Here is a 143,538-nt window from a genome sequence, read left to right on the forward strand (position 1 = left end):
GAAATCAGCACAAAAGTCAAGGACTTTGTTTGTTCCTGGCCCTTGATGCATAATTGAAGACAGGATGTGGTCCAGATATTGAAGCTGGTCTTTTTTGTTCTTGTTCAGCTTAATTTATTTATCAATCAAAGAGAATCTTGAGAGCTGGGTGGACTTTATTACCTCAAACTCCTCTATGACTTTTGGAAGGTTGTGGTTTTTTGTTTTGTTTTGTTTTGTTTTTTTATAGAATCTCCAATACAGGTTTGGGGCATAGAACCTCATAATCAGGAATGATTTTCCTTGGAATTTTCTGTCCCAGCAGAGAGTAGTATCACCAAGAAACACCCTATTCCCCACCCTTTTGGGGTTTTTTTACAGATAAAGAAACATTCTCTCTATCATGCTTGTGCCTTGGTCACACATGTTGATGTATGTGTCCTGGCCACTTGGGTTCCTGATGTGTCTTCCATTTGTGCCCCCTAATCCTATGGGTTCTTTTCTCAGTATACCTGAAGTCAGGAAGAACCCAGTTTGAATCCAGCCTCAACCACTAGCTCTGTGACCCTGAGCAAGCCTGTTTGCCTCACTTTCTTCACCTATGAAATGGGAAGAATAATAATAATAACATCCACCTCCCAGGGTTGTTGTGAGAATCAAATGAGATAATAATTAAAAAGTGCTCAGCAGGGGTGGCTAGGTGGCGCAGTGGATAGAGCACTGGCCCTGGAGTCAGGAGACCCTGAGTTCAAATCCGGCCTAAGACACTTAATAATTACCTAGCTGTGTGGCCTTGGGCAAGTCACTTAACCCCATTGCCTTGCAAAAAAAAAAAAAGCGCTCAGCACAGTTCCTGGACATAGTTAGTACTAAATAAATGCTAGTTGGTACATATTTTTCCCATGGTCATGTATCTTCCCTATTATATATGTTCTCCAAGTTCATGGTTCTTTGTTTTTAACAAAATTAAAATGAAAGAGTACTTCAAGTTTAAGATTGACCATTTTCAATCAAGAAAAATTATTGGAGAAGGGAGAAATTAAGAAAAACGAGAGATAACAGATGAATAATCCCTGAAATATGGCAATATTATTCCTCTCACCAAAAAAAAAGGGGGACCAGAGAAAGGTCTCTAATTGTCAATCAATAAATAAGAAAGACCTAACATCTGCAAGACTTTGGGGATACAGAGACAAAAATGAAAGGAGCTAATATTTGCAGTACTACTAAGTGATACAATAGAAAAAGTACCAATCTGAAGTCAAGAAAACTCATCTTCCTAATTTCAAACCCAGCCTCAGATATTTACTAGTTATATCACCCTAACCCTGTCACTTAACCCCCTTTGCTTCAGTTTCCCCAGCTATAAAATAAATTTGAGAAGGAAATGGTAAACCACTCCAGTGTTTTTGCCAATAAAATCCCAAATAGGGTCACAAAGAGTCAGACACCACTAAACAACAACACTTCTGGACTAATCTCCCCAACTTGAAATCTGAGGTTGATTTCCCAAGGCAAAGACATTCAAGATATTTCACATTCTTAAAACTAGAACTTATAAGCCCCCACTGGTGGACATACATTGAAAAATCATCAAAAAGGCACAATTAACTCAAAGCATCAGAGAAGAGATGGCAATCATAAGACAATGGTGATGAAACTTTCCATAAACCTGAGAAACACAGTCTCCGGGATCTACAAACAGTGTCAGTAGGCACAAATATAGGTTACATTAGTAGAGAGGCACACAAAGAAGAAATACATATGAGCAAGGCAAGTCACACCTCAACACTGCAGAGTCTCAATATACTCTCTCTTCTTGTTCTTCTTCCATGCTTTGCTCTCTTTGTAATGTACAGAAATTACATTCCTCAAAACTGTCTCCTGCCTGGTTTTATTCCCTAAAGAAGGTGTAGCTTGCTTTTGAAAAAGTCACTAGGATTGTCACCAGTCCTTCAGACAGTCAGTAGAATTCCATTCTCTATCAAGCTTGACAAAAGCACGTTTCAATCCCTGGGAAAAGGATGTGAGACATAGACTCTAATGTAAGGAGTTTCAAAGGGTAGCTTCCATATGCTTCCTTAAAGACCTTAACATCTTCTTATTGAACTTTACAATCTATAATTTTACCAACTAAGGCAAAGGAGATTAATTAGCCAATTGTGTCCTGATTATTAACTCCTCACCCCCAAAATACATTCTTTAGGAAGTTACAAAGAAGGATTTGTAGGAAAACATGAACAGGTATCCCATGTGATTTTTTTAAAGGGATGGTTTATAATCTGAAACAATGAATTCATAAACATCTCTTTTATAACTTGGCACCACTTATATTTTGGAAACACTTTTAGAGGATGCCTTATACCTTGGCACTATTTGTATTTTGGAAACATTTTTAGAGAGCACCTCTTTCAATAAACATTTACTGTGCACAGAGCCCTATATTAAGTTTGAGCTGGGAGAGTGGTCTACAAGATGAATAATCAAGCTAAAATGGCTCATCAAGGACATACTCAGGTATCCAGTTCAATTTTGAAATACTGATATTTCCTTCAATTATCCCTTTTTTCTTTCAAAAATGAGACATTTTGCTTCATTTTCTATTTGTCCAGATCTTGTTGCTACTATTTCACTAGACTCCCTCTTTGTGAGGGAGAAGAGCATGAATCCTGATGTGACTGTAGGACAATAAGCCATCTGCATTAAATGTTAATGTAACCAGGGCCCTAATCCCCTGGCATCCTTACTCTACATACACACACACCTGTACACATATATACATGTACAAACAGGCCAACCCATACCTCATTGGTATATCTATAAGCACATACCACATATGCATGTATGATGTGTTGTGTGCATATATTTACATATATGAATATGCATGAAGGTACACACATACAGACACCAGGTTGCAAGCAGCTCCATTCCTCAGGATGATTCTCAGGCAGCTAATACATAGAGGAAGGCTTCAGATGATAAATTCTTTTGACTGTGCAATTCCAAAAGCCAGAGGCAAAGAAGGGTGATGATATGAAAACAAATGGAATATTCACATTGATGAAGTTACAAATCCTTGAAGAGTCATTTAGAACACTTTCCTATATGTTTTTATTCAATCTTGTAAAATAATAATGCAAGTATTATGACACTATCCCCATTTAACAGACTGAGAAAAAATTGAAGCTTAGAGGGACGATGTGACTTGCCTGTCTAACAGTAGGTGTTCTGAAGTCCCTAACATTTTACATTGTAAGGATTCTTCCAGTTCCAACATTCACCTTCTAAGAACTCTTAACTTTGAGGATCTATATTTGAAGACTCCTTCTAGTTTTGCCATTCCATGTTCTTAGTCCCCTTCTAACTTTGACATTGGGTATTTCAAGGGGCCTTCAAAGTCTGATATTCAGTTTATTAACAGTTTCCATTTCTTGCCCATTCATGTCCTTAGAAATGATAACTAAGAGAATGGAAAAGCCAGCTCTAGAATCTAATTCCCCCATTTCCCAGGCCACTATAATTCCTTTGCTATATATGTTCCTGCAGAATTAAACTTTGGGACAGAAGTAAAAAAACAGACTTCAGAACTCTAAATCAGCATTACATTGAACTTTTTAATCTTTTCAAAGTCTGTCAATAAATTTATTAAGCATTCCAGAGGTGATATGGTCATCCTTGTGGTTTTAGTAAAAATCACTTTGAGAAGTGGTGTGAAAGACAGATTGGAGTGGGGAGAGAATTGAAGCCGGGAGAAGAGCTAGAAGACCATTGATAGCAGTGGTTCAGGAAGAGTTGATGAAGGGCCTCAAGTAGGGGCTACATGAGTTAAGAGAAAAGAATGCTTCATAGAGATGTCATGAATTTAAAAATGTTTGAGTCTGGCAATGAATTGGTTAAGTGTAAGAGTGAGGAGTTCAGGATGACATAAAGATAGGGGTGCCATAAACAGTGATAGACAGGTTCTGAAAGGGTTCAGATTTGGAGGGAAAGATAATCAGTTCAAGTTTGAACATGTTGAATTGGAGGTAACTCCAGGATTTCGTTTGGATATCCATAAGGAGGAGGAGGAGGATGCTGGAGTGGAGCACAGAAGATAGACTAGGATTGTATATAAACTATAGATCTGGACATCTTCAGTATAGAGGTGATAACTATACCCAAGGGAATTGATGAGGTCAACAAGAGAGAGTATATTTGGTAAGGGAAGGCACAGAAAGGCAAGGGAAGGCAGTCCTGGAAATGGGGTAGAAAAGAGCTGAAGTTCAGAAGGGAACACACAGGGAAATTAGTACTAACATGTTAAATTTATTATAGACTGTTAAAAAAGTAAGCAATATCCAATTGATATTCACAGCTTCATATATGCAAACTTCTTTTTCTGGTTGTTTATAGAAATATACATGTTAGTTGATAGAAATGTGCAAATTTGTTGATATCTATTGAGTTCATAATAAAAGAAAAAGAAGATAAATGTTGGGCACAACAAACCACCACCACTCCCAATCTCAGTTTCCACATCTGTAAAATTAAGGAATTGGACTAAATTGACCTTTGAGATCCCTTCCAGGTCAAGATCTAAAAATCTTATGATTCAAAGTATTATGCAAGGTCTAAGAAAAAAGTATTTCTAAGGAGGGAGTACAGATCAGATCATAGAGGTAGAATTGAAAGGTCCCTTAGAGGCAAATGAAGAAACAGCATTTGAATTAGGCCTTGATGAATAGATAGGATATCAACAAGAAGGAATGAACCATAATGTCCTAGAGCTAGGAACCTTGGAGATCATCAGGTGAATGACTCAACATCAGAAACCGATAGGATTTTGGTTTTGGCAATACCATTATAGAAGAGGCTTCACCATCTGCTTTGCTGTTGTTTCCTAAAGGACTATGGAAGTTTCTCCATCTGAAACCCTCCTTTTGTCATGTCTCCCCATTAGTGTGAGAGTCCTCTGAGAACAGGGACTGTCTTCCTTTTCTGTTTATATGCCTTGTTCATTCATGCATTCATCTAGTCCAATTCCCTCATTTTGCAGGTAAGGAAACTGAGGCTTAAGGGAAAAGTGATTTCCCCAAGATCACAAATGCAATTAACAATCAACACTGAATTTCAACCCCATGTCTTTAACTCTTTCCACTGTACCAAGATGTCTCCTTGTATAACTTTTAGGAGTTGTTAAGATTCTCTTTGTCAGTCATTCAATAAGCATTTATTAAATACTTACTATGTACTAACCATTTGTTAAATACAGGGCATAATCAATAAAACACTTATTAAACACCAGCTATATACTAGACACTTTGCTAGGTACTGGGGACACATACAAAAAAGGCATACTCGATCAATGGATCAATAAACACTTATTAAATCTCTGCTATATACTAAATAATATGCTAAATAGTGGGATACACACAAAAAAGATAGAATCAATCTATTAATAAACACTTATTTAGCACCTGCTGTATACTGGACACTATGCTAAGGGCTAGGGGGTGAGAGAATACAAAAAATAGCAAATGACAGTCCTTCCCCTAGAGGAGCTCCCAAGCTGATAGAGGCAATGATGTGCAAACAACTAAACACAAACAAGCCTCAACAGGGTAAAAGGGACAGGTTTTGAAGAGAGGAAAAGTGTTATTCTTTATTTCTAATCAAAAATTGGTTTCTCAGTCTACAATTAAGAGTTATAAATCTGAATAGTGTCTCATGTATAAAAATGTCAGTCTTCGGGGCAGCTAGCATTCTAGGCACCTGGCTCAGCTCAGAAGCCACCCTTCCTCCTTGGTTCAGATGAACTCTGCACACCAATATTCACTCTACATGGCTGCAGAAGAAGGAAACAGCCCAGAGCACAAGCATTTCCTTTCTCACCCCCATCAGAAAGCAATATCCCTGAGCAAAGTTTCTGCCTAGCTGTGGGCTGAAAGGAGTATCTGTGTGTGTGTGTGTGTGTGTGTGTGTGTGTGTGTGTGTGTGTCTGTGTCTCTGTGTGTATGTCTGTATGTGTCTATGTGTGTGTCTATGTGTGTCTGTTTCTTTTCTTTTTTTGTGTGTGTGTCTGTTTCTGTGTCCGTGTCTGTGTCTGTCTCTATGTCTCTGTGTCTGCCTGTGTCTGTCTCTCTGTCTCTGTGACTTTGTCTCTGTCTCTGTGTATGTCTATCTGTATATGTGTCTGGCTATGTGTATGCTCAGTTTCAAAAACAAATGACCACGTGATACTTCTACCTAGGAAAACCCCACTTTAAAAATAATTGCCCACCACCTCCAGCCTCCATGCTTGGGCCTGAGAGCTTCCTCTTTCCCACACTGAAGAGTGAGTGTGTGGCTCAATCTATTTTCTGAGTAGTGTTGCTTAATTGTTGACGTAAAGAATGAGACAAACAGGACACATTCTGAGTAGAAAAGACTTTTTATCATGAAGTCTAGTTTGCCCCAACTTCTCACAGACTCTCAGAGGTGCAAAGGCTCTTTGAAATCATCTAGCCCAAAGTTCTTAACCTGAGGCCCTAGGACCACTGAGGCATCTTTGGCTAGGATGCAGTGGTCTGTGAACTTGGATGGGGAGAAAACTATATTTTCAATCATTTCTAGTTAAAATTTAAATTTTCCTTCAATTATTTAAAAACATGATTCTGAGAAAGGACCCAGAGACTTCAGACTGCCAAAGGGCACCATGACAAGAAAAAAGTCCAAAGTCCCCGATTTAGTCCAATCCCCTCATTTTTATAGAAGGGGAAATGGAAGCCAGGAAAGAGAAGATTGTTAGGTCTGAAGCTCCATAGCTAACAAATGGTAGAGTTGGAATTCAAAGAGATGTCTTCTGATTTTGTGACTGGTTCTATTTTAGGGGAGGAGAGTAGTGCCTTGAGCAGGGAAAAGTGCTGGGTTTGGTGTCTAAAGATCTGGGTTCAAATTCTAGCTCTGCTACCTATTGCCTGCCCTCACCAATCTGGGCCTCCGTCTCCTCATCTGAATCTTTTATCCTACCCTGATGAAGCAGACGTAGTCAATGAAGAATCTTGACTTTGTATGAGTTTCAATCAAAACATCTCAAAAATTTTCATAGATTTCTTGGAAACAAAGAACTTTAAATTTGGAAGGAATCATCTCATCTAAGCTACTCCCCAAAGAATACTTACCCCACTATAACATACTGGATAAGCGGAGCCACTGAGACTTTACTTAAAGTTGACCTGAAAAGAAGCCACCACCAGCCCAGGCAACCCACTCCATGTACAGATTATATTAATTGTTCTGCTATCGAGGTGAAGTCTTCCTCTTGGCTACTTCCACCATCCCTTTGCTCTTAGTTCTGCCCTCTGGGAACAAAAAAAAACAAACCTAATAATTCCTTTTTCATATGACAGCCCTTTCAAATAGCTGTAACAGAGCTCATATCTTCATCTCCCTCTCCTAGTCTTCTCTTCTAAGATGAACATGCCCAGTCCTAAGACTCTTTACCATCCTAGATTGGCTTTTGTTTGTTTGTTTTTATAATCCTCTCTCTCTCTCTCTCTCTCTCTCTCTCTCTCTCTCTCTCTCTCTCTCTCCACACCCATAACACTTTAAAAGACCTGTGGATTTTTGCTGTTTACTATGTGAGTCCCCCCCTCCAGCAATATAGATTGTAGTCCTTTTCTGCCTTTAATTTATGCTTTTCATGGGCTTCTGTGCCCAAAAGAAAAAAATTATCCCTACATTTCTGCCTCATGTCTTTAACTAGGTTGCACTTTAGGCCAGGAGACTCACAGTCCTCAAAATCTTTCCAGTTTGTCAGGGCCTGTCCAAACTTGTGTTCCAGCTTCAAGAGCCCAGGGAGCTCTTCACACCCAGAAAAGGCAGTAGAACTCTGAAATCTTGCCTCTAGTGCTTCTTGCCTGTGTGATCTTGGGCAAATCACCTTGTCTCCCTGGGCTTCAGGAAAATAAGAGGATTGAGGTCAGAGGTCCCTTCCAGCTCCAGACCTGTGCTGGGTCACCCTATACCTGTCATGGTGCCCCTCTGGCCCTCATTTTCCTCCTTCTTTAGCCCTCACGGCCTCTGTGTCCCCTTTTATTCAGCTAGAGCCAGAAACCAGAACTCCTGATCCATTGTCTCTTAACTTGTCACCAGTAGCTAGACAGCCCAAAGGGTTTGATGTGTTTTATGTTTCATGGGTTATCCCAGGACTGATTCACAGAGGGAAGGTAGGGAGTGAGAGGGAAGAGCAATAGATGTGGACAAACATTCCGGTTAGTCTAGTCATATACAGCATTTTCTTCAACTGACTTTCCACACACTCACAGGTTAAATATTCTCTTCTCCTCATCCTAATTCCCTAGAATCCTCCTTCCTAGTAAATATATGACACTGAGAGCCTTTTGAGGAATATGGGGAGTCTAGACTTGGCATTTATCAAAAACCAGAGCTGGAAGGGATCCCAGAGGCCATCCAGCCCAATCCCCTCATTTTAGGGGAGGAAACTGAGGCTTGGGCTTTGTCAAAAGTCACAGTTCAACCCTTCATTTTATAGACAAGGAAACTGAAGCCCACACAGTGAAATGAAACATTTAGTCCAGTTCAAAGCTTTTACTTTATAGATGAGGAAACTGAGGAACAAACAGATGAAGTGACAGTCATGGTCACACAGGGAGGAGGGCTTAGAGAAGGAACTTAATCTAGTTACTCTTTCTTTTTTTTTAAGGGTTTTTTCCTTTTGCAAGGCAATGGGGTTAAGTGACTTGCCCAAGGCCACACAGCTAGGTAATTATTAAGTGTCTGAGACCAGATTTGAACCCAGGTACTCCTGACTCCAAGGCCAGTGCTTTATCCACTGCACCACCTACCCACACCAAAACCCAGTTACTCTTAATTTAGAGCAGAGGGTTTCAGCCTATGGTCCAAGGACCCTTCAGAGAAGAAACAAAGAACTTTCAATTTGGGAAGAACCATCTCATCTAAGCTATGCCCAAAGAATCCTTACTCATTATACCATACCTCCATTGTACCACCAGATTGCAAAAATAATGTGAAATGAAGACAATGGAACAAATTATGGTGTCAACAATTACATATATTTTTCATAGTAACAGTTAAAGGAAAACTAGAATTGTTCTTCAAGCCACTATTAAAATTACTAAAAACAACATTTAGCACTCAACCCTATGAATGAAAATTTTTTATATTACACTGTCTTTGTGACTAGTGATATATTTTTAAAACCAAAGTTACCTCCCAAATCAGAAGAGATTTCTGTAATCTCTAACTCTATATGATACATCTCCCTTAAAATAAATTCAATTAACATATTAAGCACTTGTAAATATTCTTGTTAAGGTTCAAGGCTCCATGAATAGGGTCCATGAATAGATTTTAGGAGAGTCCATGACTTCAGATGAGAAAGAAATTACTTTGTCATTTCAATATAATTCTATATAATTAATTTATTTTGTAATTCTATGTATTTAAAAACTTTTATTTGAGAAGAGGTCCCTAAGTTTCACCAGACAGCCAGAGGGGCAGAGGATACAAAAAAATGCTAATAACCCTTGCTTGAGGGTCTATGCACTTTTCTCTATACCACAGGAAACTGTATGTGAAGGAGAAAAATAATCAATCTCTCTCTATCACTGCAAACTGGCATCTCTTCTGAAACTTAGAATCTTATAGAACTGTTCAGGTCAAAATGACATACCCAAGGTTAGAAGCCCAATATATAGCAGAAGCAACACTCTAACCCCCCCATCTTCCAGACTCTGGGACCAATGTCCTAACCATAATGTCATAGCTTGTCATCCCATCTCCCTGCTATATTTCTATATCTTCATCAATCATATCTAGAAAAATGAATAATATAACAATTTGAGCCATCAATGGCTCTCGTGATTGTTATAGCCTAGTCCAGTTATGATTGTGGACTGGAGTCTGGGCAGGGTACCTCAAACATGAAGCCTGATCTGGTTGATGCCAGCTAGAGGTGAGTATTGCTGGGTAGAAATGTAGAAAGTTGAATATGGAGAGAATTCACAGTTTTTTGGCCCAAAAGTGTAAGGGCATAAACTTTATTTCATGGGTTGCAAAGTTACAAGCAACAAAATAAGGAGATTTATTTATCCTGTAACACAAGCTAAATTTTCTTTTGGAGGTTTTAGGAGTTTCTTAAGAAAATTAGCAAAGTCAAGAAGACAAACCAGTTGCCATGGCAGCAACTGGCTGAATCAGCACCCGCAGAGAAAAAGGGAACAACTCTTAAAGGAAGCCTCTATTTGTGTCTGGCGTAGGCAGGAAAAGGAAGGGATCAGGGTGGTACTAAGGAGGGACTAACACAGGGAGTAAAGCAGTATCCACTGTGCATGTCCAGAGGGGTTAACTTTGTTCAGAGTCATAGTTTTAATTACTGTCCAGTGGTCCTGGCCCATTTATGTGCCTTGACATCCCTTCTTGGTGAGATAACTTGGAGACACCAGCTTTAAGATGCTAATTCCTGTCTAGATAATAAGATACATGGGATGGGAGTCAAGATGAGATAATATAGGGGTACATACCAGGGATTGTCTTTGTTAGCAAGATAAATGTAGATAGGTACCAGATCCACAACTCTGTGCCTCATTTGTCCTTGTTAATTGGAGGTTAGTTGTTAGTTGTTAGTACAGGGCCAGTACAGAAAGGAACATATTATAACGATATTGAAAGAAAGGGGTTAGAATATTTGACAATATTTGTTTGTAATACAGAAAGGAAAAAGATTATAATATTTCTCTCTGTCCAGTATTCCTCTGCCTACATAGGCAGCTAGATGGTGCTGTAGCTAGAGCAAATCTGATGCTCTGTCCTATATTTCCAGCTTTCAAGATTACTAGCTATATTATTTATCTTCTTGTTATTCAGTCATTTGTAGATAGAGACAACAGATGGTGCAGTGGGTAGGGCACTGTCCCTGAAGTCAGGAGGATCTGAGTTCAAATCCATCCTCAGCTATTTACTAGCTGTGTGACTTTGGGCAAGTCACTTAACTCTGATTGCCTCACATCTAGGGTTCTCTCCAGTTGTCTTGAACCTCTTCAGGCCACTGGACCCAGATGGCTCCAGAGGAGAAAGTGGGACTGGTAACTTAGCACAGCGCCCCCTCACTCAAATCCAATTTATGTACATGTCTTGGCATCACCTCCCTGATGTCATGATCTTTTTGGAGTAAGACAAACATCACTAGAGATAGAATCAGAAGACCCTGTTCAAATCCAGTCTCAGACTCTTCCTAGCTATGTGACCCTGGGCAAGTTATTTATCCTCTGTCTGCCTCAATTTCCTCAACTATAATTATAACCATTCCTATTTCATAGGATTGTTGTGGGGATAAAATGAAATGAAATTTAGAAAGCTCTTAGCATTCCCTCCCCCTACCTCAGCGAGCAGTACAAGGAAGAAATACCAAGAGGGAGGAGTCAGTGTTACTTTGCCAAGCAGGAAAAGGAGAATCTAGGTGTGGTTCTGTTCTATGAAGAATAAATGAGGAATGTCAGATGCTTTTCTCAGGTGAGGTCTGGCCCCTGGAGACACTGGCTGGTTGCCAGAGTCCTTCAAGCTCTGTCCCAAGACAATTAGGGAAGCTAAACCAGTGTAGGGGAGATGACTTGCCTCAGTGATGGAATCATGAGTTCCAGAGTGAGTTCTCCACCACACTGCCCAGTATGGGCATGCTAAAAGGAGATACACACATGGGGACAGTCAGCCAGTGAACTGGTCTCCCCAGAGCTGTCTTACTCCTCCCAGTCACCCTGAGGTCTCTTCTGGCTTCCCTTCTTGTCCAAATATCCAACCTTGAGTAATATAATGGGCCAGCTCAGGGATCAGCAGCCTGAGGGCCTGGTTCCTCATGGAGTTCATAGTCTGCCTATGGGCAGTGTCTCTCCTACGCTGACACGCAACCATCCTGCAGAGTGATTGGTAAAGAGCTGCTGCCTTCCCATCTGCCTCAGCTCTTTTGTATATCTCAACCTGGTAACAACAAAACAAAAGAAAATCTGCAGAACAGCAGCAGCATCCTAACTGTGTGAGGCTTGGGTAAACCTCAGCCTATTTCCTCTTCTATAAGTGCAGGAATTGGACTAGATAAGGGATTCTTAACCTTTTGGGGGTCATAGACCCCCTTTTTCAGGCTAGCGAAGACTGAGATTCATATTGTTAAAAATAGAAAATAAAATTCATAGTAATACAAAGAAAATCAATTCTATTGAAATAAAGTTGCCATTCCCCCACCCCTCCCAAATTCATAGACTTCCTGAAACCTATCTACCCATAGACTATTTGGAGGTATGGAGATCCTAGATTAAAAACCCCTGGGAGAGATACTCTCAAGGACCCTTCTAGAAATCTGATGCTCTGTCCTATATTTCCAGCTTTCAAGATTATTAGCTATATTATTTATCTTCTTGTTATTCAGTCATTTGACTTATTTCTGACTCTTTATGACCCCAAAGATGCAGTTCCTTGGATCAGAGAGTAGGTTCCTTCCCTGTATATGGAGGCAGATTCCCATGTGAATTGTGCTGTATGCAGGAAATGTCAGAAATTATAGATCATTAGTAAGTGCTACTCCAGATGTTAGGGGTCTAACTTAGCCAACAGTTTCTGCTGCAGGAAATGCCTCTCTATGACCCATTTTTCCTAACTAATCTTAGAGTCACAGAATGCTAGATTTAGAGGAACCCTTAGAACAAAGAATGTCAGAGCCAAGAAGAATAGAGCTTAAAATACAGAATGTCAGAGCTGGGAGGGTCATTAGAACACAGAAAGAGCTGGCAGGACACAGAATGTTAAAGTTGGTAGGGGTCTTGGAACATGGAATGTCAGAGTTGGTAGCACCTTCGAAAGTGTGATATTAGGGGAGGCTAGATGGCTTAATGGGTTCAAATCTGGTCTCAGACACTTAATAATTACCTAGCTGTACGGCCTTGGGCAAGCCATTTAACCGCATTTGCCTTGCAAAAACCTAAAAAAAAAAAAGTGTGATGTTAGAGATAGAAATGTTAAAAGTCATTTGGTGGGGACAGCTAGGTGGCACAGTGGACAGAGCACTGGCCCTGGAGTCAGGAGGACCTGAATTCAAATCTGGACTCAGACACTTAATTACCTAGCTGTGTGACCTTGGGCAAACCCCTTAACCCCATTGCCTTTCAAAAACCTAAAAAATAAACTTGGGGGACAACTAGATGGCATAGTGGATAGAGCACCAGCCCTGGAGTCAGGAAGACTTGAGTTCAAATATGATCTCAGACACCTTAATAATTGCCTAACTATATGACCTTGGGCAAGTCACTTAACCCCCATTGCCCTCAATAAATAAAAAAACAAAAAAAAATCTAAAAAAAGCCATTTGAGTCAAATCTTTTATTTTGTAGAAAAGAAAACTGAGGTCTAGAGAGAGAAAATAAAATAAATAATTCAGGTCAATTCACAGATAGTGAGGGCAGCAAAGTGGTCATTAGCATACAGTACCTGGAGTCAGGAAGATCTTAATTCAAATCTGCCTCAGACGCTTACTAGCTGGGTGACTGGCCAAGTCTCTGGACACTTTCTCTCAGTTTTCTCATTTATAAAAGGAGAAGGAAATGACAAATCACTCCAGTACCTTTTCCAAGAAAACCCCAAATGGAGTCACAGAAAGTTGGACACAACTGAACAACAACAGAGGCAGTAAAGTAGTTTCATAAAATTCTGTTTATGTCCCTCACCCCCATAGCAGTCAGTACAGGCCTCAAAGGTAACAGGTGCTCATGGGATCATATATTTAGAGCTAAAAAAAAGCCCATTAAGTCAAGTTCCTCCATTTGAAGGAGGAGGCCATTCAGACCCAGAGAGGTTAAGCAACTTGACTAGGGTCACACAGCTAGGAAGTGCTTGAAGCAGGAGTTAAAGCCCAATGTCTTTCTGACTCTGAGCTTAGTGCTCTATGTGGTAGTGCAGGCTAATGCCACCGAATCATATCTAATTAATAAATGGTTTCAGCTACTCAGCACAAATGTACCCTACCCAAGCCAAATCTCTGGAGATTACAATTCCTAGACCTGCTGTTCAGAACAGCTTTTCATTTCAAGTTGGTCCTACAGGAAAGTGCTGCTGAAAGGGGAGCAATGAGACAATATTCTGTCTCAGTTCTGCAGAATCTGGGGACATTGAGCTCTGTTCTCAGCCCTGAAGGGGGGGGTATTTATAGAATCAAGTGTTTACATCTCCTGCTTACCAGGATGGTGCACAAAACCAGAGAGCAGGATGTGGCTTCAACGGGAACACCAAGAAGATGCAGGCAACTGAAGGAGCTTCCAGTCCCCACAGGGTGAAAAGCTTCCTGGCAAATCCAAGGAGACCAAGGAGCTGAGATCTGATCAAGAGGCCTGAGAGCCTAATCAGGGTTTCCTGCCTATTCCAAATAAAAAACAAAAACAAACAAAACTTGTACTAAGAAAATCATAAGATTATCAGAGGTGAGAGGTCCTTTAGAGAACACAAAGTATCAGAACTGGAGGGAACTTAGAACACAGAATGTTAATGCTTAGAACACACAATGTCAGAGCTGGGAGGGGTCTTAGAACCCAGGATATCAGAGATGGGAAGGAGCTTAGAATACAAAATGTCAGAGCTGGGAGGGAGCCTAGAACATAGAATGTCAGAGCTAAGAGGGAACTTAGAACACAGAATGTCAGAGCTGGGAGGGCCCTTAGAACATACAATGTCAAAAGTAGGAGGACCCTTAGAACAAAGAATGTCAGCCTTTATAATACAGAATGTTAGAAGTAGGAGGGGTCTTAGAGCACAGAATGTCAGAACCGGGAGGAAGCTTAGAACACGCAATGTCAGAGCTGGTTGGGACCTTAAAACACAGAATATCAGAGCGGGGAAGACCCTTAGAACACAGGATATGTCAGTGCTGGGAAGGCCCTTAGAACCCAGAATGTCAGAGCTGGGAAGACCCTTAGAACACTGCATATCAGAGCTGGGAGGGCTCTTAGAATACAGAATGACAGAACTAAGAGAAGTTTCAAAATATGAAACATAAGAATGTGTTGGGGACCAGATGATTCAAACATGTTATTTTTTATCACATTCCACGGACAAACTCATGACAGATGGTCATCTCATTTTTAAATAATAGCTTAAATAGCACTAGGGAAATCAATCAGTAAGCATTTATTAAACACTTACTTTATGCTAGGCACTGTACTAAAAACTGGGGATACAAAGAAAGTGAAAACTGTTCCTGCTCTCAAGGAGTTTGGAATCTATTGAGGAAGAGGTGTAAAAAAATCATTCATAGGAAATCTATATTGTATATGTGTACATTATAAGATGGAAGGCAATCTTAGAAGAAAAGGTCTAACAGTGAGAACTTCATTTCCCAGAAAAGTTTCCTGCTGAAATGGGGTTTGAGATGAAGGAAAGCAGAGAAACAAGGAAGCAGAGATGAAGAAGAAACTCATTCCAGGAGGGACAGTCAATGCTGAGCACAAAGTACATGGAGGGAAACAAAGTTCAAAAAGACAGGGAAAGTAGGAAGGAATCAAGTTATAAAAGTCTTTAAAAATTAGATGATTTTATATTTGATATTGGGGGTTATTGGGAGCCATGAGAGTATTGGGGGGGTGGGTAAAAGGGAGCTGACATCAGTCAATCAATTTGTATTAAACCTATATTACATACGAGCTGTGGGAATACAAAAAGAGGCAAAAGACAGTCCCTGCCCTCAAGGAACTTACAATTCAAAGGGGAGAAAACATGTGAAGAAATATTAACAAAGCAAACTATATACAGGAAAAATAATGCCTGCACTAGAATGGTGGCAGTGTCAGAGAAAAGAGGAGGATGTAATGGAGACATGTTGCAAAGGGGAGATGGACAGGCCTTGGCAAGAGAATGGTTATGACTGGGTTTGGGGGTAAGGATAGAAGAGAGTGAGAAGTCCAGGGTGACTCCCAGACTGTGAGTCTGAGGAAATGGGAAGATGCAGTAATACAGAAGATGAAGGGAAGGGAGATTTGAGGGACAGATAAGGAGTTTAGTTTGGTTATAATGAGTTTAAGATGTCTTGCAGACATAGAGTTCAAAGATGTCTGTAAGGCACTTGTAGATAGGAGATTGGAGGGCAGCAGAGAGGTTGGGTCGGGACTGCAGGATATGAATGTTAATTAAATCTACAAAAGTTGATGAGGTCACCCAGTGAAATGGCATAGAGGGCATGATCTGCAAGAGAATCCAACAAAGAAGACAGAGAAGAAGTGAGCACAAAGGTAGGAGAAGAACCAGAAAAGACTGGTGTCCAGAAAACTTAGAAGGAAGAGAATATCAAGGAGGAGAGTGTGATCAGCAGTGTCAAAGGCTGCAGAGAGGTCAAGGAGGAGAATGGAGAAAAGGCCTTTGGATTGGGCAGCTAAGAGATCATTATTAATTTAGGAGAGAGCAGTTCTTGGTGGAATGATTGGGTTGGAAGCCAAATTAGATAAGGGTTTAAGAAGCAATTGGAGGGGGCAGAGCCAAGATGGCGACATGAAGGGATCGAGTCTTAGGAGCTCTCTGATAAAATTCATCAGCTAAGGACTCTAACTAAACTTTCGAGAGACAGAACCCACAAAGGGACCCAGTGAGGCAGTTCTCTTACTCAAGGTAACCTGGAAAAGAGCAGAAAGGCTCTGCTCCCCAGAGTTGGAAGGGCAGACTGCCAGAGGGGTGGCCCGCCAGAGCGAAAGAACTTCAGCCTCCCGGAGGCAGCCCCAGGGCCCTGGGAGCTGCTGAGCCTCAGGGGAGTCTCCTGAGTTGCACCCAGGGAAGCACCGGGCACAAAGTGGGGGAACAGCGGGGGACCTCTACCAGAATGAGCATGTGGAGCCCAGCCCTCAGGGCACACAGCCAGCAGGTGGTCTTTCCTCAGCCCAGATCCGGAAACAGAAGCAGGCAGTAAGCAGGAGCTCCCAGGGCATGAGCCCATTGAGCTGAGGGAGGGGAGTGAAGAGAGAGAGAGACTGCAGAGCTCTGTCCTCTGCCCCTGGAACAGGACTCTGGGGCTCTGACCACATTCAGATCCTGATCCCAGTCTAGGCCCCCCATAGAACAACAGGGCCCCCCCACCTCGGCCCCATGGCAGAGAGGGGTGCTTATGTTCATTCACAGACCAGGAGGGAGGACAGAACCTCACACACTGAGACCCTTGTGGGAGTGTCCCAAAAGCTCAGGAAGCACCCCCCAAAAAACAGGCTTAGGCTGGGAAAATGAACAAGCAAAGAAACAAGAGGAAGACTATTGAGAATTTTTTTGCAAATGAGCCCAAGAAGGATCAAAATACTCAGTCTGAAGATGAGGAAGCACAAGCTCCTGCATCTAAAGACTCCAAGAAAAACAGAAATTGGGCTCAGGCTATGATAGAGCTCAAAAAAGACTTTGAAAATCAAATGAGGGACTTGGAAGAAAAACTAGGAAAAGAAAGGAGAGAGATGCAGGAAAAACATGAAAATGAAGTCAGCAGCTTAGTCAAGGAAATCCAAAAAAAAATGCTGAAGAAAATAGCATGCTAAAAACCAGCTTAGGTCAAATGGATAAAACAGTTCAAAAAGTTATTGAGGAGAAGAATGCTTTAAAAAGCAAAATTGGCCAGATGGAAAAAGAGATAAGAAAACTCTCTGAGGAGAACAAATCCTTCAGACAAAGAATAGAATTCAGGGAGATCGATGAATTTACCAGAAATCAGGAAGCAATACTTCAAAACCAAAAAAATGAAAAATTAGAAGAAAATGTGAAATATCTCATTGAAAAAACAACTGATATGGAAAACAGACTTAGGAAAGATAATTTGAAAATTATTGGAATACCTGAAAGTCATGATCAGGAAAAGATCCTTGACATCATTTTCAAAGAATTACTACAGGAAAATTGCCCTGATGTTCTAGAAGAAGAGGGCAAAATAGAAATGGAGAGAATCCACCGATCCCCCCGAGAAAGAGATCCCAAAAAAACAACCCCCAGGAATATTATAGCCAAGTTCCAGAACTCCCAAGTTAAAGAGAAAATATTACAAGCAGTCAGAAGGACACAGTTCAAATATCGTGGAGCTGCAGTCAGGATCACACAGGACTTAGCAGCAACTACACTGGAAGCTCATAGGGCTTGGAATACAATATACTGGAAGGCAAAAGAGCTTAGAATGCAGCCAAGAATGAACTACCCAGCAAGGCTGAATGTCCTCTTCCAGGGAAAAAGATGGACTTTCAATGAACCAGGGGAATTTCAAAGGTTCCTTTTGGAATGGCCAGAGCTGAACATGTTTGAATTTCAGATACAGGACTCAGGTGAAGCATGGAGATTGGAGGAGAGGGGGGAAATATGAGGGACTTAATGAGGATAAACTGCATGTATAGAAAAATGATACTGATATTATTCATATGAACCATCTCAGTTAATAGAGCAGGTAGAGGGAGCTTTTATAGTTGAAGCACAGGAGAAAGCTGAATTCGAAGATAAAATATGATGTAAAAATGGAGTCAATAGGGAAAAAAAGGGAAATGGAATGGGAGAAAGAAAAAGGAGAGGGGGGAATAGTTCAAGATATTTCACATAATAAGTTTTTTTTTATTACAATGAGTTATTGCAATGATATGGAAGGGGGGAGGCAAGGGGGAATGAGGGAACCTTTGCTCTCATCAGAGATGGCTAGGAGAGGAAACAGCAAATATACTCAATGGGGTATAGACATCTGGAGTAAGAAGGAGGGGGGAGCAGGGGGAAGGGGTGGGGATGTGAATAAAGGAGGAGAGGATGGACCATGGGGGCAGAGTGGTCAGATATAACACATTTTCTTTTTTACTTCTTGTAAGGGGCTGGGATTGGATGGCCTGCTCAGGACCATAGGGCCAGATGGATTCTGGGCCTAAGGGGTGGTATGGGGGCTCAGGGCTTCTTGGCCCCAGGACCAGGGATCTGTCTGCTGCGCCACTCAGCGACCCTACAGCAGAGTCAGAGTGAAAGGAGAGAGAAAATATAGTACATGGTAGAGGAGAAATAAGAAAGGAGGGAGTTGCGATCAGCAATGGCAACGTTGGAAAAATATAGAAGTAACTTTTGTGATGGACTTATCATAAAGAATATGATCCACCCACAACAGAGTTTATGGTGTTGGAACAAAGACTGAAGCACATTTTTTGTTATTATTATTTGGGGGAGGGTGCAGGGCAAGTGGGGCTGGGTGGCCTGCCTGGGGCCACATAGCAGGGTGATCTTTGGGTGTCTGGGGCTGGATTCGGACCCAGGTGCTCCTGACTCAAGGGCCAATGCTCTGTCTGCCACCTCTACTATTATTACTATTTTATTTTATTTTGGGTCTTTTTTTTTCTTCTTTTTGGTTTTTACAGGGCAGTGGGGATCGGGTGGCTTGCATGTCACATGGCTGGGTGATTATTGGGTTTACGAGGCTGGATATGGGCTTGGGTGCTCGTGGCTCCAGAGCTGGTGCTTCGTCCATTGCACCACCTGGCCATACCTACAATTATTACTATTATTTTTTTAATTTTAATTTTTTTTCTCTTCCCCTTTACTTTTTCGCCCAAGCAAGTCTATCTATATTCATGGGCGGAAGGGGGTATTTCGTTTATTCTTAAACAAGAATATTTTATTAATGTAAAAAAAACATTTGTACAAAATGAGAATAAAAAAATAAATTTAAAAAAAAACAAAGAAAAAAAGAAGCAATTGGAGAAAGAAAGAGAAAAAAATGGAGTTACCTATTATAGATTGCCCTTTGAGAACTTTAGCTATAAAGGATAAATAAAAGATGATAAATTTTAGCAGGAATAGGTTCAAGTGATATTTTCAGGATAAGGGAAAGATGGGCATGTTTGTAGGCAGTAGGGAATCAACCAGTAGAGAGAGGAAGGGTGAAAATAAGTGAAAGAATAAGGATGATATGGGGGCAATGTTTTGGAGTTGAAATGGAATCAACAATGAACAAGCCTTGGTATGGAGTAATGTTTCTTTTTTTTTAATTTCTTTTTTTTTCTTTTTTTAGTTTTTTGCAAGGCAAACGGGGTTAAGTGGCCCGCCCAAGGCCGCACAGCTAGGTAATTATTAAGTGTCTGAGAGTGGATTTGAACTCAGGTATTCCTGACTCCAGGGCCGGTGCTTTATCCACTAGGCCACCTAGCCGCCCCGAGTAATGTTTCTTCATCTTGTGAGAGAGGGATGAAAGAGAAGATAGTAGCAGAAGTCTTCTGAGTGAAAGAAGATGAGGAAGAGGGGAGAAGAGACCTCTTAGTACATGGCCTCAATTTTTTCAGTAAAAACTTAGGCAGTGTCCTCAGCTGAAAGAGTTGGGGTAGAGGGAGGCTTGAGAGTGATAAGAAGATGGGGCGGCTAGGTGGCACAGTGGATAAAGCACTGGCCCTCGAGTCAGGAGAACCTGGGTTCAAATCCACTCTCAGACACTTAATAATTACCTAGCTGTGCGGCCTTGGGCAGGCCACTTAACCCCATTTAGCCTGAGAGAGAGAGAGAGAGAGAGAGGGAGAGAGAAGATTTAAAAGTTTGACTGTAGAGAAAGAAATTGAGTTGAAAAAGGAGGTATAATAGGGTTACCCAGAAGCAGCTACTGGCCCAGTAGTCAAATCTGTACTTTAGATAGTTAGAGAGTTTTGGGAATTGAGTGAAGGCTAAACTAAAGTGAAGAGAGACTTGAGGCAGAAAATCAATTAAAAGGCTATAGAAAAAGAATGGGCAATAGGTGAAAATATCCTGAACTAAGGTGGTGGATCTGTAAGTGTAGAGAAAGAGTTAGATGTGGAAAGATGTGAAAGAAGAAAGAAATGCTTATCTATATGACTTGACATGACTAAGGGTAGAGGAGAAAAAGGATCATGGCAAGGTGACAAATATGAATAGTAGTGCCTTTGATAAATATAAATTTGTAAAAGAGTTGGATTTAGGTATAAGTTCCATTTTGAACATGTTGAGCTTGAAAGCTTCTGAAATATTTAGTTTGATATTCCCAAAAGGAAGTTGATCATTTAGAAATAAGTTCAGGGGAAGAGTCTGAGGTTGAATTTAAAGCTCCCTTTGCCATCTGCCTAGAGAAAAATAAATAAATTCACTGGAGTTAATGAGGTCACCCAAAGAGAATAAAGAAAGAGAAGAAAATCTAGGACAAAATCTTGGAGAACGTTCATATTTAGGGGGCACAATATGAACCATCCAAGGAGACTGAGCAGGAGTGGAAAGACAGTTTAGAAGAGAACAGAGTCACAAAAAAACAGAAGAGAACAAAGCAAATAGGAGAGAAGGTGGTCAATAGTATCAAATATAACCAACAGATCAAAAAGAATGAAGATTGGAGGGAAAAAAAGATTAGATTTGATCATTAAAAGATCCTAGGTAAGTTTAGAAAAAATAATTTTAGTTGAACAATGATCTAGAAGCCAGTTTGCAAAGGGTTAAAAAGAAGAGTGACTGAAAGGGCCATTAGTTGGGGCAGTGGATAGTGCATCAGCCCTGGAGTCTGGAGGATCTGAGTTCAAATTCGACTTCAGACACTTAATAATATTGCCTAGCTGTGTGACTTTGAACAAGTCATTTAACCCCCATTGCCCTACCCCCAACCTCCAAAAAAAAGAGTAAGTGAGAGGAAATAGAGGCAATGAGGGTAACTGAAACATTATGGAAAACTCTGGATAATTAAGCATGGCTCTAGACCTTTTCCCAAAAGGAAGCTACTGGGAGGAATTCCCCAATGGGAAAAGGGGACCACAGGGAAAGAGAAAGAAGGCTGCTGAAGCATGATGGCCAAACCCAGAAAGAAAAGTAAGTGGAAAAGAGAGAAGTCACCATTTCCCATAACCTCTGGAACTAGATGAGCATCAGAGAAGTTACACAATATGGGGTAGAAAAAAAAAATCTATTTTGCCCTCTGTCATTATTCTAAGTTGTTTGGACAATGCAATCTACTATGAAGGAGGTACCTGACTAATGGCCTCAAGTATGTTTCACTTTTAGGGAAATCCATATCCTCAGAGTACAATACCTATATGGGTCTTTGGAATTTATCAGAATGTTGGACATCCTGTAAGATACCAAAGGGAGAAAATGTGTATTTGATGTTTTTTAACCCATGTGACTCTGTAAAGAGAAGATAAGGAAGATCTGAGTTCAAATGCTACCTTAAATACATAAAATCTCAGGCACTTACTAGCTGTGAGATAATGAGCTTCTCACTTAGCCTTTTTCAGAGTCAGCTTCCTCATCTATAAAATGGATGTGATAACCTCCCAATATTGTTGAGAGGACCAACTGACATAATACATATAAAAATGCTTTACAAATATTAAAGATATCTAAATATATGATTTATTTTTATTATTGCTTTTAAATTTAATCTCACTAGATTTAACACAACATTCCAGTCTATCAATATCTTTTCAAACACTAGTTCTGTTATTCAATATTAAATATTTGCTATCCCTCCTATTTTGGAGTCTAGCCATTTAACTAGTTCCAAATTCATTTGCTGTTTTTTAGTTATTTTTCAGTTGTATCTGACTCTTCATGGTCCCATTTGGGGTTTTCTTGCCAAAGATACTGGAGTGGTTTGCCAAATCCTTCTCTACCCCATTTTACAGATGAGGAATGAGCAAACAGGGTTGTCTGGGGTTATCCAACTATTGTCTGAGACTAGATTTGAACTCACAGAAAATGAGTCTTCCTGACTCAGGCCAGGAGTTCTATCCACTGTAACCTACTTACCCATACCATCCTAACCAAATCCATATCATTATCCAACTCAAATTTTTCTAACTAGTCCACAAGTATCACATGAGACACTGTGAATGCCTAATTGAAATCTAGGTAGCCTATGTCCAAGACATTCATGAGGTCTGCTAGGCTTGGTAACAGAGTGGTTAGATCATTGGACTTCAAACCAAGAAGACCCAAGTTCAAATCCAGCTTCAACAACTTCCTGGGTGATGCTGAGCAAGTCATTCAATCTCTATTTGTCGGTTCCCTCATCTGTAAAATGTGGATAATAATGCCAACTATCTCCCAGGGTTGTTATGAGGATTAAATGAAATACTAATTACAAAGCACTCAGCACACTGACTGATAAATAGTGATGATGTTTGTCCTTCATTTTCAAAGAAGACCAGGACATCAGGGAGGTGTTGCCATGTCATGCATATGATTTGGATTAGAGTGAGGGGGTCTGTGCTAAGTCACCAGCCTCACTTTCTCCTCTAGAGCCATCTGGGTCCGGTGGCCAGATACGAACCAGAATGATTGGAGATGGCCCTGGATGCGAGGCAGTCAAGATTAAGTGACTTGCCCAAGGTCACACAGCTAATAAATATCTGAGCATGGATTTGAACTCAGGCCTTTCTGACTCCAGGGACAGCACTCTATTCACTGTGCCCCCTGCCAAATAGTATGCTATATAACTATTCATTATTAATAGGAATTTCTATTACTATTATATGAATTTTATTACTATGAAGTCTGAAGAAAGAAGTATGCATAGTCTAACCCTTCCTCAAAATGAAAGTTCCCAAAGGAACCCACCAAAGGGAAAAGGTGTCTCCTAGGAAAAATGAAGAATATAGCTAATCCATGATGGCAAAACCTGAAGAATGAAGCATGATCCTTTCTTAAAATGGATTTTCTGGGAGGATATTCCGCAATGGGAAAAGTTAATTTATGGGGGAAGAAACCGACCTGCTAAAGCCTTTAAAAATTAAAAAATGCTTATTATTAAATATTATTGTTAAATCTCTCTTTACCTCAGGTTCCTCAACTGTAAAATGGGGATAATAGTAATACCTACTTAATAGGGTTGTTGTGAGCATATGAGATAATATATGTCTAGATCTTAGAGCACTCTATAAATGTTAATTATTATTATTGTCAATATATAGTAAACTTACCCAAACTGCTAAATGCTCAAAATATGAATAGGCAGTTTTTAGATGAAGAAATTTAAACTATCTATAGTCCTATGAAAAAAGGCTCTAAATCACTATTTATTAGAGAAAGGCAAATTAAAACAGCTCTGAGGTACCACCTCACACCACCTAGATTTGCTAATAGGACAAAAAAGGAAAATGATAAATGTTGGAAGGCCTATGGGAAAACTGGGACTCATGCATTGTTAGTGGATCTGTGAATTGATCCAACCATTCTGGACAGCTATTTGGAACTATGCCCAAATGGGCCATCAAACTATGCACACCTTTTGACCACTACTGGTTCTATATCACAGAAAGATCATAAAAAAGGGAAAAGGACCTACATATACATAGTTATAGTAACTCTTTTTGTTGTGGTAAAGACCTGGAAATTGAGGGAATGCCTATCAACTGGGGAATGAATAAACAAGTTGTGGCATGTAAATATAATAGAATATTTTTGTGCTATAAGAAATGAGAAGCAGGCAGATTTCAGAAAAACCTGAAAAGGTTTTCATGGATTGAGGCTGAGGGAAGTGAGCAGAATCAGGAAACATTTTACACAGTAAGAGCAACTTTGTACAATGATCAGCTATGATAAATTTGACTCTCTCAGCAATATAATGATTTGATCTATGCTTATCATAGTTATAAATTTAGAGGTTATATCAGATTGCTTTCTATCGGGGGGGAGTAGGGAGGGAAGGAAAGAAAGGATAAAAATGTAAAACCCAAATCTTGCAAAAAAATTGGTAAAAACTACCATTGCATATAATTGGAAAAACAAATAAATAATATATTTTTTAAAAAAATATATAGTGATCCAAAACAGTCCAAAAGACTCATGATGGAAAGGTACTATCCACATCCAGAGAAAGAACTATGAAGTCTAAATGCAGTTCAAAGCAGGCATTTTTACCTTGGGGTTTTTTTTCCTTCTTTTTCATGGATTTTCCCTTTTGTTCCAATTCTTCTTTCACAACATGACTGATATAGAAATGTATTTAACCTGACTGTACATATATTACCTATATCAGATTACTTTCTGTCAGAGGGAGGTGAGAGAGAGGGAGGCAAGAGAGAGGGAAGGAGGGGGAAAATGTGAAACTCAAAATTTTATAAAGATGAATGTTGAAAATTATCTTTACAGGTAATTAGAAAAAATAAAATACTATTAAGTAGAAAAAATAAGAAGTAAACTTAATTTTTTAAAATGAAAGCACAGCTAGTCTGGCATGATTTGTTTTTGAAAAATGATCAAGGTTTGCAATGATCAACACTTCCTTTTCCTAAGTGCTGATAAACCTGTCCTTTAATCAAATGCATAAATGCATTAGATTAGAGAATTTTTCTAGGACCAAAGCCAAGTTCATTGAACTATCTCTTCTTTTCCTTTACAAAAATCAGGATCATGTTTATCTGTTTCTTTCCATGGCAATTCTCATGTTCTCCTTCAGGAAGAAGAGGTGATTGATTTAAATAACAAAAAAAACCCAACCAATTCCCCCCTATTTTGTTGGAGGACATGGGAGAAACGAGGGATGTAGCTGGAGATAAGAGTACAGAGCAACTTCAGGATCCAAAACTCCACTTTGGAAACTTCAGAGTGTGGCTCTCTGTGTATATCCAATGCCCTGGATTATAAAATCATAGGATTGGAGACCCAGAGCTAAAAGGGATTTCAGAGGACAACTTATCTATCCACAAGCTTGCTCTGTCTCTCCTCTATATTGAGCACTAGCATAAAGATGAACAATAAAATGATCTTTGCCTTCAAGGTGCTTAATCTTTTGGGGGGGAGGGAGATGATGTCCATATGTGAATATTATCAAAAAAATATAAAAAATGAATATAAGATAATTTGGGGGGAAAAGACAGAAGATGATGCTTGAGATTAATCTTGAAGAAAACTGGAGATTCTGAGAGGAAGAAGTGAGGAGGGAGAGCATTCTGGGCCTGGAAGACAGGTGGGGTATAGGTCTGAAGATGGACTAGAATATGGCAGGAGCAATTAAAAAGTCAGTTTGACTAAACCATGGAGAGTGTGGATGAAGAGGAAAGTTGTAAAGGAATCTGGTTTCAAGTGTAAAACTTGCTAATTGCTAGCTGTGTGACCAGAGTGAGTCTAAAAGCCCTAGGGTATGTATGGAGTGCCTTAGACTGGAGTCAGGAAAAATCAACTTTTTGAGCTCAAATCCAGTCTCAGATACTTACAAGTTGTGTTACCTTGGACAAGTTACTTCATCCTGTTTGCCTCAGTTTCCTCATCTGTAAAATGAGTTGGAGAAGGAAATGGCAAATCACTCCAATAACTCTGCCAATAAAAACCCCCAAATAGGATTGCAAAGAATTAAACAACCGAACTGAGTGAATAACAACAAGCTCCAGTCACAGTGCTAAGCACTGGGAAATGGAAAGAAAACCAAGATAAACAAACCAAACTCAGTCCCTGGTCTCAAGGAGCTCACCAACTATTAGGGGAGACAACAAGTCATGGAATCAACTAACCTTAGAGTTGGAAGGGAAGTCAGAATCTATCTGGTCTGCTTTATACTTGAATTAGAATCCTTGACAAATGGCCATCCAGATTAGCTTGAAGCTCTCCAGAGAGGATGGTGACCGTCGACCACTTTTAGATTGATGTTATTGTTAGAAAGCTTTTCCTTAGGCCAATCCTCAATCTGAATAGATTAGACACTATTTCTCCTCTCCTCGAGCTAACAGTAAGACACCAACATAGACAATTCTGATGCATAATATTGCCATATAAATGAATTGCTGTAGCTGTTTATTTGTATCCGTTGTTATGTCTAACTCTTTGTCACTATTTGGCAGAAATACTGGAGTGGTTTGCCATTTCCATCACCAGCTCATTTTACAGATGAGAAAACTGAAGCAGAAAGGATAAAGAATAGTTTGTAAGTGTCTGAGGCTGTATTTGAACTCAGGAAGACAAATTTCCCAAATTCCAGGCACTCTGTGTGTTACGGCATCCCCTAACTGGATTAAAGAGATATAAACTTTAACAATAAGGCAGAAAATGATCACAATAATTTTAGGAAAATTTCCTAGTTATTAAACCTAATATGCCTCTAGGCAGCCAGGTGATACAATGGATAGCGCACCAAGCCTAGAGGCAGGAAGCCCTGAGTTTCAAATGTGACACAAAGTATGTGTTATACATGAACAATAGCAACTTCTATCCACTGCATCTAACAAAGCCAGCCTAATCCCTCTGCCCCCGCATACTTGAAGATAACTCTTATCTGGTCATATTCACTCCCTTTTCTCCATTTACCTAACCACTAATCTAGTTCAACCCCCTTACCATCTCTTGCCTTCACTCTTAGGATAGTCTCCTAATTGGTCTTTTTTCTATCTAGCCTCTAATCTGTTGTTGGTCTTTCTTTCTCGAAGAAATCATCAGGGAGATGATGCCGTGACTTGCATGCGAATTGGATTTTTGTGGGTGGTGGGATTGGTGCTGTGTTAAGTCACCAGCCTCATTTTCTCTTCGGAACCATTCAGGTCCAGTGCATCAGAACTCTTCAATCTACCCTTCACAAGATACCAAATCAATATTCCTAAAGCAGAGATTTGGCCACATCGCTCCTCTGCTCAAGAAGCTTCCTCAACTCTCTATTTGCCTTTGTTGGATATTTAATGCCCTTTACATTATGGCCCTGACCCATCTTTACAAAATGATTTCACCTCACTGCCTTTTAGGCATAGTATGCTTCAGTCACCATACTGGCCTAAATACTTTATCCCCATAACTGGAATGAACTTCTTCTTCACCTCTGTCTTATAATCCTCAGCTTCCTTCAAAGTTCTGTTCAAATGCTAGCCTGATTCCACATGGATTTCCTGATCCCCTCTCCCCAAGATATTACTGCCCTCCCCCCAACCAAATTACTCAAGTATTTAGATGGATGTTCTATGATCCATCCATTGATGAATGTTTCCTTCAATGGTAAGATTGCAGCCCATCCCTACATGCCCAGCCTGGGTCACTTTGACTTACAAATCTCACAAATTTTCTGAAGTCGCCCATGCTGGGAATCTTCCTCACTTTCTCCTGATATCACAAGGATACCGATGGAATACATAGGCTGTGTTTTGATTATCCAGTCTTCTTGACAAGTGTCTTATAAAGAGAAGGTATTTTATAAATGTTTATTGTGGCGTTCTCTTCTTCAGACTGAATAGCTCTAATTCCTTCCATTAGCTTTCATACAGCATGATCTCAAAACCCTTTCTTCATCTGAGTCAGCCTCTAGTTTATCACTCTCTATCCTTAAAAGGAACTCATAGGGCTGCACCCTATATTCAAATGTGCTATGATCCAGTACAATCTCTGATCACAATAGCTTTTTTGGCTTCTTTCCCATAATTGATTCATGCTGAATTACAACACACAAAAATATTCAGATCTTTTAAAAATAACTTGCTCCTGGGTGGTGCAGTAGAGAGAGCTCTGACCCTGGAGTCAGGAGGACCTGAGTTCAAAACCACTTTCAGACACTTAAATAATTACCTAGCTGGGCAACCTTGGGCAAGCCACTTAACCCCATTGCCTTGCAAACAAAAAAAAAAAAAAATGATCTGCTACCTAATCATGGCTCTGCTATATTTTCCTTCTGAAGATGATATTTTAAAATTCCAGTATAAAATTTTATATTTGAATCTAAGATTCTAGTTCATAGGTGAGCAAACAACTTCTGGAAGGCCAAATCCAAATGTGAAAAAAATTCTTAGCTAGGGGCAAAAGTCTGCTGACCTCCAGATTTGTGTCATCCACAGATTTAAAAATACCTTCTAAGGGAGAGCTAGGTGGTGCAATGGATAGAGAACTGGCCCTGGAGTCAGGAAGACCTAAGTTCAAATCCGGTCTCAGACATTTAATAATTATGTGATCTTGGGCAAGTCATTTAACCCCACTGCCTTGTAAAAAAAAAATAAAAATAAATAAAAATAACATCTATATCTTTTCCCACAGCAATAATAAATGCCTCTGCTAACCAATAGGACTAAAAATGGGAACCTCATGGCAAAGAAATGGAAATTGAGGACATGTCCACCAAATGGAGAATGGTTGAACACGCTGTTATATTTGAATTTGATAAATTATTATTTGAATTTGCTGGAATAATATCTTTCTACAAGAAATCATGATTGACCAGACTTTAGAAAAGCCTGGAAAGATTTGCATGAAATGATGCTGAGTGGAGTGAGCAGAACCAGGAGAATATTGTACACATTAATAGCAACCCTATGAGAGGATCATCTATGATGGACTGAGCTCCTTTCAGCAGTTCAGTAATGAAGGACAATACTGAGAGACCTTCTATTGACAATGCCATCCATATCCTGAAAAAAAACTATGGAGACTGAATGCAGAACAAAGTATACTATGTTCATTTTTTAAAACTTTTATGTTTTTTTTCTTTCTCATGTTTTTCCCCACCTTAATTTTAATTCTTCTTTCACAGCATGACTAAAATGGAAATATATTAAACCCAGTTATACATGTACAACTTATATCAGATGATTCACTGCCATGGGGAAGAGGGAGGGACGGGAGGGTGATAGAAAAATGTGGAACTCAAAAGATTGCAAAAGGATGAATGTTGAAAACTTATCTTTGTATGTAATTGGAAAAAAATAAAAATAAAGAAATAAAATAAAGAAAATGCACAAAATAAAAAATAAATAAAAATAGAACCCTGGCTCATTTCCCTAGAAATTTTCCTCCAAAATCACATTAACCCATTTATAGTCATTCTTTACATCTGGCTATTTGACCATTTCTGGATCCAGTGAAGCATAGTATTGAATAGCATATATCTCTCTAACTTGTCCACAAAAATAACTTGAGAGACTTATTGATTATTATTCTAATATAGCATTTCACTCCCAGGACCACTTCCAAAACTGACTATTTTGCTCAAGGTTTGATCCTCAAAAGGACAGTGACTCCTCTCCTAGGGTTTTAAAAGCAAGTCTATAGCTCCTGAGCCCTCACTGTTGTGCTCATAATTAACCATCAATCTATTTTTTAGAAAAGGTATTTGCTAAGGGATAAAGTAAGAAAAGTTGTTCTAAAACATTCTCCTAAAACCTTGATCACCATTTCTCCCCGATACACAGTGTCCGGGGGGGGGGGGGGGGGGAATGAGTTCAAACAATAATGAAGCACATGTAAAGAGAATATATATGTTGCAAAATATGTATCTACCAACCCCTGGCCCTGAAAATCCTTTATCCCCTTCATGGAACCTTCATGAAGCTCCCCTTAGGCGCAACTTTCTTCTGGATGTTGTTTTTGTTGGGTTTCCCAGATTCATGGTTCTTTTGCATTCATAAGTGATATTTTTCTTCATCATGAGAGGTCACCTTCCCTGAAGCTACCACCATCCTTAGGTGCCTATCTTTCCATATCCATCAATCCTTAAGAGTTTTTCTCCATTTCCAATGTAAGTGTTTCTACTATAATTATCCACACCACTCTGGTGAATATAGCCACAGGCCTGCAGATCTTTCAAAACATTACTACTTTTATTTTATCAAAGGATTCTTAGTCACTTAAGACCAGGAAATAATAAACTTAGAAACAGAAGCATCTATGTACTCATAGACACACAGTAATCAGGAGAAGACAGCAAATGTCCCACAACTCAGTTCTGGGCAGGAAGCTCAAAATACTCCTCCCTCACTTGCAGCCACAAAGGAAACAGTGATAGAGATTTAGGTTGTACCTTTTATATATCCACCGAGGTCTATCTCAACAACCCCTGAATAATGAGTTCTTCCACATTAGCAGTCAACTGGGTTTTCCTTTTCACACAGTTAAAGCATCCCAAGTCACTCCTGGCCTGAAGTAAGCTCCCCAAATTTCATTAAGTAGAACAAAATCAGGCAGGGAATATCCGAAAACTTTCTGTATAAGCTAGAAGGAAGAATAAACCTGAGCATGTCCTGTGCCTCTTAAGCTAAAATCTAAATAAAAGTGTTGCTTCCACCTACCTTGATCTGTCAGTTTAGTAACACTGCTGAAAAAAAAAAAAAACAAAAGGAAATAAGGTTAGCCTGTCATGCCCCATTCTGGATGAAGCCAAGTTGACTGCTGGGGATCATCATTTTCTTGTCTAAATGTTAGTTGATTGGCATTTTGGAGACACCAATCTTTCTTTTCATGAGAACTGGAATAGCATTGTCACATGATCTAACACTTCAACTGCAAACAGAGTTAAGTGAAATGATGGAAATCAAAATGCTTGATAACCATAAAGTGTTATACCAATGTGTTGTGACAGCCACCATCATTATTGTGTAGTCAGAGTCAGATAGCCTTGTACTCTTTAGGAGCCTGGGGTTCCGTATGACCTTGGGCAAGTCCCTGACCTTCTCTGACATTAAGATTTTTTATCTGTAAAATGAGGAAATTGGATTAGTTAAACACCAGGATCCTTTAAAGAGTACAGTATCGGGAAATTGGATTCAGAGATTAATTATCTGTGTGACCTCTCTAGGCCTCAGTTTCCTCATCAATAAAATTAAACAGTTGGATGAGATGACCTTTAAGGTCCCTTCTAAGCTCCAAATCTATGAGATCCTGATAGTTTCTGTCCTAAGACCCCTCCCAGTTCTTACATGCTTTATTCTAAAACCCTTTCCAAATCACTAGAACTAAAATCTTATGTACTAAGGATTTCGTCTAGCTCTGATATTCTGTCTGAGATTGTTTTAGTTCCAATTATTTGTTCTAAGTTGTCTTCCAATTCTGAAATTATCTATTCTAAGTCTCTTCTCAGCTCTGTCTGGATCATAGTAATTAATTCCTGCTTTTGCTTTACCGGAGGATGTCCAGAAGATGGTAGCATCTCACAGAACACATAGTTATTATTTCCATCGTTCAACCTAATAGAACCCATGCCAGATTCATAAAACGAAAAGGGTTGTTCAAGGTCATCATACACAAGGAGATACATGTGATGCAGAAATACAAGTTCCTAGGAGATAGGAGATCTGGTCTCTAGTCCCAGCTCTGCCACTGTCTCACTGTGAGACTCTGGGGAAAGTCATTTTCTTTCCATAAATCTGAGTTTGATCTTTTTTTTTTTTTGCAAGGCAAATGGGGTTAGGTTAAGTGGCTTGCCCAAGGCCACACAGCTAGGTAATTATTAAGTGTCTGAGACCAGATTTGAACCCAGGTACTCCTGACTCCAAGGCTGGTGCTTTATCCACTACGCCACCTAGCCAGCTCCTAAGTTTGATCGTTTGTAATTTAATATGGTTTGTAAAATCAAAATCAAAGATCAAAGAAGGACTTAAAGGCTTCTTGTTTTGTATCCTCAGTAATTAATATGATATCTAGTAACAAGGACCTATTCAATGCTTGTTTTGATTGATTGGATGGTGAGAGAGGCAGCTGGACTTGGAATCAGGAAGACCCAGATTCAAATCTTGCTTTGGCATCTGAATTTTACCTAAGTTTCATCATTTGCAAAATAGGTATAATAATACTTTATGTCAAGGGGTTCTTCGTGATATAAATTAGATCATATATGGAGAGTCCTGTAAACTTTAAAGCATTATATGTTTGTTATTATCTTAGGGATGAATTGGTGACACAAGGGGATTAGAGTTGTAGAATACCTATTAATACTCAATCTAATGTCAGTTCCTCCAATAAACAGACATAGAAATACAGATGGCAGTTATATGTGTCTTGAAGAAGTCTCTTCGCCTCTCTGGGACTTGGATCCCTTGTCTGTAAAATAAAGGATTTGACAACATGCTTGCTCCTAGCTCTAAATCTCACACTATTCATTACCTACCACCCAATCAAAATCCTGATAGCTGGGGTCTAGAGACCCCCAAGTTACTCCTCTTCCTTCCTCAATATATTTGGCAGCTGGCTTACAATTTTCCTCTCCTTCCTAACTACTGCCTTTCTTTACAAGACTTCAACATTCATACTGACTGTTCCTTAAATACCAAAACCACTCAGTTTCTCAACTTACCTCCCATGAACTACTCCACCCACCTCAGCCACTCACAAAGATAGTCATAGCTTTGATCTTGCCCTTGCCCACAAATGTACATCTTTAGGTTCAAGAATTTTATAATCCCTTTATCTGTCTAGAATTAATTGTTATTTACCTCTTCCTCTGCTCTTCCCTTACAAAACCCTTCTATTCATCCATACTATGACTAGAATTCTCTCCCATCTCCCCTACACTAAATAAACACTCTCTCTTTTTTATCATCTTGACCCCTTGAAGGACCAATTCACCTTTTTTTTTGCAAGGTAATGGGGTTAAGTGATTTGCCCAGGATCACACAGCTAGGCAAGTATTAAGTGTCTGAGACCAAATCTGAACCCAGATCCATCTGATTCCAGGGCTGGTGCTCTATCCACTGTGCTATCTAGCTGCCCCAGAACCAATTCACTTTAACACTATCTTCTTCTCTTGATTCCCAAGCCCTCTTGACATTTGCACCAAGCCAAGTCTCTGCCTTGGATCATTCCCACCATTTGCCACCTTCACTTCCACATACATGCTGCTGAAAAAAATATGGAGTATAAAGCCAAATACAATATCTATTTGATATAACCTATATAAAATTGTTTTCTGTCTTAAAGGGGGGGAAGGGAGGGAGAAAATTTGAAACTCAAAATCTTATTTAAAAAAATTAACTGGAAAAAAAATCAAAATACTATTAAAAATATATGACGGGGGGTGGCTAGGTGGCGCAGTGGATAAAGCACCAGCCCTGGAGTCGGGAGTACCTGGGTTCAAATCCAGTCTCAGACACTTAATAATGACCTAGCTGTGTGGCCTTGGGCAAGCCACTTAACCCCATTTGCCTTGCAAATTTCTAATATCTATATCTACATATATATAGATATAGCTAGAGAGAGAGAGAGAGAGAGAGAGAGAGAGAGAGAGAGAGAGAGAGAGAGAAATCAGCTGATGGAGAAACCATTCTGGTTGGGTTCACTGCAAATTTATGCTACATAACCTCATCTAAGCCTTCATTGTACTAGCCAGTCCTACCATACCTCCCTTATCAACTCACTATCCTGTTCTCTACAGTGGCTCTTTCAAATCTTTTCATCCTTCCTCAAATATCTCATGATTCCTTCTGCATCCACTCAGACAGCTGAGATCTTTGCTTCATAAGTAACAGAAAAAATTAATCCATCCACTATAAGCTCCCTTTTCTCCCTTCTTTCTCATCTCCCATCATTCAGATGCCACTATCTCCTCCTTCACCCCATCTCACATGTTGAAATGGCCTTACTCCTTCTCTGAGTTAATCCTTCTTGATCAGGTGGTCGTGCTCTATCCCATCTCCTCATACAGACTTTCCCCTCTGGATTTCCCACTCTCATTTATTTTCAATCTCTCTCTTTCTCTGAGCTTTTCTATTTCTGTCTCTTTGTGGCTGTTTGTTGTTGTCTCTATCTCTGTTTCTCTCTCAAATTCTCTCTCTTGGCTCATTCTCTATTGTCTATAAATATACCCATGTTTCCTCTCCTGAAAATATCTTCACTTGAGCCTTCTTTCCCTATTAATTATCACCTTATTTCTGCTCTTTGTAGTCAAATTCCTCAAAAAAAAGGCCATCTATCATATAAAAAGGCCACTTTCTCTCCTTGCCATCTCTACTTAGACACTAGCTTCTGTCTTACCATTCCACCAAAACTGCTCTCTCCTAAGTTATCAATGATCTCTTAGTTTTCAAATCCAATGAGTTTTTCTCTCCTCCTCCTCCTCCTTGATCTGCAGCCTTTGACACTAGACAATTCCTAGACCTCACTATTACTCTCTTCCCTCTAGATTTTCAGGACACTGCTCTCTCCTGATTCTCCTCCTGACCGCTCCTTCTGTGTCTCCTTTGCAGGGTCTTCATGCAGATCACACTCTTGAAGGATAGATGTCTCCTACGGCTCTGCCCTGACTCTTCTCTTCTTTTTTTCTTCACTTGGTGATCTCATCAACTCTCATGGATTTAATTACCATTTATATGCTGCCCTCCAATCTCACATCTATGCCTATCTTACATACATCTTGAACAAGATATCTGGTAGACATTTGAAATTCAGTACAGCAAGAATGTAACTCATCATCTTTCCCCCCAAATATCCCACTTGACCTTTTCTACCCTCCCTATTACTGTAGAGGGCAACACCATCCTTCCAGCCTCCCAGGCTTCCAATCTAGGAATCATTCTGGACTCCTCACTCTCTTTCCCCTATATTCAAACTGTTGCCGAGGTCTGTTGATTTCATCTTTGTACCATATTTCCTCTTCTCTCCTCTACCACTGCCACCACTCGGGGGGGTAACCTTTATCACCTTACATCTGGATTATTACAATAGTTGCTAATGGGTCTGCCTGCCTCAAATCTCTCCCCACTTCAAGCCATTCATCCACTAAAGTGATTTTCTTAAATCACCAGTCTCTTTATTTCCACTCCCCCCCCGACACACACACACTTCCCAGCACCCCACACCCCATTGAATAAACTCAAGTGATTTTCTATTGCTTTGAGGATCAAATACATAATATTCTGTTGGTCATTCAAAGACCTTCCTAATCTGGACCCCACTCCTCCCTTTCCAGTCTTCTTACTCTCTGCCCATACTTTTTGATCCAGTGACACTGGATCAAACAAGACCCTCCTTCTCTGGGCTCCAGGTATTTTCTCTGACTAACCCCCAGGTTTGAAACAGTCTTTCTCCTCTGCTCTGCTATTGATCTTCCTGACTTCCTAAGTCCCAACTGGAAAAGACATCTTTTTCTGAAAACTTTCCCCAACCCCTCTTTTAATTCTATCCCCTATTATTTATTTCCTAGTTGTCTTGCATATAAATTACTTTGTATTTATTTGTCCCCCATTAAATTGTAAACTTCTTGAGAGATTTCGAAATTGATGTTGCCTTCATTCAGACTTTCCTCTCACCATGTTAGAAAGGGCATAGGAGTGGGAATCAGATTTCAGGTTCAGTTCTGCCATGAATTGATAGATGGATTAGATGGATGGATGGATGGATGGATGGATGGATGGATGGATGGATGGATGGATGAGTAGATGGATGGATGAAAGGGAAGGTGGGTGGACAAATGAATGGGTGAATGTATGGGTGGTGTCTAATTCTGATTCTCTTTAAATCTATATTTATGGAAAAAATTGTATTTCTTAAAAAAAATTGTTTTAGGGGGCAGCTAGATGGTGCAATGAATAGAGCACCGGCCCTGGAGTCAAGAGGACCTGAATTTAAATCCAGCCTCAGACACATAATAATTACCTAGCTGTGTGACCTTCAGCAAGTCACTTAACCCCACTGCCTTGCAAAGACAAAAAAAAATTGTTTTATCAGCCTCTAATTGAGATTTGTAACTCTGAATGTTAGCCTCTGCCCTCCTCAAGGTCTGTGTCTCTCCAGTTATAAATCTGAAGACAGACTCTGCCTGTAAAACAGCATAGTGCCCCTCTAATAGCACCTGAAAATTTGGGCTTTCACAGTTGTATAAAAAAAAAATCTTCTTTTGAAGGCAGGAAACTGGTCTGCTTATCTCTAAAAAAAAAGGCTAAATAAATTCTTATACTTAAGATATTTTGCAAAGAGAGAAATAACAATGTTTTATATGTCTATATCATATCTGATAACAACATAATGGTTTCTTTCATTCTCAAAGAAGACCACAACATCAGAGAGGTGATGCCATGACAAGCACATGAATTAGATTTGAGTGAGAAGGTGCTGTGCTAAGTCACCAGCCCCACTTTCTCCTCCAGAGCCACCTAGGTCCAGTGGCCAGATATGAATCAGGAGATGGCTCTGGATGCAGGGCAATCAGGGTTAAATGACTTGCTAAGATCACACAGCTGTTAATGTCTGAGGCTGGATTCAAACTCCCATTCTCTTGACTCCAAGGTCAGCACTCTATACAAAAAAAAAAATCAAGTCAGAAGAGGAGACAGTAGTCCTATTGCTAATTAGGTCTTTGTCAATACTGACACAGATCAGATCTCATGGATGGGTTAGAGAATCATAAAGTAATCAATGATACCATTATGTACTAATGTGTAACCAAAATTTTATGATTCTTTGTGAGATTTCTATGAATATTGTGTCCTCATTAAGCTCTTGGTTGGTATCTTTGATTTTACCAGCCACCCATGGGTTCAGTAAAATCCTAGAGAATAAAACTCCATAGATAAAGGTAACTTTATGTTATTTCATTTTTAGTAAGAAAATTGTGGCTCTCATTGTGGATGGATGGATGGATGGATAGGTGGGTAGAAGGATGGATGGGTAGGTGGATGGGTGAAGGGAAGGATGGATGGATGGAGGGAGGGAGGGAGGATAGATGGATATATGAGTGAGCAGATGGATGAATGGAAAGCAGTTTTGAGTACCTACCATCTGCCAAGCACTGTGATAAGGTTTTTGCTTAAAGACAGCAGCAGTTAGGTCACTGGACAAGTAGAAAGTCAGGAAGACCTGAGTTCAAATGTAACCTCATAGTCTCATTAGCTATGTCACCCTGGGTAAGTCATTTATCTTCTGCTTGCCTTGATTTCCTCATCTGTTAAATAAGAAGTGTAATACTACCCACTTCCCAATTTGTTTGTGGGAAGCAAATAAACTAATAGTTGCAAAGTACTTTACATGCCCTAAAGTGCTATATAAATGTTATTAACATTAGTAGTATTATTATATGCTTTGTGTAGTAGGAGACAGTTCTGTTTCTGGTAGTGGCCAATGTTTGCACTAAACCATCTATGCTCTCTGGTCTGAACTCTTCCTCATTAAGCTGAAAGTTCCTCGAGGGCAGGCATGATTTGGTTTTTGTCTTTCTTTGTATCCTCAGGGCTTATTATAGTGCCTGCTGTACAAAGGTCTGCATACAACATTTGTAGATCTGACCGAGGCCTTTGATACCATCAGTCATGAAGGTTTATAGAAAATTATGTCAATGCTGAAAAAGGGTAAAAACATCACTTGTACAAAAATATTCATAGCAGCCCTGTTTGTGGTGGCAAAGAATTGGAAATCAAGTAAATGTCCTTCATTTGGGAAATGGCTTAGCAAACTGTGGCATATGTATGTCATGGAACACTATTGTTCTATTAGAAACCAGGAGGGACAGGAATTCAGAGAAACCTGGGGGGATTTGCATGAACTGATGCTGAGTGAGATGAGCAGAACCAAAAAAACACTGTACACCCTAACAGCAACATGGGGGCAATGATCAACCTTGATGGACTCGCTCATTCCATCAGTGTAACAATCAGGGACAGTTTGGGGCTGTCTGTGATGGAGAATACTATCTGTATCCAGAGAAAAAACTGTGGAGTTTGAACAAAGTTCAAGGACTATTACCTTTAATTTAGGGGGAAAAAAACTGATATCTTATTGTCTGATCTTGCTATCTCCTATACTTTGTTTCTTCCTTAAAGATATGATTTCTCTCTCATCACATTCAATTTGGATCAATGTATACCATGGAAACAATGTAAAGACTGGGGAGAGGGAAGTAAGATTAGGGGGAAATTGTAAAACTCAAAATAAATAAAATCTTAAAAAAAAAGAAAATTATATCAAAATTTGGTTGCCCAGAGAAGTTCATCATAATGTGTATCACTTTCATGATGGTGTGCATGCCATGGTTCTGGATAGTGGATGATGCTCTTGAGATTTCCCAGTTATCAGTGGAATGAAACAAGGCTGTGTCCTTGCTCCCATGCTTTGTAGCATGATGTTTTCAGCCATGTCATCAAATGCCTTCAATGAGAATGAACGTGGCTTCAGGGTCAGCTACCTGACTGATGGCAAATTCTTCAACTTGAAAAGGCTACAAGCCAAGACCAAAGTGAAGGGAGTGTTGGTGCATGATCTTCTGTTTGCAGATGATTGTGTACTCAATGCAGCCTCTGAGGCTGAGATGCAACAATGTGTGGATTGATTCTCTGCGGCTTGTTCTCATTTTGGTCTGACAATTAATACCAAGAAAACCCAGGTGTTCCATCAGCCAGCACCATACCATCTATATGTGGAACCATCGATTACAGAAAATAGAGAAGTTTTGAGTATTATGGACAAGGTCCCTTACCTTGGCAGTATTTTTTCCAAGGAGGTACACATTGACAATGAGGCTGACACATGCATTGTCAGAAAAATGAATCACTTCCACTTAAATTGTCTTGGGAAGATTCTGAAGATCACCTTGGCAGGAGAAACTACAGCCTAGCATTCCAACATGACTACAGAGAGTGCAACTACGATGGGCTGATCATGATGTTAGAATGCCAAAAAAAAAACAACCCACTATTTTATGGAGAACTCACAAGGGCAAGCACTCACAAGGGGGTCAGAAGAAGCGATACTAAGACACCCTGAAAGTCTCTCTTTAGAACTTTGGAATTGATTGTACAGCATGGGAGACCCTGGTATAGGACTGCTCAGCACAGTGTGCCCTCCTCAGTGAAAGGGCTGCATTCTGTGAGGAAGGCAGAATTGAAGCAGTTCAAAGGAAACCAGACGTCCTTAAGTCTAGAGTACCCACCCCAGGTGTTCACATGGACTGTTTGTACCCAGCCTGTGGTTAGAGCATTCTGATTTCATATTGGTCTGATCAGCCACAGTCGGACACACTGTCATTTGTCTCAAACATAATGTCATATTGATTTTCTTCAATAAAGAAGGACAAGAACCAACAACAGTGCCTGCTGCATAGTATTTAATGTATATTGGTTGGCTGACTGATTGGGACTGAAACTACAAAAGCAAAGCTCTTGCCTTCAAGAAGTTTACATTCTAATAGGAGAGACAATGAACCATAGGGAAGTCTTGACTCAGAAGGGATGGTTGGAAAAGACACCAGGAGGGGGAGCTTTGCCATAAGTGAGTAGCCCTGATAAAGTTAGAATGACTTGGAAGAGAAGGCAGTCCAGCCAGCAGCAGGGTTGGCAACAAGAAGCTGACCTGGGGCCAGAGTGAAATAGAAATGAGCCAGAGATAGAACATAACACATGAGGACAGCTGCCAAGTGGGGCAGCCTGGGCCCCAAGGTGAAGAACCAGAGGTAAAAGTATGAAGTCCTCTGGGGCATAATCTCTGTAATATACTCTCTTCCGTGCACTGCCCACCTTTCAGATCAGCTAGCCTAGATGAGAAAATAAGTTTGAAGGAGTTTTGAAAAACTTCAAAGTTTTAGGCATGGGAAAGGACCATCTCTCCTCTAAGTCCAGTAAAAGGTTCTACTTAATAAATGCAAATGAATGGATGGATGGATGGATGGATGGATGGAAGGATGGATGGGTGGATGGCAGACATGGAGATTATATTCTCTCACTGTAGCAAAGAGGAGTAAACGTTTCCCTCCCAGAAGAAATAAGTGAAGAATATGGCCAGCAGATGGGAGTAAATGAAAGAAGTGATAATCACAGGCTCAAGGGAGCTCAGAGGGGAAGTGGTAACAGGGACGGAAGGAAAACCAAAAATTTTACCTCTCATTTTTCTTTGAAGAAAGTAATAGATTTTTGGTTTGGGTCCAGAGAGCTTTACTCGGAGCTTAGCAGAGGACCCAAGGCAGATCTAAAACAAAGGAAAGTCCCGCCAGGAGGTGATTAAAGAACCACCAGGTACTGTGAGTACTTTATTCTTTTTATGTTGTCGCTATTCAAGAAAATAGAGGAAGGAGAGTGTTCCTGTCTTTTCTAGTCCTGAATCCTTCTCTGCTCTAGGAAGAGTCAAGAACAGGGGTAGCTAGATATCAGCTGGGAGGTACCCTGGAGGTATCCAAGGCCCTGCTTTGGGGTAACTCTGGTGATCAAGGAGTTCCTACCCACCAAGGAACGCAAAGCTTGATAAATTCATTTCACTCCCTCATCTTAATTGGGATTAAAATGAATTCATTCCTTCCTTGGTTTTAGTTGGAATATCTTACACAGTTTGGGGATGGCACTTGGGGTGCTAAAGGGTGGAAATGAGATGGAAGTTCATTTCAGACACCACTAAGAGCTTGGGCAGAGGCACAGAGGCAGGAGAGGCAGCAGTTGAAATGTATAATTCATTGGCACTATGGCACAGAGAGGAGCAAAATGATCCTGGAATTAGAGGTCCAGTGGTCAGATTCTTCCTCTGATGCTTACAAACTTAACCACTTAACTATCCTCTGGCCTCAGTCTCCTCATCAGTAAAATGGAAGTAATTCTACCCGCCTCCCAGGGCTGGGAAAATCTTAAAGTGCTGTGGGCTATCGTTTCTATGACAGACCATGGGGATTGATTGTTTTATCCAAAGTCAGTTAAACAATTGGATTGATTTAATGTTACCCTGGTTACTCCATTTCTTGAGTTGACTAGAGGCAATGCTACTGCATTCTCATTTGGGTGAGTGATGAATGCAAAATGGTGCTTTTGGGGGACGCCATCATTGTCATCATCAATGAACTTCTCTTAAGCACCACAATTTGCCATTAGGGGCCAAGTTTGGGTTAAGGGTAGGGCTACAAGTCCAACAAATGAAATCATCTAATTTGTAAGGACCTTACGTTTGAACAGACACAATAAGAAAATATATAAGAGCATAGAGAATAGGAAGAGAATTCATGTAAATGTAGAATATTTAGCTAGCATTTATATAGTGCTTCAAGAGTTTGCCAAAAATTTGGCAAATATCTCATTTTATTCTTACAATTCTGATTTAGAGGAAATGGTTTTTCCAGTTTTACTGAGGAAGAAAATAAATGTGACAGATATTAGGTGACTTGCCCACAGTGACAAACCTAATTAGGATTTAGGTCAACTTTGAACTTGTGTCTTCCTGCTTCCAATACCAAGACCTTGACCACTGCACCATCTTGCTGTTTGATTAGGGAGAGAAGGCACAAGCAGTTGGGAAGATGGGTCAAGACATGCTATGTTTGAAGGAAGAAGCCTTTCAAGTTCAATACTCGATAAACTCCAGGGGCTTCCTGTTGTTACCTCCAGGACCAAACAAAATGCACTGATGGCCTTTCAAGCTGTTCCTAACCTAGCCCCCTACTACCTTCCCAGTCTTCTCACACTTCCCTTCTTTGAGCAGCTAGGGGGTGCAGTGGTTAGAGTGCTGATCCTGTCATCAGGAGGACCTGAGTTCAGATTTGACCTCAGACACAGTCCTTACTAGCTGGGTGATCTTGGGTAAGTCACTTAACCCTGATTGCCCACATCCAGGGCCATCTCCTGTTGTCCTGATTCATACCTGACCACTGGACCCAGATGGCTCTGGAGGAGAAACTAAGGCTGGTCACTTAGTACAACATCCCCTCACTTAAATCCAAATCATGTACTTGTCATGGTATAACCTTCCTGATGGCATGATTTTCCTCAAGAAAAAAGAGAAAACATCATCATCATCCTCCCTACTATGGACTCTTCAATCCAGCAACACTTTGACTCCTGGTTTTCCATGAACAGAATATCCCAGACATTTTCTCTGACTGTCCCCCATGCCTGGGACATTCTCCCTCTTCCTTTTCATCTATTGACCTCCCCACCTTCTTTTAAACCTCAGCTAAAATTCCATCTTTTACAGGCAGTCTCCCACAACCCCTTTTAATTCTCATATCATCCCTCTATTAATTATTTTTAATTATCCTGTATATAGCTTATTTTGAATAAATTTATTTATATACTTTCTCCCCCATGAGTCCAAGATCCAGGGTAGAGACTATCTTTTGCCTCTTTTTGCATCTCCCCCCAAGACTTAGCACAGTGACTAGAATACAGTAGGTGTTTAATAAATGTTGATTGTTTGACTAAGACATTTTGAATTTGAGATGAGGTAAAGGTTTAGGGAGAAAATCCAGTAGAAAGGCAGGGAGATGGGAGATAGTATCATATATGAAGATAGAGATACCAGTTTAGGGGCAGATAAGTAGTGCAGTGGATAGAGTATTGGCCCTGAAGTCAGGAGGATCTGAGTTCAACTCTGCTCTCAGACACTTGATACTTACTTAACTCTGTGACCTTGGGCAAGTCACTTAACCCCATTGACTTGAAAAATTAAGAGAGAGAGAGAGAGAGAGAGAGAGACCAATTTGGTTGGATTACCAAGTAATTAATCCAAGGGGATGATTGTGATTCAGTCCTTTGTCCTCCGTGACCCCATTTGGGATTTTCTTTGCAAAGATACTGGAGTGGTTTTGCCATTTCCTTCTCCAGCTCATTTACATATGAGAAAACTGAGGTAAAGGAGTGAAGTGATTTGCACTCTGGAAGGTGAGTCTTCCTGAATCCAGGTTGAACTTGATATACTCTGGCCACTACTTCTACTGCTAAAAGTAATGCCCAGGGGCGGCTAGGTGTTGTAGTGGATAAAGCACCAGCCTTGGAGTCAGGAGTGCCTGGGTTCAAATCCGATCTCAGACACTTAATAATTACCTAACTGTGTGGCCTTGGGCAAGCCACTTAACCCCATTTGCCTTGCAAAAAAAAAAAAAAACCCTAAAAGTAATGCCCAATGAGGACGGAAAGATAGTTTGGAGCCAGGTTGTTATGAAGGGTATAAGAAGGACCATTTCATCCAATTTGCAATTTAGTCAGCAATGTCCTATACTCCTGATGCTAAATGCAGATGCTGAACATGTAGACAAAAACAAAATACAGCCTGCCTTCAATGAACTTCCTTTGTTAGACAAAAGTCTAACATTGGCTATCTGACTGTCCTGGCAAAGTCAGGAAGACCTGGCTTTTATTCCTGTCATTGACACCTATTGGTTCAGTGGCCTTCAATCTCAGACAATTCATTTAGCCTCTTGGGGATCTATGCAGTCCTTGAACATGTAATAGTATGGTTCTGATCTGCACCTATAGAAGAAATTTCTCTTTGGATGTTCCCCATACCAGTAATATCACAGGTCTGAAAACTATCATCTGATTTTTGACAAACTTAAGGGGCCCCTTGGGAATGGAGGTCACTTTTTTCATTTATGAGTCATTTGTACTGTAAAGTGAATGAGTTTCAGATCCCCTTTGAGATCAAATTTTGAAAGGAGGAAGCTTGTTGAGGCCTCTGTGGACCTTAGAGGGTGGCTGGGAATGAGCATAACAATGATCAAGGGAATGGGGTAGAGATAATGTGCAAAATGGGGAGCTAGAGGCACCAAAGATCTCAATTTTTTTCATAATTTCATCCAGACCCAGTCCAAAACATGCCCATTGTTTACATGGAGACCTTCTTCTGATGTCTCACCCAGGCACAGGGGTGAACCTGGGCTGTTGAAGGTTTTGCCAGGGGAACATCACCCTTTTTTTAAACAATGAGGTCTCAGGAAGTAAACTAATTTGCCCAAGATTTAAAGGAGAAGCATCATGTGATTTGATGGAAAGAGAATTTGCTCTGAACATGGATTCAAATTCTGCCTCTGATGCTTACTTCCCTCTTCCTCTTCAGTGCTTTCAAGTTGCTACTTTAAGAGTTAACCAGAGGAAGACCCTGAAGGAAAAAGATACAAGGCAGATCAGCTTGATGGGAGCAGGGAATGGTCAAGAGCATAGGCTACCACTAGGGAGAGAAGGACACTAATAGGAAGGGTGGGACCTGTTGGGAGAAGGAACAAATCTTAAACAAGTGTTTAAGAACATACTCTATAGCTGGAAATGTTTGCCCTAAGTTGTTGTCTTGATCTTCATTCTCAAAGACCATGACTTCAGGGAGGTGATGCCATGATATATATATATATTTTTTTTTGGTTCTTTCAAAGCAATGGGGTTAAAGTGACTTGCCCAGGGTCACACAGTTAGGCAATTATTATTGTCAGAGGCCCAATTTGAGCTCAGCTCCTTCTAATTCCAGGGCTGGTGCTTTATCCATTGTACCACCTAACTCCCTTATAGGTGAAGCTTTGTTTACACTGTTTACACTATTGTGTTCCAGGTTTGATCAGATAAGGGATTTCAGGGGTTCTTGAGTTAATACATTTGTTATGATCAAGAGTGTGGTCATCTTTGTATGTGGTTGAGGTGAGGCAGAGAAGGTTGAAAAACAAGTGATTAAGGTGTTTGTGGAGTTCATATAAGGTAATTTGAGAGAAAGACAGTAGAAGATGAAGAGAGCCAGAAAGCCTTCATTCCTAAAATGGGACTTGAGGTCTACTTTGAAGTTCAGGAGAGATTCTAAGAGTCTTTTCCATGTGATTCCCATCCTAGAAAAAACCCTCATCTTAGTCTTCCATCTCCAAGATGTCTTCTGCCCTTTGTGGCTGACTTCTCAAAAAGACTGTCTACAGTAAGTAATTCCACATTCTCTCCTCTCACTCTCTTCTTAGCCCTTAAATTCTGGCCCGATCTTATCAGAAACTGTCTTCTCCAAAGGTATAGATGATTTCTTAATTTCCAAATCCACTGACCTTTTCTCAATCCTCATACTCTTTGACCTCTGCAACCTTTGACACTGTTGATCTCTCTTTCTCCTCCTCAATACTCTCTTCTCTCTAGGCTTTCCAGATAACACTCCTAGCTCTCCTTCGACTTCCCAACTGCTCCTTCTCTGTTTGCTTTGCTGAATCCTCCTCCAGATCAAACCCTCTAAGCAAAGGTGTCCTTCAGGGTTCTGTCCAGGGTCCCCTTCTCTTCTCCCTCTATGCTACTCACTTCACTTGGTGATCTTATCAGTTCCTGAGAATTTGGTTACCATCATGATGCAGATGGTTCTCAAATCTTCCCCTACCTCTCTGCTGATCTCTAATCTCACATTTCCCAACCACCTTTCAGACATCTCAAACTGAATGTGAAATAAACAACCTAAACTCAATATGTTCAAAACAGAATTCATTGTATTTCCCTCTAAGTCACTTAGCCCCTCCACCACCCCTCCTACCTTCCCTATTACTGTTGAAGGCAACACTTTTCTCCTAGTCCTTCAGACTCACAACTGAGGAGTTATTCTAGACTCTTCACTATCTCCTACCATCCCCTATGCCCAAGCTAAAGCCAAACCTGTCTTGCACCTTGGCACTATTTCTCAAATACACCTACTTCTTCTCTCCTTTGATGCTAACACTTGTCTAATGCCAACCCTCTCACCTCACACCTGGACTAGTGCAATAGCCCGGCTGCTGGTGGGTCTGCCTTCCTCAAATCTCCTCTACTCCAATCCATCCTCCATTCAAACACTGAAGTGATTCTCCTAAATTACAAGTCTGACTCTCCCTGTTCCTCTCTGTCTCTCTCTGTCTCCCTTTCTTTGTTTCTGTCTCTCCCTATCTCTGTCTCTGTCTGTCTCTGTCTCTCTCTCTCTATCTATCTATCTATCTGTGTGTGACTGTCTCTCTCAAAACAGTCTTTCTCTCTCTCTCTCTCTCTCTCTCTCTCTCTCTCTCTCTCTCTCTCTCTCTCTCTCTCACACACACACACACACACACACGGATAATTTTGTTTTTATCTTCATGTCTCCAGCACCTGGCAGAGCATCTGGCATAGAGGCCTTTAATGATTGTTGATAGATGAATGTCTATAGCTCTGTAAGGTTTGTAAAAGACTTTATATGTAAGATCTCATTTGAATTTCACAACAAACGTGAGGTAGGTTCTAGTATTATCCCTACTTTGTAGATAAGGAGACTGAGGTTGAGAAAGGCTAAATTAATTTCTGACAGTCACACAACTGGGAAAGATAGAATTTAAATTCAATTCTCTCTTGATTCCAAGCCCAGCACTCTTTCCATTCTGTGAAATCACCTGAACTCTCCACTTCACATTATGTTGGCAAACACAATCAAAACATTTCTCTAAGAAGGAATGTGGTTGTTTGGTTGATTGGTTCTTGTCCTTCACCATCAAAGAAGACCAAAATGACATCACTATGTTAGAGGCAAGTTACAGTGTGTCCTACTGTGACTGATCACACCAATACGAACTCAGAATGTTCTACTACAGATTGGGCACAAATTGTCCATGTGAACACCTGGGGTGTTCACCTTCAGGATGTCCCAGTATTGCTTTTTCTGAGCCCCTTGTAAGTGCTTGTCCTGTGTGAGTTCTCCATAAAAGTCTTTTGGGCAAACATACATCTGGCATTCTAACAATGTGTCCATTGTGGTTGCATTCTGTAGTTGAAATGCCAGGCAGTTTAGTTCAAGAAAGAACTTCAGTGTCTGGTATCTTCTCCTGCCAGTCATCTACAGAGTCATCCCAAGACAATTTAAATGGAAGCTATTCAGTTTCCTGACGTGGCACTGGTAGACAGTCCAGGTTTCACAGGCATATAGCAATGAGGTCAGCGCAATGACTCTGTAGACCTTCAGTTTGGTAGTCAGTCTAGTACTTCTTCTCTCCCATATTTTCTTTTGGAGCATCCCAAATACTGAGCTAGCTCTGGCAATGTGTGTGTCAACCTCATTGTCAATGGATATCTACCCACCTGGAAAGGATACTGCCAAGATAAGTGAACTTATCCACAGTACTCAAAACTTCTCCATTTCCTGTAATCAATGGTTCCACATATGGATGGTGTGATGTTGGCTGATGGAACACCTGAGTTTTCTTGGTGTTAATTGTTAAACCAAAATTAGCACAAGCAGCAGAGAATCAATAACATACTTTGTTGCATCTCAGCCTCAGAGGCTGTATTGAGTACACAGTTATCTGCAAACAGAAGATCATGCACCAACACTCCCTCTTCTTTGGTCTTGGCTTGAGGCCAAACAATGTGAGGAAGAAGAAGAGGAGGAGAAGGAAAAAGAAGGAGGAGGAGGAGGAGGAGGAGGAGGAGACAGTTTGTAGAGGTGAAAAGATTGAATGCTGACATCTTCCATACCATGCACTAATTTTGGGCACTTGGACAAGGCACCTCTTCTCTCTAGGTCTCAGTTAATTTACTCCTACAAGAAAAGATTGGATCAAATCATTTCTAGGCCATGATTATTTTAACATTCTATATTCTAAGATTTTTTTCCAACTTCACAATTCCATGTTCAAATCTAAATTCCATGTATCATCTAACCCTAATTATCTGTGTTCTAAGGCCGCTTCCAGCTCTGACATTGGAAGTTCCAAGGTTCCTCTCAACTCAAATATTTAATAAGGTCTTCTTAGTATTAATATTCTATATTCTAGGATCTAGTTCTAATATTCTAGACTCACAAATGTCCTCTATAGGCTAAGAACTTTCCTAGTTCTGACGTTATGTTCTAAGGCTCTAACATTCTGTGTTCTAAGGTCTAGCTCAGCTCAGACACTCTGTGTTTTAAGGGTTCTCCCAGCTTTGACATTCTGTGTTTTAAGGGTCCTTCCAGCTCTGATATTTATGTTTTAAAGACTCTTCCAACCTTGATTTGCTACTTTCTAATCTTCAATATATTAAGTCTCTTGGACTCTGAGCCCCAGTTCTGATATCCCATGTTGTAATATTTCTTCCATTTCTAGACATCTCTAAAATTCTTTGTCTTCATGTATTCATGTAAATAGTCAACAGACATTGACTTGACTCTGGTCCAGAATAATCTAGCAGCATGCAAACTTACTGTGCCATCACTAGTTTAGGGGAGTCACCTATATTTCATGTTCAAAAGGTACCAAATCACTCCACTCTCACAAATCTGAGAACACTTTCACTTCTAGTCAGAAATCCCCGATCACACCCCAGGGCACAGTTCCTCCACCTATAGCATTTCCTTTCTTGAAATTTCAACAGAAGTCCCTTTCAGTAGACAAAGATACTCAAATGGTGCTATAGCTCTTGAACCCTAATATGCTTTCTGTGCAGAATTGGGGGCCTGATTCTGCTAGGAAGGAAAGAAATTTTTGCTTTTGTAAAGTAGAGGTAAGCAGTCGATTGCTTCATGTATCCTGTGGTTATGTGTGGTCACACCAACTCTATCATTTTTCTAATTGTTCTAACTGTCCTTCCCAGTAGCAATATTTGCATGACTCAACCTGCCAAGTTCCCAGACTCTCCAGAAAGGGGTCTGCTAGGGCCAGTATAGCTTGACCTCCCTGATCTCAGAAGCCTTTTCATCATCCTTCTTGACTCTAAAGTTCCAATATTGGATAAGTCATTTGCTCTGCTTGCTCTTCAACCTTCCTCCTTCAACAATGGAGAAGTGATGGCTGACCATAGCCAGGGCAGCCAGGGGTGGTGATACTAGGGTGGGGGGAGGGGGCAGGGGGAAGGGAAGGATTCTCTACTTGGACCCTCTCAGATCCCATGAGACCTTGCTTCTGAAACAAGGTAGGGGAAGAGAAAAGGGTGATCACGAGGAGGGTCTTTTGGAAAGTGCTGAAAAAAGACTTGCCTTGCCACGCTTGGCCACAGGCCCATGACTCCAGCCCTGAGCACTTCCTCCCTCTCTCCTCTTTTTTAGGCTATGAGGACATTTCAAGAAAGGGTTCATCTCATTGAAATGCCCCTCCTAGAATCCTTCAAGTTGGCAGCAGCCCCCAACCCTTTCCTGCTAGTGAGGATTAAGAGGAGGAGATGAATGCAGAATAGTGAGATACATGGAGAGTATCAGAGTCAAAAGGAACCTTAAGGATTACTCATTCCTAGCCTAGCAACTTACCTATTACCTTGGGCAAATTACATTAAGGTAGCTTCACTTTTCATGAGATTGGGCTAGTTGACCTCTAAGACTTCTTCTGGTCCTAAGACTATGAATCCATGAAGCCATACAATCCATGAGGCCATACAAGGAGAATTCTTCACCTCCCAAGACAGCCATCTTTGGGTTAGAAAGTCCTTCCTTACTGGATATCTTGCCATAATCATGACAATGGGAAAGACAAGCCTGGTACATCTCATGCCCAGGGTCACCCAGCAACTTACTAGCTATGTGACCCTCAGCAAATCGCTTTAACCCTCATCTATAAAATGAGCTGGAAAAGGAAATGCAAACCATTCCAGTATCTTTGCCTGGAAAACCCCAAATAGGGCCATGAAGAGTTGGACACAGCTGAACAATAACAACACAGGAAAAACAAGCCTGGTGCTTCTCTTGAACTTTGGAGTTCTGAGCCAGTCAAATATCTACCCTAAGTGGAGCACCAATATGGTGGGTCATGAATCCAACTAAGGAAGGACAAACTGAACTTTCATCATAAATTAGTAAATGAAAGGACCTGTAAGCATTCAAGAAGTGGTTGGTGAACATCTTGAAAGGGAAACAATGATGACAAGAGCCTGTCTTCATCAGGAACTCACCACACTCAAGTCTTATTCCTTTCTTTGATCAGATCACTAAATTGGTAAATGAGGGGATTACTGTGGATATACTTTATCTAGACTCAAGCAAAGCTTTAGAGAATCATAGACTATTTTTTGAAGAAGATGGAAAATATGGATGAGACAATAAGATAAATAGTAGCAGAAATTGGTTGTATGACTGGACTCAAAAGGAGAGCTTTTAACAGCTCAATGCCAAGGATCTGGATTTGACCATGTGTTGTTGATTAATATTTTTATCAAAGACTTGAATAAAGGCATAGATAGCATGCTATCAAGTTTGTTGCCAGGGGTGGCTAGGTGGCGCAATGGATAAAGCACTGGCCCTGGAGTCAGGAGTACCTGGGTTCAAATCCAGTCTCAGGAATTTAATAATTACCTAGTTATGTGGCCTTGGGCAAGTCACTTAACCCCATTTGCCTTGCAAAAACCTAAAAAAAAAAGTTTGTTGCCAACATAAAACTGAAAGGGATAGTCAACAGATAGGCTTGAGATCCACAAAGATCTTTACAGGTTATAGCCTGGGTCTGAATCTATTAAGATAAAATTGAAAGGGATGGCTAGGTAGTACAGTGGATAGAACACTGGCCCTGGAGTCAGGAGTACCTGAATTCAAATCCAGTCTCAGACACTTAATAATTGCCTAGCTGTGTGGCTTTGGGCAAGCCACTTCACCCCATTTGCTTTGCAAAAAACTAAAAAAAAAGTTTAATAGGGATAAAGTCTTACAAATATAATATTGGGAAGACACAGCTAGACAACAATTGTTCTGAAAAATAACTAGGGGTTTCAGAGAGTTGCAAGTTCAATGAGTAAATAATGTGATATAGTGCCCCCCCAAAAAGTACATAAAACCTTGGACACACCATCTATAATTTTATCCAAGCCATTGGTAAAAATATTAATGAACAGCACATGGCTAAGCCCCAAGTCATGACTCAAATGGTTCTATAGCTCTTTGAACCCTAATATGCTTGCTGTGCAAAATTGGGGGCCTGATTTCTGATAACTTACTTCTGGTCTCCGAAGGATGATTTGGGGAAAGAGGCATTAGACTAATTCTGTCTGTCCTCAGGAGCAGTAGAATGTACAGGGACCAATGCAAGATTGTTGTAAAGAAAATTTCCTATTAGAGCTACTCAAAGAAAAAGGGGCTGCCCAGAGACCTGGAGGCTTCCTCTTTTTTGGAGGTTATCAAACAGAAGTTGAAACACCATCCATGAATGAACTGGACTAGATGGTGACGGAAGTCCCTTCCAGCTCTCAAATGTTATAACCATGGTTTGTTCAACTGATCCTTGTACAGCATAGTTATGAGAGCTTTCACAATCCCATTAACTCTTCTGCAAAGGCTATCCTTCCAGCCCTCACATTCTACATTCTAAGGACCCTCCAAGTTCTAACATCCTGTGTTCTAAGGGCCCTCCCAGTTCTGACACTGTGTTTTAAGGGTTCTCTCATCTCTGGCATTCTCTGTTCTACTATTCTTCCAGCTTAGATTTATATTTTAGGTATCTTCTAACTCTGCCTTTCTATGTTATAAGGTGCCTCCCATTCTCTGTCCAGACCTAGAACATTCTTCATTCCAAAGGTCTCTTCTAACTATGTCATCATCTATGATCTTGGGAATGGCCCCTAGAGTCATGGTTTTTCTATGTCATTTCTTGGTCTACATTTGAATGCTGCAGGGCTAGCAGTAAAATATGGTGGAACACTTAATCCTTTTGTATATATAATCTTGCTTACAGTATCCATGCAAAGGATTGAGTTCTAGGAAGGAGAAGCATCTCAGATCTCTGCCTAAATTCTAAATTAACAATTACAAAAATCTGAATTACAATACACTTTGGATATTGTATACCTGGGTATGATTAAAGATGCTAAAGGACCTATTGTAATGGAGAAGAGTAAGGTAGAATTTGGGGGCCCTAGGAATCTAGAACTTGGGAGATCCACACCAGACAGAGAAGAAAAGGATGTAGAACGGGGAGATTTTGGACATAGAAAATAAATTTTCCTCAGTCTACCTCTGTTTGAGGAGCAGCCCTTTCCAATAGCTTGTTCTTATCTCCTAAGTGCTGGGGCATATTGGAGTATCTCATGGGTTTTTTTCCCTCCTGTATGTTCTTTCTGCAGAGGTCTAAGTGTCTTCAGAGACCCCAGCCCACCATGGTCAGTTGTGGGAACTCTACCTTCCGTGAACACTTGCAGGATTACATGGTACTGGATATTCCCCAGAAGACAGCCATTGCTGTGCTCTGTTCACTCCTGGGGATCCTCTGTGTTCTGGAGAACAGCATCGTACTCTTCCTGATCCTATCCTCCCCAAGGCTCCGTAGAAAACCCTCTTATCTACTCATTAGCAGCCTAGCTGGTGCTGACTTTCTGGCCAGTCTATTTTTTGTCATCAGTTTTGTAAAATTTCATGTCTTCCACCAGGAAGATTCAAATGAAACCTTCCTCTTGAAGCTTGGGGGTGTCACCATGACCTTTACAGGCTCTGTGGGTAGCCTGCTGTTGACCGCCATTGACCGCTATCTCTGCCTGTGCCACCCTGCCAAATACAAGATCCTGCTCACTCGGGGAAGAGCACTGGCCACCCTGGCAGCCATGTGGACGATGTCAATAGTGGTCTCCTACCTGCCGCTCATGGGGTGGACCTGCTGCCCCATTGAATGCTCTAAACTCTTTCCCCTAATTCCCAATAATTACCTACTGAGTTGGATTATGTTCATCGTCATTCTGCTTGTTGCCATCATCTCCACCTACTCCTATGTCCTATGGAAGGCCTACCAGCACACATCCAATATGATTATGTACCAACAGAAGCGGCTCACTGGCCTATGTCGCATGCGTCTGGATGTGAGGTTGGCCAAAACCCTGGGAGTTGTGCTGATCGTGTTGATTCTCTGCTGGCTGCCTGTATTGATCCTCATGGTCTACAGTTTGACTGTAGACTCGTTGAGTGAACACATTAAAAAGGTCTTTGCCTTTTGTTCCATGCTATGCCTAATCAATTCCATGGTGAACCCTGTCATCTATGCCCTTCGAAGTAGGGAGATCCGCTCCTCTGCCAGGAACTCTCTGACTCATTGGAAAAATATGCTCAGAGGCCTTGGATCAGAGAGTACAGAGGATGTTCCAAAGTCCTCAGTCACAGAGACAGAAGGGGACAACAAAGTTACCTGATCCCCTGAGCCTCACTTCCTCTTGTCTTGGTTCCTTACCTTCTATTTAGGTTTTTGATATCAAAAGTAATAAACATCCCTACCCTCTCAAAAGCACTTATTATTAACACTAAAAATTTTTTTAGCTTAAATATAACAGAGACCTTTCCGCCGGCTCCGCCATATTCCAGTGAGTTGCCAAAATGACAAACACAAAAGGAAAAAGGAGAGGGACTCGATACATGTTTTCTAGGCCCTTTCGAAAACATGGTGTCGTCCCTCTGGCTACATATATGAGCATATACAAGAAAGGTGATATTGTAGATATCAAGGGTATGGGCACAGTTCAGCAAGGAATGCCCCACAAATGTTACCATGGCAACTGGACGAGTCTATAATGTTACACAGCATGCTGTAGGCATTGTTGTAAACAAACAGGTTAAGGGCAAGATTCTAGCCAAGAGAATTAATGTGCATATTGAGCATATTAAGCATTCTAAGAGCAGAGATAGCTTCCTGAAGCAAGTAAAGGAAAATGATCAGAAGAAGAAAGAAGCCAAAGAAAAAGGCACTTGGGTTCAACTAAAACGTCAGCCTGCTCCACCCAGAGAAGCACACTTTGTGAGAACCAATGGCAAGGAACCTGAGCTGTTGGAACCAATCCCCTATGAATTCATGGCATAAATGACTTAAAAAATAACCAATAAAAGATTTCTTGAATTTTGAAAAAAAAATATAACAGAGAGTCAACATGTTATAGTAGACAGAACAAAGTCAGGAACCCCTAGGCTCAAATTTTGCCTCTGACTCATAGAGGTTGTGTGACCTTGGGCAAGTCACTTAGTGCTCTGGGTAACTAGACTCTAAGAGAAGGGGCTGGTCTGCCTTGGTAGACAGAGTTGCTTCACCTGAAGTGCCAATGAAAATCACAGGTCCAATGACTATTCCCATTCCTAACAGCAAAACACAGTTTCCCTTCCACACCATGAAGGTTAGAAGTATGATTGCCTCATAATCTATAAAATCCATGTACAATTTTTGAATTATCATAGTATTAAAAGATAAAATATTATTATTATATAATATAATACATATGTTTTATGCATTTCTGACTTTCTAAGCTTTTTCTGTGTTGCAAGCTGACATGTGTATGTCATCGTGGCTTCTGCAAAACTCCCAAAAAATTCCCATCTAATTTCTTATACCCACTTAGGGTCAATTAAAACCATGATGAGGGATAAGTGCAATGGGATATTGATAAGCTAGGAGTCCCAAAAGGTGAGTGGGAGGGGGGGAGTGAAAGAGACAGGAAAAATAATGCTTGCATTAGTATAAATAATGAAGCCCTTGAAGTGGTTGTATTTATCTGAATTTATACCACTTGAGATTATAATGATGTAAAATATGGTCATTGGTTTCCAGCTCAGTAGAAACATGCAGTGTGAATTTAAGGAACACCACAAGAAAAATTAATGAGCAGGATTCATCTCTCACCCTAATTTACATTAATCAGAACCTAATTGAATTGAGAAATTATTGGTACAAAAAGGGTTTTATGGTAGGCATAGCTTATCAGAAGCAATAGAGGAAGTTGGTTGTTGAATGTTGACATCCACAATGGTGATGGGTCAATCTCAGATGAATCACTGCAGAGTCCCTGCCCACCTGGCTCACCTTACCCTACCTTGCTTAGCATTCCTAGAGATTCTAAGCCAGACATCCCACAGTAGGAGGTTGGAGGAAGAAGGAAGGTCTTCTCACCACCAACAAACAATGGCTCAATAGTTTGTAGCATTAATCAACCAGTCGTTTCCAACACTGCAATTTAGCTTCGTTGACATGGTTCATCCTGCCTTTGTAGAATAACCTTATTAGGTCATTGGATATTGAACTGAACTCCTTTGGGGAGGTCCTAGCTCATCAAGTTAGGTAAATAGAAGGGCGACTGCCCTGGTGGAATTTCCCCACTACCCAAACAGAATTTTTACAAGAAAACAAGAGTCTATATGAATACATGCTGAATTTGTTGGAAACTCAGTAACCTTAATTACCCAATATACCTGTATATTTTATTATCATGGTTGCATTTAGTCTTTTTTTTTTCAGTCATGACCAACTCTTTGTGACCCATTTGGGGTTTTCTTGACAAAGATACTAGAGTGGTTTGTCTTTTCTTTTTCCAGTTCACTTTACAGATGGGGAAACTGAGCAAACAAGGTTAAGTGACTTGCCCAGTGTCATATAACTAGTTAATGTCTGAGCTTGGATTTGAATTCAGATCTTCCTGATTTCAGGACCAGAGCTCTGCCTACTGAACTACCAAGCACAGTATTTTATTGTAACAGGAGAACTTCAAGAACCTATGGTTTCCTCTAGGATGGGAAGGGCTCTCTAAAATACACCTCCAACATTTCCACACTTTAACAGATACTGTTTGTGAAAAATTGTCTGTAAACTGCATTTCTTTTTTTGTAAAAGTGATCTTTCAATACAACTCATCTCTGTACCATTAAGAGGATAAGATCAATGAATCTAGATTTATTAATGTGCCAGGTAATTTTCTGCAGATGAAAACAAGTGCTTCTTGCTAAAGTCTTGAGAAGATGGGAAGGAGAATGGGGAGCTATTCTTGGGTACAACCTCGTTTTCAGATTTCAGATGGGCATGATTCCCATCCAATACACATAATATTAGATCAATAGAAAAGGATGTTCCTTCCTTCTTAGGAGTGAAGTTGATTTGACTTAGCTTTTTATGACTGTACCTGCTGTTCACCTGTGAGGCATGTTGTTGGAGGTAGAAGATGATCCATCTTTGAGATCATCTACCCACTGAGGTTGGAAGTCTCCTGGGTGGAGTGTCAACTTCTCTGACTTAGATGAAGGAAGGTCGGTTATGGAATGAGAAAGAGGTTTTGTCTGCACACAAGACCTAGAAAGAGCTTAGCTTTGAACTTTGATTTTTGTAGGAGTCATCACTATTGTCTAGCCAGAGTAATGCAAAATAGATATGCAAGGTGTATCACAAAGTAATTTATTTTTGGAGAGGTACAAGGAAAGATGAGTTTCCCAGTCAAGATTCCCATACTCACTGGAATGGATCACTCAGATGTTAAGGGTTCACATAAGCTATTGCTTTTTAAAAAATTATTTATTTTAACATCCATGATTTTTAAATTTTGAGTTTAAATCCTATTCCTCCCTCCAGGCTCTTCCCTGCTCATTGATAAGGCAAGCAATATAATATCAATTATACATATGAAGTCATGCATATCTATATATTCATGATGTTTCAAAAAGAATAAAAAACAAGAAAAGTTCAAAAAGTGAAAAATGTATACTTCAGTTTTTACAAAAAGTTCATCAATTCTTTCTGAGATGGATAGTAATTTTCACTGTGAGTCATTAATGAATTATCTTAGTTTGTTCTATTGATCAGAGCTAAGGCTAAGGCTTTCATGTTTTATCATTCTTATAATATTGTTGTGTACAATAAATGTAAAATATTACTGTACAAAGGTCTGGTTCTGCTCATGTCATTTTGTATCAATTCATATATCTTCCCAGGTTCTTCAGAAACCATGCTGCTCATTATTTCTTTTTTTTTGTAATTTTTAACATGTTAAACTTAAATACAAAAATGAGGAAAAAATGGCCATATATATAGCAGACCATAAAAGAGAATTCAATATAAAATAATAAATTTCCATTTCAAGAAAACCTTTATAATAAATTCTACATATTGTTTTCAAACCTGCCTGGCTTTTCTTTGCTTCCTTGTTGGTTTTTTAAATTCTCTTCTATGCTGTTATTACTTTATTTCCCCCCCTCCCTCCCCCTCCCATCCTAAAGAAGGCTACAATTAAGCCTGGAGATATATCTCTATATTCTATGTACATAGATATCTAAAATCACACATATAAATACACACATACAGTTATGTATATATATATATATATATATATATATATTTATGACCACACTATGCCTATTTTCTCCTTTCTCTAAAGATGGATAGCTTCTTCCTTCATAAGCTCAAGTCTTTCCTTTTTTTTTCTAAAACAACCAGCCCATCATTTCTACACCAAGGAGTTAAATTGTCTATGTAAGTTTCCCCACAATTTCCTTCCTTTCTTCTGTTCTTAACTTCATAGGTTTTACTTACACAAGAAAATTTAATTTGAAATAATTGAAATTATTCTTTTATAATATTTCAACAATGCTTTTACCTCATAATTCAGTTTAAGGTCTAATACTACTGAACTATTTCCTTTACTTCTTTTATCCTTGGTTTCTTTGAAGTCCCTGACCTTTTGTTCTTCCAAATGAACAATAATTTTTTTCAATTAAATAATTTAAAAAATTTAACTGGGATAACATTGAATAAATAAATTAGGTAAAATTGTTATTTTTAAAATATTGACTTTATTCATGAACAATAAATATTATTTCCATTTTTTTAGCACTGAATTCATTTATATAAAAAGTGTTTTATGTTTAGGTTCATATAGTTCCTGTGTCTGTTTTGGCAGGTATACTCTCAGGTATTTTATACTGTCTAGGTATTTTAAATGGACTAAAACAATATTGAATAATATTGCTGACACAGTGTAATTTCCCTACTTTTCACTTTTGACAAAGTCTATTTTAACTTTAACTTAGTCTGGGATTGTGATTATTATACCTGCTTTTTTTTACATATTAAATTCTACTCCTAAGCTTTATAAGCAATTGCCTTAAAAAAAAATACTCTCTGGGGGGCGGCTAGGTGGCCCAGTGGATAAAGCACCAGCCCTGGAGTCAGGAGTACCTGAGTTCAAATCTGGTCTCAGACATTTAATAATTACTTAACTGTGTGGCCTTCGGCAAGCCACTTAACCCCATTGCCTCGCAAAAAAAAAAAAAATACTCTCTGACTCTTAGGTAAAAGCAGTCTCCAATGAGCAGTTGATCCACAAGGAAATTTTGTTGAGGTCTAAGAATCTCTCAGTTGCAACTTTAGACATACTTGTTCGTGGACCCAACTTATATACTCCCTGCCCAGAGGACAAGGGTTTCAGCGGGGTACCATGGAGCATAGTTAACTCAAACTGCCTGGGTCTATTCTGGCTCACAGCTAGCCCCGATTGTTGTTATGGGGTAGGAGGAAGGAAGACTGGGTAACCCAAGTTCTCATATCTACTAGCATGCTGGTTCACAATAGCTCACCCCTTGACTTCTGGCCACTCATAACCTGGAAGACCAGAGTCACAAAAGTCCAATTCACAGCATTACAATATCCGCCTCCCTCACAGGGGTCTTATCAAATTATCAGCAACAGAGGGAACATACAACTGGGCTGGGGGCAAGGGTATGCTAGCACTGGCTCCTGAGAGCTGATTGTTAAATTTTCAGTGTGATCACTTCATGTCAGAAATCAGAAAACACTACAGATCAAAGTTTGATTTGTTGTTCTGTTGACTGTCTAGCCTTAAGATTTTTAAAATGTTAATTCAAGTTTAACTTAAAAAATGTGTCTGGCATATTGTTTTGGGGTTTTTTGTTTTTGAGAGCTTTGAGGAGAGATTGTTAAACCCAAAATGCATCTGATAGGGCAAGATTCCATTGCCCTCCCTTATATTTCTGAAATCATTGGGCATCTCCAGGTTTGTGCCAGCAAAATAGACCCATGTGTCCACATCACTATCTCACTACTGCTTTTGCTATCCGGTCCACTGACTCTGAACCAATCCAGCTCTTGTCCCAGGCAGGAAGGAGACTAGATTTTTATCAATCTTACATCACTCTGTCATTTCTGCTTTTTACTACCCTCACTTCTCCCTTAGTCATTGTTGTTGTTTTAGATTCTGATGCAAGGCCATCTAATTTGGAGGAGAAAAGCAGGTGGGGCAGGGCAGAAGACACCTTGCCTCTGTCTCTATACCACTGTAGTTTGATTGTCTTCAGTCCTTTTTTGACTAACAGACTAAAAAGATTGCCATTTCAGCATCCTGTACTCAGTTCCAGATGCTACCTGGTGGCCATGGAGGGAATGGCACTTGAAATAATACGATCTCAACATGTGAAGCAGTCTTGTGCAATCCCTTCTTGAGGAAGTCACTTCATTCCCTCTGGGCTCAATTTTATCATCTACAAAATTTCAAAAGTTGTACTAGATGCCCTACATCTTACCCTATAGCTATAATCCAACAACACTTGGATTTTCCAGTGTATTTCCCACTTCCTCATTCTGGAAAATCTGCATCTGTCTTAAATTTGAAATGTGAACCTCTAGGCTTTTTTTTTTCTCCCAAAGCATCTGGGGCCATGTCCATTCATCCTGATCCATATCTGGTCACAAGATATAGATGGCTCCAAAAGTGAAAGTGAGGTTGTGATTTTGCACAGCCCAACCTCATTGAACCCAATTTATTTGCAAATCATAGGATCACCTTACTGTGATCATGTCTTCTTCAAGAATAAAGGGAAAACAACAACGGAAAAGGATCAAATGATGAAAGACTTTAAAGGTAAAAGAAAGAACTTCCTATTTGATCCTGAAGGCAAAAGAGAACTGTTACAGTTGACTGAATATGGGGGTGACCTGATCATATCTGAACTTTAGGCAAATCAGTTTGACCACTGAATGGAGGCTGGTATGGGGTAGTGAAGACAAGGCAGGGAGTTGAGGCTTGAAGCAACAGGGCCTGTTCCGGGGTAGTGGAAGGTTCAGAGGAGAGGAGTAGACATATATATGAGAGAGTTTCTATCTTTATGACTTGGCAGTTGATTGCAAATAGAGAATGAGAGTCAATCAAAGATGACATCTAAATTGTGAGCATGGGTGTTTGGCTGGATGGCATTATTCTCAACAGTAACAGGAAAGTCTGAGAGAGGGAACGTTTGGGCTGAAAGATATTAAGTCCAGTTTCGAACAAATCAAGTTTAAGACATCTATCAGACATAGCGTTCAAGATATTCAATATTCAATTGGTGGTCAAGAAGGAGAAAGTCTAGGATTTTACAAAAAGATTGGAGAATCATCTTACAATAAATGCTTACAGACTGATGAGGCCGCCAAGTGAAATAGTACATACATATATATATATATATATTATAAATAAAGAAAAGAGTCCAGGACAGAACCCTGGGGGGACACTTGTCTTAACTGAACATGACCTAAGACTAAACAAGAATAGGATAGGTGGATAGAGAAACAGGAAAGATCACAATCATGAAAACTGATGAGAGTATCAAGGAGAAAAGGTTGATTGTCAGTGTCAAAGGCTTCAAAGAGGTTAAAAAAATATGAAGACTGAGAAAAGATCATTATATTTAATGATTAAGAGATTAAGAGCACTTTGGAGAGAGCAATTTCAATTGAACAATGAGATTAGGCACCAGAGTGCAATTAAGAAGAGAGTGAGAAGAAAGAAAATAAGAAGCACTGATTATATAATCTTATCAAATAGACCACAAATGAAAGTAAATAGAGAGAAGGATAGCTAGTAGGAATGGACAGCTCAAATTAGGGTTTTCTGAGTATTAGGGGAGTTTTGTAGGCAATTAGTAGACAGGAGTTAATAGACAGAAAAGGAGTTAATAGACAGGAAACAATTGAAGATTGGTGATGGAGTGCAAAGTACTATACAAATATTATCTCATGTGAGTATCACAACAACCATGAAAGGTTGATGCGATTATTATTCATCATTTTACATATGAGGAAATTGAAGCAGACAGAACTTAAGTGACTTTCCCAGGGTAAGTAATACAGCTGTCTGACCTAGCTTCCTCTTAATAGAGAGAAAAACCTCACAACATCTCACTTAGAGGTGAATCAATGTTTGGAGGATTTTTTTAGGACTAAATTATAGGATGGGAAGGCTCCCAAGAAGGGGAGGGAAGGAAGACATTGTGATGTACCTTAATCAAGTCAAAGGCTAACAATAAAGGGGAAACAATTCCCAAAGTTTCTCAGGAAAATGAAAGAAGAATGGGTGAGGACATAAAGGGAGGATTAAAAAAAAGATAGAAAAAAGAAAAATCTTATTTCACTTGTGGGAATGTATATCATTGATGAATGTTCCCATGAGAGAAGAGAGATAGTCTATAAAGGGGGATCAGGAGCCTACAATTCATATAATTTACAGGGATTTAATATTTACTATTCATGCTATCCCAGGAGAACAGGAATCAGAGGTCTTAGCAGCAACTGGAGCTCAAGAATGGAAGGTCAGGGACCCAGTAAAGAGATCTCAAGACAAAAGGAGGAAAATACGTACAGGGAGAGCGCCAGTTAATAATAAACTGCACAATTAGGGCTATAGGAAAATTTCTACCATGGGGCAAATAGCCTTTCTAATACCCATAGGAATTGGTATGTCTAAGGATGAGGCAAAACAGAAAAAGGCAGTGGTGGAGCTGATATAGATCTACAAGACAGTAACTTAGAAACAGTTTAGAAGACCAAACAAAATAATTCTTCTAAAACTTAGTAATTTTAATTCCATAAGGATAGAGACTGAAGAAAGACAAGTATAAAAATCAAAGAATAAAGAATAAAAGTCTAGAATACACAGAAGGGGGAAATGAATAATAAAGAGGAGAGAGAAATTTTCAGAAAAAGACACAGGGAGAGTTAGATGGTACAGTGAATAGGGTATCTCCTGTCCTGAGTCAGGAGGACCTGTCAAATTCAGCTTCAGATACTTGCCACTTACCAGCTGCAGATCTTGGGCAAGTCACTTAACCCCAATTGCCTTGCCAAAAATAAAGAAGAAAAGAAAAAGACCCCAGGAGAGAAAGAGTCAAGATGGTAAAGTTAGAAGAAGCCATTCTTGCCTAGCTCATCCAGTATACCTCCTCCATAACAAACTAGAAAATGGGTTAGAGCAAAAGCTATATGGGAAAACCAAGAATAAATCACAGTGAATCAGTTTTTCCAGCCCAGGATAGCTGTGAACACTGGAGTGGAAACTGGCCAGAAGTACAGCATAGTAAAAGTGGCCACAAGCATTCCAGTACCCAGGTACAGAAAAGGGAATAAGGGAGCACCAGAGCATGAAGCACTAGATTATAAAAGTTCCCTGGGGACCCTTCAGCTAGTATTAGGAGCAGAAACAGGTGCCATCAGGCAGAGTGGAGAGGTATGGTCACCAGGGAGCAAAGAACAAGTTCCAGAAAATTAGCTGTGTGACTCTGAGTCCTACAAAAAAGGAAAGACTCAGTTCTAAACTTTTGTTGCTGTTTGCTATTGCTACTGAGTAATTACAGTTGTGTGGTCCAACTCTCTGTGACCCTATTTGAGGTTTTCTCGGCAGAGATATTGGAATGCTTTGCCCTATCTTTCCCTCAGCTCATTTTAAAAATGAGAAAACTAAAGAAAATAGGGTTACTCTATTGCCCAGGGTCACACAGTTAGTGTCTGAGACTGGATTTGAACTCAGATCTTCTTGTCTTCGAGGTCAGTGCTTTATCTACTATGCCACCCAGCTGCCCATCTAACCATTGGCACTATCCATAATCCTGCATTGGAATAACAAAGTCAGGAAACCAAAGAGGACTTGAGCAGTTCGGTCAATCTGAACCTCCAGAACTGTCCAGTGGGCTGTGACTGAATCCATTAGCATTTTAAACTCAACCACACACAAGTCCAAAGACCCCTACTTGGGTCAGAAACTTGCAGGGCTCAGATCAGGAGGGCAGTGAACAGAATTCTCCCTGGAACACACCAAAAGGACAAAAGCTCAGGCCAGATATTCCACCCCATAAAAGTGAGCAAAGTCCAATACTAATATAAAATCCAAAGTCAGGAAGTAAACTAGAAGAATGAGCAAACAACAACAACAAAAAAAGAATCCAAACATAAAGAGCAACTGTGGTGACAGGGAAGTTTAAAACTAAACACAAAAGAAGACAATGACTTGAAAACATCTAACAAGCAAAGCCTCAAAGAAAAATAGATATTGGGGAAAAAAATAGATTCAGAACTCAACAAAAATTCCTAGAAGAGTTAAGGCAGGAGCTAAATTTAAAGAAAAAACTAAATGAGAGCTATGGAAGAAAAATATAAAAAGAGAATCAACAGATTGGTTAAAAAAAAGAGGTATAAATCTAACTGAAGAAAATAAATCCTTTAAATTTGGAATTAGTTAATTGGAAGCTAATGACTCCACAAGACATTAGAAATATTAAAACATGAGGGTGGGGGAAGAAAGCAAAATTAAGGGAAAACTGTAAAACTCAAAATAAATAAAAATCTTTCTATAAAAAAGAAATATTAAAAACAAAGTCAAGTCTAAAAAAATATGAAAAAAATTGATCTGGAAAATAAATTAAGGAAAAATCATTTAAGAATGATTGAACTACTTGAAACCCATGATCAAAACAAGAGGTTAGACATCATATTTCAAGAAGTTGCAGCCTGGGAAGTTGCTGGTAGAGATATTGACCCCAAGCCTCCTAATCTTATTTGTTCCCATCCAGAGACTATTTGGGAGGTGACAGAGATCAGCAGGGAGTCCTGGCAGAGGTAGCACAATGTAGGGTTCAGGCACTGGAGTCTTTTGAAGTGATGAATCTGAATAATGAACCACTGGTGATATTAGTGCAACTAAAGGCCAAGGAGAGCCCCCTGAAAAACATGAATAACTTTTGGAAGCTTATATTCTGGAAAAACTGACCTCTGACCTCCCTCTGTCAAATGAATTATGCTATGCTGGGTCTTGGCAATTCCTTCTATGACAAATTTAATTTTGCAGGCAAAAAACTTAACCAGCCCCTGCTAAGCTTGTGGGTAATGCACTCTTGCTCATGACCACCATGTCCTGGGACCTGATACAATTACTGATCCCTAGATTCTGGACCTGTAGGGAGAGGTTACAGGTCTGTATCCTGTGCTTTCTGACCTTGATGTGATACCTACTGATGCACCTTTGCCTTCAAGATTCATTTTGATCTTTTGTGATAAAGTCCCGGGGATTTCTTATGAGGAACAACATTCAGATAATCAAAGGCCTGAGGAGGTCCCCTCTGATCACTATCCCTTCTTGGCTCCCACATCAAAGAGTGACTGCCAAGTTCGACTAATTGAATTTGATGTCGCAGGCTCAGCTTTACCACTGATGACATTGTGATGATCCAGTCTCAGAACTCAGTCAGTGACACCTGGCAGTTCTGTCGCCTGCTCAGTCTGGACACAAACCAGTATCTTGTACTGCAACCTCAGCAGCCAGATATCACCTGCCCAGTTCAGATGCTTCAACCCTGACCACCTATTACCTTATGTTTCAAAACCTGGACATCACTTGTGTCCCCCTTCACTCCCTTCTGAGATCTTGTCTTTCTCAGTACCAGATGGAAGGTGAAAAGCTTCTTGAGTTCAGTTCTGTTCAAGAACTATTCAACTACTGCAATAGACCTTGAAGGACAATCTTGGAGATCCTGTGTGACCTCCATTGCTTCTTCATTGCTGGCTTATCATCTCAGGGTACAGATCCTCATGGTCATGGTGCAGTACACACTTTTGTAAACCTAATCATGGCCTCGGTAATATCTGATAGGTCTCCCTGGATCCAAAGAGAGGACTAATAAAGTGTTCCCCTTTGGGTTCAAAACAATGGGCTTGATCTTATCTTCAAAGCTTAACTCTCCTGTGATCATAGTGGATCCTGGCACTGAGTGGGTCCTCTTCTGTGCTATCACTCAGGAGCATGCAGCACAGAGCCAGTTTCTTTGGTTGTCTCCATAAAGACAAAGACTTTTACTGTGAGGCACAGGGTAAACAACTCATTCAAAGAAGCTTCTTGACCCTCAGAACTGCCTTTTCCAGAGACCAAGAAGAAAATATTTGTGTACAACACCATCTCATATGGGGCACTGGTGTGTTGAGCTGTTGGGGAGTTGTTGAACCATCATGGATCCAACTTTTATCCAGTTGGCAATGCTAAGTCCATGCCAGCCTCTGCTTCAGAGGCACTGATCTCATTGTTCCAATCAGAAGATAGACTCTCTGGACTTACCTACCCCACCACAATGGAGTGAGACCTGGACCCGAGGGTCATCACAATCCACCTTCCCATACAAGGAGTCAGGTCTGAGACTGACCATCCACCTTTTATATCTTGATCTTGAACACAATTTTCCAGGTTCTATCTCCTTGTCTTTCCCATCCTGTGATTTCAACCTGTCCTGAGACCTTTACAACTGGAAAGTTGATGATCTTCAGATTCTGTGAGAAAAGAATGACTGAGGGACTGAAGCAAAACCAAGATATTTGATTCTGTGATTAGTTGGGGATGTGGGTTTGAGATGTAATTGATAAAGCAATAATAATGTGGCAAACTGAAAAAAAAAAGAGAAAAGAGAGAAATTGTAAAGAAAAAAGCCAAACATCTTAAAACCAGAAGGCAGAGTATAAATTGAAAAATACACCAGTACCTTCTAAAGGGAAAAAAAACTTCAAAGTACAAACTCCCATAAATATTATAACAAAACGGTGTAGCTAGGTAGCACAGTGGATAGAGCATTAGCCCACAATTGCCTAGCTGTGTGACCTTGGGCAAGTCACTTAACCACATTGCCTTAAATAATAAAATTTTTTAAAATTATAACAAATTCCAGAGCTTTCATATTGAGCAAAAAGTACTGTAAGCAGCAGAAAGGATTAAAATTGATCAAATAGTCATGATCATACAACAATGGGAAATCACCACTGTAAAGAAAAGGAGAGCTTGGAAATAATACTCCAGAAGTCAAAGGATGTAGGATTACCACCAAGAATAACTGACTCAGCCAGTATTCAAAGAGATTGCAAAAAGGTGTTTAAATAAAAAACCCACATATACAAAAAATATTCATAGCAGCTCTTTTCATGTTGGCAAAGAATTGGAAATTGAGGGGATGCCCATAAATTGGGGAATGACTAAACAAATTGTGTTATATGAATGTGACGGAGCATTACTGTTCCATAAAAATCATGAGGGAGGGGACTTCAGAAAAACCTGGAAAGACTTGCAAGAACTGATGCTGAGTGAAGTGAGCAGAGCCAGAAGAACACTGTACACTGTGTGATGATCAACTATAATGGACTTGCTCATTTCAGCAGTATAATAATCAAAGACAATTCTGCAAGACTTGTGATGGAAAATATCATCCATATCCAAAGAAGGAACTATGGAATTTAAATGCAGACCAAAGCTTACTAACTTCAATTTTTTAATGTATTAAATGTTTTTTTAATCTAATTTTTTTCCCTTTTTGATTTGATTCTTCTTTTACAACATGATTAATATGGATATAGGAAAATAGGTGATTATAATACAGCATTGACCTTGGAGTCAGGAAAATGGAAGTTCAAATCTGACCTCAGACACTTGGCACTTACTGTGTCAAGTTGGGCAAGTCTCTTAACACTGATTGCCTCATATCCAGGGCCATCTCCAGTTGTCCTGATTCATATCTGGCACTGGACCTAGATGGCTCTGGAGGAGAAAGTTGAGGCTGGTGACCTAGTACAGCCCCACTTCACTCAAATCCAATTCATGTGCTTGTCATGGTATCACCTCCCTGATGACATGGTCTTATTCAAAAAAAATGAAGGGCAAAAACATTTTTATATGGATATATGTTTAACATGGTTATACACTTATAGCCTATATTAGATTGCTGTCAGGGGGTGGGGGGAGGGAAGGGAGCAAGGAAGATAAATGTGAAACTCAAAACCTTATCAAGGGGGGGGCGGAGCCAAGATGGCAACAAGAAAGTCTTTAGCCGCTCTCTGATAAAACTTCTAAACTAAGGACTCTAACTAAACTTTCAAGAGACAGAACCCACAAAGGGATGCAGAGAGGCAGTTCTCCTACTCAAGGTAACCTGGAAAAGAGCAGAAAGGCTCTGCTCCCTGGGTTGGAGGGGCGGCCCACCAGAGGGGTGGCCTGCTAGAAGGAAAGAACTTCAGCCTCCAGGAGGCAGCCCAAGGGCTCTGGGAGCCGCAGCTCACAGCAGCCGGTGTGTCTCCTGAGCTACACCCAGGGGAGCACTGAGCACAAAGTGGGGGAACAGCGGGGGACCTCTGCCAGAGTGAGCACGTGGAGCCCAGCCCCCAGGGCACACAGTGTGGTCTTTCCACAGCCCAGATCCAGAAACAGAAGCAGGCAGAGCAGGTAAGCAGGAGCCCCCAAGGCATGAGCCCATTGAGCTGAGGGAGGGGAGTGAAGACAGAGAGACTGCCAAGCTCTGTCCTCTGCCCCTAGAACAGGACTCTGGGGCTCGACCACATTCAGATCCTGATCCCAGTCTAGGCCCCCCCATAGAACAACAGGGCCCCCCCCACCTCAGCCCCGTGGCAGAGTGGGTGCATATGGTCATTCACAGACCAGGAGGGAGGACAGAGACTCACACACTGAGACCCTTGTGGGAGTGTCCCAGAAGCTCAGGAAGCACCCCAATAACAGGCTTAGGCTGGGAAAATGAGCAAGCAGAGAAAAAAGAGGAACACCATTCAGAAATATATTATCTATGATCCCAAGAAGGATCAATATACTGAGTCTGAAGATGAGGAAACACAAGCTCCTGCATCTAAAGACTCCCAGAAAAACAGAAACTGGGATCAGGCTATGACAGAGCTCAAAAAAGACTTTGAAAATCAAATGAGGGAGTTAGAAGATAAACTGGGAAAAGAAATGAGAGAGATGCAGGAAAAACATGAAAATGAAGTCAGCAGCTTAGTCAAGGAAATCCAAAAAAAGGCTGAAGACAATAGCATGCTAAAAACCAGCTTAGGTCAAATGGATAAAACAGTTCAAAAAGTTATTGAAGAGAAGAATGCTTTAAAAAGCAAAATTGGCCAGATGGAAAAAGAGATAAGAAAACTCTCTGAGGAGAACAAATCCTTCAGACAAAGAATAGAATTCAGGGAGATCAATGAATTTACCAGAAATCAGGAATCAATACTTCAAAACCAAAAAAAAAATGAAAAATTAGAAGAAAATGTGAAATATCTCATTGGAAAAACAACTGATATGGAAAACAGACTTAGAAAAGATAATTTAAAAATTATTGGAATACCTGAAAGTCATGATCAGGAAAAGAGCTTTGACATCATTTTCAAAGAATTACTACAGGAAAATTGCCCTGATATCCTAGAAGCAGAGGGCAAAATAGAAATGGAGAGAGTCCACCGATCCCCCTGAGAAAGAGATCCCAAAAAACCAACCGCTAGGAATATTATAGCCAAGTTCCAGAACTCCCAAGTCAAAGAGAAAATATTACAAGCAGCCAGAAGAACACAGTTCAGATATCGTGGAGCTGCAGTCAGGATCACACAGGACTTAGCAGCAACTACATTGGAAGCTCGTAGGGCTTGGAATACAATATACCAGAAGGCAAAAGAGCTTAGAATGCAGCCAAGAATGAACTACCCAGCAAGGCTGAATGTCCTCTTCCAGGGAAAAAGATGGACTTTCAATGAACCAGGGGAATTTCAAATGTTCCTTTTGGAATGGCCAGAGCTGAACATGTTTGAACTTCAGATACAGGACTCAGGTGAAGCATGGAGATTGGCGGAGAGGGGAGAAATATGAGGGACTTAATGAGGATGAACTGTATGTATAGAAAAATGATACTGATATCATTCATATGAACCATCTCAGTTAATAGAGCAGGTAGAGGGAGCTTTTATAGTTGAAGCACAGGAGAAAGCTGAATTCGAAGATAAAATATGGTATAAAATGGAGTCAATAGGAAAAAAAGGGAAATGGAATGGGAGAAAGAAAAAGGAGAGGGGGAATAGTTCAAGATATTTCACATAATAAGTTTTTTTTTTATTACAATGAGCTATTGCAATGATATGGAAGGGGGGAGGCAAGGGGGAATGAGGGAACCTTTGCTCTCATCAGAGATGGCTAGGAGAGGAAACAGCAAATATACTCAATGGGGTATAGACAACTGGAGTAAGAAGGAGGGGGGAGCAGGGGGAAGGGGTGGGGATGTGAATAAAGGAGGAGAGGATGGACCATGGGGGGGACAGTGGTCAGATATAACACATTTTCTTTTTTACTTCTTGCAAGGGGCTGGGATTGAATGGCCTGCTCAGGACCATAGGGCCAGATGGATTCTGGGCCTAAGGGGTGGTATGGGGGCTCAGGGCTTCTTGGCCCCAGGACCAGGGATCTGTCTGCTGCGCCACTCAGCGACCCTACAGCAGAGTCAGAGTGAAAGGAGAGAGAAAATATAGTACATGGTAGAGGAGAAATAAGAAAAGAGGGAGTTGCGATCAACAATGGCAATGTTGGAAAAATATAGAAGTAACTTTTGTGATGGACTTATCATAAAAAATATGATCCACCCACGACAGAGTTTATGGTGTTGGAACAAAGACTGAAGCACATTTTTTGTTATTATTATTTGGGGGAGGGTGCAGGGCAAATGGGGCTGGGTGGCCTGCCTGGGGCCACATAGCAGGGTGGTCTTTGGGTGTCTGAGGCCGGATTTGGACCCGGTGCTCCTGGCTCAAAGTGCCAATGCTCTGTCAGCCACCCAGCCACCCCTACTATTATTACTATTTTATTTTATTTTGGGTCTTTTTTTTTCTTCCTTTTGGTTTTTGCAGGGCAGTGGGGATCAGGTGGCTTGCATGTCACATGGCTGGGTGATTGTTGAGTCTACGGGGCTGGATGTGGGCTCAGGTGCTCATGGCTCCAGGGCTGGTGCTTCGTCCATTGCGCCACCTGGCCATACCTACAATTATTACTATTTTTTATTTTAATTTTTTTCTCTCCCCTTTACTTTATCACTCAAGCAAGTGTATATTCATGGGGGAAGGGGATATTTCGTTTATTCTTAAACAAGAATATTTTTTAATGTAAAAAAAATTTTGTACAAAATGAGAATAAAAAATAAAAAATTTAAAAATAAAAAAACATCAAAAAATGATTGTTGAAAACTATATTTGCATGTAGTTGGAAAAAAATTTTTTTACCAAAAAAATCTACGCAGCAAAAGTATAAATTCTACTGGGGAAAATGAATATTTAATGAAGTAGAATCCTTTCAAATATTCCTAATAAAAAGGCCAGAATTGAATAGAAAAATTGACATTTAAATACAAGGCTTGAGAAGCATAAAAGAGTAAATCATAAGTTACTAAACAAGGTTAAACCATTCATGTTCTTATATGGGAAAATAATACATGTAACCTTTCGAACTGTTTTAAAAAAACAGGTAAAGAAGAAGTCCTGGGGCAGCTAGGTGGCGTAGTGGATAAAGCACTGGCCTTGGTGTCAGGAGGACCTGGGTTCATATTTGTCCTCAGACACTTAATAATTACCTAGCTGAGCTGTGTGGCCTTGGGCAAGCCACTTAACCCCATTTGCCTTGCAAAAAAAAAAAAAACCTAATAAAAAAGAAGAAGTCCTACCAAATTCTTTCTATGACACAAATACAGTCTTGGTACCCAAACTAGGTAGAGGCAAAATTAAGAAAATTATAGACCAATTTACCTAATGAATATTGGTACAAAAACTAGCAAGAAGATTACAATAAGCTCTCACAAAAATAAAACACTATGACCAGAGAGGAGTGTCGTCACCAAGGTCACAGAGCTAGTTAGTGGTATTTGACAATCAAGAAATGTAATAGAATAGGTCAGAGTAGAAAACAAGGTCTCTAATGGGCAGATGAGCAGCGACTTGGTTCGGTGATAAAATACTGGGCTTAGAGTCAGAAAAGATTCATTTTCCTGAGTTCATATCCAATCTCAAATACTTTCAAGGTGTGTGACCTTGGATATGTCACTTAATCCTGCTTGCCTCAGTTTCCTCATCTGTAAAATGAACTGGGAGAAGGAAATAGCAAACCACTCTAATATCTTTGCCAAGATAACTTTAAATGGGGTCATGAAGATTTGGATCCAATTTTAAAAAAAAATTGAAAACAACCATAAATGTACCTGCACTCAATCTTGTTAAGCTCACCTATTGGAAAACTTTGGTTCTCCATTCCTTTCCTGGCTGTTTCTGCCTTTCTGAACTTCAACACTATGTCCCAGATAAATTCATCCTACAATATCAAGCCTATCTTCCTTGGTAGCCTTCTCATCCTGGAACCCCTCTCTGCCTTGCTAGTCCATTGCTAGTTCCTCCTGGGAAACTTATTCTGGAGAGGAGCCTAAGTAGGCCAACCTTCATTCCCTTCCTGGATCTTCTTTGGACTTTCTGGATTTCAACACTAGGCTTCTTCAAGCCTCATTACCTTCTTCTTTCCAGTTACAGTTTCTTTGTCGACTTTCCCCATTAGAAAGTAAGCCACCTGAGGACAGGAACTGTCTGTTTTTGCTTGTATTTGTATTTCCACTGCTTAGCATAGTATCTAGTACAAAGTTAAGTCCTTCATAAATCCTTAATCATTAATTGCCCAGCTGTTGAAATAGGTTTGGGATGTTTTTGTTTTTAATCTAATCTTGTTGATTATTTTCCTAATGTGGAACCAGCTTTGCATCACTAGTATAAATCCAACTTGGTTATAATGAAGGATTTATTGATAAATGATCTGATAGGATTTTATTTGCAATTTGAATAAATATGCATTAATGATATTGTCTATAACAGTAATTGTCAAACTACCCACAAAGCAAGTTAAGAATGGCTTGTGGGCCATAAAAAAACAGATAATGAATCAGATTTGGCCCTTGGGCCTCAGATTGCTGACTTTCTATGTATATAATTCTCTTTCTGTACTTTATCTTTCCCTGATTTAGGTATTAGGACTATATTTGTCTCATAAAAGAAGTCAGATATAGTTCTTTCTCAGTTTTTGAGAATAATTTGTGTAGTATTGGTATTAAATGTCCTTTAAAGTTTAAAAGATAGGAAAGCTGAGTTATGAAAGTCTTTAAGTGGCAAACAAGATTTTATATTAGATCCTAGAGTAATAGGAGCCACTGCAGTTTATTGAGCAATGGAGAAACGAGAGAATAAGAGTCATACTTGTGTTTTAAAGGAAAATCACCTTGCCATCTAAGTAAAAGATGAATTGGCTTGAAAGAGATGAGACAGGACCATATAGGAGACATGATAGGAAGGTAAAAACAATCAGACTTTGCAACATAATGGAGCTAATGTACGGTCTCTCTTGGAAGAACTTCATCTCCCCTCATTCCAATCTTGGATGAAAGTTCTTGAATGAGTATACAGCATAAGCTCAACCTAGCCCCAAGGGACTTAATCACTACCTGACTCCTTTTTTACCACAAGGATCTCAAAACTATGAGTCTAACCCTCTCAGTCCTGAAGCAAAGAGAACTTTCAGTGAAGTCACTTATTAGTGGCATGACTGGGCAAGTCACTCAACCTAGTATGATTTCTTAGATCCCTTCCGGGCAGAATTATAAAATCCTATTCTCCACTGTAAAATGAGTTGGAGGAAGCAATGGCAAACCACTCTGGTATCTCTTCCAAAAAAAAATTCAAATGGGATCATGAAGAATCAAATGTAACCGAAATTTCTGAATACCATCATCTTTCTCTGTGATCCTTCTCTCCTGCCCTTCATGTACTGGATTGGGAGGTGGAAGAGTCACACTCCGAGGTACTCATCTCCACTTCCAGCTGCTCCCTCTTACTGTGAGGTTCACCCTATTCAGATTTAACCCTTTGTCCAACTCCATTAAATAGTCCTGTACAATTAGCCCCCGATCATCCTCAATCAATTAATAAGAAACTATATGTAATGAGCTTATTATATGCAGGCAATATGCTAAACATTGTAAAAAAAGGGGCTCCTTCTTCCAGGGTTTCTGTCCCTGACTCCAGATGATTGCAACTTCTTCCTACTTGGAAACTCTAGCAGATACATCAATACCCCCTCAAAAGTGATATTTCCAAAGAAAAAGTCCTAGAATGGAAGTAAGGAGAATCCCAGTTCCACCAAAGATGAGTGAATATCTCTCCACCTAGATGTCCTACCTACCTCAAATTTAACATGTTCTTAATTGAACTCATTTTCTATTCCTATGTATTCTTTTTTGTTTGTTTGTTTTTCAAGTGACTTGCCTAAGGTCACACAGCTAGGTAATTATTGCGTGTCTAAGAAAAGATTTGAACTCAAGTCCTCCTGACTTCAGGGCTGGTGTTCTATCCACTCTGCCCCTCCTACATATTCTTAAACCTGCCAGAATCTATCTCAATCTGTAGAAGGAATGAATTTGAAGTGAGAAGATCTGGGTTCAAATCTTGCCTTTTCTACTTGCTACCTGTGTGACCTTGGACAAATCACTTACCTCAGCTTCTTTTTTATTTCAGAGAAGAGGATTAGACCATCTGGACTATGAATCTAGGATACTAAGACCTCCTAATTTATCTCTTTTTAAAAGAGGTATCTTGAAGCACAGGAGAGAGCTGAACTTGAAGATATAATATATTGTAAAAACAGAGTCAATGGCCAAAAGGGAAATGTAATGGGAGTAAGAAAAAGGAGAGGAGGAATAGGGTAAGATATTTCATATAATAAGATTTTTTTTATTACAATGAGCTATTGCAATGATATGGAAGGGGGAAGGAGAGGGGGAAGGAGGAAACTTTGCTCTCATCAGAGGTGGCTGGGAGAGGAAACAGCATATATACTCAATGGGGTATAGGCATCTGGAGTAAGAAGGAGAGAAGGGGGACGGGGGGGGGGCGCGGGAAAGTGAGTGATGGAGGAAAGGGTGGACCGTGGAGGAGAGTGGTCAGATATAACACATTTTCTTTTTTACTTCTTGCAAGGAGCTGGGATTGGATGTCCTGTCCGGAACCACAGAGCTGGGTAGTTGCTGGGCCTTAGCTGTGGTAGTTGGGCTCGGGGCCTCTTGGTCCCAGGGCGGGTGATCAGTCTGCTGCTTTACTGAGCTACCCTATAGTCCATTTAAGAAGAGGGACAGAGTTAAAGGAGAAAGAAAATATAGTGCATGGTAGTGGGGAAGTACGAATGGAGAGAGTTTGCAATCAGCAATGGCAACAGTGGAAAAATATGGAAGTAGCTTTTGTGATGGACTTATCCTAAAGAATGTGATCTACCTGTGACAGAGCTGGAGGTATTGGAACACAGACGGAAGCACATTTATTATTATCATTATTATTATTATTATTATTATTATTATTATTATTATTATGGGGGTTTGCAGGGCAGATGGGGTTGGGTGGCTTGCCCAGGGCCACACAGCTGGGTGATTGTTGAGTGTCTGGGACCAGATTTGAGCTCAGGTGTTCCTGACTCCAGGGCAGTGCTCCATCCACTGTGCCACCTAGCTGCCCCTATTATTTTTATTTTTATTTTTATTATTTCCTCTTTCCTTTACTTTATTGCTCATGAGGGTCTATATATTTTGTGGGGAGGGGTATTATGTTTACTCTTAAACAAGAATATTTTAGTAATGTATATAAAAAAACATCATTTGTACAAAAATAAAATATAATGAAAAATTAAAAAGGGGCATCTCAGGGAGATTCCAGCAAAAGCTCACTGAAATGCAAAAGAGAAAGTCTCCAGAATGGATGGGAGATTGATTGCTTTGTATCTCATTTAGTCCTCACAACAACCCTGAGATGTAAGTGGATTCATAATCCCCTTTTTACATTTGGGGACAAACAGGATTAAAGTGACTTGACCAGTGTCACACAACTTTATATGTTGAAGGCTGGATTTTAACTCAAGTCTTCCCTACTACAAGCCCAATACTCTACTCTCTGCATCATCTAGCTGTCTCAATTAGGGTAGTCTTGTGTCTAGGTTGCTCTGAGAGAGGTGAGGATTCTTGCCTTTTTTTCCAGAATCATAAGATCCTATACCCAGAACAAGAAGGGACTTCAGAAGCTGCTTTTAGTCCACTTCCCTTATTTCATGAATGAGGACACTCAGGCTCAGATGGCTTAAGTGATGATAATGATGATAATGGTGGTGGTGATGATGATGATTCCGACAGCAGATTCTCCCCATGCCTCTTCCCTTCCCAGCTGTGCCAGACCCACTCTTTACCTTCTTCCTTCCAAACACAAGGTTGTGGCTGAGGTCCTCTATCCCTCTGACAAATCTGGGACCTTCCCTCCTGTGGGAATGCCCCATTCTTTGTTCCCTCCCCTTGTTTGTTTCTGTGGATACAGAATATTGTTAGAAACCAGCTTTTGCCTTTGGTCAGAGCCAAACAAGGTGGGGTTGGAGGGGATGTGAGCCTCACCCAGAAGAGGGAAGAGGCGTTCTTCAAAGTCAAGGAGATAACACACCCATTGGTTTTTTCAGCTGAGTACTCAAGTTTCATCATCCCCACCATTTCATCTCAGCTTACTGATTTCTCCATCTTTTTACAAGTGCTGTTCTTTCTTTCTCATAAAAAAAAAACCATCAAATTTCTTTCCTTTGAAAGTCAGTCAACACTTGGGGGAAATCGCTTTGGCAACTGTGTAGAGAATGAATTGGAATTGGGATGGATTTGAGACAAGGAGACAAAATTGGAGGTTATTCAATTGGACCAGGCAAAAGCCTAGCCGATCAATAAATCAACAAATATTTATTAAGAGCTTACCATGTGCTAAAGTGCTGGGGTATACAAAAAGAGACAAAAGACAACCCCTGCCCCCAAGGAACTTACAGTCTAATAGGGAGACAACAAGCAATGAAGTAAAAACAAAGTGAGCTATATACATACATATATAAGATCAACAGGAAATAATTAGCATAGGGAAAGCATTGAAATTAAGAGGGGTTATGGAAGGTTTCCTGTAGAAGGTGAGATTTCAGTTAGGACCTAAAACAAGTCAAGAAATCTATAGTCAGAACAGAGGAGAGAAAGAGCTTTTTACAGATGGGAGGCCACCAGAGAAAATGCTCAAAACTGAAAGGTCTTTTCTTTTGTCACTATTTACATGATGTCATGGTCTTCTTTGAGAACAAAAGGCAAACATCACCATCATCAATGGGTCCTAAGATTAGAGTAGGGTTAAGATAAGAATTTTAGGCAATTTGAGTATGGGATATCTCTGAAGTGCCCTAGCTGAAAATGTTGGTAATATGTGACAGGAGCTTGGGAAAAATATTTGTGTAGTCCATTTCAATTTCTTTTTTCCCCCTCTGTTTTATATATTTTTATTTTTTTATTTATTTATTTTCCCATCTACATGCAATAGTAGTTTTCAACAAACTTTTTTTGCGTTTTTCTCCCTTCCTCCCTTCCCTCCCCCAACAGAAAACAATCTATTGATTGCATGTACAACTATGCTAAACATAGATCCACATTAATCATATTGTTAAAGAAGAATAAAATCAAAACCAAAATAATTAGAGAAGAAAAAATGGCATAATACATAAGACAACTTTTAAAAATTGAAGATAGTCTGGGACACTATTATACTGTTGGTGGAGCTGTGAACTCATCCAACCTTTCTGGAGAGAAATTTGGAACTATGCCCAAAGGGCAACAAAAATGAGCATACCCTTTGATCCAGCAATACTACTACTGGATCTATACCCTGAAGAGATGATGAAAAAGGGTAAAAACATCATTTGTACAAAAATATTCATAGCAGCCCTGTTTGTCATGGCAAAGAATTGGAAATCAAGTAAATGTCCTTCAATTGGGGAATGGCTTAGCAAACTGTGGTATGTGTATGTCATGGAACACTATTGTTCTAGAAACCAGGGGGGAAAGAATTCAGGGAAGTCTGGAGGGATTTGCATGAACTGATGCTGAGTGAGATGAGCAGAACCAGAAAAACACTGTATACCCTATCAGCAACATGGGGGTGATGTTCAACCTTGATGGATTTGCTCGTTCCATCAGTGCAACAACCAGGGACAATTTTGGACTGTCTGCAATGGAGAATACCATCTGTATCCAGATAAACAGCTGTGGAGTTTGAACAAATTTAAAGGACTATTCCCTTTAATTTATTTTATTTTTTTTTAGGTTTTTCTTTTTGCAAGGCAAATGGGGTTAAGTGGCTTGCCCAAGGCCACACAGCTAGGTAATTATTAAGTGTCTGAGGCCGGATTTGAACCCAGGTACTCCTGACTCCAAGGCCGGTACTTTATCCACTACACCACCTAGCCGCCCCTATTCCCTTTAATTTAGAAAACAAAACCAGATATCTTATTGTCTGATCTTGTCATCTCTTATACTTTTTGTTTCTTCCTTAAGGATGTGATTTCTCTCTCATCACACTCAATTTGGATCAATGTACATACATGGAAACAAAATAAAAGACTGACAGATTGCTTTCCATGGGGTGGGGGGAGTAAGATTGGGAGAAAAATTGTAAAACTCAAAACTCAAATAAAATCTTTAAAAATTTAAAAAATTAAAAAACAATTGAAGATAGTAAGCTTTGGTCTGCATTTATACTCCTCAGTTCCTTCTCTGGATATGGTTAGTATTTTCCATCACAAGTTTTTTAAAATTGTTTTTGATTATTGCACTGGTGAAATGAACAAATTCATCACAGCTGATCATCACCCAATGTCACTGGATAATGTTCTTCTGGTTCTGCTCAATTGACTCTGCATCACTACATATAAGTCTTTCCAGGAGAAATGACTTGTCCAGGGTCACAGTGCTAGTAAGTGTCTGAGACTGGATTTGATCTTAAGTTTTCCAGAATCCAGGCTCTATCCACTGCATCATCTGTTTCTGGATGGTAATCATCTCATCTGATTATCCAATACTTGGTGGTTACTTTGGCTTAGAAACTTTCTTTCCTTCTTATTATCATCATTTTCATCAAAATTACTTTGATTTTTAAATGTGTCTGTGTGCCCTTTCCCTGTGAAACTCTAGGCTGGCCAGCACCATTGGTGTCAGAAATAGGAATGAATGTTTGAAAGGAACTATACAGGAGAAGACCAACAGAATAAGGAGATTCAAACTTGGTCCAGCACCAACAGACAGACGATGCTATTGAACAGAGGGACAGAATGGAATGTCCAATAAATCCTGAAGAAGTAAGTACATTGAACATCAACTATAGCATGAACAGATGAGAATAACTGGTCATGTGTACTCCAGTTCTCCAAATGGTTGGAGGTCACTGATGAAGAAAATGGCTAAGCAGATCCATGTAGACAAGTGACCTAGAAAACTAAGTCTAGACTAGGACTCAGCAAGACCTGCATTCAAGTCCAGTTTCATAATTACTAGCTGTATGACTCTAGACTAGTCATTTTATCTCTTATCACCTGAGTTGGGACAGCTTAGTGAACCAGTAGATGGAGCACTGGGCCTGAAGTCAGAAAAATCTGAGTTCAAATCCAGCCTCATATGCTCACTCACAGTGTGACCCTGGATAAGTCATTTAGCCCTGTTAGCCTCAGTTTTCACATGAACTGGAGAAGAAGATGGCAAAATCACTGCTGAAAAAATCCCAAATGGGGTCATAAAGAGTCAGATACAACTGAAACAATTCAACAAAATGTAGCTTAAGAGAAACTGAAGTATATACAGAAGCATACTATGACTAGAATTACACAAATTATCTTCTTTAGAAGACTCCCTCAAACCAAAATATCAGAAGTATAATTTGTTAAATTTCCATTGTCCCCATTGGCACCTCCAAATCTGACTGTATGAGGTTGAGATGGAGGCTAGACAAAACAATGAAATGATACAAACTATTTTAGATATTCGAATGTTGTGTCAGTTTATATGGAGCATTGAAAAGCAGTAATGAAAGCAATGCAATAGGTAGAGACAAAACTCACTGTTCAAACTTACTTGGGCTCTTGCCCCTTCATTTCCGGAAAAGTAGCCAGAAATCTCTGCAGATGAACAAAACTGAATGGGATCAAGACTGTCCAACTTAAAAATAATTGAAACTGAAAAATAAAATTCTGTTTGTCATCTGATCAACATTTTTGTTGTTTAGTCCTGTCTTTCTTTATGTGACTCTGTTTGAGGTTTTCTCTGCAAAGATACTGGACCTGTTTGCCATTTCTTTCTCCAATTCATTTTAAAGAAGAGGAACTGAGACAAATAGGATTAAGTGACTTGTCCTGGGTCACATAGCTAATAAATGTCTGAAATCAGATTTGAATGAATGAAGGAGTCTTCCTGATTCCAGACCTGGCACTCTGTCCATTGTGTCAAAGAAATGAGTCTAGAGAAAATAAATATGTTTAAGATAATTAGCCCTAAGGGGTGGCTAGGTGGCACAGTGGATAAAGCACCAGCCCTGGAGTCAGGAGTACCTGGGTTCAAATCCGACCTCAAACACTTAATAATTATCTAGACATGTGGCCTTAGGAAAGCCACTTAACCCCCTTGCCTTGAAAAATCTTAAAAAAAAAAGTATCTCTTTAGGGGCAGCTAGGTGGCACAGTGGATAAAGCACCAGCCCTGGAGTCAGGAGTACCTGGGTTCAAATCTGGTCTCAGACACTTAATAATTACTTAGCTGTGTGGCCTCGGGCAAGCCCCTTAACCCCATTTGCCTTGCAAAAATCTAAAAAAAAAAAAAAAGAGAGAGAGAGAGAGATAATTAGCCCTTCAGCTTTTAAACTGAAATTATAGGCTCCAGGACTTACATCAGTAAGTAAAAAGACATTTCAAGAGGAAATCTATAAAATCTCAGAACAGACCAGCATTAATAAAGGAATATTTGTAATGAATTTGTGATAGGGAGCATTAACTTTGAATCCCAGTTAAGAAAATGTTAACCCCCTCTCCAAAATATTCCATTTTTGGCATTAGTAGATCCATATTATTAAAATTGTATTTTATTCTTTTTGTTATATCAACAAAAATTTATAGAAATTTATAGAAATTTATTTTCTCTCTTGTGTAAATTGCTGTTGAATCATTTCAGTCATGTCTGACTCACCATGATCCCATCTGGGGTTTTCTTGGAAAGGTACCAGAGTGGTTTGCCATTTCCTTCTTCAATTCATTTTAGAAATGAAGAAACTGAGGCAAATAGAATTAAATGACTTGCCCAGAGTCACACAGCTAACTGTGTTAGACTGAATTTGAACTCAGGAACATGATTCCTTCCCGATTCCAAACCCAGTGTTCTATTCACAGTGCCACCTAGCTGCCCCTTTATATAAATCCCTACATATTATCCTCAATTTTCACTTATTGTTCCATAAGGCCTAGAATATTTATTATTTGGCCTTTATAGAAAAATTTTGCCAATGCTTGTCTTAGAACAATAAGAGTGTTGGGAAATAATAGGTTGGGTTTGTTGGTTTGTTAATTTATTTTAATATTCTCATTCTTTTTCTCCATTAAAAAAAAACTTCTATTATAAATATGAATAGAGACACAAAACAAATGACCATATTGGCCATGTGTCAGGCTGCATTGTGAGTTCATCACATCTCTATCTATCTATTCGAAAGTGAATAGCATGTTTCATCACTGATCCTATGAAATTGTGGACATTATATTGATTAGAATTCATAAGGCTTTCAGAGTTCTTAGTTTTTAAGATACTATTGTGATTGTAGAAATTATTTTCTGTGCTACAGTATTTCTGTGTATTTTCTCTGCCACAGTTCATGCAAGTCATCCCAAATGTCTCTGAAACCACCTACTTCATCATTTCTTTTTGGTTTTTTTAGGATTTTGCAAGGCAAATGGGTTAAGTGGTTTGCCCAAAGCCACACAGCTATGTAATTATTAAGTGTCTGAGGCTGGATTTGAACTCAAGTACTCCTGACTCCAGGGCTGGTGCTCTATCCACTGCACCACCTAGCCACCCCTCATTTCTTTTTTTTAAAGAAAGATTTTAATTATTTTGAATTTTACAATTTTTCCCCTAATCTTGCTTCCTATCCCCCCCCCAACCCACAGAAGGCAATCTGTTAGTCTTTACATTGTTTCCATCCTTTGTTTGATTGATGAATATCTCTGACTTCCTCAGTTTCCAGGTTGTTGTTTGCTTGTTTGTTTTTGCCACCACAAAAAAAAGAGCTGCTATAAATATTTTTGCACATATGTGTCCTTTTCTTTTTTCTTTGATCTCTTTGGAATATAGACCTAATAGCCAAGTCAAAAGGTTTATGACAGTTTAATAGCTTTTTGGAGCATAATTCCAAATTACTCTCCAGAATAGATGGACAGACTCAGTTCCATCAACAGTGTAGAAATAGATTGTTAATTTTAAAATCTCTGATATAACATTAACAACCATTTACCTTCTTTTCCAATTTTAGATTCTATAATAAGATAGCTATTATTTTCAATTGCTTTATTCAATATCATTATCAAAAAAACATGAAATTAACATGATGATTAGTAGTAATAAATTGTGTACCAATCATTACAATCATTTTATACACTAGGATGCACTCTTATTAAATACCATCTTAAAGAACACATTTCTGGCCACTGATGTAACCATACCAATACCTAACAGTATTTTCAGATGTCTGTTCCACACAATCAATTTTACATTTCTAGGTAAACTTTTCACTGTTCCCTCTAGAAAGGCATTCATCAGGAATTAATGTAAAGTCTTTTTATACTGAAGGGGGTAGGCACACTTCCACAAGGAGCCATCTCCTTGCTCAGGAATGGAATTATCCTCTTCTTTTGGATTGGCACAGTTGCCCTGGCTTTTTGTCTCAAACTCCAAAGGAGCAAATCTTCATTTACGCATAGTAATATATGACTGCCACACTGAAGATCCTTTCTTTTAGTAGGATCTTTTTTCTTTCTTTTTTCTGCCTTTGCTGAAGATCTTTTTCTAAATATTAATAGCATTTTATTTTTTCCAATTACATATGAAGATAGTTTTCAAAAAATATTTATGTAAAAGTTTCTCCCTCCCTTCACTCCCTGCCTGCCTCCCCAAGACATCAAGCAATCTTATACATGTACAAGATATATTTCCATATTAGTCACGTTGGGAAAGAAGAATCAAAACAAAAGGGGAAAAGAATAAGAAAGAAAAAACATCAAATAAAAAAGTGAAAATAGTATGTTTTAAAATACATTTAGTCCCCAATTGACAAAGGATCAAAGGATATACAAAGGTAATTTGCAGATGAGGAAATCGAGGGTATCCATAGTCTTATGAAAAATTGCTCTAAATCATTACTGATTAGAGAAATGCAAATTAAAGCATCTCTGAGATACCACCTCACACCTCTCAGATTTGTCAATATGACCAGAAAGGACAATGATCAGTGCTGGAAGGGACGTGGGAAATCTGGAATACTGGTGCATTGTTGGTGGAGCTGTGAGCTGATCACAGCTGATCCTTTCTGGAGAGGAATTTGGAATTATGCCCAAGGGGCAATGAAAATGTGCATATCCTTTGATCTAGCAAGACCACTGCTAGTTCTATACCTTGAAGAGATCGTGAAAAAGGGTAAAAACATCACCTGTATAAAAATATTCATAGCAGCTCTCTTTGTAGTGGAAGTCAAGAGGATGTCCATCAGTTGGGGAATGGCTGGACAAATTGTGGTATATGTATGTTATGGAACACCATTGTTCTATTAGAAAACAGGAGAGATGGCAATTCAGAGAAGCCTGGAAAGATTTGCATGAATTGATGCTGAGCAAGAAGAGCAGAACCAGAAGAAAACTATATACACTAACAACAGCATGAGGGGTGATGATCAACCTTGATGGACTTGCTTATTCCATCAGTGCAATAATCAGGGACAATTTTAAGGGATATATGATGGAGAATACTATCTATATCCAGAGAAAGAATTCTAGAGTTTAAACAAAAACCAAAGATTATTACCTTCAATTTAAAAAAAAAAAAAGTTGTCTTATGTAATTTTGCTATTTTATTTCTTCCTCGAGGATATGTTTTTTTCTCTCAACACATTCAATTTTGATTAGTGCATAGCATGGAAACAATGTATAGATTATCAAATTGCCTTCTGTGGGGGGAGAGAGGGTGAAGGGGAGGGAAGGGAGAGTGGGGAAAAATTGTAAAATTCAAAACCTTGGGCGGCTAGGTGTTGTAGTGGATAAAGCACCGGCTTTGGAGTCAGGAATATCTGTGTTCAAATCCGGTCTCAGACACTTAATGATTACCTAGCTGTGTGGCCTTGGGCAAGCCACTTAACCCCATTGCCTTGAAAAATCTAAAAAAAAATTCAAAAAATTCAAAACCTTACCAAAAAATGATAGGTTGAAACTACTCTTGTATATAATTGGAAAACAAATAAAATATTTATATAATAAAAAATAAAATGCATTTAGACTCCATTTTTCTTTATCTGGATGTGAATGGCATTGTCCATCACAAGTCTTTTAGAATTGTCTTTGATCACTTGTACCCTGTTATGGTGTACAGTGCTCTCCTGGTTCTACTCACTTCACTCACTTCAGTATCAGTTCATGGAAGTCTTTCTAGGTTTTTCTGAAATCTTCCTGCTCATCCTTTCTTATTGCAAAATAATATTCCATTACCATATTATTACCATTACCATTACCAAGTCATATGCCACAACTTGTTCAACCATTCCTCAATTGATGGGTATCCCCTCAGTTTGCAAAAAGAGCTATAAATAATTTTGTACATGTGAATCCAATACTAAACTTTTTTGCCAGACTAATATTATCAATTATAATAAATAATAATAATTTAATACATCTCCAAATTAGCTATACAAAAGCACTATTCCATTTGCCTACCAACTTTAGCATTCTCTGTTGCCTTCAGAAACCATTATAGTGTAGTTATCATTTTTACCATAACTACTCTATCTTGTTCTCAACTAATTTATCAAAACCATTATAAAGTGAAAGTTTTAATTGTGAAACTTTTTAAAGGTTGCTACATGATTCCAGTTACTTATCCAAATCAACAATCTGCACTTGACTTTATCTCCTCTCTGCCAGAAGATAGATAGCAACTACTCCTTTGTAAAGGACCACTTGAGACAAAATATTAAAAAATATTAATTTCACCCATTTGTATAGATGGTTATAGATGGTGCTTTCTGCTACCCTGTTCTAAATTTTTAAACTTTTAACTATAACTATTTCTAAACTTTCTGATATGTAATCTTTAGGTTACATTAGGCTGAAAAGTAATATTCTAAATATTTGATTGCTCCCAAAAATATCCCCTTATTTCTCACTCATTAAAAGGGACAACAGAGTTGTACGATGAAGGAATGAATGAAGACATCTCAGTGTCTTTGCTTTTTATCCTTGTAGACCTCCAATTATAGCTGAAGTCTCCCTTGGAGATTCCCTCTTCCATCTAATACCCCAGTGATTTACAAATATCATATGATCCTAACAACTACCTTGGGAGAAATGGCCTATTAATAATACCACTTTTACAATAAAAAAAAAAAAACAGATCCAGAGAAGATGATGAAATGAGGAAATAAACTTGAGTGATTACTTAGTTTGTCTAAAGGAGTCATTCACTCATCTAATACAAAATTCAACCTCAGGTCTCTTCAATTACTCCATGCAGTCTGATAATTAGCATTCTATTCATTATTATCCCCAGAGCCTTGCACTTCATTTCATTCTCCCCTCCTGAGTCCACTGATCCCAAGCTGCTTCTTGAGGTTTCCCTTTTGGGTCAATCAATTGGGAGTAGGAATTGTTTTATTGTATATCAAAAGTGACTATAAAATTCAAAAATCTTTGATGTATGCCAGTGACTGGCACATAGTAGGTGAATGATTCACTTGAGCTTCTTGAACCTCACTTTCCTCACCTGTAAAACGAATGGCTTCAATTTAACCTGTGTCAACTTAGCCGAATCCTTTAACTAATCCTTTAAGGTCTGTGAGATCTATTACAATTAATTCTCCAAACACCTGTTTTGAATGTAGGTTTTATGCATGTTGTGATTCGGATTAAATAACAAACTCCTTATCAAAGGGATTAATTTTTGCTTTTCCTTATCCCCAGCTCTTATATCAGTGATAGGAATGCAGTTGCTTTGTTGCCTTGAATCCACAAGTATGTATTTAACTCCTAGTAAGGGGTGGACTGTTCCCAGCCCTATGGTTGCTGATATACAGAAGTAATGTGCAATTCAGGCAGCTCCTCCTGAAACTGAGTAAAATCAGTTTGGCGCTCCTAAAACAGTAGATTAGCTGCCCAGAACTATTCAGACCAACTAGACTGATTTTAGGGAACACCTTGGGGAAACTGATCAATTTTGTGATTTAATATAATATAAGCTTGCAATATTTTTGGATAGGATATATTTTGGGTTCTTCTTTTGATCTTTTGTCTAGGATGTAAATCTGAAATCAGATTTACATAGGAGGCCAGAGTTGGATAAATGAGATAAAATTTGATAGCACTCCCCTCACAGGATTATGGTGAGGTTTCAATTATAATATATATATAATATGTATATATATTTTATATATATATATATATATATATATATATATATATAAAACTCTTCAAGCTTTAAATACTTTTCTAGAGTATATTTAAAGAATATCAGCTCATTCTCATATAGGTTTAGAAAAAAAGAGTGAGTTCTTAATCCTTTTTGTGTCCTGGACCCCTTGGCAAATCTGGTAAAGCCTAGAATCCACATCTCAGAATCCTGCTTTTAAATTCATAAGGCTGGAGAACTGACAACTGTTTTATTGGTGATCTCTTCCTTTATTCAGATTTCATTTACTTCAATAAATATCTATTAGGGGCAGCTAGGTGCTGTAGTGGAGTCCTGGAGCCCTGGAGTCAGGAGTATCTGAGTTCAAATTTGACCTTAGACTCATAATGCTCACCTAGTTGTGTGACCTTAGGCAAGTCATTTAACTCCCATTGCCTTGTCAAAAAAAAAAGATAAATATATATATCTATTAAGCACCTACTACAGGCCAGGTCCTGGAAGATAAAGGCAAAAATGCAAGAGTCCCTTGCCCTCAAGGAGCTTACATTTCACTGAGGTAGTAGTATATGAGTACACAGCTTGTGCAGGAAGAAAGCTCTGATACCCTGGCTTTGATTTATGTATGTATGTGGTCTGAGCCAGTCCTACACCTTGGAACTGGAATTCTATGGATGTAGAGTTCCACCAAGATCTGGCTGGGGTGGGGGTGGGGGTGTTGAATTGGGATCTTTCCTCTGAGAGAAAGAAGTGTTGCTTGTCAGCACTTAATTCCCCTTTTTCTGGTATTTAATCACTTACAAATTTCCTCACTTTGCCCCACTTTGCCTTCCAAGTAATTAGGAACAATCTGCAGAGTGTTCTCATTGTCATCCAAGCATTTTCTGTCCTGGTTCTACTTGTGTGAGGTTTAACAATTTGTCCAAAGTTAAGGATGACCAAGCTCCGGTTGGCTATTGTGTGATAAATAGAAACAACCCAAAATATGACACGGTATCTATTTGTGTCAGTCTAGGAAAGAATCCATTGAGCTGGAAGTTTCTCTGATTCTAGGATGGATTTGGAATTAGATAAGTTTGTTGTTTAATGGTTTGCTTATTTTTTTAATTTTATTTTTCCAATTACATGTAAATTTAGGGGTTTTTTTATTTTTTTCATTTATTTAAGGCAATGGGGTTAAATGACTTGCCCAAGATCACCGCAGCTAGGCAATTAAGTGTGAGGCCGGATTTGAATTCAGGTCCTCCTGACTCCAGGGCCAGTGCTCTATCCACTGTACCACCTAGCTGCCCCTATGTAAATGTAGCTTTATGTAAGATTATGAGTTCCACATTTTTCTACCACCCTCACCTTAAACAATAACTTGGAAAAAGAACTGGGTTTCAGTAAATTGCAAGCTCACTATGCATCAGGAGTATGACATGGCAGCTAAATCTCAGATGGGATGGACTGCCTTTCACAGGGTGAGTGACCACTCCTCGGAGATCTTCTGGCAGAGGCTAGATGAACACTTGTTGACTATGTCATAATGGAAATTCTTTTCTTTTTTTATTCCCTTTTTTAGGCAATCAGGGCTAAGTGATTTACCCCGGGTCACACAGGTCGTTAAGTGTCTGGACTAGATTTGAACTCAGGTCTGGACTACAGGATCAATGCTCTATCCTCTGCACCACCTGGTTGCCCCTGGAAATTCTTTTCATGGATGAGTTGGTCTAAATGGTGCTGAAGAGTTCCTTCTGAATCTCCAGTTTTTTTATTCTGACTAAGCCACAGAGTAAAGCACAAGAAAAAGCCAGCTGAAATTGCCCTGGGAATGGTTCCCGGAATGGCATTCTTCAGTTTCAAGGACTTTTTTTTCTTTGTCAAGTATGTCATATCTTTGGTGTAAGGATATCCTAATGAAGATCTTACTTTCCAAGACAAGCAGCATCTTAAAGAGTATTTAGGGTTCTCAGAGATGATGTATTCTACCAGGTCCAGGACCAGGCTAGTATGGTCCACTATGGCAGTACTTGAACCCAGGTCCTCCTGATTCCAAGGTAGTTCTCTGACCACTGCTTCATGCTGCCCCTCAACAAACTTGGCATCCAAGATTTTAGCCCTGAGAGGCAAGGAGAGTAGTCATTAGTGTTACAGATGATGGTACTAAGGCTCTAACAGTGAAATTCCTTGCCTGAGGTTATATGGTTCTTCATAAGGCCTATCATATGCCTCTCCATTTTTTCCTCCCTAGGTTTTGTCCCAATATACCCAACTCAAACCAGGACAGGTTTTTCCACATGTGGATACTGAGCAAAAGAAAAATTAGAATTTGAATTGAGAGGATTTGAGTAGAGTAGGACAGGTGAATCCAAGTGCTGAAATTTCCTTCTGAGTTATCTACAGCAATAAAAATTCCCAACTTAGATCTGAACCTGATACATCAATGGTTCTCAAACCTTTTGACCTCAGGACCATTTGCACTCTTTAAAATTATTGAGGACCCCACAAAGAGTTTTTGTTTAATGTAAGATATATCTGTCGATAATTACTGTATTAGAAATTAAAACACCTTAGTGTTAATGAAAATAGTTTTGACTTTTTGTATACCACAGAAAGAGAATGGGATAGGGGAGTCCAAATATCTATTTAAACTAATAGAAATCAGAAACCATTTACAGAAAATTTTCTAGGTTAGAGACCCCATCTTTTCTGTCTAATTGGAAGTCATTTGAAAATGAACAATAGAAGCATTTTTTTTTGAGTCTATAAAGCACCAAAGGAAGAGAGTTAGCTGGGAAGAAAGGAAAGATTAGAATGAGAGTGAGGGATTACAATCCTGAGGAAGGGAGAATACTGTTGGAAAAAAACATGTTCAATTTATTATCCATCTCCATAAGGAAGGTAGCTTATACCTCTGGAATAAACACTGCTTCTAATATTATTCTCTAATGGCATCCTTTCCAATGATGCAGATCTGAGCAGATTCTCTGTTAAGTGACCTTTGCCACAGAACAAATGTCCTGGGGGCCTTCCTCTTACCCTAAAGAACACAGCAGGAGAGCAAGTGGTCTGTCCATTGGTTATCCCTGAGACCACAAGATGACCCAATCTTGTTTTAATTTGTTTCTTTAATGGTATACTTGAAGCCACTTCTTCGAAAATCAAGATAGCCCTTGATGTAAATTCTATGATAAATATTTATGGCTGATGAATTGAATAACTCCTGTGAAACTCATTAAAATGAATACCTCTGAATTACAAAGATACTGAAATTTGTTTTGGATTCTAATTCCCCATTTGTCAACTTGGCACAACATAAAAATATGTGAAGATCCTAAAATAATTTTTTTTTGCAAGGCAATGGGATTAAGTGGCTTACCCAAGGCCACACAGCTAGGTAATTATTAAGTGTCTGAGACCGGATTTGAACTCAGGTACTCCTGACTCCAGTGCTCTGGAAAATAATTTTTTTTTTAAATTCCTTATGAGTTAATTCTATTTACTGCTTCATCTTTTTAGAAATATCCATTAGGGATTGCACCACTCACTCCTGGAGTGGTTTCATCCCTTCTATCTGCTCAACCAAGAAAATTTCACAACCCAGAATTTTTTCAAGGTCAAGGTCAAGGTCCTGCCAGAAATGGTTGCTCTTATGAACACATAAGAATCTATTTGACCTTCAGTTTTCATTCTCTGCAAGATCAGATTATTAAATTTATATTACTATTCCAATCTTACGGGAATTTATAACCCTAAAGGGATAGAGAAATGAGAGATATAGTCAGTTGTTTTTGCTGCTAGTATAATATCCTTTTAGGATATAGTTGTTCGAGTGACTTCTTACTAAGGAGTAAGATCAAGGTATCCCTATACTTCCCAGAGAGTGAAGGACTGGAGAAAATCCACCTAGGGAAGTTCAAGGTTTTTTTCAAGCATTCTATAGTTTTAAAGTCTATTTTTTTTTTCCTTGCCAAGTATATCATTTCTTTGGTGTAGGGATACCCTAGTGAAGAGCTCACTTTCCAAGGCAAACAGCATCTTAGAAGGTGGCTAAGTACTCTCAGAGATGCTGCAGTTTTATAAGGTCCAATACAGCAGTACTTGAATTCAGGTCCTCCTGACTTCAAGGTAGCTCTCTGACCACTGCATCAGTCTGCCCCTTTACAAACTTGATCTCTAGGATTTCTGCCCTGTGAAGCAAGGAGAATCATGTAATCCCAGTGTTATAGATAAGAGTAGTAGGGTTCAAACAGTGAAATTCCTTTGCTGAGGTTATGTGGTTCTTCAAAGTGCTTAAGACAGACCTAGATTGGGGGCGGCTAGGTGGTACAGTGGATAGAGCACCAGCCCTGGAGTCAGGAGTAACCCTGAGTTCAAATCCAGCCTCAGACACTTAATAATCACCTAGCTGTGTGGCCTTGGGTGAGCCACTTAACCCCCGTTTGCCTTGCAAAAACCTAAAAAAAAAAAAAAAAAAAAAAAAACAGACAGACCTAGGCCCTGAGTGTCTTCACTGCCCATCTACTGCTAGGTTATCTAGATCCCACTGCTGCTCTAGATTGTAAAAACTTCTCCCATCTTACCTTCCTTATGTCTTTCAGGTACAAACCTGACCTCATGTGGTCTGATGGAGAATTCCATCACTTACTGGAATTCCACTGAGTTCCTCACCTATACAATGACAGCCCTGTTAAGGGAGGTGCTTGGTGAATGACTGGTTATGACTGTAGAAGATTGAGTGAGCCAGAGTCTAAAACCAACTTTATTCTTACTTTCCATTCTTGCTTTGTCAGGAAAGAAAAAAATTCTGGATGAGGAAATAAGGAAGCAGACTACCGTGGGGATACTTTGTGGAACTGAGAGAAGAGTAAGGAATTTAAGTTTATGTATATTCACATTGTCCTTGATAAACGATGAAAAGAATTATTCTCTCGCATAGAATCTTAAGAGACTTCCAGAACAGTCTTTTAGTTCTGGGGCAGAAGCACTGAAGCTTGAAGGGATGGTGAGAGAACTCTGATGTATCAGAGTGAGCACAAACCAGAGCACCAGCCTCAGAGCAGCCCTGTGGTAAGAATCTGTAGGGGGAATCTGTGAAGCTACCCAGCACTTCCAGAGCTCCCAGCTCACAGACAATAAAAAAGAGGCTCAGGGGAGACTACAGAGGTCCCTCTGCTCTCCCTGGGGCAGGATTCTGTTTAGGCCTACACTCAGCTCTTTGGTGCAGTCTGGGCTCCCATACCACCATAAAGGAGCAGGGATCCTCCTCACAGCTCCAGGGCAGAAGGGAGGGCAGAGGATGACCACATACCAGAGCACAGGCAAGAGATCAGTCAGAGCCTCTCAAAAGACCTTGGAGGAATTGAGGACCCTGTGAGGTGTCCCAAAAAAACACTCAAAGCCTTGGAAGTTCAGCAAATCAATCATAGGCTGAGAAAATGAGCAAATAGCAGAAAAAGAAGAACCTGACCATAGAAAATTTCTTTGATCCCATGGAGGATCAAAATACACTCAAAAGTTGACAAAGTCAAAGCTTCTATATCTAAAACCTCTAAGACATATAGGAAATGGGCTCAGGCTATAAACGAGCTCAAAAAAAAAAACTTTGAAAAGCAATTAAGAGTAGGGCAGCTAGGTGGTGCAATGGATAGAGCACCGGCCATGGAGTCAGGAGTACCTAAGTTCAAATCCAGCCTCAGACACTTAATAATTACCTAGCTGTGTGGCCTTGGGCAAGCCACTTAACCCTATTGCCTTGCAAAAAATAAAAATAAAAAAGGCAATTAAGGGAGGTAGAGGAAAAACTAGAAGGAGAAATAAGAGCTATGAAGATAAATCATGAAAACCAAGTCAGCAGCTTGGTGAAAGAAATAAAAAAAATACTGAAGAAAATAACATGTTAAAAACCAGTTTAGGCCAAATGGGAAAAGAGGCCCAAAAGGCCAATGAGGAGAAGAATGCCTTAAAAAGCAAAATTGGCCAGCTGGAAAAGGAGATAAAAAAGCTCTCTTAAGAAAATAATTCCTTCCAATGCAGAATGAAACTAAAGGAAGCAGATGACTTTGCAAGAAATCAGGAAGTAATAAACCAGTACTAAAGAACAAAAAATTAGAAGACAATGTGAAATATCTCATTGGAAAAACAACTGATCTCAAAAAACAGATCCAAAGAGATCATTTTAAAATTATTGGGCTACCTGAAAGTCATGACCAGGAAAAGAGCCTAAATTTCATTTTTCAAGAGCTAATACAGGAAAATTGCCCTGAGATTCTAGAAGCAGAGGGTAAAATAGAAATTGAGAGAATTCACCAATCACCTCCTGAAAGAGATCCCAAAGAAAAACTCTCAGGAATATTATTGCCAAATTCCAAAACTCCCAGGTCAAAGAGAAAATACTAAAAGCTGTAAGAAACAAAAAATTCAACTACTGTGGCTCTATAGTCAGGATTATACAGGATCTGGCAGCATCTACATTAGGACTTGGAAAAATGATATTCCAGAAAGCAAAAGAGTTTGGATTATCAGCTACCCAGCAAAACTGAACATCCTCTTTCTGGGGAAAAGATGGACATTCAATGCAACAGGAGACTTTCAAACTTTCCTACTGAAACAACCAGAGCTAAACAGAAAGTTTCTCCAAGTACAGGACTCAGGTGAACCATAGAGAGGGGTGAAAGAGAAGGACTAATTATGAGGAACTTAATGATGTTGAACTGTTTGTATTCCTACATGGGAAGAAGATACTGATAACTCATATGAACCTTCTCATTTATAAGAGCAGTTAGAAGGAGCATATATAGACAAGGCACAGTAGGGAGCTGAATATAATGATATAATATAGTATAAAGATGGAGTCAATGGGTGATAAAAGAAAGTACTGGGGGACAGCTAGGTGACGCAGTGGCTAGAGTACCAGCCCTAGAGTCAGGAGTACCTGAGTTCAAATCTGTCCTCAGACACTTAACAATTACCTAGCTGTGTGGCCTTGGGCAAGTCGTTTAACCCTATTGCCTTGCAAAAACTAAAAAAAAAAAAAAAAGAAAAAAAAAGATATTTCATATAAAAGAGTTAAGAAAAGATTTTTGCAATGGAGTGGAATGGGGAAAAGTGAGGGGGAATGAGTGAGCCTTCATTCTTATCAGAAATGGCTCAGAGAGGAAATAACATACATAGTTAATAAGTTATAGAAATCTATCTTACCCTAGAGAAAAATTGAGAGGAAAGGGATGGGAGGGAGGGGAGGGGGAGTAGGTGATAGAAGAGAGGGAAGATCATGGGAGAGGGTACTTAGATACAACATACCTCTGAGCAGGGACAGAATGAAAGGAAAGAGAGAATATAATAAATGAGAGTGGGGAGGAATAGAGTGGAGGCAAATACAGCTAGTGATAGCAACTGTGGGAAAAATATTGAAGCAACTTCTTTGGTGAACTTATGATAAAGAAAGCAACTCACCCCAGAGACAAAGTCATTGCAATCTGAACACAGACTGAAGTGTACTTTTTTTCTCTCTCACTATTCTTGAGATTCTCTATCTTTTTGGGAGGAGGGAGATTTACATTTACTCTCACAACAAGATTATTGTAATAATATAAAATAAGTAAACCAAAAAAGGGGAAAAAAGCACAAGGATAAACTTAAGACTGAAGACAGTTATGACAGTGAAGTATTATACATCCTTATCATGTGAGGACCAGGGAAGAATAGGCCTCGTTTAGCTTTATTTAGCAGTATACATTCTTGATTTGCAAAATCGGCTAAGAAAACCTGGTCAATATGCTTTTATAGTTATTAACAAAGGAATCCATGTGGCTTCAACCCTGGTGACTCAGTTCTCCTTTTCATCCTTTAGGATTAATTTGTGGTTAATGATCTCTGTAATCATAAAGGTTACCTTTACCCATCATTATAAGTACAAGTCAGAAACTCTTTCAAAAGTCAAGTGAGAGATGTGTACCACCTTTAATAAAAGTGACTGGGGTATCATCGAACCATGGAAAGCAAAGACATTATGCCTGATATAGAAATCATTTCAGTAAGAACTGCTTTGTCTTTGGTCTCATGAACTAAAATGGAGAGGGAAAAGATATAGCAGGAAGACTATAGTAGGAATTAGAAGACTTGGGTTCAAGTGCTAGCTGTGCATCATCTCTTCATTGGGTATGCTTTCTCATCTGGACAATAAGGAGATTGGACTACCTCACCCTCTATTGAAAGAATTTTTCTACCTAGCTCTAACATTGAGAGTTCTAAGGTTTCTCCCTTTTCTGACATTCTTTGTTACAAGAGTCTTCCCAGCTCTGAAATTTTAGATTCTTAGGATTCTCCTGCTCTGACAGTCTGGATTCTAAGAGTCTTCTTCCAAGCTCTGACACCATCTTCTCCATGGAGTTTTTCCAGACTCCTGTACCCTCCTTTCCAAACTACTCTGTATATCTTTATTCATTCAAAGGCTATGTGAGTCTTATCTCCAAGATCTCTAAGGGCCTAAGAAACAAAGAATGTGTCCAAAACCGTCTGGCTGTTAATGTTGCTGTTTTTAACATTTAGGATTTTCTGAGCAATGTTTTTGGCATTGCTGTTAATTTGATGAGGGGCCCTTCACTATTTTTCTTTCTTCTTTTTTTGTAGTTCAGCTTTTTCCAATTACATGTAGAGATGATTTTCAACATTCTTTTTGTAAAATTTTCTCCTTCCCTCCCTCCTCCCTAAGATAGCAGATAGTCAGATACAGGTTATACATGCACAATCATGTTAAATATTTCTGTATTAGTCATGTTGTATCTTTCTTCTTTTCCAGGAACTAATTGAAGTTATGATTTTTGGAGGCAATTATCTGATCAATGTTGAGCCAACAAGTGATGGGATCATTCACCCCCATCTTTGAAGAAAAGTTCTGAACTGGCTAAAAACCAAAGGAGAAGGGATTTATGCTTCTAAGTCATGGAGGGAACAAATGGAAAAAAGCACAACTACCATATAGAAGATTACCTCTCTGCATTTGGGGGTCACTAGGTCCATTGTCCCATCCCAGGTGAGGAGCTCTCCTGTATCCAGACCCCATGACCAGCAGAATCTCCCCAAGTTCTTCTTCATGTTGAACCATGCAATCTTTAGAAGCTCCCTGATGTCCTTCAGGTTGAACCCTTCTATTCATAGACTCAAAAAGAATTCCTGTCATCTTATTCTAACTCAAGGTTTCTTGGCCTTTTTGTACAATAGATACCTTAGGCAATTCAGTGAAGCCTCTGAACCCCTTCTAAGAAAAATAGTTTTTTTGTTTGTTTTTTTGTTTTTTAGTTTTTGCAAGGCAATGGGGTTAAGTGGCTTGCCCAAGGCTGCACAGTTAGGTAATTATTAAGTATCTGAGGCTGGATTTGAATGCAGGTATTCCTGATTCCCAGGCCAGTGCTCTATCCACTGCACCACCTAGCTGCCCCCAGAAAAATAGTTTAAAAGTACAAACTAAAATACCATGGATTACAAAAAAAAAAATCAATTATATTAAAATGAACATGCATTTTTTTCCCATCCAAATTCAAACACTCCTTACAATCAATCTATAGGGGTACTTGAGCTATTCTCTACCCTCATTTTTCAAATGAGAAAATGAAGGTTCAGAAGTGAAATGCTTTTCCCCAAAGTTTTAAAGGAAGTGGCAGAACTGAGTCTTGAACTCAAATCTGATGCCAATTCTAATTTTTTTTCATTTCCTTCTCACACCTATCTATTACTCTCAGTTAATCAAAAAAATGCATTTGGTCAAAATAAGTATTGAACCATGCTTTCTACAGTCTTTCCCATCCCTTCCCTCCTATAAATTGTTGGATTGTTTGGTGAAATAATACCCATACTCCTCATTGTGGCACAGGGGACAGAGTACTGGCTCTGGATCAGAGGATCTCTTGGGTTGAGATCCTTCCTGAAGCTTATGACCTTAGTATTCCCTGAGCCTCCCTTTTCTCATTCATAAGATGCCTCTGAGGTCTATTTCCAGTTCTTCTCTGTAGGATTCAAGATGTTCTGTCCATTAAATGACTACAAATATTTGCTGATAGTCATTTGGTGAATTTCTGGGTAAATTAGTTGAGATAGAAGGGCCTTGTTTAGAAGTAAAAGCAGAAAGACAATGTTTCCTGCTCCTAAACTCAATGGGATTTCCTAAATTCTGGTCATATGACTCTGAATCCAAATAATGGACTTATACATGGAAATAGATTCTGATAGGTTAAGAGCTTTATGAATATTTGAACATGTCTATGGTGGCTATTTTCTACAGGTACACCTCAAGGGAATCTGCTCTGTATACCTTCTTCACCTCTTGGCCACAGAATGGAGTGGTACAATCAAATACACAGAGTAAAGCAGTCTTCCCTATTGCTCATTATTATAGAAAGTTCCCTCCCGCTGTGAAAACAATAATCAAAATCTCTGAAGCAAAGATATCGCATTCTTGCAACTGCTCACAATCAGTGAAAATTACAATATAGATAATGTTCATTTGTGGTTTGGCCAGGTAATGCCAAATTTGTTGATTTGATGTTGGTTGCTAGTTAAAGGAACTTTGAGGGTGAGCAGGAACCTAAAGAAGTGAGGATCCCAACAAAATGTAACACTGAATGAGCAGGGAGCAAGGGTACAGCTGGAGCAAAGTTTATGAACTCAGTAGCACCTCTCCAAGGGAACAAGAGAAAGATGGTAATTCTGGCTATTCCCGGCTTTACATATTTTAGACTTATATCAACCACCAATAATGGCAGCATTGGAGAGTCTCAAGTGTAATTTCAAAGAATGGTTGGGAACGGAGTTGACTGATAGTTCCATCTTGGAAGAAAGCAACTATATCCAGAGGAATATTACTGTGAGTGCTGGTCCCTCATTATAGAGCCAGTCCATACCCAAGTCTGCTTAGAGAAGTAGAGATGACCAGTTTGGAGTTCCTGCTTCTTGATCCTGACAGTTCTCCATAGAACAAACCTAGAGGAATTCCTGAAGCCTTGGGGTAAGGACAAAAATGGGAAATGAACCAAAAGAACACTAGGTGTCATCCATATCATGGAGGATTTGTTTTTGTTTTCATTCTAATCTAAAAAGCCATAAATGGCACCATGTCACTTGCTGTTAAACCCTTTCAAAATGTGCAGTTAAGGAACAAATGACACAATTTCATATTCCTGTCTTGTGCCTCTTTACATGGGAATGTTTTGACAAATGTGAAAAAAATAAAATTTTTTCCACTTAAAAAAAGGAAGTTGTGCTGTTCATTCTGCCAGGTAGACTGCCTGCCTCTTCTGAAATCACTTGGCACAAGAGATCTTCAACATATCCCCCAAACAAAATAGTAAAGTCAGAATTCTGGTGCTGGACAGTGACCCGTTGGGAGGCAGAAGTGTTGAGTCCTAGTGCTACCTCTGCCACTAACTCATGTGGGAACCTTGAGGAAGTCAATTTACTCACTGAGCCTCGCTTTCCACCTCCATAAAGTGGGAATGATGGTTGAAATGCCTCTATATCAGTTTTGTTTGGGTTTTTTTTAATGAGATAAACTCCTAAGTAATCAGGAAGTAAAAAGAGTCCCAGACTAAAAAGGCACCAGAGTCTGCTTCTGATGCTGAAGGCATGGCATCACACAAAGCTCATGAGCTTTTCAGGTTCTGGTCTAAAAAAATGGCAGTGGTGATTACATTCCTGTAAATTCTTTTGGGGTGTACAAAAAATCTCTCCCCAATAGCACTGTGAAGAAATATATTAATGGCCTCATTTTAAAGGTGAGGAAACTGAGGCTCCATGAAGAAGAGAATTGTGGAGTTGGAAAGGATCTCAGCTCATCCAACTTTTGCTTACAGCCTTAGTACAAGGGTACTTAACCTTCCAAGTGACTTCTCCAAAATCACAAAACTAACATGGGCTCACATCTAGGACTACAATCAGCCCTAAAATTCTACCCTGTCCTGCCCTGCCTGTCTGATAAAAGGTGGTAAGAAGTCCAATTAACATGCAATCCTGAAATTCCTCCCCATCTCTAAGCTTCAGTCTTCTCTGACAAACAGTAGAGCTACATAGATAAGCTCCCTCCCAGTTTGGAAATTCTTTGAGCCTCTATGTGATTAACAAATTGTGATATTTAATTTTACACAATTTTACACAAATGTATTTACACAAATAGAATTACATAGTGTCTTTAACAGAGGGAGAGGGAGCTGAGAGAGTATTTCTAACTCTGCTGTCTCTGTAAGGATCAGTAACTTGGCCAGTCTCACACACATTTATCAGTCAAAGACACCACAACTTCTGACTACAGTACCTAATCTTCATCAGCTACTCAAATCAAAAAGCATTTATTAGGGGCAGCTAGGTGGCACAGTGGGGGTAGCTAGGTGGTGCAGTGGAAAAGAGCACTGGCCCTGGAGTCAGTAGTATCTGAGTTCAAATCCAGCCTCAGGCATTTAATAATTACCTAGCTGTCTGTGTGTGTGGCCTTGGGCAAGCCACTTAACCCCATTTGCCTTGAATAAACCTAAAAAAAAAAAGCATTTATTGAAAACCTACTGCTTACCAGACATTGGGCCAAGCTCTGGGGATCAGCTAGGTGTCACAGTGAATAAGAGTAATGATCTTGGAGTCAGGAGGCTAGGAGTTCAAATCCAGCCTCAAGACACTTGCCACTTACCAGCTGTGTGACCTTGGACAAGTCACTTAACCCTGATTGCCTCACATCCTGGGCCATCTTCACTTGTCTTGATTCATATCTGGCTACTGGACTCAGATGACTCTGGAGGAGAAAGTGAGACTGGTGACTTAGCATAGAACTCCCTCACTCAAATCTAATTCATGTCCTTGTCATGGCATCACCTCCCTGATGTCATGGTCTTCTTCAAGAATAAAAGGTAAAAATTAAAAAAAAAAAAAGACCATTATCACAGGGAGATCAGAAGGAAAGGAAAAAAAAACAAAAACAAAAACCAGGTCTTTCTTACTCCAGGCTCAGTGTTCTATCTATTCTTCATAGTAACATTTTATCCTGCTAATTTAGTTATTACCCAATGCCTGAATAACTCTTGACTTCCTTTGATTGGACTAGAAACTGTCTCTCCTAATCACAATCACTTTTAGTGAACTTATTTTCATTTAAATTGAGTGAATATGTGGGTATGCTTGCCCTGAAACCCTGAGTCCAGTCACTATGACTGGTGTCAAAAATGGGAGTGAACATCTGAAAGAGATGAAGTTCATAAGAGAGAAGGAGCACTGTCTGCTGACATGGGGGGACTAGCCAGAACACGACTGCAGTGGCTCAGGGGATGGAAAGCACTCTAGTCTCCAGGAATGGGCGGTGAGTTGTGTCAGTCCTGGGAAGGAAGCACAGGAGCAGAAAGAGAACCCAGGGAACTCCTTAACTTGAACAAGAACAGGTACCATCTGGCAGATGGAACACCCCTTACCCAGTTCCAGGTCATAGTTAAAGGAAGAAGAGGAGTCATCTCAGGGAAACTGGAACCTAACTATTGAAAAAAGAAAAAAAACCTCTGCAGTGGAATAATCAAGCCAGAAAATTAAGCCCACAAGGGATCTAATAGTTCCATTGTTCTGAACCTGCAGAACCTCCCACTGGGCTAAAGTTACTGAGTCTAGTAGCAGTCGATGAACACTCAACTATTCACAATCCAACAATATTCTTTTTTTTTTTAATTTTCTTGCAAGGCAATGGGGTTAAGTGGCTTGCCCAAGGCCACACAGCTAGGTAATTATTAAGTGTCTAAGAACGGATTTGAAGCCAGGTATTCCTGACTCCAGAGCCAGTGCTCTATCCACTGCACCACCTAGCCACCCCAATCCAACAATATTTTGACCCAAACTGTGCCAGGAACTTCAAAGCTCCAGGAGGCCAGTGCATAGACTTCTCCTTCCTTACGATAATCATAATAATAATTCCTTAAAAATTAGAATTGGTCAGATGGTAAAAGAAATGCAAAACCGTACTGAAAAAAAACTCCTCTCAAATTAAAATTGGCTAGATGGGACCTAATGATTCCATGACACATAAAGAAATGATAGGGTCAGCTAGGTAGCACAATAGATAGAACAACAGTCCTGGAGTCAGAAAGGACCTGAGTTCAAATCCACCCTCAGACACTTAATAATTACCTAGCTGTGTGACCTTGGGCAAGTCACTTAACCCCATTGCCATGCAAAAAGCAAGAAGAAAGCAAGAAGAAATAATTAACAGAAAGTCAATATCCTAAAAAAAAAGAAAAGATCTGAAATTTCACATAAGAAAAACTGGAAAATAGATTAATGAATCATTGGACTGCTTGAATCCATGAACAACAATCCATGAAAAAAAGGGACTTGATAGCATATTTCAAGAATCTGCAAAGGAAAATGACAATACAACCTAAATTAGTTCATTTTATTTAGTACTAAATGAAACTACTAAAGAATTAACTTGTAGAGCCAGGAAAAAAAAAAACACAACAAAATTTATCCAGATGAACAAAAGGTTGAAAATATTAAGGAAATAAATAAAAAGGAAATAAGAAAGGATCTGAGTAATGACAGATCTCAAACTTTACTTAAAAAAACTGTATTCTAAACAATTTGATACTCAGTAAGACTTAAATATAGAGAAATTGATCAGTGAAAGAGATTAGGAACAAAATATATGGAAGCAAATGAATGCAATAACCTAATGTTTGATAAACCCAAAGAACCTAGCTATTAAGGCAAGGACTCACTATCCAACAAAAAAACTACTGGGAAAATCTAGCAGAAATTAGGCATAGATCAACAAACAATTCAGACTATATAGCAAGATAAGCTAAAAATGATTTAGACAAAAACAAATTAATGGAGCACAAAAGCCGTCAGATCTATGAACAGGGGAAAAAATCATGACCAAACAAAAGATTTACAGGAAAAAGATACACAGGAAGTAAAAGGGACAATTTTGATTACATAGCATTCAAAAGGTTTTGTGAAAATAAAACCAATGCAGCTAAACTTAGAAGAAATGCAGGAAACTGTGGGGAAATATCTTTGCAGCAAGTTTTTCTGATGAAGGCTTCATTTCTCAAATATATAGGGAAGTGAGTTAAATTACCAGCCATAAGACTTATTCTCCAATTGATAAATGATCAAAGGATAGCAATTGGCAATTTTCAGAATAAGAAATCCAAGCTTTCTATATCATAAAAAAAAATTCCCTAAATCACCACTAATAATATTAATTCAAATTAAAATAATTCTGAAGTATCAGTTCAAGGTCATCCACTGCGTCTTGGACCTGACTTTTGTCCTACTCTAAACTTCCATGACTCTAAGAGTGAGGCTGATGACTTTTTACAACTATCTCTCTTAAATTCAAATCATAAGCAAGTCCTCTTTGAAAACAACTGGCAGACATACTCATCATTATATTATGTAGTCATTTTAATTAAATCAATTTGTATAATAAAAGAAGAAATATAAGGAAATCATAAAAGACTAATTAAGGTCAAATGATTTGTTTATATATGAAAATGCTAACAATATTCTTTTTAAAAAAATTAATAAATGTTTTGTACTTACCCTCACATACAAAGAACCACATTTGCAAGGTTTAGAAGGTATGAAATTTCAGGACAGGGAAGTACTTGTTTATAAAAAGATACTATAATATATTTTCAAAGAGTCAGAAAACACAAAAAAAAAAATGGCAAGTAGAATCTTGAATCAAAGGCAGCCCTACAACAGAATATAAGGGATGTTAGAAGAAAATGAAGCAAGAGAGGGAAGGGAAATACAAAATTCAGTTTCTCAGAGTCCTACTAGGTTTTAAGCTCTAGATATTTACTTTTGTTAATATTCTAGGTTTTACTTCATTGGCTGAATATGTCCTCAGCCAAGCTCCAATCCTTTTGTTAAGTCACAGATAAGACAGGAACTAAACCTCTTAGTAGATGATTCCCAATCCCCCTACTCCCTCAGGAAAAAAAATAGATATTCACACCTGTTTAGAGTTACCTTATTTCAAGATAAGCACTTATTGAAACAAAAGAAAATTAATGCTATGGGAACTGACTAGTAATGGAGACCCAAATTAAATCATAACTGATCTGCTTCAATTAAATGACCAGGAATTATTTTTTGTTTACCTACTGCACCTTACAATAAGGAGGAAAGACAGAATTCAGAAAAACAAATCACCTCACACTTTCACATCCTTTCTTCTCTATTGGTTCTGTCTATGTTGGGTGAGTGAGAAAGGGAAGAAGAGAGAGATCTTTCTGTAAATTCATTGACTATACTTTGGCTCAAGGCAAAATAAAAAAAGACCTATTTCAAACAAATTTCCTAATTTTGTCACTTTTCCTCAGGTTAGTTTCCTCACTTAGTTTTTCTGATCCATTGGTCTTATAATTCTATTTCACCAAAGTCTTCAAGTGTCAGATTCTGGTTAGAGGTAGGCAGCTCCACAGATCTGACTCTTCTACTTAAGATAAAAGACTCATTCTCCCTAAAAGCTTCTAACCCCTATTTCAAAACTCTATTTCACAAGTATAAAGGGTGAGTTTGGAAAGGAATAGAGAAGATGAAAAGTTTGGAATGGATTGTGATTTGAGGGAAACGAAGGATGGGAAGAGATGGGAAAAGTTTAATTATCTTCCTGAGTTCACTGTGAAGAGCATTATTATAATTAGCTTTATTCACTAGCTAAAATAATAGCTAGTGATATAGTCTGCTAGAGAAAGAAAAGATTGTTCTCTGTGATGAGACAGGTTGCTCTTATTCATCAAGGCCTGTGAAAATAAACGTGTCATCAATATTCTTAAAACTGTCTTTATTAGAGTAGTTTGAAAGAATGGTTGGGACTGAGTTATATATGATACATACACAAACATACAAACACACATGCATGCATAAATAAACACACATGTGCACAGAATTGATATACTTTTCATTCAACAGGAAAATAGGAGGGAAAGGGGAAAGGGGGAAGGGGAGAATAAATTAAGGGAAGGATCAGTTCTAAGCCAGAGGATAAGAATGTACAGAAGCATTTATAACCCTCTCTGAGATGGCAGAGAATGGGAATGTGATGGGGCACTCACAAATCCTAGTGTATAAATGAATTAGAACACTTTTGTGTTATAAGAAATGATGGAGGAGATGAAGGAAAGGGAAGGGTGATACTCACTGCAACCCTGGTGCTTTGTTATCCCCATTTTACAGTTGAGGAAACTGAGGCAACCAGAGGAGAAGTGATTTGCCCAGGGTTACACAGACTGGATTTTTACTCAGTCTTCCTGATTCCAGCCTTAACCTCTGCTCTCCCAAGTTGCCATTTGCCCAGGTGGTTACTGAAAAAGCTGGGAAGACCCCTCTAAATAAGAACATAGTGATCAACAGTAGTTTTTTTAAATTTTATTTAAAGCAATGGGGTTTAGTGACTTGCCCAAGGTCACACAGCTAGGTAATTATTAAATGTCTAAGGTTGGATTTGAACTCAGATCTCCTCCTGACCCCAAGGCCGGTGCTGTATTCACTGTGCCACTTAGCTGCCCCCTCAGCCATAGTTGTGGTTTGGGGAGAGTTTAGAAGAGTTTAAAAGAAGAAAGAAACTTTAAAGGGAAGATTGAGAAGTTTTAGGAGGAAAGATTTTTTATCCTTACGAGTGTGGGAAAGATTCCATGCCTTCTCCCTGGGTTGGGGAAGGGGTGGTGGGTTGGACACGTGGTGGTCTCAATCCCATCCACCATCTTGTTAAGACTTGAACCCTAGACCGAGTCCACCTGAGATCCCACCCGCCCATGGAGGGAGAGGGGTGGGATATGTGATGGAAAAAAAAAATATCTAAGATCCAGGGCTTAAGAGACTCCTTTACTGAGAGGAAATCATATTTAATAAATATCTGCTGGCCATGTGGCCTGAGTGATAACTCGAATTGTTTTAAGTTTCTGAATTAGAGTTTTGGCAAGCATGCTGAGGGTTTTAAAAGAAGGATACTAGTGTTGTAATAGTCTGACAAAATTTGTACAGAATGGGAGGAATTAAATAACCTAGATTGTTAAATTAGTTTGGGATTAAACTGTTTTAACACTTTTGCAAGGAGTTTGGGATTTTAAAACTCTATTGTAACACTTTTGGGCTAAGAAAAGTGGTACTGGGTTAACTAAGAAGAGAAATACCTAGGTTATAAGGGATGTTTACTGATTTCGTTTGGGGGAAAGAAAAAGAAAAAAAACTCTAATTGGTTTTAATGTTGAATAATGCTAACAATTGTATTTTTATTTTGGATAGAGCTTTTGGAATGTAAGTGCTGGATTTTCTGTATAAGTTACTCTAAAGTTTTATCAAACTTAACTGTTGGGAAGTTAGTTGAGTTGTAATTACATTGGGTTTTTAAATGTGTCATGTATGAGATTGGATTCTGAGAATTTGGGTAAAGAGACAAAAGTGTAAAGAACATGGGATATTCATTTTGCTCTTGTTCTAAGGGAAATGAGATGTTTAAATAAGAATCTTAATGTTTAACATATATTAACAATGTATGTTTAATTTTAAAGAAGTCAAGAATGTGGACCTCTCTTACTGCAGACAGCTGATGGGGGCTCTGAACAAATTGCAATGGTGGGCCTTATTGTAAGGTAACTTATTGATGAATAAGATGTTTTTATCAGTTATGTGATTCTTTTGTAACTGCAAGGAGATTATATTTGCAATATTTAGCTATCTATTGTGAATATGTTATTTAAATACTGTATTGTTAAAGCCTTGGATTAATGTGATTGCTTTGAAGGGCAATAAGGAAAATATGAAAAAGTATGACCCTTTCTGGGATAGATCTATGGGTTCATGAATAATGTAATATTGGATTGATTTAAAAAAAAATCTAGTAATTTGTGTTACTCTATTACTCTTATTGCTGTTCTGTTATAATGAAATTAATAATGCATGTTGGAAATTTAAAGCTACCTAATATTTTAATGGTTTTAAAGAATTCTGAAAAGTAATTTGTATGTTAGGGACAGCTGGGTTGCTCAGTGGTTAGAGCACTGGCCCTGGAGTCAGGAGACCTGGGTTCAGGTCAGGCCTCAGATACATAGTGATTGTCTAGCTGTGTGACCTTGGACAAGTCACTTAACCCCAATTGCCTTGCCAAAACAAAAATAACCATTTGTATGCTGAGGATAGTTAGTAGGTAAACAAGTTTATGTATAGAAGTTTCTAACTAATATACATACATACACACACACACACACACACACACACACACACACACACACACACACATATATATATATATATATGAATTGGGAATAATTTAGATCTATATGTATATTCCAAAGCAGTGGTTGTTAGCTGTGAAGTAAAAGCACTATATAGTATAGGAAAGATAAACACAAGATAATTTGATATTTCTCTGTGCAATCTCCTGGACAAAGGAGGCATTTATTTGTTGTAAGATACAACAGACTAGAAGGAGGTTTCTCTAGCCAAGGGGAATCTGATATGTCATCTTTATATAGAGATAGAGTAGCTATGATTTCAGACAAAGGGACGTCTCTAGTAAGAGGTAGGGGATGGGCCTGTAGGGCCAGTCATAGTTAGAATACCTGGCAAAGACCCAGGAAGGATACTCAGAGCTTTAGGTAGGGGTTTCATTGATTGGGACTCCATTAAGATTATAATTGGAATTTAGTGAATTGTATTCACTGGAAGTTCTAACTAGGTAAAACAACTATTTTAGATGACAGGACTTTTAATTGATTTTCTCTTATGTCATATACCAGGATGGTCAACAAAAAGAAATGCTACTGGGTAAATGTTATGTTCTTGGAGCCAAGGAAGCCAATGGACCAAGGATGTCAGGTGACAGGGATGGGCAGCCAAAGGGGCGACTTCTCAGTATGACTGAGGTTGGACCCCTTTGACTTTATTTCCCCAAAATGACATTTGGATAATATCTCACCTGGAAGAATAAATCTGGCCTAAGACATTTGACTTACCCACGTGACCTGCCTGAACACTGACATTCAATACTTATATCTCTAAAGGAATTTTCCTTTAATGTCCTGGATCTTTATAGTTAGTTACTAAGCAAACTAAAAAGGTTTTAGGTGAATTGGATCTAATAGCCAGAGATAGGTTAGGTGTCTGGCTCTGACAGCTGCTGTCAGCTACATGCTAAGGTAGGAATTAAGTTTCCTTAGTTTTTTTGTGTTAGAGGGGATATTTAGGTAAGGAGAGGTGTTGGGAGCCAGGGCCCCCGAAAAGAAGAATGGGAAATTCTTAGGATAATTACAGTTTCAAATTCTAGTTTAAGGAAAGGAATGTGAGTTAGATAAGTACACCTGGAAAAGGAAAATATGGGAATATTTGGGAAAAAAATCATTTTGGTTAAGGATGTTAGAGTCATTGTAATGGGAACAAAGGTTAAAATTGTTTTATTTTAAACCAGATGTTGGGTACTCTTAGAACAAAGATGACTGTTGAATGTATATATGTTACAAGCTTGTGAGTTTGCTCATGTAGTAAAATACTAATGGAAGTTAAAAGTGTTAAGTGAAGTATATGTGTCAATATGGCAGTAAGGTAAAATGTAAATTGTAATAAGCTCCAGAATCTCATTGTTTTGTGATGGAAGACAAGCTTTTTGAACTGAATTAAGATGTTAAGCAGTTTCTTTATCAGAAGACAAGTAGTCACCAGAGCTGGAGAGGACTTTTTGGAACAGATTCAGAAGATGCTGAAGGACATTGGATACCTCCAAGGGAGAAGAGAAGAGAAGGAGAAGAGAAAATGTAAGACCTTGAGTTTCAAAACCTATGAACTTTTGCCTAAATTCTGCTCCTAAGTCTCTGCCTAGTTGGCGCTCTAAGTTTCTGCCTGGTTATCTATTGGACCATGCAACTGGGGAACCTCCCCAGGACCTGCATTCAATGATAACATGCCACACTATCTCAAGACAACCAGCAGATGCTTGGAAATCCCCCACTGAACCATATATAAAGTCTCTCCTCACTTTACTCAGGGTTCCAGGATCCTAGCCCTGTCCTAGGATGGAACCCTAGCTCGAGCTAGTTTAATAAACCCTTGCTATTGCATCTCCATTGTGTCGAGTGCCTCTGTCTGTAATTGGGGACTTTTCTCAGACCCTAACAAGGAGAGGAGAGACACTGAACCAGTTCCATCTCTACCATCTCTCACCTATGTGTACATTGTTTATCTGTAACTTCTCCTTGACTCTGTAAGAATGACACCCTTACTTATGCCCTTCTCCTTATGGGAAAGGAAGAGGGGAGGCAGGGTGAAAATGTTCTCCATTGAGAGAGAAAGAGACATTAGTGGGTAGCAGTGCCCCTGGGTCTAAGCTAGATTCTCAGTCCCTGATCAGAGGTGCATTGTGGCACAGGGTTCTGATCCAGAGGAGAGAAACACCAGTGGCATATGACTGAGGGTGACTATTGTTTATAACTTGACTGGCCAGGATATTTACCTGGGGAGTAGAATATGTCTGAATATGTCCAGAAGTGGGGTGCATATATTCTGGATTGTACAGTTTAGAGATAAGTGGCCTCAGACTCATGTGAGATTAATGATGGTACCTGGATCCTTTGTAAAGTTGTGCAAACTGGGGCATTTATTAAAGGAAACTGATTGTGAGTTAGTATGGACTTGCAAGGAAAGTACAGAAGTGGCCATTTGAAAGAAAAATAATTTAAGGAACATCACTAGGTATATGAGCTATTCTTTGGGGTTAATCCAATGACACAAAATCAGGGATTTAGTTTGATCAATTTTGGAGCCAGGAAGACCTTTCTAAAGACTGGTATAAAACTTAAAGTAGAAGGAGGTACTGCAACCTTGGACATGTACCTATTATCATGGTGATTATAGGGCTTATCTAAAAGGGTCCCTGGGAAGTAAGGAGGTGATCAGGGAGTTGTTATTTAGACTTAAGGGCCAACTCAGAAATGTGAAGAAATCTCATCAAAATAAAAGAGGAAGAATTGTGTGGGATAAAGTTTTGAGATTTCTTCAGTAAAAAAAATTATAGATTGAATCTGGTTAGCTATGTGCCCCTCCTCCCTTGGCAAAGCAAACTTCTGGGATATGGTTAAAGAGTCAACTGACTTCATTTTATCTGTTGATGTCTGGAGAATCATTCAATTCCTGGGACTAAAGAGATAATCTGGTTTCGGTTTGAATTTTATGTTCCTTTCCCTAGGGTAGTTTGCTTTGTTTGAATTTTATGCTCCTTAGATTGTAAAACCACATTCCTCATTAACAAGGATGGGTCAGTGTGTGTGTGTGGGGCGGGGGATAGTGTTAGGATAAATGTGATTCTTGGGCCTTTCACTTTTGCCTCAATCTCTCTAATTGATTGTGACCTGTTTCTCAAGAAAGGAATAAAGCCTTTTCTTCATACCTTGAGAGATCTCTGAAATTTATTTAAGTGGCATTTCTCCCACACACAGTGATGAAGAAGAAATATGAGGGAAATATTTGTCTGGCATTTCCTGTAATATTAAGGAAATAGCTGTGCTAGTCTGGAATTTTCTGTGGGCTTCTGACTTCCTCTCTATTGTTCAACCTAATTCTTTTCTGAAATTTAAATTCACCAAGATAATAGGAGCAAACTCAGCTCTTTCCTCCTACCCCTCCTCCATCCATCTGGCAAGTAGCCTTCCAAGATACATGCCTGATCACACTCCCCAATTCCTCCCTGCAAAGGAGGTAGCTAGGCTCCCTTAAAAGTTCTGCCCTTCTAGAAATCATAAAAAATAGAAAATGTGGGGCTGCTAGGTGGCACAGTGGATAGAGCACCGGCCCTGGAGTCAGGACTACCTGAGTTCAAATTCGACCTCAGACACTTAATAATTACCTAGCTGTGTGACCTTGGGCAAGCCACTTAACCCCATTGCCTTGCAAAAAAAATTGGAAAAGTTCCACATTTTCCAAAATATTCATAGCAGCTCTTTTTAAAGTGGCCAAGAATTGGAAACTGAGGGAATGCCCATCAATTGGTATATCAACATGAATATTATGGAATACTAAATTCTGTTCTATAAGAAATCAAACATGATCGGACTCTAGAGAAGCATGGAATAAATTACAGGATCTGATGCTAAGTGAGGGGAGCAGAACCAAGACAACATTGTACACATTAACAACATTGTGAGATGATCAACCTTTATGGAATTGGCTCCTCTCAGCAGTTCAGACCTAGGACAACCCTATTAGACCAGTTATGGACAATGCTATCCCCAACTAGAGGAAGGGAAGCAAAATAAAACAAAAGTTCTGCCCTTCTCTACCAAAATGGATCTTTGTTGATCATAGCCCAGTCACTACCTTGTGGCTGTTCTTATCTTTTCTTCTTCACTTCTCCTTTCTCCTATCTAAACTATCTTTGATGCTCTTGCTTGTAGTTATTTCCTTCTTTGCTTAAGTTAACAAATCTCTATTAAAACTCGATTTCTTTACCTTGCTGCCTCCTTGTTAACTTTTTGCATATCCTGTGAATTAAAATTTATGACTTTTCTTACTCACCTGAGTCAGAGTGTTGTGATTTCTTCACTGAAAAAATGAACCCCCATCTACCCTTGTAAGTCCCCTTCCCTGAGGAATTCAACCATTTTCACAGCATTTCAGGTGATATGATGCAGCTAGCCAGCTTGGCTTGGAAGCCCTAAGAAGCCAGGGAGTCTGGGATTGTGCTCTAAAGGAACCCATCTAAACTGTGAACTTAATCACTTTACTCCATCCCAAAGACTTGAGCAGTGGAGAGACAGGGAATTATGTCTCCCATGTGTTGGGAGAATAAGTTTCTTTATTTGTGATTATACCTTCCTTCTCTGTTAGTTAATATGATGATTAGTGGCTAATAGAACTGAAATGTAGGGGAAACCTCTCCCCCCATGCTGGGGGAACTACATTGGTGAAGACTGGAGGCAGGCAGAGAATCTTAACTCCACCCTTAAAGCAATTCGGAGAATCCTGGGGAAGAGTGGAATGTAATCTGCCTAGCCTGTAAGAAGTTGGGGCAAAGTTAATATATGCTACAATAAATGTAAATTTAAAAATCAAAAGATTGTTAAATGTAATTAGATTGTGAGTTCCTTGATAACAAGGGCTGTCTTTTTTGTCTTTGAATCTCCACTTACATATAGTTGGAGTTTAATAAATGCTTGATGATTTGAATTTGAGGACAAATAGAAAGGAAGGAGATTTGAACAGTTGATCTCATATGGTGATTAGTTGAAGGAACTGAAGTTGTTGTGACTGTAATAGAAAAGATGTGGAGGTGAAGGTGGAAGAAGATAGTTGTCCTCATGATAAAAAAAGAAATGCTAGTCAGAAAGCAATTAGTTAACTTATGCCTTTCTATGTTAACTTTCTGCCTACAAAAAGCCCATCTTGTGAAACCTAAGGGAATGCTATGTTTTGCACCATCTCTCACTATTTGTGCCTCTCTGTGCCATCCTTGAGCTGAGAGACTTTCTGACATACTCTATATCTGGTCAGAAATTTTCATATTATATCATGTACCTATATCCTGTAAACATTTCCCACACATTATGTCAAAGCTATCAGGGACCAGGACTACTTCTGTCAGGGAGCCTGAGGTACACAAAGAATGTTGAGATAATAGACAGTGGCCCAAGTAATGAGCTAACTGTCTTTGACTATTTCTGATTTCCTTAAGAAAGAAACAGAATGGCTAGGTGGCACAGTGGATAATAACTACCTAGTTGTGTGGCCTTGGGCAAGCCCCTTAACCTTATTTGCCTTGCAAAAAACTAAAAAAAAAAAAAAAAAATTAAGGGGAGGCTAGATAAAGAACCGGCCTTGGAGTCAGGAGTTCAAATCCGGTCTCAGATGCTCACCTAGCTGTGTGGCCTTGGGCAAGCCACTTAACCCCATTTGCCTTGCAAAAAAAGAAAGAAATAGAAGTAGTACTGCCCTAGTCCTCCCCTAAACCCTCCCCAATTCCTACCAAGGTCACCCCTCTAACCCGTATTTACTTTCCCTTGAAAGTTACAACCTTTTCCTCCCCACATTGCTAGTTCTTTCTTGGAACTCCATCTGCTTGGAGAAATATAATAAACTTATATATCCCTCATATCTCTGGATCTTTGAGTTTCTGTGAATTCTTTACCCCTGCTCAAACTAACAACTCCCACTCTCAGATACTGGGAGGATAGCCTTATGGAAGAGGGACAAGATTCTATTCTGCCTGGCCCCAAAGGGCAGAGCTAGGAGCCACAAAGTAAAGGGGTGAGTTGATGGGAAAGGTGATTTGAGACTAATAAAGGAAAAGAAGTGATTTCTAAAAGTTAAAGATATGGGTTGTCTGAGGGAAGATGGGTATCTTAAACTTTATAGGTCCAAAACATAATTCATTATCTTTCTATTTAAACATTCCATTCTATTTTTCCCATTACTTTTGAGGAAAACACTATCCTCTCAATTTCCCAGCTTCACAACCTAAATGATAGCCTGAATTCCTCATTATCTCTCATCTTCCATATCCGCCTCACTGGAATAACCTGATAGTGTGTCTGCCTGCCTCACGTCTCTCCCCATACTAATCCATCCTCCACTTAGTCACTAAAATGTCCATGAAACTTCCCCACCCCTACTCAGTAAACTCCAGTGATTCTCTATTGCCCTTCAGGGGCAAATAAAAATGTTCTGTATAGCATTAAAAATCCTTTGTAACCTAGCCCCCTCCTACCTTTTCAGGCTTTTTTGCGCCTTATTCTCCAAAGATACTCTTCAACTCAGTAGCACTGACTTCATGAGTAGTCCACAAACAAGACACTGTAGATCTTTATTCTGGGCATTTTCTGTGACTGCCACCCATCCCTGGAATGTTCTCCCAATTCTCCTTTGACTAATGACCTCCCTGGCTTCCTATTCTTGTTTGTCCTTCCTTTTCATTTTGTTTGGGTTTGGGGCTTTTTTTTTAGGTTTTTGCAAGGCAAATGGAGTTAAGTGGCTTGCCCAAGGCCACACAGCTAGGTAATTATTAAGTGTCTGAGGTTGGATTTGAACCCAGGTACTCAGGACTCCAGGGCTGGTGCTTTATCCACTGTGCCACCTAGCTGCCCCTTGTCCTTCCTTTTCAAAGAGCACCAAGGACAAGATCTCTTGACTTGCTTGTGAATTGGATTTAAGTGAGACAAAGGTATGTAAAGTCATAAGCCTCGCTCTCTCCTCCAGTCATCAAAGTCCAGGCAGGACAAAAATCAAGAGACTGGCCATGAACCAGGATGCAGTGGATGCCCTTGGGGTCTTCACTTTCCCATTTATTTTTTTATTTAATTTTTAAAATAATTTTTATTTTGCATTCCAAATATTCTTCCTCCCTCTCCCCCCTCCCTCACCCATTGAGAGACAAGAAGAATGATACAGATTATCCGTATGATAATTCATAAGGATATTTCCACATTAGCCATGTTGTAGGAGGTGAGGAAGATGTTTCAATCAGTATTCAGAGTTCTTTAGTTCTTTGGAATTACTGTGGATCAATATTTTGATAAGAGTAGCTAAGACTCCTACTTGATCATTTTTACAATGTTAGTTTTACTATGCATGATGTTCTTCTGGTTCTGCTCACTTTACTTTGTATGAGTTCATATAAATCTTCCCAGTTTTTCTGAAACCAACCTTTTCATTATTTCTTATAGTACAATGGTATTCTGTCACAATCACCTACCCCAACTTGTTCAGTCATTCCCCAACTGATAGGGATCGCCTCTATTTTCAGTTCTTTGATACCTCAAAAAAAGCTGCTTCAAGGGTAATGACTTAAGTTGAGATCTTTCCTTATCAGCCATCATTGTCCAAAGAGAAGGAACTTTCTGAGCAAGCAGAACCAAAGCATGTTGATCAAAACATATTCTGGGCAGGGACAGCTAGGTGGCACAATGGATAGAGCACCAGCCTTGGAGTGGGGGGGGGGGGGGACTGAGTTCAAAAACAGCCTCAGGCACTTAATAATTACCTAACTGTGTGACCTTAGGCAAGTCATTTAACCCCATTGCCTTGCAAAAACAAAAAAAAAAACCCTATTCTGGGATAGAGAGTGCTGGGGAACATTCCTAGTAAACATGTTTTGGGGTCCACACCTGGGAACTTGGCCTGTCCCTGGATGTTCACCACAAGATACTTGGAGAATGTGATTGTACTCAGGCTCTAAGGGTATTTGGGCCTGTATGCATATATGTAATCATGTATCTCTTGGGTCATAAGTATATTATTATTAAATTCTCATTTAAAGATTTATAAAGGTATTATTAAATTATAATTTAAAGATTCTTATTAAAGATTTAAGACAGAGTAAGCATGTCATTATGTGGACAGATCTGAACCAATTAAATAAAAAAGACTGTGCAGCCCATAACCCTTTCCATTACACTGCTACACATATTTTTGTTCATAAGGGTCCTCTTCCTTTTTCTTGGATCTCTTTGGGCACCTTGGATCAAAGGATATGCAAAATTTGATGGCCCTTTAGGCATAGTTCCATATTGTTCTCCAAAATGACTTAACTAGTCCACAACTCCCATCAATAATTTTTCCACATCCCCTCCTACATTTGTCATTTTTCTTTTCTATAATGTTGGCAAATCTGGTGGATATAAGATCAGAATTGTTTTAATTGCATTCATCTAATTATTAGTGATTTGGAGCATTTTTTTCATATAAGTATTGATAGTTTTGATTTATTCTTCTGAAAACTGCCTATATCCTTTGGTCATTTATGAGTTGAGGAATGGAACTGATATAAATTTAACTCATTTCCCTATATAATAGTTGAGAAATTAGTCTTTTATCAGAGAAACTTGCTTTAAACAAGTTTTCAGGTATTTCCTCACAGTGTGACTATCTCTAGGCCAGGTAATGTAGTTGAACCACTATTTCCTCATCATTCAAATGGAACTAATGGGTGCCCTCCCCCACAGTTACCGGGAGACTAAAATCAGATAATGAATGTAAAAAAGCACTCTGGAAACCTTAAACAATATCTAAAAGCCAGCTATTCTTTCCCTAACTCCATGGAGCTTTAAAATAATCATGATAAAGCAGCAAACTCACTGATTCTTGGTTTGGTGGTTTTGAATTTTAAGTAAAAAAAAAAAACCAAGATTCTCAAATTTTTTTTTAAACATAAAATCTTTTTGAAATTTTTTTATTTTTCCAATTACATGTTATAAAAGTTTTTCAACATTTATTCACTTACATATTTATGTTACACATTGTTCTACTACCCTCCCCTCAGCAGGAACCAGTGTAGTAAAAATTGTATTTATACAGTTGTGTTTAACATGTTTATATATTAGTCATTTGAGAACGAAGTTTTAGGACTAAGGGAAAAGAAAGAAAATCGTGGGACAGGAAGAAAAAACATAAAAGAAGTTTTTTTTTTTTTAAGTGAATATAGTAGGGGCAGCTAGTTGGCATAGTGGATAGAGCACCAGCCCTGGAGTCAAGTGGATCTGAGTTCAAATCCCACCTCAGACACTTAATGATTACCTAGCTGTGTGACCTTAGGCAAGTTGCTTAACCCCACTGCCTTACCCCCCCCCCCAAAAAAAGTGAATATAGTATCCACTAAGATTCTTTGTGGGGTTTTTTGTTTATTTTTTGCCCAAGGTCACACAGCTAGGCAATTATTAAGTGTTTGAGGTTGAATTTGAACTCAGGTCCTCCTGACTCCAGGGTCAGTACTCTAACCTCTCTACCACCAAACTGCCCCTGTTTGGCTGGTTTTTGTTTTCCTCTAGATGAGGATGGTATCTCTAAACTACTGAGAGGAGCTGGCATCCATCATAGTTGCTCAACTCACAGTGTTGTTAATGTGTACAAAATCCTCCTTGTTCTATTCCCTTCACTCAACATTAGTTCCTGTAATTCTTTCCCTGCTTCTCTAAAGTCCAACTATTCATGGTTTCTTATAGAGCAATAGTACTCCATAACATTCATATACCTCAACTTGTTCATCCATTCCCTAATGGATGAGTATCTCCTCAATTTCAATTTTTTGCCACTAAAAAACAAACTGCTAAAAATATTTTTTATTATGTAAGACTTTTCCCTTTTTTTTATTTCTGTTGGATATAGGCCTTATTCCTATTTGGGCATAGTTTCAGATTGCTCTCCAGAATGTTTGGTTCAGGTCACAACTCTACCAACAATATATTAATGTCCCAATCTTCCCACAACCTCTCTAACATTGATCATTTTCCCTTTTAGTAATCTTTACCAATCTGATAGGTGTGAGGTGGTACCCATAGTTGTTTTCTCAAATCAATAATGATTTGGAGCATTTTTTTATATGACTATATATAGCTTTAATTTCTTCATTTGAAAACTGCCTGTTCATATCCTTTGACTAATTTTCAGTTGAGAAATGACTGTAACCTTATAAATTTGACTCAATTCTCCATATATTTTGGAAATTAGATCATCAGAATCCCTCATTGTGAAAATTATTTCTCAACTTCCTTTTTTTCTTCTTCTAATCTTGGCTATAAGCCTTTTTTAATTTAATATAGTCAAATATCATCCCTTTTGTATTTTATAATGTATTCTATTTCTTATTTGGTCATAAATTTCTTCCCTTTACATTGACCCAACAGATAAAGTATTTCTTGATCTGTTAATTGATCTCAACTTCTAAACCTTGATTTCCTCATCTGTAGAAGGAAGATGCTTTCATTGCCACTCTAGACTCAGACAATGTCAGAGCTGGAAAGAAACCTGTTGATGTACAGTCTAAAATAATGGTATCAAACTCAAACATCATCAGCATCCACTAAGTCATAAATAAGGATTTCTGAGGGCCATGTGTTAACTTAGTTTAAAAATATAATATTGTCAAATATTTCCCAATAATAATCTAGTTCAGGCCACACTCAGAAGTGTATTGGAGCACATGTGGTATGCTAACTATGTTTATCATCTCTGCTCTAGGACTCTTTTCTTTCATTTTTTTCTTTAATGAAAAAATACTTATTAAACACTAACTACATACAAAGCACTGAGGAAGCAACTAGAAAAGTAAGACAGTCCTCATTCTTAAGCTCCCTTTTTAGTATGGATCAACAACACATCCTGAAGTTTCAGTTGAATGTCCAATGGAAAGACCCAGTGGTCCTTGAGAGGCAGCAGCAAAATAGATGGGAATCCACCTAAATGTGGCTATGGTGTGTTGGGTTTCCTCCTCCTCTTCCTCCTCTTCCCTTTTCTCTTGACTCAGGAAAGAAACAGGAGCTGACCTTTTAGACGTTGCTGAACCATGTCCATACACCAGACCCTACAGGATTTTTAGTAAGGTTTTAGACCTGCCTACCTGTAACAACTTAGTTCACAATCTGACCTTCTCTGGTTCCAGTCTTCCTCACAGATACTTTGGTGCTTGGAGATCTCCCAAGGAACAAAGTTTGATGGGAGAAGGGAGAATATAGCAAGCAGGGTCATGGGACTGACATATCTGCCAAAGACAGTTCCCACTCTGAAGGGCAGAGAACCCCACCCTATGGCCTACCAAAGGAAAAAAAACTAATGGATTAACAAGAGAATTCTAGGGGCAGCTAGGTGGTGAAGTGAATAGAGCACCAGCCCTGGAGTCAGGAGGACCTGAGTTCAAATCTGACCTCTAACACTTAATAATTACCTAGCTGTGTGGCCTTGAGCAAGCCACTTAACTCCATTGCCTTGCAAAAACTTAAAAAAAAAAAGAGTGAATTCTAGCAAACTTTTAAAGAAAAATTAGTACCCATACTCCATGAATTACTTTGCAAAAACTGAGAAAGCACCATACCAGATTCATTTTATGAGTTAAATATATTCTAATACCTGAATCAGCAAAGGATCAAATATGGAAGGAAAACTATAGGTCAAAATCATTAATTGATATTCACTCAAAAATGTTCATCAAAATCCTATTAGGGGGGCAGCTAGGTGGCACAGTGGATAGAGCACCAGCCTTGTTGTCAGGAGTAGCTGGGTTCAAATCCGACCACAGACACTTAATAATTACCCAGCCACGTGGCCTTGAGCAAGCCACTTAACCCCATTGCCTTGAAAAAAAAAATCTAAAAAAAATATGCTATTAGACAGAATACCCTGATTTATCTAAGAAATCTTTCATTATAGGCAGCTAGGTGGCACAGTGGATAGAGCACCGGCCCTGGAGTCAGGAGTACCACCTGAGTTCAAATGCGGCCTTAGACACTTAATAATTACCTAGCCGTGTGGCCTTGGGCAAGCCACTTAACCCCGTTTGCCTCACAAAACCTTAAAAAAAAAAAAAAAAAAAAAGACTTGGGTCCTGTGTCTAAAGGAACAGTTTCTCCATAGATTGGCCTTCAGGCACTTGTTGAAAAGAGAGGCTTTAAGTCATGCTATGGTGGTCCCCTGTGTCCCCTAGGAATCATAGATAGAGAGGTGGACAAGACCTCAGGGACCACCTCATTGAAGTCCCTCATTTTAGAGAGGAAGAAACTGATGTTGAAGGGACTGGGAATCAAAATGATATGTATCTCCTGCCCTCTAGTGGTCACAGTAGCAAAGTCACCAGATAGTACTTTGGTTTCTATCATCTCCTGCCTCAATACACTAGTCTGGTCTCCCTGTAGAGACCTGGTTCTTTCCACACAAAGTAAAAGAAAAAAGAGATTACAGAACACAAATCTATGGTTGTATGGGTGGCCTGGAAGCAACAGAGGTAATGGGATGCTGGAATGAGACGGTCAAGAACCATTAAACATTAGGAATCTAGAGACCTTAGACCACAGTAGAATGTCAAATAAAATTTAGAATAAAGCATGTCAGAATTGGAGAATCTAACATATTGAATAGGAAATGATTCTACACTGTAGCAGATAATATGATGAAACAGGTTAAAGCTTCCATGGTGATCACTGGGTAGAGGCATTGGATCCAGGAGTGAAAGCCACACGTTCAGCCTAAATGAGATAGGAGATAGAGTCTAAACAAATTTTAAAAATACTTTGGTAGGTGACTGAAGAATAGACTGCAGTGAGGAAGAAGATCAGACATTAATCTCCAATTAAGAGATCAGCCCAATGTTTCTCAGTGAGGAAATGCAAGGGCCTTTTGATTCTTATACCAACACAAATAAGAAGTGTTCAATCAATAAAGGTTATCCAGACTTCTTGAAGACCTAATGATGGGAATCGACTAAACCCCAAGGAAGCCAAATCCATTTTGCGAAAGCTCTTACATTTAGTTTAAATTGATCTCACAATTTTCCCCATCATTTTTTTTTTAGGTTTTTGAAAGGCAAATGGGGTTAAGTGGCTTGCCCAAGGCCACACGGCTAGGGAATTATTAAGTATCTGAGACTGGATTTGAACCCAGGTACTCCTGACTCCAGGGCCGGTGCTCTATCCACTGCACCACCTAGCCGCCTTCCATCATTTCTTATTCTCTCTAGTGGGGTTAAATAGAATAAATCTAATCCCTTTTTCATGTGATTATCCTTTAAAAACTGAATATAAAATGTTGGAACTCAGATCATCAAAGTTCAGTGGAACCCTAGAACACAGAACTTCTGAGCTCTGAGGGCCGTAAGAACATGTTTATCAGATTAGGGGAGGGACCCTCAGAACTCAGAATGTCAGAACTGGGAGAGCTCTTAGAACACAGATTATGGGGGCTGACATAAAGAATATTTAATCTAACTTCCTCACTTTACAGAAGGAGTAAATTGAAGCCCAAGAATGGAGTGATTTGCTCTTGGTAATAAACTCATCAGCAACAAAGTCACAATTGGAAAACTCCCTAAGCTGGTATGATTTCCATTTTTCTGGTCTAATAAACCCTATAATACCCTTCTATCTCTAGCTTATGGAACCAATAGACTTAGACTGGCCAAGGTTCTCATTCTCACAAAGCGATAGCACTCATAGGCTTCCAATATGACTGATTGTTTTTTCCTGCTTTTCTCCTGATCCCATAAGTTTTCACAGCCATATAACAACACCAAGGTCATATTTTCTCACCTAAAAGTAGATCATCTCCTGGTTGATATCTTTAATGAACTACTGTTTCTGTGATGTGTTCTTTGACTCCTTCATTCCTTAGGATTAAGTTTACTTTTCAATTAATTTTTAATCAATGCTTCAAAGTTGTTTTACTGAATGTAATCTGTATTGCATGGTTGTCAGAAAAAAAAGATACATTTCATAGTTCTGTTTTCTGCCTTTTATGTGTTTGTAATACCGTCTGAGTTTACCAGTAGTGTGCATTCAACTATCAGAGTATTTTGCTCCTGCTTCCTCGGACCCCAGGCTAGTGATTACTGACAAACTGATCCTCCATTCTATGACATTTCACAAGAAGGTGAGCCTATCAAAATTGATGGAAACTGGGACAGGATCCTGAATAGAAGAAACTAAAATGGTCCAGGTCACCCACAAGTTGTGATTTCCCTCTGCCACCCCAAATTCCCTGACAGATTATCAGGCCAGACCCTAGAACAGTCAAGGACCTGGAGAAGAATAGTGCTGTTTCCCTCCCACATTAGGACACACAGACAATAGCACAAAAATGAAATGTCAGGGCAGGAGCTAACATCTCCTGCTGCAGGTCACTTCTACTAACTAAGGGGGAATGAGAAGAAAAATGGATAGATTTCTTTTTAAGAAATCCACTTTTTTTTTTAAGGTTTTTGTAAGGCAAATGGGGTTAAGTGGTTTGCCCAAGGTCACACAGCTAGGTAATTATTAAGTGTCTGAGGCTGGATTTGAACTCAGGTACTCCTGACTCCAGGGCCTGTGCTCTATCCACTGCGCCACCTAGCTGCCCCAGTTTAATAGGTTTTTGACTTTCAATTTTGTTTAATTTCTCCTTTGATTTTCAGGGTTTCTACTTTGGTGTTTGATTGTGGGGGGGGAGAATTTGTTGGTTTTCTAACTCTTTTAGTTAATCATTTTGTGGATCTGCTCTTTCTTCTCTTTTATTGACGTAAGCATTAAGAGATATAATATTTTCCCTAAAATTTGCCATTAATTACATCACACAAATTTTTGTTTGTTTTTGCAAGTCAATGGGATTAAGTGACTTGACCAAGGTCACACGGGTAGGCAATTATCAAGTGTCTGAGATCAGATTTGACCTCAGGTCCTCCTGACTCCAGGATTGTTGCTCTGTCTTCTGTGCCACCTAGCTACCCCATCACACAAATTTTTGTATATTTTCTTATGGTTGTCATTATCTTTAATGAAATTGCTATTAATATGATTTGGCCTTTGATCCATCACTTCTTTAGGATAAGGTTTAGCATCCAAATATTGTTTAATCAATCCTTCAAAGGTGTTTTACTAAATGTAATTTTTTATTGCATTGTGATCAGGGAAAAAAAAGATGCACAAAGTCATTCTGCTTTTCTACCATATGAGGTTTTTAATAATATATGGTCAGTTTTTGCAAAGGCATATGTACAGCTGAGAAATAAGTATACTCTTTTCTATTTCCATTCAATATTCTCCAAAGATCTATCATATATAACTTTTCTAAAATTCTATTCAGCTCCTTAATGTTCTTTTATTTATTATATGGTTAGTTTTATATCTCAGAGAGGCATTTTGAGATCTCCTACTAGTATAGTTTTACTGCCTAGTCTATCTTGTAATTCATTAACTTTTAAAAATTTGAATCCTATGTTTGGAACATATGGCACATGCCCTATGTTCAGTATTAATATTAATTCATTTTCCATGTTTCTCCAGAGAAGGACCTGTGGAGTTTAAATGAAGACCAAAGCTTATTATTTTCAATTTTGAAAAGTTGTCAGATGTAGCATGTCATTTTTTTCTCTCCAATGTTTTCTTTCTTATGTTTGGATTTGATTCTTCTCTCCCAACATGATCATTATGCATCTATTGTTTACCATTATTATAAATGTAGAGCTTATATCAGATTGGAAGGGGGAAGGAAGGGAGTAAGGGAGAAAACTATAAAGCTCAAAACCTTGCAAAAAAAATCTTTGATAAAAACTACCACTGCAAGTGGCTGGAAAATTAAATAAATAAAATATTAAAAAATAAACACAAACCAAAAAAATGTAGTTTCCTTTTGTACCTCTTTTAATTAGATCTATTTTTGCTGTTGCTTTGTCTGAGATCATTATTTCTATTCCTGCCATTTTTATTTTACCTGAAGCATAATAGATTCTTCTCCAGTCCTTATTTTAAATCTATGTGTATCTTTATTTTTCAAGGATTTTTTTAAAAGATTTTAATTACTTTGAATTTTACAATTTTCCCCTAATCTTGCTTCCCTTCCCCCCCAGAAGGCAATCTATTAGTCTTTACATTGTTTCCATGCTAGACATTGATCTAAATTAAATGTGTTAAGAGAGAAATCATATCAAGGATATTTTTTGTAAATAATACATAGTTGGAATCTGGTTTCTAATCAATTCCGCTATTTACTTCCATTTTATAGAGATCATCCCAATCATACTTACAGTTATGACTACTGTGTGTTTCTCTACATCCTTTTCTCTATTTATCTTTCTCTATTTTTATAATTCTCCTCTTCGAGAGTTTATTTTGCTCTTTCTCCTCTACTTCCCTGTTGAGTAAAATGAATTTCTGAATACAGCTGCATGAATGTATTTTTTTCATTCCTTGAAACAGTTTGGAAGACAGTGAGGTTCAAATGTATGTATCATCTTCTCCTATAAGAATGCAAAGATTTTAACCTTGTTTAGTCCCATATTTCTCCTTCATACTTACCTTTTTTAATGCTTTTCTTGAGTCCCGTGTTTGAATGTCAAATTCTCTATAAATTCTTTTTCAATCAGAAATAATTTTTAAAGTTCTCTATTTCATTAATTTCTGGTTTTTTCTTCCATACAATGATAGTTTGTTGAATAGGCTATTATTAACTATAATCATAATTTTGCCTTCCAAAAATTATCATATTTCAAGTCCTTCACTTTTTCATACTGATGGCTACGTGCCTTGACCTGGGAACTCTGGATTTTTTAATCCCAATATTCCTAGGAGTTTCCATTTTTAGGTTTCTTTCAGGAGTAAATTTTTTCAATTTCTACTTTGCCTTCTGGTACTAACATATATGGGGAGTTTTTCTTTATAACTTCTTGAAATATGATATCAAAACTTTTTCTCAAATTTTAGAAAGAAAAACAATCTGAACTTAAGACACAGTATCATAAAAAAATCCTCTTTTTTTTACTCTGATATGTCTGTGTAAATGCAAATTCTATTTGATGTTTCAATTCAAAATAAAAGTTAATTTACCAAAAAATGATATCTAGGATTCCTTTTGTTCTTGACTTTCATGTTATCCAATGATTCTTAATGATTTCACCTCAATCTGTTTTGCATGACTTCACATATATAATTGCTTGCCATCTAATGAGTAGGAGAGGGGCCGGAAAAAGAGAATTAAAAACTCAACAAAATTGAAATGAATGTTTAAAAAATTAGATAATTTTTTTAAAAAATTATCTTGCTTCAATCTGTTTTCCAGGTCAAGTGTTTTTCCTATATTTATCATTTTTTTCTATTTTTTCCAGACTTTTGATTTTGTTTTATTATTTCTTGATGATATAGCCATTAAACTCCATTTGGCCATTTCCTGTTTTTAAGGAGTAATTTTTTTTTCAGTGAAGTGTTGTGCCTCTTTTACCATTTGGTCGATTCTGATTTTTAAAGAGTTATTTTGTGTCTCTTTCACAAAGCTGTTAATTCTCTTTTTGTAAATATAATTTTCTTGTATACCTTTAATTTCTTTTTCCATTTTTCTCTCTATCACTTTTATTTTTTAGATGATTTTTTTCTTTTAAAAAAATCTGTCCTTTAATTCTTCTAAGAATTTTTGTTCAATCTGCATTCTAGTTTGAAGCATTGCTAATAGATAATTTCACATCATTGTTTTCTGTTTATGTCTGAATTTTCTTGTTACCATAGTAGTTTTTTATGGTCAGGTTTTTTTGTCTGCTTATTCTTCAAATCTGTTTCTTGACTTTGGACTCTATATTTTCAGGGGGGCAGAATGGCAAGAAGAGGCAGGGGATGAACTCTGAACTGAGCTTCAGTCTTTTAGATGTTGGTTTCCTCGTGGGAATGAAGACTAGGATTACTGTTGGCATCAGATCATCTTCAAACTGTCGACTTTCATTCTTGGGGAATATGGTTGCAAAGTCAAATAGACCATTGAGAAACAGGCTAACTTTACCCTAATGTCGAAAGTTTGTCACCTGATGATACCCCACTGTTAAAGAGCCTCAGTGATATGGGAAAGGCTTGATTGTAAAAGGTCAAGATCCTTATCAATCACCAATGGTTAGTGAGAATGGCATCTTTCCATAACATGCCCTCATTTTAATCAATCTTATGGCAGGCATGAAATCATGCTCCTCATGTCTTAGGTGGTCTTCTCTGATACTGAAGGACGACTATATCTTTTATGGCTTTTTGCTGTTTTCACAGCTCAGGCTGTGGGCCTACATGTTTTTGGTGCTTCCAACGTTCTAAGATCCAGGTAGAGGGCTGCTCACTGTCTTCCTAGTCTGAGCTCTGGAAGTTCCTGACCCAGGTTTGGATTGTGTATGATTCAGTTTCAGTAGACTGCTGATGGACTCAAACACTGTTAGCCCACTGGAAGGTTCTGCAGATTCAGAGCAACTGAACTACTAGTTCTCCCCATTGGTATTGGAAGGCTTGTGTGAAGGACTAAAGGTTAGAACTGAGTCCCTTTCTGCTCATGATTTCAGAGACACATAGTTAAGTTTTTGGAACTCATTGCTTGCTCTATATACTGTAGGGGCCTCTCTCATTTGTGTCCATAACTGCTCCTCTCTGCCCTAAACTGTTTGGAACTGGGTTTTGAGTGGTGAAGCTCCTAGCTGGCCCCCATTTCTGTTCCCAATGCTAATTCGGGAGTCCCTGGTACATATAAGTAATCATATCTCTTGGGTTATAAGTATATTATTATTAAATTCTTGTTTAAAGACAAGCCAGAGTGAATGTGTCATTGTGGAGACAGATCCAAACCAATCAAACAAAAATCTGCATAGTCTGTAGCCCTTTCTCTACTGCTATTGGACTCCATTCCTGGCCCTATTTTCTATCTTCCTGAACTGCCCTGGATTGGAAAAATGAATCAATGTGACTTTTCCTTGACTCTGCTGATCAGAATTCAGCATATCTTTTCTAGATTGTTGTGGAGAAGCTAGGGTTAGGTTAAGAAGGGCAAAAATGCTAACTCACTTCATTATTATGACTCTGCCTTCACTTTGACTATCATAGCTACTGGGTATGGGACCAGCTCATTCAGAGCATAGATATATAATAAATAAATGTATTTATCAAATCCAAAGTCTTACTTGTTAAGTTTTCTAAAGGTTTCTACATGATTCCAGCAACTTTTCTAAATTCACATGAATACCACTATTTGTGAAGTTAAACTTAGGAATCATTAGACATCTCAAAACTAACTCCTCTATAAGGAAGAAATAACCATTTTTCCCATTGCAATCAACAGTAGATGTGGTTCTCTGTTTTGCTACCCCATTTTTATTTCAAGGAGCTTCAAAAATGTCCTCAAATTTGCCATGTCATTTCCTGAAGTCCTGGGCTTTTCCTTTTCTCCTGTGGGAAATAAAAAATTAAAGTCACTCATCTGGGCTCTAGAGAAATCAGAACTACTACTGTATGCAAAGAGAAGACTTGGGAGGAAATATAATACCTGTTTTCAGATATCTAAGGGGGCTTTCAGGTGGGGGAGGAATTAGATTTGTTTTGTTTGTCCTCAGATGGCAGGAACAGGAGTCTTAGGAAGAAACTGCTGAAGAATATTTAGACTTCCAAAAAAATCTAATAATCAATGATGTTCAAAACTGGTTTAACCTCAAAAGATAGTAGAATCTCCACCCCCTTCTTGATTTTCAAGCAGAGGCTAGATGGACCCTTATCAGGTAGGAAGTAGTTACTATTATTGTAGTTAGAACTGGCAGCTTTTTTTTAGAAACTGAGAGAAGTTAATAGAAATAGTCTGACAGAAAATATGAAGACAAAAGGATTAGGAGGAAATTGGTAACTTACTTTGAAAAGTAACATTACAAAGGGCAATTCCTAAGACTGAGACCTTGAGAAAAGCTGATGAAATTACTTTGCTGTTATGTCTGAAAAGAAGTTGGAGAAATGAGAGAAAAAAAATTGAAAGATCTCCTGTCAGGGGTGGCTAGGTGGCACAGTGGATAAAGCACAGGCTCTGGAGTCAGGAGTACCTGGGTTCTCAAACACTTAATAAATACCTAGCTGTGTGGCCTTGGGCAATCCACTTAACCCTATTTGCCTTGCAAAAAAAAAAAAACTAACAAAAAAAGATCTGCTGTCTTAAATGGAACTGTTTGAACCTATATTTTGTGAAAAGACACCTTGCCTGATATCTTGAGCGAACTCAATTGTGGAACTGTGTTTCCAGAAGTAAGAATCATCTTCCATAGTGATCATTAGAGATGATTCTATCTGGGACCTTACACTTAAAATCTTATAGTCAATTTTTATGTCTTTGTGTCATCACTGTTTACATTGTTAATAAATTAAAGAGATAGTAACCTTAATGTTGAGTTAATCCTAGGAATTGAAATAGCTGTTTTATCATCTCTAAATAGTTCAGTGGACAGAGAGCTAGACCTGAACTCAGGAAGAACTGAGTTCAAATTGAAGCAATATTCCTACCCAATATTCCTATCTGCTTTAGTCTTCCAATCTATAAAATGGGAAGGAAAGGGATCTAGTAGTACCAGATCTCAAACTATATTATCATCAAAATTATCTGATACTGGCTAAAAAAATAGGGTGAATCAATGGCATAGATTAGATATACAAAAATAATAATAATAAATGACCATAGTGACCAAGTGTTCAGTAAAGCCAAAGACCTCAGCTTCTGGAATAAAAATTCACTATTTTACAAAAAACTGCTGGGAAAACTTGAAAACAATATGGCAGGTGCAAGGTATAGACCAAGACCTTACACCAAAACCAAAATAAGGTCAAAATGGATACATGATTTAGACGTAAAGGTGATAACCAAGAGCAAATTCAGACAGCCAGAAAGAGTTTATCTGTCAGATCTATGGAATCTCTGTTATTGTTTATTGTTAAGGATTGTCCTTTGTTCTCAAAGACCTTAACCAAGGAGGTGATGCCATGACAGGTGAGTTGGATTTAAGTGAGGATTGGGGTGGGGATGGGGGAGAAACTGTGCAAAGTCACCAGCCTCCCTTTCTCCTCCAGAGCCATCTGGGTCCAGATATGAATCAGGTGACTGGAGCTGGCCCTGGATGCAGGGGAGATCTTGGTCTTTTAAACTAAGGTTTTTAATAGTTTGTCAACTAGGGGCGGCTAGGTGGCGCAGTGGATAGAGCACCGACCCTGGGGTAAGGAGGACCTGAGTTCAAATTCGGTCTCAGACACTTAATAATAATGACCTAGCTGTGTGGCCTTGGGCAAGTCACTTAACCCCACTGCCTTGCAAAAACTAAAAAAACAAAAAAAAATAGTTTGTCAACTAATAAGTCTCTAGCGTTTAGGAGAGAAAAGCAGGCATTGAAGCAGGATGTAAGCGGATCCTATTTGCTCGGACCATCCCTAACAAAAGTTGAATTAGCATCAAAGCACCAAGATTAATCTTCATTCTTATCCCCGGTCTCCCAGTTTCTAAATAACGTGGGCGGCGGATTAAGAGGCTGCCACTCCTTGGCCAATCAGTGAGTGGGAGGGCGGAGCCACGAGAGCGCGGCCTCCCCCCTCAGCCAATCGGTGGGCAGGAGGGCGGAGCCCGCCAGCCGGCCTGGTCCGCCCCGGCGCATTGGAGGCCGCCCGGGAGCGCCGTCTCCGCGGCTCCGCTCCTGCCGGCCTCGGCGAGCTCGGCCCCGGTCCGGGCGAACCTGGCCGTGGGCCCGGTGGCCGCGTCCGGCGCGCTCGGGGCTGGGGCTGGTGCCCAGGGAGGGCCGCCGCTGGGGCGGCACACGGTGCCAGGTGGGAAGGCGGGGGGCGCCAGGCTTCTCCCAGGCCGGTTCTCCGGCCCACGGAGCCGGCCGCGGGCGCACACGGGGAAAGCGGGCCAGGGCACGGCCTTCGGCCGGGGGACCCGGCCCAGAGGATGGGGACCAGGCCCAGCTCGGAGGTGCCGCTCGGTCTTCCCGCCCGAGCCCGCAGCGCCGGCCCCCTTGGGGGCGGAGCCGATCCCGCCCCTGAGGCTGTGACGGCGGAGGGGAGGCCGGGCCCGGGATGGGGCCTCGCTCGGCCGCCGCGGCGGGCCCGGCCCCAGTCGGACGCCGAGCCGCGCCATGGCTTCTCTCGGGGCCCGGGCGGCGCGGCTCCGCGGCGGGTGGGGGGCGCCGGGGCTGGCGCTGCTGGCGGCCCTGGCCGCGGCCTCCCCCCGCTACAGGCCGGACTGGGAGAGCCTGGACGCGCGGCCGCTGCCCGCCTGGTTCGACGAGGCCAAGTTCGGCGTGTTCGTGCACTGGGGCGTGTTCTCGGTGCCCGCCTGGGGCAGCGAGTGGTTCTGGTGGCACTGGCAGGGCCGGCACGAGCCCATGTACGAAGCCTTCATGAAGCTGCACTACCCGCCGGGCTTCGCCTACCCGGACTTCGGCCCCCAGTTCGGGGCCAGCTTCTACGACCCCGCGCGGTGGGCCGACCTGTTCGAGGCGTCCGGGGCCAGGTGAGGCGGCGCGGGGCCGGGGCCTGGGGCCAGGACCGGGGCCGGGACCGGGGCCAGGTGAGGCGGCGCGGGGCCGGGGCCGGGGCCGGGGCCAGGTGAGGCGGCGGCGCGGGGCCGAGGCCGGGGCCGGGGCCGGGGCGCCTGACAGAGATCCCCGCCCGATCCCCGGCTTCGCTCGGATAAGAAGGCTGAGGATGCCGGGGGGGGGGAGGGGGTCCCCAGTGAATGACAGGTCCTGGGCTGGAACTCGGGTCTCTGGATCCCAAGTCCAAGACTCCGCCCTCGGCAGCACCCGGAAAACATAAGGGCTTAGGGGCCGGAAGCCTAGAGCTCCCCCGGTCCTGATCTGACATGGCCTCGGCTCTTCCCAGCCGGGTGACCCTGTTTGCCTCAGTTTCCTCATCCGTACAATGAAGGGAGTGAAGTCACTTCAGGATCTTTGCGGAGAAAAGATGGTGTCCGGAAGAACTGGACACACCTGAGAGCAACAGCGCCCCGGGGCGGAGGTGGAGAAGTGTGGTTGCCCCCAGTTGACAAATGAAGTTACTGAGGCTTAGAGAAGGGAAGTAGCCGCAGGCCCTTGGGTGCTCTTTGATGCTCCTCTCTCTGTACCTGCTTCTGGGGATGTACCTGAGATCTAGTTAGGAGATAGCTTGGGGCCCCGAGGAGCTTGGCTCTGACTCCTTTTGGGAGCACCCCACCTCTTAGCTTCAGGTTTTTCTTCATAGATCCAGAACTAAAAGGGATCTGTTCCTGGGTAATCAAAGAGGTTACACTCTTAAATTTACTAGTAAGGAAACAAAAATACAGCTCCCGCTCCAGAAGTGACACCTCAAGGGCATAATCCCACCTTCTCCCGCTTTTGTAGACTCCCTAGACTATTCTAGCCTTTACTTCTCTCCTTGATTCTCTTCCCTCCCCCACTCCCACCAGAGTTCTCTCTTTTGGCTATTCTGGACACCTTCCTCTCTCAACTTAGTTCCATTTCCCCTTTTCTTTCTGTGTTCTTTTACCAAAGAAGGATGAGGGCTTCGCTCCTGCAGTAGAAAGATGAACTGAGGAAAACTGGGCAGAAGTTGATGCCGTCCACATCTTTAAGTTATAGAATCCTGAGAGCCACTGTGAGCCCATCATGTGACCCATGAGTAAACTGAATAGCCTTTCCTGGTCCCCCCCTTAATGATACAATAGCACCTTCCCTCTGTGATCTCCAACTTATCCCTGTCTAGAGTTGTACAGAGTTATTTCCATGTTGTCTCCCCCATAAACCTGTAAGCTCCTAAATGGGAGGGACTGTCTTTGTTTAATGACTGTAAACTCCTAAATGGAAGGGACTACTTTTCTTTGTATCCTCAACACTTCACACAGTGCTTGTCATACAGTACATGCTTAATAATTGCTTTGGCTGTCAAAGAGGTGACTTAATCAGTCATGAAGCCAGCAAGTTTCTTTGTCTCTGAACTTTTATTTCCTTATGCTGTTATAAAATAGGGGAAAAAAAGAAACTTATTCCTTAAGGTTATTGTAAAGCTCACATTGGGTGTGGAGAAACTGGAGAGGGTCCAGGAAGGCAGCCAGGCTTTGAGCCCAAACCATATGGGGATCAGTTGGAAGAATTGAACTGGGCAGGGCCAGACATTGAGGCCAACTGATTTACTTGATGGCTTTGTTCTCATATATGATGGGGTCCCTCATGGAGCAGATGGAAGAATTGAACTGGGCAGGGCCAGACATTGAGGCCAGCCGATATACTTGATAGCTGTGTTCTCATATATGATGGGGTCCTTCATGGAGCAGACTGTTTGGTTTAATAAAAGGGTTGAAGTTTCAAAGAAATCAGTTTGTGCTTAAGATCAGGAAAGTCACTCGCTATTAATTCATGAACTGTGCAGACAGGGAAAGGGCTGCCCCAAGGGAGGGTGAGTCCCCAGCCTTGGAAATCTATGAGCTGCAGCTGGTTATAGTAAGGATAGAAAAGAAATGACTTAGCAGGATTTTTACACTTCTTTATGTCATGGACCCTTTTGGCAATCTGGTAAAACTTGCAGATAGCTTCTTAGAGTGTATTTAGATGCAGATTGTAAAGTCCATAGGATTACTAAGGAAACTATATTAGAATGAAGCTACCTTTTATTTGAATCCAGATTAATCTCAGATTAAGAACTAAGAATCCCTTCTCTTAGGGTAGATTCAATGGCTCCTCAAATCCCCTCCAATTGGCAAATAGTTATTAGTTTTGCCTATAGATACTTGCAAGGTTAAGTCAACCTGATAGTCATTAACCGTGTATAAGCACCTACAATGGACCAGACAGTGTCTTTATTGTCCTTATTATGTGTGTTTGTATGTGTGTGTGTATAAAACACAGAATATGAACCACTCCATACAGTTAAGTTATATACAAGATAAATAGGAAAAAATCAATAGATGGAAGGTACTAAACTGAAAGGCCAGGTGGCAGAGATGAAGATTGTAAGAGAGTCAGAAAGCCATCAGTGTGGAAGGTTGGACTTGAACCAGGCTGCTCTCTCTGGTCCTTAGTCCTTTACTATGTCCTCTCCCTGATTTTCCTCCTCCTTGCAAGAATGGGATTTGAATCCTTTGCTCCTAATTTCTGTGCTTTTCTGAACACTCCCTAGTCTACTTGTCTATAAAACATAATAAAAAATCCTTCAGTGATCTCTTCATACAGTGACAGCCTCAGGCAGCTGTTCACATCGTCACATATTAGAAAGTTGCTCATATTTCTCATATCATTTAAAATGATCCACATTCACATAGAACTGACCATTTATGTGACCCGGAAGCTAGCTTAATGAAATTTTGTAATGTTTGGGATGTGTCTTAAATTTCTTCCCTACCCTGGCCCTTGATCCAGTCTACAAATGAGAAATGAAGCAACCTCATCTGGCCCAACCTTGTCATTTTACAAATGAAAAAACTGAGGCATGTAGCGGTTAAATGACCTTCTCAAAGTTCCAAGCCTGAGATTTACTCCCAGGCACTGACTCCAAACATCTTTATGCCTTTTCATCTTCTCTTCTACTGAGAGATAGTATGACCTGGTGGATAAAATTTTGGACTGAAGGGGGGGCAGGGGAAGAGTCTGAGAATGCCCTTTTTCCCAATCTTGCCCTTGTCATTTACTTAACTCTGTACTTCACCAAGTCATTTCTTTCTGCCTTGGTTTATTTATCTGTATTGTAAAATTGAATATTATCTAATCATGCTCATGAAAAGATACATAAATGTGTTTTGCAAGGTTTAAATCCATTTATAAATGCCAACTGTCATTCTTGCATAAATTTAGAAGAAGGGTTTTTAATCTTTTTTTGTGTCCTGGGCCCTTTGTCAAACTGGTGAAGCCAATGGACCTCTTCTCACAATATTTTTTTTAATTTTATTTATTTAAGGCAATTGGGTTAAGTGACTTGCGCAAGGTCACACAGCTAGGTAATTATTAAGTGAGGCCAAATTTGAACTCAGGTCCTCCTGACTCCATGGCCGGCACTCTATCCGCTGCACCACCTAGCCACCCTACAATAATTTTTTAAATCCACAAAATAGGATTTCAAAATAGACCAGTTATTAAAATATATTTGTCAAAATTATTTTTAAAAACCAAGTCCACATAGACCAGGTTAAGAACTTCTTGTTTAATGCAATAAATGTATAGGATCTCCTGTCCTCCAAATAACCTTCCACCATAAGACCTTTTGAAAAGAAAATCAAGAAGGATGGTTTTCCTTCATAGCTCATGCTTCTATTCCCTAGTTATATTCAGTTTGGTCTTATTCTCTTAGGGATGGAAGGGGTCACTAAGACCAGCTAGGCCAGCTTCCTTCTTTCATAGATGAAGTATTAAGGGCCCAATAAAGTTAAGGACTTTGTACAAAGTCAGCCAAAGTTACAGCCATCCAGGCCCAGAATGACTAGCTTTATGCTCCTGGTATCCAGGATTCTTCCTAGGCTTCCACATTGCTTTTTCTACAAAGAGAAACAGTAACTGCCAACTCTAGATTTGTCTTTTCAAGGTAGATAAAGTGCTAAAAGGAACAGATGACAACTGAGGGGAGAGCTGGTAAACACTCAGTTCTAATCCATGTCATTAGGAAATTCAATAAAAGTCAACTGAAGTATATATTCCAAGCAAATCAGTTTATTAAGAATGACACACACCTATAATTGTTAACAAAACAAGTCAGACTTAACACCTCAATTGACCTGTTCAGTGAAGGGGAGGGGAAGGTGACAGTGATGGAAACCCTCTTTATTGACACACAGGAAAGAAAGAGATCTAGGAACATTAGAGTTGGCTACAGTAAGAAAAGTAGATTGGCCTTCAACTGTGACTAATCATGCTCCTCTCCAACATGTAAGGAAGGTTCATTATTTTAAGGAATTCATCTACCTCTTGTAATCTTGTTTAGGAGATCAATATTCCCAAGCTTGCTGACCTTTTGAGGAGATGAAATCTCCTGTAACTACAGAACAGTCAAGGCCTGAGACATATCTTTTGGGGAGGGCTGTCCAAAGCAGTGCTGCAGCCCTGCTGTGGGTTTACTGAATGCTTTAGTAACCAAAGTCAAGCTACTAGAGTTCTCACTAAAATGGCAAATGAAAATATTGTCTATAGTTTCAATAAAAAAAATGTTCAAAGTAAGATTGGATAGCTCTGCTTTAGGAGAATGGCACCAAGTTCAATTGGTTGAGGCATGCAGACCAGAAGCAGGTGTCCCAGGGGCTAAGTACATGACTAGTAACAAGTTTTCTTTTCAACCCCATCTTTAAACTAACTCCCAAAGGAAGGCAGAATTCCTAAGCTTAACTCGAGGCTGAAGAAAATGTAGAGCAATTATACAAAATGGGGCAGTTACACAGAATAGAACCAGTTATTAGATGATATAGAATAATTTTAATTCCCCCACTACACCCCCTTTGCCTCCCCCAGCAAGTTAGTAGAGAGTTCAGGACAGCTCCCACCTTGGGGATGCCATCACAAAATTTAAAGACTGAAATAGTCACCTTCTCCTTGACCATCAGACATTCTTAAGTCTCAAAGATAATTTTGAGAATTTGAAAAGCCTACATTTTCCTTGGGGTGAACATTCCCTTTCCCCATTTAGACTGCATTCCTTCCTGCTATCACCTAATGCTGGTTTTCTCATGATGAGCTCTCAGGCTGGTTCCAGTTAACAGAAATGTTACTGTGGTCTCCTTGAAGCCTCACCAACTTTAAAGGACCAATCATCTCTTGGGTCTCAGTTACTGAGTCTGCCTTTAGGAGCCCAGGTTTATGTCCCAAGCACAGAAGGGGAAGTTCTCTATGAAGGGCCCCAGAACCTTCCTTTGTCCAGATGTTCTCCCACCAGCAAACCCAGAAGTTCCTTTTAAAGCCACCATTGTTGAGAATCTTTAAGGAAGATACTGTTCCCCTTATAAAGTAGAAAGACAAACATTCTGTTAAGGCAGAATTTTTTTTAATTTCTAATACAAAATTTATTTTTTCCCCAATTACACATAAGGTAGGAATTATTGTGAGGCAGATTTGGGAAAAAATTTCCCTACCCTGAGAGCCATCCACAAACGGCCTGGTCTGTCTGCCTACTACTTCCCCCTGCCTGGAGACCTTCAGCAGAACCTGGAAAACTACTTGTCAGCTATATTGTTGCCCTACCAGATGGAGGTGACCCCCAACTCTGACCTGCAACTCTATAGGAACCCTAACAATGTGTGTAGAATTAAGCTTTCCACAACATGAAGGCCAGAGAAGAAACCACAAATTGCTGGTAGCCTCTTCTTTTGTTCACATTCCATTTGCTAAGCATTTATTTAGCACCTTCTATTTCTGTATGCCAGCCCCTGGAGATATAAAGGTAAAAATGTTTGCATTTCACTTGAAGTGGTATATACATAACTGGGTATATATCTGGCTTTGACTTCCACAGATATGTGGTCCTGACCAGCAAGCATCATGAAGGCTATACACTCTGGCCCAGTCCTACATCTTGGAACTGGAATTCTATGGATGTGGGACCACACCGAGATCTAGTGGGTGAACTAGGAACTGCCCTTCGAAAGAAGTGAGTGCATTTGTTTTTTATTAGCCCTGGATTCCCCTTTGCTGACTCCAGTCTCTTGCAGATTTTCTCATCTTGTCCCCTTGGCTTTCCCAAGTAACTAAAGATAATACAGCTTCTATAATCTACATCAGAGATTTGCTTGGAGGAAGGAGGAGGATAAAACTTAACAAAAATGAATATTGAAAACTATCTCTACATATAATTGAAAAAAATTAACTAAAAACAATCATACTCTGCATCATGGTCTGATTGTCCCCCACTATTATTATTCCCAGGCTCTATGATCAGATCCTACTTTTCTGGAAGTGTTTGGAGGCATACTGTTTGTTTTTGTTTTTGTAAGGCAATGGGGTTAAGTGATTTGCCTAAGGTCACTCAGCTAGGTTATTAAATGTCTAAGGCGGTATTTGAACTCAGGTCCTCCTGTGTCCAGGGCCAGTGCTCTATCCACTTCGCCACCTAGCTGCCCCTAGACAATAGTTGAGGGTTTCATGGACTGGGCCGCTAGTAGGTACAGTGGATGGAGTACCAGATCTGAAGTCAGGAAAACTCATCTTCCTAAGTTCAAATCTGACCTGACACTAGCTGACCCTGGGCAAGTCACTTAACCCTGTTTGCCTCAGGGCAAATGAGCTGGAGAACAGAATGAAATGTAAAAACCAAACCTGTATCTTCTACCAAAAAAAACTTCAGGTGAGGTCACAAAGAATCAAACATTTCTGAAATGACTGAATAACAAGAACATCAGAAACAAAGCTTAGCATACATCAATCAGTGTGAACAGTGGCCCAGATAGTTAATGTATTCCTGGATAGAATTGGCTGCCTTCCACAAGGTGAGGTCTTCCTCAGAAGCTAGACGACTATTTATTAGCTTGGTCTTAGTAAAGTTTCTTGTCCTGGATGACTTGGGCTAATGGTGCTGAAAAGTTGCTTTTGAGTATTTGATTCTGTGATCCTTGTAGATTTTGCCATAACATACCCACTCTGCTTCTGGCACTTTCCATCTTTGCCTTTGTCCTGAGAAAGATTAGAACTTGAGTTAGAGCTAGAGTAAGGGGATTCAAATATCAGAGCTTCCTTCCTTCTTCGGTGTTTGAAGAACTGCTCCCCAAAGCATTAGCAACTCCCTACTTACATCTGGGACATCAGATGTTCTCAAACTTTTGTTTTGGGACTCTTTTACAATCTTAAAAATTATTGAGGACCTCCAAGTTTTTATTTGATTTATTTTGTCTTATGAGTTTTGTTTTTCTATCAATAGTTACTATAATAAAAATTAAAATACCTTGCTGTTATGAAAATAGTTCTGGCCTCTTGGAACCACCTCCCTCCTCCCAAAAAAAAGGGGAGGTGGGGAGAGGAGGAAGTCTAAACACCTAAGCTATTTAAACTTAGGCTGCTAAGTGGCTCAGTGGATAAAGTACCAGGCTTGAGTTAGGAAAACCTGAGTTCAAATCAGGCTTCAGACAGCTGTGTTACCCTGAGAAAGTCATTTAATCTCTCTTTGTCTTGAATCACTAGAGAAGGAAATAGCAAACCACTTCAGTATCTTTGCTAAGAAAACTTTTGGATGGTATTGATGCAACTAAACACAACAACAAAATTTAAACTTAATGGAGGGCAAGAACCATCAACCTTAAATTCCTCACTATGGAGACCCTACCTTAACTGTCTTATAGGAAATCATTTGTAAACAGAGTAGAAGCATTTTCTTAAAATCTAGAACGCACTAGAATGAGGGAGTTAGCTGGGAAGAAATGAAAGACTGGGAATATAGATCTTTTTACAGATGGAAAAATTATATGACTTTGTAAACTTGTCCAAATTTGCGTAGATCACTTAAAGTGAGGGGACAAATATTATTGCTAACAGTGTTCTCTAAGGGCATTTTAACTGTATTTCTTTGGTTATGTACTTTAAAGTACTTCTTTGTGGGGCAGCTAGGTGGTGCAGTGGATAGAGCACCGGCCCTGGAATCAGGAGTACCTGAGTTCCAATCCAGCCTCAGACACTTAATAATTACCTAGCTGTGTGGCCTTGGGCAAGTCACTTAACCCCACTGCCTTGCAAAAACCCAAAATTTAAAAAAAAAATTTAAAAAGTATTTCTTTGTAATTCAAGAAACCCTTGAAATAAATCATATAATACATATTTGTGGTCAATGAATTGAATTCCTGCAGTGAGACTCACTACAGCAAATATCTGCACTGAAAAAATTAAAATTTGTTTCAGATTGTAATCCCCAATCTGTCAGTTCCATATTGTATAATATTAATTCTCGATAGTTATTTTTAAGTTTTTTTTCATTCCTTGTGAGTAATTCTGTTTTCTGCTTTATCTTTTTAGGAATATCCGTTATGGACTGTACCATTCACTCCTGGAGTGGTTTCATCCCTTCTATCTTTTTGACAAGGAAAACAACTTTACAACCCAGAAGTTTGTCAGTACCAAGGTCCTGCCAGAAATGATTGATCTTGTGAACAGGTAAGAACTCTCTGACCTTCAGTTTTCATACTCTGTAAAACTGAGTTGGTGCATGTGTACTACTCTTCCCATCTTGTGGGACTTAAAATACCTTAAAGGCCTAGAGAAATGGGAGGTTCAGACAGTTGTTTTTTGTTTTTGTTCTTGTTGTTGTTCAGAAATATTCTCTTAGGGGACAGTCATTCCTTTGAGCTCTGGGTACAACCTTACTTAAGGAATAAGGTCAAGGTCTTCCTATACCTCCAAGACACCAAAAGTTTCTATGGATGAAAGGGCTAGAGTAAGCCAGCTGGTGCTGCCCTAGGAAAAGAGAATGGGTTCAGGAATTGCATTCTGTGGTTACAGAGCCCCCTCCTCTTCTTTTTCTTTGCCAAGTATGTTACTCCCTTAGTGTAGGGATCTCCTAGTGAAGAGCTTTCTTTCCAAGGCAGACAGCATCTTCTTACAGAGTATGCAGAGATGAAGCAGCTTACCAGGTTCACATGGCCAGTATGGTCCGGTATGGCAGGACTCAAACCCAGATCCTCCTGATTCTAAGATAGCTCTGTGACATGCTGCCCCTCTACAAACTCAGCATCCAAGATTTTAGCCATATGTAGCAAGAGAGTGGTCTAGTCCTAGTGTTAGAGATGAGAGTAGTAGTAAGATTTAAACAGTGGAATTCCTTTACTGAGGTTTTTGGTTCTTCATAAATGGCTTAAGCCTGGGTTAGACCTACTCTGGGTGTCTTGACTGCCAGTCCACTGCTGGGTCACCTAGACCCCACTGCTGCTCTAGATTGTAAAGACTCCTCAGCCATGTTACCCTTCCACATATCTTCCAGATACAAACCTGACCTGATCTGGTCTGATGGAGAATGGGAAGCCACTGACACTTACTGGAATTCCACTGAGTTCCTTGCCTGGCTATACAATGACAGCCCTGTTATGGTAGGTGCCTGGTGAATGACCGGTTGTGACAGTAGAAGGTGTAGTGAGCCAGAGTTTGGAACCAACTATATCCTTACTTCCCCTTCTTGATTTATCAGGAGAAAAAAAAGAATTCTGGATGAGGAAATAAGGAAGATGGAGGCTACTATGGGAATATTATGTGGAACTGGGGAAGAGTAAGGAATTCAAGTTCCTGTACAATCACATTGTGTTTAGCAGATGATGAATTGTTCCCTAGCATGTAATTTTAAGAGACTTGCAGAACAGCCCTTTAGTTCTGGGGCAGAATCACTGAATGGGCCATAGATTAGAAATGTAAACGTCATTTCATTTTAGCCAGTGATGTTTCATGCAATGCCTACTATATGCAGATTATATTGATAAGGGGAAATTAATGCCATGTATACAACTATAATAGAAAATAATCTATATGATCCATGTATAGAATGCATCCCAATAGTTTCGGAAGGATAGCAAAGGATCTTTATAGGACTAGAACCCTGGGTTGAATCTAGCAAGATGAGATGAATAGGGGTGAATATCAAGCCTTCACTTGAGTATAGAATGTCATCTTCACCAGCGTAAGATGGGGTAAGGATGAACAGACACCCAAGTATTCTGAAAAGGACTAGGTGATTTCACTAGACTGGAGGATTCATGTGGATCAGAAAAGTGAATATGAGAGGGAGAGAAAGAAAAAGTTAATGGGATCTTGGGTTGTATTATGAGGGCCTGAGCTTCTGAAAATGGGGAGGTTAGAGTCCTATTCTATGGTCCTCTTCAGATCTCACCTGGAGGATCTTGTTCTGTTTGGGATACCAGAGCTTATAAGGACAAGGATAAGGTAGATAAGCTAAGATAGTGAAGGGTTGCACTTGCTTGTCATATGAGGACCAAGGTAAAGAAGGGGACTTCTGTAACTTTACTTAGCAGAATCCCTTGCCAAGTCAGTTTAAGAAAGTCCAGTAGATTTGCTTTTACAGTTACATTTTATAACCACAGGAATCCATGGGGTTCCATCAGTGATGACTCAACTCTTCCATTCTTCATTTTTAGGATCAAATTGTGGTTAATGATCGATGGGGCAAAGGCACTGGGTGTAAACACGGAGGCTACTTTAACTGTCAGGACAAATACAGGCCAACGACTGTTCCAAAACACAAGTGGGAGATGTGCACCACCCTTGATAAATATTCCTGGGGATATCGACGAGACATGAAGAGCAATGACATTATGACTGATTTAGAAATCATTTCGGTAAGAGCTGCTTTGGCTTTGGTCTCCTGAACCAGGATGGAGAGGGAGGATGTGAAGAGACAGTGGGAGTCAGGAGACAGTGAGGTTCAGATATTAGCTATACGATCTCTTTGGGATGCTTTTCTCATCTGTACAGTTAGAAGAGGTATCTGTATTTATCTGGTATCTGACATTTTGTGTTGAAAGTCTTCTACCTAGCTCTGAAATTGTGAGTCCTAGTGCAGTTAGGTGGCATAGTAGATAGAGTACCGGAGTCAAGAGGGCCTGAGTTCAAATCCAGCCTCAGACACTTAATAATTATCTAGTTGTGTGACCTTGGGCAAGACACTTAATCCCATTGCCTTGGGAAAAAAAAAAGAAATTGTGAGTTCTAAGGACTCTCTGTTCTGAAATTCTATGCTCCTGCTCAAGACCTTTTGAATTCTAAGCATCTTTTTCCCAGTTCTGACACCCTCTTCTCTATGAAGCCTGAACACTCCTGTGCCTCCCTTCCAATCCACTATACATATTTCTGTATCATCCATTTTGGATTTGTAATGTATATATCAATACATACTTCGTATCTTCCCCAATGTAGTGGAAATTCCTTTTGAGTAAGGATAATGTCATTCTTTTGTCCAGTAGCCATCTCTTTATGACCCCATATGAGGTTTTCTTAGCAAAAATCCTGAATAATTCTTCCTCCTGCTCATTTGATAGCTGAGGAAAGTGAGGCAAACAGTTAAGTGACTTGTCCAGGATCACTCACATAGCTAGAAAGTGTTCCTCTTGTGTCATTTTTTACTTGTATTGCCACCAGGCAATATCACACTTGTCATGTAGAAGGTAAAAAAAGCTTAATTGGTTTGCTTGAGGTCCCTACCAACTTGAACTTACTGTGTTCTAAGGACCATTGTAAATCTGAGATGCTGAATCCACTTTGCTATATGATTCTGACCCCTGTGATCTCTAAGGGCCTAAGAAATAGAGAATGTACCCCAGGCTGTTTGTTGTTGTTTTTTGCTTGTTTGTTTGTTTTTAGTTTTTGCAAGGCAATGGGGTTAAGTGGCTTGCCCAAGGCCATAGGGCTAGGTAATTATTAAGTGTCAGAGGCCAGATTGGAACTCAGGTACTCCTTGACTCCAAGGCCAGTGCTCTATCCACTGCGCCACCTAGCCGCCCCTGTTTGTTGTTTGTTGTTGTTTTTTAAGATTTATTAATTTCTAGGTCAAGGCACTTCTGTTTCTTCTTTCCAGGAACTAGTTTTTGTTGTGAGTCTTGGAGGCAATTATCTGCTCAATGTTGGACCAACAAAAGATGGAATCATTGTCCCCATCTTTGAAGAAAGACTTCGTACTGTAGGAAGTTGGCTAAAAACCAATGGGGAAGGAATCTATGCTTCTACGCCATGGAGGGTGCAAATTGAGAACACCACCATCACCATATTGTAAGTTGCCCCCTCCACATTTGATTGGATCACAGGGTTTATTATTCTTTCCCAAATGAAGATCCCTCTTATATCCAGACACAACCTAGTACAACCTATATCCTACATAGCTTCCCCAGGAGGCTGAGCCCAACAATTTTCAGGTTAAACCCTTCTGAACATACATTCATAAAGGAATCAGCAAATTTTGGCAGTCAGTCTAGCTTTCTTTGTGCTGTGGACAACTTTGGCTGGCCATCCTCTTCCAAGATGAGTGCAGAAAACATGCATCTACATATTTTAATATGCATTTTATTAAATGCATGACTATGCCAAGGATTATACAGGAAATCAATTATATTGTAATAGGCATGCAGTCATCCCACTTGCATCCATATGCATCAACCCCAGGATCAGAGCCCCTGCTCTAATAAAAAACCCTTGATAGAATTTGTTCTATCCTCCCTAGGTAGGAGTTCTAGTCTTAAAAAATAACAGGGAAAAAAATGTCTCAAAGGCAGAATGATATGAGAAAGAATATACCATATTGGAAGTCAAGAGATCTGAGTTTTTGAGGCTCAGCTTTGATAATTTTATATATACATACACACATATACACAAATAAAAAAATTATATTTTTTTTTTAAAAGGAGAAGGGTGGGGCAGCTAGGTGGCCCAGTGGATAGAGCACCAGCCCTGGAGTCAGGAGTACCTGAGTTCAAATCCGGTCTCAGACACTTAATAATTACCTAGCTGTGTGGCCTTGGGCAAGCCACTTAACCCCATTGCCCTGCAAAAAAAAAAAAAAGAAGGCTTGATTAAACAAATCTCCAAGGGTTGAAAGTTCCATGACCTTCATCACTTCTAGTCACATTAGGTCTTTGAAGAACATCATCTGGTCTTTGGCTCAGAGGGAAATTCTGAACTCTTGATGGTCTCTATAGAGCTTCCTCATCCTTCTTCATTTCCTACCTAAAGCCTCTTAAGATGCACTAGCTTTCTTCCCTTGGTCCAAGATCCTATTTGCTTTTAGCTGTTCTTTTCCTGTGAGTAGACAGGTGTTCAAGTCAAAGGCCATGGAACACAAGCTGGGAATAAAGTTGGAAAGATGACATTTTCTTAACTCTAAAATGCATTTGAAGTCCCTTTCCTGCCCTCTGGAATCCTAAAGATGTTCTGTCAGTCAAGTGACAGAAAGAACTTGCTGATTAGTTTACCTTGTAATCACCTGGAGAAGTGTTGGGTAAATTGAGGAAGGAAGAGCTCTGTTTAGAAAGGAAAGCTGAAGGGGAATGTTATCAGCTTCTGAATTCACAGGAACTGAATCCAGATAATGGACTCTTGAACTGGATAAGTGCTTCAGAATATGTTGTTCCATTTGAATAAACTTGTGATGACTGTCTTCTGCAGTTACACCACAAAGGAATCTGCTGTGTATGCCTTCTTCAACTCATGGCCTCACTCTGGAGTGCTCCCACTGACCTCCCCTGTCCCAACAAATATGACAAAAGTAAGTAGCCTTACCAGTGTTGTGAAAAGAGCTTTCTAGCCTTGGAACCATTAGCAAAGTTCGAAAATCCCCTCAAGCAAAGCTATCAAATTCATGAGGCTGCTTATAATTTATAAAAATACATAGTGTTCATTTGTGGTTTTTCTAAGTCAATATGTAACCCCCAGAATCAATCTGAGTCTGACACTACTACTCTGGAGCCCCTTCCCTGGGTTTTCCTCCCTTTATGAGTCTTGGTTCCCTGGGATGGAAGGACTTCTATCATGCTCAGCACTTTACAGGAGTCATTTAGTCTGACATAGAGTTGTCAGCATGGTTCATAATTTTTCTTAAGAATTTTCTCTATCGGGGGTGGCTAGGTGGCATAGTGGATAAAGCAGTGGCCTTGGAGTCAGGAGTACCTAGGTTCAAATCCAGTCTCAGACACTTAATAATTACCTAGCTGTGTGGCCTTGGGCAAACCACTTAACCCTGTTTGCCTTAAAAAAAACTTAAAAAAAAAAGAATTTTCTCCATCAATTTGAGAAAATGCCTCATCCCATTTCTTTGCAGAAGTCAGTTTTTTTGGTTATATGATTGATTGATTTTGCTAGTGTTTTTTCTTCCTAAATATATGTTTACATATATTTATGTATATATGCTGATGATGTGAATTGCCCTAAGTCACACAGCATTAAAGCATTGCTACCCCCATTTTATAGGATTGAGAGGCATCCTCCTTTATTTAGCTGAGATCACCTAGCTAAAAAGTATTGGAGCCGTAACCAGATCTTTCAGCAGTCAGTCTGCTGCTCCCTTTACTACATCACTATGGAGGCTCCTGGGTGATGTAGCAGAGTCAGACTTGAGTCAGAAAGACCTCAGTGAATCCTGCCTTGGATACTCACTAAATGTGTGACCCTAAGCAAGTCACTAAAGCTCTTTCAACCTCTTTGCTCCTCTGTAAAATAGGATAATATAACACTTTCTCCAAGATTATTCTGAAGATCAAATGAGATAACATGTAAAGAACCTCATCAATTCCACCTAATATCTCTTTAGTCTTAATATCTCACAGTCTTATGTGCCAGATGATTTTAATTCTTGCATCAGCCATGAACTTGCTGTGCAACCTTGGACAAAAGACATATCCTCTCTGAGGCTCAATCTCCTTAGCTATCTGATGAGGAGAAGACCAGATCATGTCTAACATCCTCTCCTGCTCTGTTCTAGGGGCTTAGAGCTGCTTACATATAAAGGGAATGTCTTGTCTTATCTTTTCCTTTTTTTCTAGGTGAGTATGTTGGGAGTTCCAGGGTTTCTGGAGTGGTCACAAGACTTAATTGACCCAGGCCTCTTTATTCACCTGCCCCAACTGTCTCCAGATATTATAGAGATGAAAGTTTGGACCCTCAAACTAGAGGGAGTCAAGTGAAGATCATGTCCCACACCACACCAATGACTATGACTCTTTACTATTTGGATTTTTTTGCTCCTAAGATGTGAGCATGCAATAAATTGATTCCTCTCTTATTAACCAAAGGTGGGATTTTCTGACCTGTCTTAATCAAAGGACAATGCTCCCTGTTGATCTCAGTGGTACTTCTCAAGCCTCTGGTTTATAAACCTGCCCTGCCCTCCATGAAAGAAAGGTCTTTCAGGAAGATCTCCATGTATCCCTGTCCTTTTGCATATAGTTGACCTCAGAAATTATTGAGGATGGACCTCTCCTCTGCCTCCCCACTCTGTGCCAGATGACTTAGCAGGCACTAGAAGATAGAATTAGAAGAGGTTTGGCCAGGTAATGTCAAGTTTGTTTGATGTCAGCTGCTAATTGAAGAAACTTCCTCAAGTGTGAGTTTTTCCTGAAAAATGAGGATCCCAGCAAAATGTAACAATGAATGAGCAGGGGGAAAGGGTCCAGCTAGAGGGCAATGTTTATGATTTCAGCAACACCTTTCCAAGGGGACAAGAAGAGGATGGCATCCCTGGCTAGTCCTGGCTTAACATTTCTTAGACTTATGCCGACCACCAACCATGGCTCCATTAGAAAGCTGCAACTTGGGCAGCCAGGTGGCGCAGTGGATAGAGCACCGGCCCTGGAGTCAGGAGGACCTGAGTTCAAATCTGTCCTCAGACACTTAATAATTACCTAGCTGTGTGGCCTTGGGCAAGCCACTTAACCCCATTGCCTTGCAAAAAAAAACAAGAAAGCTCCAATTCTAATTAATTCTAATTCTAATCAATAGTTGGGAAGAGAATTAGTTGGAAGCTCTATCTTGAAGGTATACATGTGTCCAGGATTGTCAACTGTGGGTACTGGAGATTGTCCCTCTATAGAGCCAGTCTAGACCCTGTTAAAAGCCAAGACTGTTCATGCAGAGAGCTAGAGCAGGCTGTTCCCTAGTTCCCACTTCTTGATCCTGACAGTTCCCATAGAACAAACTAGAGGGATTCCTGCTACCTTGGGTAGGGAAGAAATGGGAAATGGACCAAAAGGATACTAGGTGACATCCATATCATGGAGGATTTGCTTTTGCTTGCATTCTAATCTGAAAAGCTACAAATATCACCATGTCACTTGCCA

At 39.6% G+C, this 143,538-nt stretch overlaps 2 protein-coding genes and 1 pseudogene across 5 annotated transcripts; all 3 read left to right on the forward strand.

Moving 5' to 3' along the window:
- Positions 1 to 39,902: 39,902 nt before the first annotated feature.
- On the forward strand, positions 39,903 to 96,764 carry CNR2 (cannabinoid receptor 2). 4 transcript variants are annotated; one of them, XR_012474556.1, is made up of 5 exons: positions 39,903 to 40,580; positions 78,088 to 78,251; positions 90,366 to 90,439; positions 94,373 to 94,606; positions 95,852 to 96,764. XR_012474556.1 is itself a non-coding variant. In XM_074218135.1 (3 exons), the coding sequence occupies exon 3, from the start codon at positions 52,311 to 52,313 to the stop codon at positions 53,328 to 53,330; it is 1,020 nt and encodes a 339-aa protein (XP_074074236.1). In that variant the 5' UTR covers positions 40,226 to 40,580; positions 45,132 to 45,210; positions 52,278 to 52,310. The 4 variants fall into 4 exon arrangements, 3 of the variants coding, with proteins under 3 accessions (XP_074074236.1, XP_074074235.1, XP_074074234.1); XM_074218135.1 differs by lacking the exons at positions 78,088 to 78,251; positions 90,366 to 90,439; positions 94,373 to 94,606; positions 95,852 to 96,764 and adding exons at positions 45,132 to 45,210; positions 52,278 to 53,330 and having other exon boundaries at positions 40,226 to 40,580; XM_074218134.1 differs by lacking the exons at positions 78,088 to 78,251; positions 90,366 to 90,439; positions 94,373 to 94,606; positions 95,852 to 96,764 and adding an exon at positions 52,278 to 53,330 and having other exon boundaries at positions 40,227 to 40,585.
- On the forward strand, positions 53,438 to 57,034 carry LOC141508986 (large ribosomal subunit protein eL21-like; annotated as a pseudogene).
- A 30,142-nt stretch (positions 96,765 to 126,906) lies between the features above and the next one.
- FUCA1 (alpha-L-fucosidase 1) lies at positions 126,907 to 143,164 on the forward strand. Its single transcript, XM_074218136.1, has 8 exons — positions 126,907 to 127,302; positions 133,251 to 133,385; positions 135,734 to 135,871; positions 136,695 to 136,800; positions 137,857 to 138,057; positions 139,293 to 139,483; positions 140,873 to 140,972; positions 142,246 to 143,164. The coding sequence occupies exons 1-8, from the start codon at positions 126,926 to 126,928 to the stop codon at positions 142,384 to 142,386; spliced, it is 1,389 nt and encodes a 462-aa protein (XP_074074237.1). The 5' UTR covers positions 126,907 to 126,925; the 3' UTR covers positions 142,387 to 143,164.
- Positions 143,165 to 143,538: the final 374 nt, after the last annotated feature.

The sequence above is a fragment of the Macrotis lagotis genome, chromosome 1, assembly GCF_037893015.1.
Source record: "Macrotis lagotis isolate mMagLag1 chromosome 1, bilby.v1.9.chrom.fasta, whole genome shotgun sequence".
NCBI lineage: Eukaryota > Metazoa > Chordata > Mammalia > Peramelemorphia > Peramelidae > Macrotis > Macrotis lagotis.

What these genes read in the sequence shown, in the direction of transcription:
- CNR2 (XM_074218135.1), top strand. Translation starts at nt 52,311, where the DNA reads ATGGTCAGTTGTGGGAACTCTACCTTCCGTGAACACTTGCAGGATTAC.
- FUCA1 (XM_074218136.1), top strand. Translation starts at nt 126,926, where the DNA reads ATGGCTTCTCTCGGGGCCCGGGCGGCGCGGCTCCGCGGCGGGTGGGGG. An exon ending in CTGATTTAGAAATCATTTCG is followed by an intron (nt 138,058 to 139,292) that starts GTAAGAGCTGCT and finishes TCTTCTTTCCAG; the next exon opens with GAACTAGTTTTTGTTGTGAG. An exon ending in TCCCAACAAATATGACAAAA is followed by an intron (nt 140,973 to 142,245) that starts GTAAGTAGCCTT and finishes CTTTTTTTCTAG; the next exon opens with GTGAGTATGTTGGGAGTTCC.